Source organism: Labeo rohita, chromosome 10 (assembly GCF_022985175.1).
Source record: "Labeo rohita strain BAU-BD-2019 chromosome 10, IGBB_LRoh.1.0, whole genome shotgun sequence".
Classification (NCBI taxonomy): domain Eukaryota; kingdom Metazoa; phylum Chordata; class Actinopteri; order Cypriniformes; family Cyprinidae; genus Labeo; species Labeo rohita.
This window is the reverse complement of record NC_066878.1, coordinates 20,613,460-20,757,638: the sequence shown is the minus strand read 5'-3', so window position 1 is coordinate 20,757,638 and position 144,179 is coordinate 20,613,460. Positions and strand designations below refer to the sequence as shown.

Genomic DNA, 144,179 nt, shown 5'->3' with positions numbered 1-144,179 from the left:
TTTACTGCTAGCAATGTGGATTTGATTTTTGCAGTGTCGTATTGAAATCTTAAATGAAATATATTGTCATTCACTGTGACTGTTTCACATCCTAGAGCAGTTTTGCATTCAGTTTTGACAGGCTAATTGTTCATAATGGAAATGTGTGGTGTTAATTATAGTGTAAGCACCTTTCCTGTATATTGTTTAGTCCAGTGGTTCTCAACATATGAGTTAAGACCCAAAAATAGGTCACAGGTTGGTCTGGAGCCATGGACTGCACTGCCAGATTTACATAATAAAATGTAAACATGCATTACTAGCATAGTAAAACAAATAAATATTAGGAAAAACTTCCAGTGTCTTGTATTGTTGACATCAAAGTTTGCACATCAACCACAGTAGTTGAAAACTGCAGTTTTATTTTTTGATTTTAGTGCATTTTTGTTTAGTTTTGTATGATTACACATATGCATCTGGCAGAAGATTTACTGTTTGAGCTACTGGAAGTCCACCAATTGATACCCATGATCAGTTCTGGGCTTTGAGCCAAAACCAGTTAAAAACCACTGGTTTAGTCTATTGTCAAATGGGCACAATGGTTCAACATCACAGAAAACATTGCAATTATTTTAGCATAATCAGAGTGACTCACGTTCTCCTCCTTCTCATCTGTTTCAGATTCCTCATCTGCATCCTGCAAATGCAAGAAACAATATTGAGACTCGCAGCAGGGTCACTTGCAGTGCGTCTAGACCAGCGGAAGGCTATTTTTAGAGCCTGTTGTCTTTTATTGGCTATAGTGGGTGCGCAGTGACGTGTGATGTGGTTACAGGATGAGTTTTCATTTACCTCAGTGTCATCTGCACTGTCTGTGCTTTCATTGGATTCTGCTGCCGCGGTCTGAAACACAACCAAACGCCTTGGCGTAAATATAACAATACTCACTGTACTACTCGCGTACGTGCTAATTATCACGTCCTTGGATTTAAATAGCTCACAGGTGGCAGTTCATTCCAGTATTTTGAGATTAAAGGAAAAGTTTACTAGCGTTCACTCATTATCTATTCACCCTTACATTTATCCAAACCTGTGCAACTTCCTTTCTTCAGAGGAATACAAAAGGAGAATTTCTAAATATGTACTGGTTGATCTGTTCCATGCAAAATTATTAATAAAAGTGGATCAACTCAAAATTAGCCAGATTCATAAATAAATATGACAATTTGCCACTTCTGTTATGAAATCTCATACACAGCAAAGATGTAAAGTGCATACCCTAGTAAATTTTTAGTACATACCCTAGTAAAAAAAGTAATAGATTTAAAATGCACGTATTTTATACTAAGTATATTTCAAGTCTATTATAATATTTACTGACATATCGCTCAAAACTTACTGATATAAAAATTGTAATTAAACGTTTTTTGGAGTACTACTTGTGCACAATGCGCATTTCTTAATATTAAGCCTAAAATGTGTTTTAATGTCATTACTGATGAGGATTGTATGATCTTTAAATAATATCGGTCTTTAAATGCAAAATGTTTATGTAAAGTAAACTTGCAATTGTTCCACTTTAGCACAATCAAATATACTTAAGTAAATCTTTAGTTGGAGCACTACTTTAGTTCAGCACTACTTCTGCACAATTAAAGTGTATTAAGTACAAAATTAGTTGTTCCAGTTTACCAGACTTTAAATATACCAGTTTAGTATACTAAAAGTACAACTGCCAGGTATTTTTAAGTGCATAATATGTAAATGTATTTGTAGTATACTTAGCATTAAATAAATGTATTATAAATGCATTTTAGTATTTTTATTTTACGCTAGGGTAATGACTAACATTTCTATTTGTTTCTTTATACGAAGCTATTGTATGGCTTCAAAAACTGACTATTTTCTAGCATTTTATTGCATCCTCATTATACAAAACGTAATCTTTTTGTTGCACAAAAGAACGTAAGGGTGAATAAATACTGGCAGAATTTTAAAATGTGGGGTCAACTATTAATTTATAGACAAAATACAGGTTTAGGGACGTGTTTTACCTGTGTAGGTTCTGCCTGGAACATAACATCAGCAGCTTTTCGCAGAATAGGAGGTGGCTGTACAATACAGATTTTTTGTTAAAATCACAATATTATTTTCTGCACTGTACTCATTTCAAAGCAGTGTCCATTTTGTCTATATCAAAAAAGATACTTGCCCGTTGAACAGCCACAAGTTCTTCAGAGCTCTCTGAACTGCTTGCTGTGCGCTTCACCTGAAAAATTAAAAAAAAAAAATTATATATATATATATATATATGTGTGTGTGTGTGTGTGTGTGTGTGTATACATGAGTGTGATTGTACAATTAGACAAATAATGGTTGTGTAAAATATTTAAAATAAAAAAATTCCAGATTATTATGGTTCTATAAACAGTGAACTTACAGGCAGACAGAAGACTGTGGCGATGAGGAGAGTTAAAACAATAACAGTCTTCATTTTCTGTGTAGAATAGTCTAAAAAAGAAGAAAAACAAAAGATCTTCAAAGCAGTTATAAAGAGCATCAATTTTGACCTTATAAATGTGAGGCTGATGCAGCCCACACCAGCTACAAGAAATGTTTTACAGAAAAGATTGCCTGTGCCTTTTTACTTTAATGTTTTGACTATAAAATGCCTCAAGTGGGTATTTTTGGTATTTACGCATTTACCGACTCGGAAGGAAGCATGCCTTTTAAGGGCGTCCTGAAACATGAAACATGTTGGCAAATGCCAAAAGACTTCCTGCCAGTCCTCACCATGAAACATCTCGTTTGTTTTCGTGCTACAACTACATTGGATAAAGTATAAGTTGAGTTAGTGTGTGTTTAGCTATACCTATAATGATCTCCTCTGGTGTATAATTCCAGAAGTTATATGTAGACTATGTAGCAGCCACAATCCCGAGAAATAGCACGCCTCTGTCTCCAGACTTAGTTTCTTATTAGAATCTTCAACGCTGTGAGAGCCAAGGCCTGAAATTTGTGGCGTCAAAGGAAATGCAGCGCAGAACACTTCCACAAAGTGTGGAAGCGTTTTGTCGAGGCTGCAGACAAAAGTACTGGTGGCAACTGTCACTCAGCCAGTATTATTATTCTTTTGTATGGAACTTTAATTTAGTGGTTGTGTCGGTGGAATAAATGAGTCAGTTGACAAATTAGTAAGGCCTTTATGTGCCGTAGCCACAACTTCCTCTTTCGTCTGTCAAGTTCATGTTAATCATCTCTGCCTATAATAAACTGTGGTTGGAATCATTAAAAAAGCTTCAGAACATCAGTCTTGTACTTACATTGAAGCTGAACAAGAACTGCACGTGAACTTTAATGCTTGTTCTGGAGGAACTGCATTTGATGTATGAGTTATTTGTCATGATTAAAGGTTAAAATAGCTACACAATTCCAAACTATTCCTACATGTGTTGAAAATGCAGATGCCTGCCAAACCTTAAAAAACTGCAAATACATTCTACGAGTCTTCCAACATCATATTTAAAACCTTTTTTTAAAAGTAAATGAGAGTTGTGACTTACCTCTTTCTCTTTGAGAAATGTGAAGTTCTTTGACTAAGTCTGAGGATAGACTGAGGTCCCGTTTATCAGATGAGATCTTGCTATGTTTTGATGCTAGTGAGAGTGGCTGCTGGTTGGCTTTTTAAACCCTGTTCCCTCTGGAAACAGCCAATGGCAGTGGAGCTTGTGATGTCATGAGGTTTACCGCTGCTGTCCCACCTTTTTGCTCCCACTCTTCCTGTGGTTTACATGGCCAGGCAATGCAAACATTCACCAGGCATGACATGCAGAAAAAATAAAACACATCCTGTGTTGCACTTAGGATCCTAGATGTAATATTGTCATGCTTATTATCAATATTAAGCATTTACAATGGAGACTCAGTGTCCACTTTAATTGTTATTATATCGTAAAATGGCAAATAAATATTTAAAGGCTTCAGTTCAGGGGTTTAATGTCTCTGGCTGTAAAGCAGAATGAAGTGTTAAGTGTGTAATCAGTTCAAACTTTAGTAGGGAACAGTTTGTCACAAAATCACAAATAATAAAAGTCTATATTTAGTACTGTTTGCTAGGCATTATTACTTTAAATTTTGCTCACACTTTAGGTTAGGGACTCCAATTCCCTTATGCTACGAACATAACCTCAAATGTGACTTGTTAAGGAAATGTGTGCATTTTTTTTCTTGATCTAAGTCAGTTCATCACATTGATTTTCATCAAGTGATTTTCACATGCAAAGGTAGAAAAGCATTTTACAGTTTTCCTTTTTTTCATTGAGTACAATAATGGTGTGTCATACCAAAATCACATGAATTTCCCATCAGTCTGTATCACTCCTATGATTCACAGTCTGTTTGTAGCAATGCAGTCAGATGTTCAGAATTTACAGTCAACAGTATTTTGAAAGTGTGCCTACTCTGTGCATTTACAACATCGACTATATTGTATGAAAGGAGACCAGACATTTTTGCATTCCCTAACGTCTACTACACAATTATTCACCGTTAACGAGCAGCACTGAACATAAATAAGCTTCTAAAATGATAGCTAGTGTTCATGATTCATGATTTGCTGTGCTAGATGTACCTCAGGGCAGCAATTAAAGAGACTGAATATCAGTGCTAATGATTGACAGGCAGCGTATAGACTTGAAACACTATACATTACTTACATAAGTTGGTAGAATGATTCTTATATAGAGAGTTAAGACAAAAATGTCATGGGTAGAAATCAATGGGGAAAAACATCATAAAACATAAAGCTACATCAGACGCGCTAATCGTAGGTTGTCATCTAGGAAGCTTGAGAACGTGTGTGTGTTAAGACATGCAGCACTGAACCACCATTCATATAAGATGTGAAATGTTCTTCATTTCTTCACTCAGGCTAATGTCGTAAGGGGGGAATGAAGTCTATAGTTTGTGTCTAGAATTTATTTTTTTCTTAATGTAAAAATAAGCGCCTTGCTTTCATGCATGGCGGCCAAACCGCCTGTGGCTCACGGATGGATTAACAAAAAAACTCAGAGACACCACCACAACACCACAAGATTACAGAAACTTTCTTGTTTCTGTAAGAAATAATCACATGGACTGGTGTGTTTTCACACCATATGGATTACATAATTCCCTAATTTAAAAACTGAGAATGCAATTCACAGTCAACTTTGTGTTTCAAAGTATCATCTGTGTTTTTTTCACATTTTAAAACCGTAAAATGAAAAGCTGGTTTGACAAATTATCATTCCTACTAGCTAGGCATTATGCAACAAGAGTGAAAATAATATGTAATTTTTCAGTCCACACTGAAAAGGAAAATACTACATGACACTCAGCAAAGTATATTTGATTTGACGATTCAATACACAGATGCTTTGCGGAGAGTGATTTTGAAAGGACATTTTTGGAGGGAAAGGTGATTTGCAAAAGTACTGGTTTTCTGTCATTGGGCCCTATCATGCACCCAGCGCAATGCGACACCAGGCACAACGCAAGTGGTTTTTGCTAGTTTCAGCCCGATGCAGTTTCGCATCATTATGGTACAAGATTATCTTGTTTAAATCAATGTGATAAATGAGTTAGGTCAAAAGTAATCTAAAAGTAATCAAAAAGTTATCTGATTACATTACCTAAAATGTGCAATGTAATGGATTATGTCACAGACCACAATTTTTTGTCATGTAATTTGGAATTACACAAACAAATTATAATTTGCAAGTAATCTACCCATCTTTGGTTCAAGCGGATTGTTGGTGCATTTGAGGCAACTGAAAACAATTGCACCATTGACCAATTAAAACCTGGTCTAAAGTAAATTGCGCAGTATTTTCTTATTTATTTAAAGGGCACGTTAGTAATATGTATAATACCTTTAATACGTTAATACATTACACTCTGCTTATTACACACACAGCGATGTGCAGCAGCACACAAATATGCCAAATATTACAAATTAAAGGAATTACAATGTAAAAGATTGTTATTGTGTATTATTGTCAGGGGGCTTTGGTGGAATCTGGCTTGCCTTGTAGATGGTCTGCTCGTGTGCTTTAACCTCGTACATGAGGTTATCAGATCCATTTCCCAGTGTTGTCAAGTCCAAAGTTTTCCTGTGGAATTGGGTTATGTTAACACTGTTGCCAGGGGTTGTTTTTCATGTCCGCAGGTTGAAGCTACCCCAATAACGTTAGATTTAGCCCCAGGAATGCAAACTGTACCAGGGGAAACCTGCCAAAAAAACCTTGTATTTTACCCCGCAGAACACGATTTTTACTAGGGGATCCCTCAAAACACGATTGGGCTAGTTTTGGGCTAGTTTCGAGTAGCAATTGGATGGGTGTTGTTGTGAAAACCTGGCAACCCTGCCATTTCCTCTCTGGAGAAGTGTTTAGTCTTTGCTCTTGCAAATGTAAATAGCAAATCCATAGTGCAAGTGCAACTGGCGCCTAAAGGGAATGGAAGATGAGACTATGATTGGTTTATTGCACGTTACGCCTAAAACACACCCATGACTCATTAAAAGAATAGGTACAACCAAGCAAAAGTGGAGTCGGACACACCCTAAGTGCACCTGCGCAATGCGCTTCAGACCATGCGCTTATTTCATTTAAATGAGCCCACTGTCTTAAACTTTATGCAAAAGCAAAGATGGTGTAATGTGTGTTCTCTTGGATATGTTAAAGCCAAGAAAAGTTAGGCATTGAAAAGATAATAGTAGTTTAGTTGTGAAGTTCTAATTCTCAGTGTGAAATACACTTTTTCAGAGAAAAAACATCTAGGCTCAGTTTAGGGGTGGTGGTGTTTTGGCGATCTTTTTGCCTGAATTAAGATGATATTCTTGTAGCAGATGTAGTAAAATTCATGTGCATGGATAATAGATTGTAGCCGTATTGTGTACATTGAGAAAAGGAAAGGGCCAAGTACCGAACCCTGATGTATCCCCTTGACTGAAGTGACTTAGATGCCTCTTTCATCCACAAAACCCTGAACAGCTTACCTGTGAAGTGAGATTTGACCAAGCAGTGCCATGATGACAGTTGTATAAGAAAAAAATATGGTGATTTAAAGTGTGGAAAACTAATAAACTGGAAGGATCTCTTGCAAAACATATATGTGACCTTGGACCACAAGACCAGTCATAATGCCCAACTTTTTAAAAAAAAATCATCTGAAAGCTGAATAAATAAGTTTTCCATTGATGTATGGTTTGTTAGGATAGGACAGTATTTGCTCAAGATACAAGTATTTGAAATTCTGGAATCCAAGGATGCAAAAAATCGAAATATTGAGAAAATCATCTTTAAAGTTGTCCAAATGAAGTTCTTAGTAATGCATATTACTAATCAAAAAATTAAGTTTTGACATATTTATGGTAGGAAATTTACAAAATATCTTTATGGAACATGATCTTTACTTAATATTCTAATGATTTTTGGTATAAAAGAAAAATCATTTTGACACATACAATGTATTGTTGGCTATTGCTACAAATATACCTGTGTGACTTATGACTGATTTTGTGGTCCAGGGTCACATATGAATCTGAAGAGTGATTAGCAGGTTGCAACACATTCAAGAATCTTTGCTTGAACCATGAGTGAGATGAGCATTTTTCTGTGTTTTGTGTACGTTTTCTAGAACAGTTTTGGCATTAAATTTGCATGACGTTAAACTCAGCTAAACTTTAATGAATCCCAAATGATTTGATTTGAGGGTGAAAATTCACTTACAGGACCAAGGCTAACATTAGAAAATGTTTATGTTCTGAACTTAACCCTCCTTTAACTGATGAAAGGAAAAGGATGACTTACTTACTGACCCAAGATGAATCGTGACTGTCGGATGACATTTCAGTGTTACCACAAGTCTACGTGTGGCGATCTTCTTTCCACAATGTCTGTGTTTTATGCAGGATGGACTTTATGAACTTGGTGAAGCATGCACCAGGACTGCATTCTAATCAGCCTAGTCTTTGCTTCTGTACTGTGGTTTGGTGGCTTTGGAAATTAAGTAAAAAAGGCCACATGGCTTCAATTCAGCCCTGATCCACAACATTAGTTTATGAAGTTGATGTCACCCTTTACAAGACTTAAACCAATGGAGTTCCAACTTGTGTGCCATTAAATAGGACCCAAACCATTAATCTTTGAGGTCAGTTTGTTTGGAAATGTTCTGTAGGAACACATTACCTATATGGATTGTACATACCCAGGCATGATTTTAAAAGAGCGTTGAATTAAACTATCAGCTTCTGAGCTGTTAAAACTATATTAGGCCGTTAATATCAGATGCGGTCTGGATTACACTGTTTTACAACTGGGGAATAACATGATCAAGATCTACAAACCATTGAGACGCTTTTATGGTTATAGCAATGGAATATCTGTATAAGCCAGTCAATAAGAAAAAATCTGGCTTGCACTTTGTAGTCATCAGCTATATGTTAGGCAATGTACTGTATATAAATATTTCAAAGTCATAAAGAATTGGCAGGGTATGTTAACCACCAAGCGTGTAGGTTTAAGTGGTAGGTTCTTACCCCAAAAGTTCAGCAGACATGTCAAATGCATGTGCGGCTTCCGTTAAATTCCGTCTGGATCAATTTAGGCATGGAATTCTTGGAAGGATTGGGAGAAGGTGATGAAAACACAAACAGGAAGTTATACAACATCTTTCTGAAACTGGAGGATAGCTGTGGAGGGGCCTACTGACTCTATGAGGGCAATTCATCTGAAACTGATCCACACAGACTTGCTATATTCAACAGACGTGGTCATCTTACAAACAGAATAAAAAACAACCACATTAAGTGGAAACAGTGACATACAGTAGAAAACAATATATAAGAGGTCATATTATACTGTATATAGATTGACTCTAATGTGTGTAAAGATATACAAAGCTTTGAAAGAGACTTTCAGTTGGTTCTGTATATTATGTAATGTTATTTGGGGCCTGGAATGAGAAAAAGAATTTATATCCTTGCTTTTCCCACTTTGGATGCAGCTTGAACATAAAACACCCAAAAGTTTTTACTGTCTAGATCCAACAGTAACACAATAAGAATAATAAAATTAATCTTGTGGAAACCTCTTAAAACAAGGAACTTCTTCCATCAACAAAACAATTTTGTTCTGCTTGACGACAAAAACGGGGCAGGCAGAACAACAATGCATTATATTCTGGTTTGGGATTTTTTATTTTTGGATTGAACATTTGAGAGGATGAATTGCAGTGCACAGAACAAATAACATTTTTAGATGTAATGATTATTGAAGTTTTTGGTTAACCTTCTCAAACTACTAACAAATTTCAGGAACTATATTTACCACTAATAATGTTCATTTGATGTTTAATATGTGAGTTATTAAAACTTACGTCCACATCTTTTTCTCTACCATTTGATTCCACAATTGATTGTGTCCATGTCTTATATCAGTATTATCTCAGTGAACATTTATGCCGCAAGGTAATATCAGCAGTTTCAGATGAGTCAGTGTGAACAAGCAACTAAAGCAACTAAAATGCTTATGGGGAAGGAGATTGTTTTACAATGAAACACTCTTTTGAAATATATCTGGATTAGTGTGAATATAGGCTTTAAGGGATAGTTCAACCAAAAATGAAAATTACCACATGATTTACTCATCCTCAAGCCATCCTAGGTGTATATGACTTTCTTCTTTTAGATGAAAAAAGCAACTATTCACTGCTGTTATAAAGCTTGGAAGAGCCAGGACATTTTTTTAAGTATAACTCTGATTGTATTCATCTGAAAGAAGAAAGTCATACACCTAGGATGCCTTGAGGGTGAGTAAGTCATGGTGTAATTTTCATTTTTGGGTGAACTATCCCTTAAATCTTGTTTTAAGACATGTTAATTAACATGGGTAATTGATACAAATATAGTTTGGAGTTGGAATCATGGCGACTTAACATTTTTAGTTAATATATTTATGGATATTATATTAAGTTAATTAACTAGTTAAAGGAGAAGTCCACTTCCAGAACAACAATTCACAAATAACTTACTCACCCCCTTGTCATCCAAGATGTTTATGTCTTTCTTTCTTCATTCGTAAATGTTTTTTTTAGTAAAGCATTTCAGTATTTTTCTTTATATAATGGACCTCATTGGTGCCCCGATTTTAAACTTCCAAAATGTAGTTTAAATGCAGCTTCAAACGGCTCTAAACGATCCCAGTCGAGAAAGAAGGGTCTTATCTAGTGAAACGATCTGTCTTTTTTTTCGGAAAATAAAAATTTGTATACTTTTTAAGCACAAAAGCTCGTGTAGCATAGGCTCTGGGATACTACTTACTACTTGAATCACGTCAGAGGTCACGCAGAATGTAGGCGGAACTACAGACTAAGTAAGTTCAAGTAAGTCAAACACTGTTTACAAACACAAAGGTACAACGATGTCGGATGATTCTGAAGTTGTAGGAGAAAACGAGATGGAGTTTTTCGCCATACTCTACCTTGCTGAGCCGGAGTACACAGACAATGAACTTAGAGGTGATTTATAGTAGTGATGGGAAGTTCGGATCATTTTACCGACTTGCACCTTTGAGTCTCGTTCAGCAAAATGAACTAATCTTTTTTCGAGTCATTTCATGCATTTTAGCAAAATATAATTAAAATGTTATGTATTACTTTCCTAACACATCTACTGCTTACACAAACGTTGATCACACTACAAACAAAACAAAACTATAATGCTATAAGAAACAGAAAAGATTAATTCATTGTTTACCTGGGTCTTTAGTCTATGATTAGCTCACCTCACCTCTTATCTGACAAATTTTCAGGTTCGAGTCATTCGTTCATCACATGACAGCCCCATTAGATGAACGAACGTCTCGAACCCGAAGACTCGAAACAGGTGAACTAATTCCAGTACAGAACCTAATATGATGTTGCACATGTGCGACTGAACGAATCACTCCCAGAGACGACTCGTTCTTCCCGGATCACATTAAAGATTCGTTCAAAATGAACAAATCGTTCAAGAACGACCCATCACTAATCGTAGCATTGTGGACGCGCATCCCAGAGCCTGCGCTACATGAGCTTTTGTGCTTAAAAAGTATACAAATTTTTATTTTTCAAAAAAAAAAAAGAGAGATCATTTCGCTAAATAAGACCCTTCTTCTTTGGCTGGCATCATTTAGAGCCCTTTGAAGCCGTATTTAAACTGCATTTTGGAAGTTTAAAATTGGGGCACCAATGAAGTCCATTATATGAAGAAAAATCCTGGAATTCCTTAAAAACCATAATTTCTTTATGACTGAAGAAAGAAAGACATGAACATCTTGGATGACAAGGGGGTGAGTAAATTATTTGTAAATTGTTGTTCTGGAAGTGGAGTTCTCCTTTAATAACTAGTATATTAAATAATATATTAACTAGTTAATATATTAACTAGTTAAGGAAAAACAATGCGTTAAGAGCCAGGGGTGTAAACTTTTTAAAAGAATGTGTACATATTTCTTATTTAGCTTAAATATCTCTTTTTTTTTTTCATTTAGTACTGCCCTTCAGAAGCTACAGGAGATACTTATGTGTTTCCCAGAAGACAAAATAAGTCAAATTTACCCTGATCTTCAAATTCAAAAAGTTTTCACCCCTGACTCTTAATGGATTGTTTTTTTCCTTCTGGAGCATCAGTGAGCGTTTGAACCTTCTGTAATAGTTGCATATGAGTCCCTCAGTTGTTCTTAGGGTCAGTCATTGTTGGAAAGGGTTCAAATACACAAAAATGCTGAAAAAACAAAGAATTTGTGGGACCTGAAGATTTTATAAAGAGCAGCGAGCACTTTAACCGTTCAGGACAAACAAGGGGCTCATGGACAAAAAAAAAAATACAGCTGTGGATCATTCAGGTAACAACACAGTATTAAGAATTAAGTGTACAGTATGTAAACTTTTGAACAGGGTCATTTTTATAAATTCAACTATTATTTTCTCTTGTGGACTATATGTAAACATCTTATATGTGAAATATCTTATTCAGGTCAGTACTAAATAAAAAATAGCATGCTTTTTGTATGATCCCTCTTATTTTTGTAAAATAACATTTTTTGTAGATTCTGCAAGATGTATGTTAACTGTACCTGTTCAAATTGATATACTTGCCTTTCCCTGATTCTCTATACTTTTATATATTTATTATTTAGAGGTGCTGGGTCAGAGGCTTACCGCATTTCTTCTTGGATGTTTACGTCATGTCTGGAAATAAAGAAAACAAGACTTTGGACTAGTCAGCTAGCTAGCATTTAACATGGACAGTTCTAAACACCAACCCTTGTTAACCTCTGAGGAATCAACTAATGTCAAAACAAAGAAACCTCAAACTGTAGAGTCAAAATAGTAGAATCAGAGCCAAAACTTTACTGGAAATAATTCTTATTATCAGTAGGGTGTGTTATATAATGACAGATCCACCCTGAAATAATGTGCAATGCGTCCCAGAAGTAAAAATTCCACTCATTTTTTTCATAGGCGAGTTGATTTTTAATAGAAACATATACACGTGTAAAGACAGAACTACTGTGAGCTTTGAGTTTGGTAATCAATGGTTTATGCTTTTGCTGAAGCCATCAGCATGCATTTTCATAACTTATTTTTTAAATAATTGTGTTTAACTGCTTTTTCTGGTGAAAAACTCAACAAACATGATTGTGCAAAGAAATCTCCACCAATGAGAAAATCTCAAAAAGGCACCTTGCACCTTTTTCTTTGTGGCTGATTTTCAGCTGCTTCAAATCAAAGTTTGTAATATTGTGCTTCTCCTCGTAGCTGGTAGGTTTGGTTTATGACTTATAACTCTTTAATAGCGACTTTATAAAAATCCCAGTGGAAAATATTAATTGGAAAATAGCACTGTTGTACTCTATTACAGGTAACCATAATTAAGCACAACTGGCAAGTGTTACTCTGCAAGTAACACATAGTTTATTTGTAGTTTTATAATGCAGCTTTAAGTAGATGAATTCTACAATATGCCTTGCTGAACGAATTTTTGTAGTGTTCTCCTATATTAAAATAAAATATGGAATATTCAATATGACATTCTGTATTCTGTAAACAATCTTCAAAAGTACTGTATTTTTACACTATAGCTATTGCTATGTCAGCCATTTCTGTCATGCTACTGCAATTTGTGAGCCGCAGTTTTTCAAAACCAAATCTTTTACAGTAAATGGTTGTGTTTTGGTCAAAGCGACGTGACACGGCACATGTCTTTCATGAAGTCTTTGTTTTTTTTCATCCCACATGTCTCTACCCAGGTTGTGTGTGCACGGATGTTATACCGTCTGCTGTATTTTGATTTCCACCCCCATTTTCCACCATGACTGGAGAACCATACTTCCTGTTTCAATGAACTACACTGACTTCAGGCTGAGGATCTCATGTCACTGCTTTGTTTGACTACAACAAATCTAAACAATCAGATCAACAGAAAAAAACAGAAATCTAAAAAACTGAGCCACAAGAATTTTACCAATAATACATGTTAACAATTAACTTGCATTTCAAAACTGTGTGATTGTAGTGCACCACTGAATTTATTAAGTTTCTGCAAGTTAGTAATAATGACATAAGTATCGCCTACGCAGTCTGTACCATTTCATACCCAGGATGGAAATAGTCTATAATAGAAGGTACATTTCCTGTCTGGTAAGATTGTTATGGACGGTGTCTCAAAGTGCTTAGTTCATAATTAGACACTATGAGTAACCTTTAATAAGATGTTGTAAGAGAGCCGTTTCTGCATGTCCCAAAACAAATCTTTAGTGAAAACAATTCATGCATCATTCTTAAAAGCACCTAATCCTAAAAATAACTCTCTGGTGTAATGGAAAACTTAATGTTACATAATGGATGTGCAATAAGCACATGTTCTAAATTGTGAAAAGAAAAAAGAGAACATAATGATGCGGTTAATTATTTAATGGTTATCATATTGACAGTGGACTTTGCTGTACTAGTTTGCAGTAGATCTGTCAACTTATTTTGTTATGAATAGCTAAAAACAAGCTAGTGTTCAGCAAACAGTACTACAAACATAACTGGATTCAGTTGTGTTTAATGTTGCAGCTCAAAACGCATAAACCATTTCCTGTAGACTTATTTCTGTTGTTATAAGTTTGTGTTTTTCATAAAGGGGTGAACACGGGTGTGACTAGACCCTGGCTTTTGGGCTACTGCTCCAAATGTTTCTTCTACAACCCCAGATCTTATTTTCTGCTTTTTTAAAGCTTCAGAAAAAAAATCTTTATTATGTTTATATGTGCACTGCAGCAATTTAATTGAAGGAAACTGAATAAATGAAAAAGACAAAGCGAATAAAAACTAAACAAAACAATCCCCTTTCGTTCATGAGATTTGACTAGTCCAGATTTGAGGCGCCTCCACACATGGCTAAGGAACGGTATGGGCCAGACATGTTTGAACAATTTACACATCCTCCCAATGAAAAAGAATGTGTGTTAAAGAAGATACTGTTCTTAACTGTCTCACAAACCTTCATGCAAGTTATTTGCCTCAGGCACCTCAAAAATGAAGTGTATCACTATACTGTCTAATGGAATAGTCAAAATATCAATAATTACCTAATGTCTGCTGGATATTTGTCTGGTGTATAAGATAGGCCTACAGCTCTGAGATCACTGCAAAAAAAGAAAACCATGATTCTAAATTTATCCAGAATCTTGCCGCACTACTTGGTCATTTACCCACATGTCATGGAAGCAAATTCATTTTTATTTTTATTTGGAGGGGTTCTCAGGGGCTGAGCCCCTTATCTCTTCCAACCCTAGCAACACCTCTGGTTGGGCTGGCCAGGGTCTTGATCTGGTGGTCCTCCATCTTGATTGACCTGACTGTGTGGCATGAAGCATTGTCTCGTTGGGAAACATTGTCAGAGCAGAAGAGAGCAAGTTTTCTTTTTCAAGCAAGACAACCTTGTGCATGGCTTGATTCATGTGCCTATCACAAAGATTTATATGCCCAATTCCAGCCTTGCTGAAGCACCTTGGATCATCACTGATCCTCCACCAAATTTCACAGTGGGTACGAGACACTAGCTATGTTTCTATCACCCTGTTTTTATGCACATTCTGAAGTATTGCACCAGAAACGAGTAATAGAAATGCCAAACTTCAAACAAAAAAACATTTATTCACAAAATTATTTATTAAAGTAAAAAAAATTATTTAGTAAAAAAGGGTTAATGCGAATAATGGGAGATGGAAATGCATTTGGCGAATAAATTGCTCCATGTGCATCAACAAAGTCTTTACCTGTGCATCAACAAAGTCTGACTTTCCGAGATTGGGACAGCATAACCTGACTGACCAATGGACTGATCTCGTTGCACAGAAATGTTGTTACGGTCATTCTGAAATGGCCGAACAAAGTCTGTCATCAAAGTATTTCTGTATAATTTCCTCCCAGAACTCCGAGAACATGACTGCATTATCCAACACCTCCGAAAGGTGGAACTGGGGAGTCCGCTGACCGGGGTGATGAGGGAGCGATCAAGGACAATGGGGAAACCAGAGGAAGGAAGGAGCTGAAGAGGTGGATGGTCAAGGCACAGCCAGAGACCCGGAAGCCTGTGGCGGAAGCTGTGCAACTGAGGAGTCCTAGGGCAGATTGGCTTCCGTGGAGACAAAGGGCTGCTGGGGACTCGGCACAATACCAAGCTGGTGGAGGGGAAGCCTGAGGCGAGGCCGATGAGCCACATGGAGATAGTGGTGAAGACAGAGCCAAGGAGCTGGACGACATCAGTGGGACTGACGAATCCTGGGAACTGTCCAAACCAGCAGAGAAGATGTGAGGTGCTATTAATTTATTATATATGAAAATTATTATATTCAGTGGCTTCTCCTACTCTTCTTAGTGATATTTATTGCCACTATATTAGGAAGTGACTTTTTTTTTCTTTTAGACTTGTTGGATGGAAACAGTGCTTATTCGTGAATGTTTTATGCAATATTCCAATTTTGTGCATACATTACATTCACAACTTTGAAGGGAAACCCAGCTACAGTGGCCTGTTAGTCCAGACTGTTGGCTGAACGTCTGATGCATATGGCACACAAAAGTGGAAACAATTCAAAGTCGTTTCAAAGTCGTCATCGGATTGGTTGAATTATAAAGGATTTCTGGGAGATGTGTGTGTCACGTTCAATAACGTTCCACCTGGAAACAAAGATGCTGTGATGCTAAACCCCCTCATAGAAGAAGAAAACTGTTGTGTTTACAACTGTGACTATGAGCACTTATCGGGATCAGTTAAACCCTGGATTTTCAAAAGTATATGAAATATTTAAAATTTGCAGCACAAAATCTTTAAAAAAACGTTCAAGAGTTTTAAATACAGGTCTGTTATTGTGGGAAAATTTCCACGCTCCATGACGCGACACAAAATGAAATGTGATTGGTTGCTTTACCTGTCAAACATATGGCCTCTTGGATGGTGGCCAGTGTTCTCAGACCTTCTGCCATCAGTCTGAAGTTGTGGCTACACGAGATTAGCGGCTTGTAGGCCTCTCCAGGTCCCCATCTAACCATTAGACAACCAGGTGTTGAGCAAAGATGAAAACTGGACTCATCAGAGAAGGCCAAATCTCTATGGTCTTTTGCATACCTCAGGCTGGCTCTTCTTTGCTTTTCATTGATGAAGGGCATTTTTATAGCTTTGCACGACTATAGCCCTACACCAAGGAGCCCATTTCGAATCGTCCTGGCATTTGCCATTCTTTTTGTAGGTCACTTGATGGCATCCTGCGAGTGTTAGGTGGCATTCGGATGAATTGGCAATTATCCTGGTCAGCAGAGAGTTATTTTGCTCTCTGTTGGTCTGTAGCTTTGTTGTCCCCAATGTCTGCTGCTTGATCTTGTTCTTATGAACCGCTTTCTCTGAAATTTTAAGGATGGGTTCCATTTACTTCTGAGGTACTGCTAGCACTGTTTTTGCCATCCTATTACAAGAGGATAGTTATGACCACAGTAGTGGTTTTTATACTTTTCCTCATTAAATAAGATTTGGTTTAGGTGATGACCTAATCAGTACTCATTAAGCAGAATGAGGTGTGTCTGTGTTGGAATTCAATAGGCACTGGAATGGAATTGCTGCCATACATGTAGACATGCTGATCTAAAAAAATCTCAATCCCATCATTCACCCAAACAACATTTCAGTCATAAGGATACTTTTGTGTTTTATTTACCAGTCATAAGAAGCTGCTGTTTTTATTTGACACTAAAGAAATAGGGTTAGTAGTACACTTTTAAACATTTAAACAGTGCTTTTTATTTGTTACAATCATTTTCATAGGTGTTACAACCACAATATAACATATGTGTTAACAAATAGAACTGGACCTTGTGAATTAAGTTTTCAATTGAGCTTGCAGAAACATTTTACAATAAAAGTAGATGGAATACTTACAATTCATTATTTAAGACCTTGGGTAACTGTTTCCAAGTACCGTTGATTAAGCCTAGTGTCAGTATTTAGACAACGTTTTGAGATAAAGGCATTAATTCAGCCATCAAATATCAGGTGTCTTTGCTTAAAACTTTCTAACTGACATTCTAACTTTCTAACTGATTATGATTTAAGCATTTGACTCTTTTCTGAGGTGCCATTGCTGTGGTCATCTGAAAGTAATGGTTCACTTTAATGACTTGTGAAATGTGAGTTTGTCCAGCCAGGCCAACATTTAATCCATTTCATGCCAACATTAAGTCAACACTATCATTAAAAACAAGCTCATTAGTTTCACCGCAAAAGGACCTTAAACGTACTTGTTAAAAAAGCAATTTAATGTTGCATTAATTAATAGGTGTAATATGAAGAATGTTCATACTGGTAAAAGAATTCTTTTCAAACAGAAAATATTGCAGAACACTGTAATTAGCTGACATGATAACTTGGACATTATAGTGGTAATTTATTTTTGTTTATATAGATTGACAAACAATGGCCACAAAAGATAATAAGGTAGTGAGTTTATTGTGTTATTGACATTGTATGACGTTCTTCATGAAGCATTCCACAAGCATTATGAAAAGTTCACTCAGACACATTCACTTCACTTGTCACAATAATATTGCGAACACATTTCCGTAAATTATTTATAAAAAGATTATATTACTTCTTTAGAAAGTAAATATACTTTTACTGTACTGCATTGCAAATACAATTAAGTCTTATTTTATATGTGCCTTTGCAACTTATGTGCAACTTACACTGGTTCAGAGATAATGGATTGAAAACAAGGGTCCTGTTTACAACTGAACACTGATCATCATATCGGTGACAAAAGACACACCATTTTATTACATTGTTTACATTCTTGGTTGAGTTTGGCCAACAATTAAGAAATATAACATGTTATGGCTTACTGCCAGTTTTATGAGGCACTTTATTGCTATGTGGATCTGTTGCCCAGTGTAAAAACATAAACACGAATACAAACATCTGAAGAACTTAAATGTTAATGAAGAGGGAAAACACTTCTTAGGGAATGGGGTAAATGGGTGGGATATAGAGGGGCTCTACAAAACATTTAAATGTACACTAAAATGAACTGTTAAAAGTCTCTAAGGGTTTTTTTAAAAGGTTTTCCTGATCATTTTCACTTGGGTAAAGAGTTTATGGGTGGTATTAAACCCATTTTTTTTTTTGCTTGACTTATGGACAAAAACATCTTTGCTCATTATGTAATGCTGTCTGTCCCTGTCCATGTCTGGATTTTTAAAACTAGCTCTACTAAATGCCATTCATTCAAAGGAAACTTTAGTGTCGTATTGCTGCACAGTTCCCCTAAAGGTCATTTAGACCACATATGTAGAACCAGAATCAGGATCCAGCTTGCCAGGCTAAGTATGTAAGCAATTTTATCATATACATGTCAACACATATATCAAACACACACACATATGCCATTAGAACTCTGCCAAAGGCAACACATCATGAGACATAATGTTGAATGTAGTATATTTAGACATCCAGTCTTAGGTAACTGTCTAGTTTTAGTTCTATCTGGTCAACCTTTCAGATTTTATTCTAGTTTTTGCTTAACTCATATTACAGTTTTGCTAAGGACACACATTTCACATTTTCACATGTCTTATGCCAATGCGAGAAGTCTTCATATATGATAATAAATTTGCTTAATGTTTTTTCATCCTGATCTCATGACAAAACTTACTTGTGGGAAATCTTTCACAAGATGCAAAATATGTACCACCATGTACGTTTCCAGACATATTCAATGTGAAATGTCCACTGAGTAGCACTAAAACAGGGTTCGTTTTTTCCCCCTTGGAACAGATGAATGTACATATGGTACATTTTATGTGATGTTGGTTTTGTACGTGTCACCACAGTTCTGAAATGTTTGTTGAACATAAAAACGCAATCGGGAGCATGTTTTTAGCTTGTTTGTATTGATTCTGTGGACTTTAACAGATAATCTAGAAAATATCTCCAGTTGATGTAGACTCACACAATGCATCAATGGTAGGAATATAAAAACTGACATGCATAGAAATATTTAAACATTCCCACTGAGCTTTTACTTTGCACGAATGTAAAACATATTATACATATAAAATATTATGTTTATCCTAATTATGGTAGAATAATTCATTCTTTTTTTCCAAATGGCTGAACGAAATGTACCATACACTAAATATAGATCCTCCTTGTGCTCGGTTTTTAGCATTTCAAGTGGTTTTCTTCAGGCACAAGAAGTCTCGGTATTTAACTGTTCTATAATAAGGTGTAATAACAAAGTGTACAGCCAATATTTTATCCACAAACTACCATTTCATTAACAAGTTGAGAAATCCATTCATATATATATAAAAATGTGAGGTCTCTTAGTGGTGCAAATGTCTCATAAGAGTATGACTGGTAGTAACAGGAAAGTATATATTGCTACATTTTTCCAGATGTGTAGCATGTCATAAGATGTATGTTTTTAAGTTTCTGTTTTAAACATGTCAAGTTCTCCACTGGTCTATTTTTAATGACTTAGTCTATTCTTCTATAGCAGAATGAACAAATGTTTTAATAGATGTGGTCGTACCAGTACATGCAATAAAAGTCCAATTAAACAAAACTGTAAACTTTCATTTTTTCATAGGAGGAAAATGATTATCAGTAAAAGTTGTAGTTAATGGATTTACCACCAGATCGACAACATATTTAGAATAGAAGTCATACATTTCATATCAGAATGCCAATGGAACAACTGAGAAAAATGGAAATTCCCAGTAGAATGAGACCTCAGAGATCTTTAAAAAAATTATGATCTCTTGTTGAAAACATATACAAATGTGCACTATTACTTCATAGCTTTATAATTTTATGACTTATTATATAGTACGCTGACCTCCAATTTAGATGGTTTATAGACTATGATTATGTATTAAAGCTCAAATAGCACTTGCAGAACTGCATGCTTGTTTTGAACAAGAAAATGTTGTGCAGGGTGCTATTTTATTGCAGGAAAACTGCATATTGTTCTTTATAATTCTGTAATGACTGAATAAATCATGCTTTATTTAATATTGTAATTTACAAAAAATGATGTATGCAACTAAATATTTCCACATTTGTCAAGCACTGGTGTTTATGATTTAACAGTGCAAAAAGAATATTTATAATGTTTATTATTTACTATACTTAGAATTTGCACAACACATTTATAGTTTAGGTAAAACTAAGCCTGTGCACAGTATCCGAAGGAATAGGATTCAAATGGCATTTCTGTATTCAAGATTATCCCTGGATGTGCCAGGGAAAGTTTCAAATAAGTAAATACCAGAGAAGGGAACATACAAAAAAAGTTCTGGTCTTATAAAATATGTTTTTCAAACCATGTTTGTCGCTGCAAGAGCCTCAAAGACTTGACAAAACTAATGAGCAAATATATAAAAACGTGTTCATGACCATTATGTGGAAATATTTCCCTATTATTTCTAGGAATTTAGAAGAAGATGTAAACAAACTTAAAGTCTTCCCACATCAGGCCTGTTTAACAGTGACTAACAGGAGAGGTCAGACATGCACAAACTAATTGTAACCGTCCATTAGTGGTATTTACTAAGTCAAGCGTCACTATTACTATTGCTCATGCTTACGGGATCAAACGCCTAAAATAAGCATTAAACTCTGGCACATAATTTGTTCTTGACAAAAATTCTTATAGACATACATTAAAAAGCTAAGGCATGTGTGTGTGTGTGTGTGTGTGTGTGTGTTATAAGTCTGTCTATATTTAGGAATAACATAGGGAAAGGGCCAGCAAAAGGCTTTTCGGGGCAGTGTGTGGGAGAAGGGTGTTCATCGAGAGAAGTCTGTTGCGGTTGACAGTAAATCCTCCACAACTAGCTTCTGGAGCCCCACACCACACAAATCTGCTCCCCAAACCTCTGGCACAGCTGTGTGTTTACTTTGGGAGCCGTTTTCTGTCTGAGAGAACACTTGTTTCACAACGCTGCAAGTTTAAAGACAACTGGCACACTGAAAGGAATTTGCTTATGTGCGACATACACTTTGGCTGCTTGTTACATAACTCTAAATGTGAGGTTGTTTTGTACTGTTGAAATTTGTCGCCTATGGCGAGAGATGATGTTCAGTTTTCACGACATTAAAAGCATAAATGACGTTGAGCTCATTCTTTATTATAGAAGATAGAATACATTTTCATGAGATTTATTTTTGGTTTACATGATGTTTTTCCACTATATACACTACCAGTCAAAAGTTTTTTGAACAGTAAGATTTTTAATGTTTTGAAAGAAGTCTTTTCTGCTCACCAAGCCTAAATTTATTTGATTCAAAGTATGGCAAAACAGTAAAATTTTGAAATATTTTTACTATTTTAATAATTTATTCCTGTGATTTCAAAGCTGAATCATTACTCCAGTCACACGATCCTTCAAACATCATTCCGATATTCTGATTTGCTGCACAAAAACAATTATTATTATTATTATTACTGTGTTGAAAACAGAGTAGAATTTTTTCAGGTTTCTTTGATGAATAGAACGTTCAGAAGAACAGCATTTATCTGAAATAAAAATCTTTTGTAACATTATACATGTCTTTATAATCACTTTCAATCAATTTAAAGCATCTTTGCTAAATAAAATTATTCATTTCTATAATTTCTGTGTTTCCTGAGCACCAAATCAGCATATTAGAATGATTTCTGAAGGATCGTGTGACACTGAATACTGGAGTAATGATGCTGAGAATTCAGCTGTGATTACAGGAATAAATTACATTTTAAAATATATTCAATTGAAAGCAGTTATTTTAAATGGTAAAAGATATGTCAGAATTGTACTGTTTTTGCTGTATTTTGGATGAAATAAATGCAGGCTTGGTGAGCAGAAGAGACTTTAAAAAACACATGACAAATCTTTACTGTTCAAAAACTTTTGACTGGTAGTGTATATACATATATAGAAGTATTTCTATGTTTTATATATATGATGAATGTTCTTATAGATTATACAGAAGTACTTTTAGAAACTGTATAAATTACAAATAATAATCATTGCAAATATTATAATACAAATATAATCATTGCAAATATTCTTTTTGGACTCATAAATCATAAACACAACAGTGGTTGTCAAATGTGGAAATATTTTGTTGCATGCATTATTTACAAATAACTATATGAAATAAATTGTCTGAAAGCATATATGCACACACGTGTCTGAAAAATTCTGACAACATCTAAAATCATGTCTTGTGAAAAACATTTTGTGATAGAAAAATTTGTTTAAATAAACCAGCCAATTTCTCTGCCTTGCTTTTATAGCTAGCATTTTGTGCATCCTAAATATACACAATTAAATGATATTTTCATTTGCATAATTTGACAAAATTATAGCTTAATTGGAAATGACGCACAATAAAATTTTCTGCACTTTTCAAGTGATATTTACTTTTTTAAGTATTTATGCACTGTTGTCTCACAAGTATAATAACTGGGGGAAAGCTGATTGTTTTGGTGGAAATAATGGGCAGTGGGACAGTGGACATTTTTGAAAAATGTATATTATTTATTTTCACACAAAAATATTGAAATTGTTTATATCTGTACATACTTTGTTTATATCATAATAGTTTTTAACTAGGGCAGTCAAACGATTAATCACGATTAATTGCATCTAAAATAAACATTTCTGTTTACATACTATATGTGCGTGCACTTTGTATATTTATTATGTATATATAAATACACACATACATGTATATATTAAGGAAACATATTTTAGATTTATATGTAAAATATTTATATTTACTTATAATCTTAATTATATAGAGGTATATATATTATATTTATTATTATTATTATTATTATTATTATTTTAATATATACATATATGTTTGTGTATTTATCTATACATAATAAATATACAGAGTAAACACACATATAGTATGTAAACAAACTTTTATGTTGGATGCAATTAATTGTTTGACAGCCCTATTTTAAACGTAATATTTTAATGATGATTGTTCGTAATTTAGGATGCGAAGTGTATAACAAAATCTATTAAAGGCATAGGACCCTTCAGATTAAGATTCAGATGCTGGTTTTAATACATTTATAACAGTTTATAATTTAATACAGTCATAACAGTTATGCAACGCTACATTTTTTGCCTCCCCATTTTTTACTTTGAAGACAGCAACTCTCAAAAACCTGACATTTGAACAGGATATTAAACATATTAATATATCATTTAAAAATTGTAATGTATAGGTTGAAAATGGTTGTTTTTGCTTTTATATTCATGTTTAGAAGTCGGATCTTGCATAGGCGTATACCCGGAAATCTATTCCATAAATACATGAAAAATTCCTTACTACTGTTAAACTTACTTTGAAAAATATAGCCTGTCCTCTGTAGGACAAACAACTCTAAAAAGAAATGAACAAACAATAGCAGACCACAGAAATGTCAATAATAGTGGGCAGAAGTTTATCTAAAGTCCATTTGGTCATCTAATGCAAGATTTTTGACGAATTCTCATTTATCTGTCCAATCAAAACAGTTGTAACACTCGACCCAAAGAGCTTCAGACATCTGCAGACTTACTGTATATGATCTATAGGCATCGCCCTGACCCAAAGATTGCCCATCATTCCTGCATCCTGTCTTTTTCTCTAAACACTGCAAATGGGTAAAGCTGTAGCATAAGCTTCCTGGAACCTGCATGTGGTGTTGGTTTGTTGCCGCCAACGCTCACCCGTGACTGGGCCTCTTCAAAGGTAATTACAGAGTCACACGGAGGTTGCGAGATCGGCTCGAGTTCAGCCTTCTCTGAGGAGGAAGTGGACTTACATGGTCACGACTGGGGTGACGCCCATTGCGTTGACCTGTTCAGACATGGGCCACTGTGCCAAACTTTGCAGTCACATGCTGGTGATGTTTTAAGACAGGTCAGGAAAGTGTGGTGTTTTCAAAGAGTGTGGTCTGTCTATGTGTTTTTGGTTATTTTTGGTAACAAATCCTCCTCTGCACTCTTTTTTCCTTAAACTCGTTTTTTTCATGGGTCTGTATTTAATTTTAATGCTTAAGTATAAAAACAGTATTAAAATAAAACTTAATATATCTTCTAGTTTGCTTTAGTCAGACTGTTTTAAATTATGTTTTCTCCAATCAACCCAAACCAACCCAAAATGTTTACAGAGTTTCAGAAATGCAGCATTATATCACTTGCTCACCAGTGGATCCTCTGCAGTGAATGGGATCAGAATGAGAGCCCAAACAGCCAATAAAAACATCAGAATTATCCACAAGTAATCCACACCACTCGAGTCCATCAAATAACATCTTGAGAAGTGAAAAGCTGTGTGTTTGTAAGAAACAAATCTATCATTAAGACAATTTTACCTTCAAAGTGTTGCTTCTGGCTAAAATGTGAGTGCACTATTTATTATATTGTTTTTTTCCAGTAAAAAAGTGATCTTGTCTAAATCAGGAGAGAAATATGCACAGATCAAGCACCGTTAACGAGCCAAAACAGTCCAAAACAGCTCTAAACAAATATGTCGGTGGATTTTGACGTGAGAGGACAACAGGAGATGGACGTTTTCATTGGAGGAAGGGTTATTATGGATTATGGACTCATATTTTCAACAGAAGTGATGGTTAAAAGTTAGAACGCCTTAATTTCTCATATTATAATGATGCAAGCCATTACTGAAATGTAATATAGCTTTAGATTTTGTAGAAAAATTTATTAAACTATAATAAAAATTGCTGCATTTTGGTACAAATAAATGCAACGACTCATTCATAGCACATAAAAGGTGTGATTGTTTTTTGCCACCTGCTGATATAAAAATGTAATATCTCTGAATGAACCAGTGGACGGAAAGTTCTTTTAATTCATGTCATTTCAAACAAGCCGACTATATTTTAAACTGTTGGGTTGGATTTCGCAGTTAATTTAATGTCTATAAATGGATCAGTTCTGGTTACTATACAGTCATGGCCAAAAATATCGGCACCCTTGCAATTCTGTCAGAAAATTGTTGCAGTTCCAAATCTTTTGGTATACTCACATGTTTATTTTTTGGTTTGTATTGGAACAATACCACAAAAAAAAAAAAAAAAAAAAAAACAAAGAAAAAAGTCTAATCTGATACAATTCCACACAGAACCCAAAAAATGCACTGGACAAAATTATTGGCACCCTTACCTTAATATTTGGTTATACCTCCTTTGAAAAACAAAAACAAAAACTGAAATCAATTACTTCCTGTAACCATGAATGAGTTTCTTACACCTTTCTAATGGAATTTTGGACCACTCTTCTTTTGCAAATTGCTCCAGGTCATTCAGATTTGAAGGATGTCTTCTCCCAACTGCTGTTTTGAGATCTTTCCACAAGTGTTCTTTGGGATTTAGATCTGGACTCATTGCTGGCCATTTCATTACACTCCACCGCTTTGTTTGTAACCATTTCGGAGTGATTTTTGAAGTGTCTTTCAGGTCGTTGTCCTGCTGGAAGACACATGACCTCTGGTGGAGACAGCTTTCGGACACTGGCCACTACGTTGTGCCCCAAAATTCTTTGGTAATCATCAGATTTCATGATAACATTCACACAGTCAAGGCATCCAGTGCCAGAAGCAGCAAAGCAATCCCAAAACATCTTTGAACCTCCACCATGTTTGACTGTAGGGACTGTGTCCTTTTCTTTGAAGGCTTAATTTCTTTTTCTGTAAACAATGCCATGATGTCCTTTACCAAAAAGCTCTACTTTTGTCTCATCTGTCCACAGTACGTTCTCCCAGAAGGATTGTGGTTTTGTCACATAAGTTTTGGCAAATGCCAGTCTTGATTTTTTAATGCCTTAGTGTCAGCAGTGGTGTCCTTCTGTGTCTCCTACCATAGCGTCCCTTTCCGACGGATAGTGTGAGCTGACACTGTTGTACCCTGTGTCTGCAGATCAGCATGAACTTGTTTGGAAGTTAATCGGAGTTCTCCACAATTCCACAATTCTTTGTTGTAATTTTTCATTAATTTTGCTCTTCCGTCCACATAAGGGGAGTTTAGCTGAGTTTAGTGCCATGGGCTGTAAACCTCTTGATGATATTGTGCACAGTGGACACAGGAACATTAAGATCTCTGGAGATGGACTTGTAGACTTGAGATTGTCCATGTTTTTCGACAATTTTTTCCCCTCAAATCCACAGACAACTCTTTACACTTATTTTTTTCTCCATGCTCAGTGTGACACACAACACAAAGATTAATTCATCTTTTCTCCATTTTAACTGGTTGCAAATGTGATTACTATATTGCCCACACCTGTTACTTGCCACAGGTGTCTAAATACAAATTACAGAAGCATCACATGCTTGAAAAGCAATTATTTCTTACAATTTCGACAAGGTGCCAATAATTTTGCCCAGTCCATCTTTGAGTTGTGTGTGAAATTTTATCAAGTTTTTATCTGTTTTGTGTGTGTGTGTGTGTGTGTGTGTGTGTGTGTTGTTGCAGTGCAAACAAAAACACATGAATACCAAAAAAAAATTGCAAACTGAACAGAGTAATTGTGTAGAATTTAAACTAATTAGCTAGCTAGCATTTAAAATATACACTTCTAAAGATCAGCACTCACACTTTGACGACACAAAGATAGATTCAACTACAAAGACTTAAAAAGGGAAAGTGACAGAACCTGAGCTGGTGACCGTGTCAAAACAAAAATCAAACCACAGCAGCAGATACTTATGGATACATGTCTCCGCCATGAAATAAATAATTAAAATAGTTATTGCGACTTCTTATCTCACAGTTCTGACATTTTCATTTTTCTCAGACATGATATGAACTTATAATTGCGAGTTATAAAGTCATAATTGTGAGATATAAACTCATAACTGCAAGAACTAAAGTCAGAATTGCAAGACAAAAACTCACAATTCTCACATTTTTTTCTGCAAATGTGAGTTTATATCTCGCAATTTTGACTTTTTTTTTCTCCGAATTGTGAGGTATAAATTCAAAATTGTGTTATACAGTCCAGTTTTGAGGGGAAAATAAAGTCTGATATGTTCTCAGAATTGCATGTTATAAAGTCAGAACTGTTTGATATAAACTCACAATTCTGAGAAATAAAGTCAGAATTGTGAGTTTATATCTCGCAATTCTGACTTTGTCAGTGAAGTGGTATGAATTTGTACAAATTAGCCACCTCGTAAAATGTGTACAAATTGGTCCAGTGTTGCTAAGTCTGCGGTTTTCCCGCAGAATTGGGCTACTTTAAAGGGTTACTCCAGCCCAAAATGAAAATTTTGTCATTGATCACTTACCCCCATGTCGTTCCAAACCCGTAAAAGCTTCATTTGTCTTTGGAACACAATTTAAGATATTTTGGATGAAAACCAGGAGGCTTGTAACTGTCCCATTGACTGCCAGGTAAATACCACTGTCAAGACCCAGAAAAGTATGAAAGACATAGTCAAAATAGTCCGTCAGTGGTTCAATCTGAATTTTATGAAGCGACGAGAATACTTTTTTTACGTATCCTCTGGATGCCGTTCTGTGTCAGCCGCACTACACAGATATGTTTTTTTTTTCATATATTTACGCTTTGATTCGAACGAAAACAGCATATCTGGCGTACAGAGTTTGCGTCCAGCGGATACTCTCCAAAATGACGCTACTGTGACACAGAGGAGACGAATTGTTGAATAAAATCGTTATTTTTTTTCTTCATGTTCCCCCCCGGAATGCGAATTTTACCGGGGACCCCTCCAAACCTGATTGGGCTTGTTTTGGGCTAGTTTTGAGTAGCAATTGGGCAGGTTTTGTTGTGAAAACCTGGCAACCCTGAATTAGTTGTGAGGTAGCATTGAAATAGTAGGTAAAGTAAACTTGTAAAGTGAAATTAATTTCATGCTGACATACACGTCAAACCTTAGTTAATAATAAATGCAACAAAAAACCTTCTTCTGTAATGAAAAAAGTATTAAAAATAATTGATGATTATGATACAATTAGCTATATAATTAAAATAATTAATAATAAAATAATATTTAACATAAAAATATCTCATGCCTATACATATTTTGACTTAAAAAAAACTGAGATAATATTTAGTTAAATCAACAGATGCTTGGTGTGCTCTTGAGAAAAAGTTAAAAGTAGTTCATTAGTGTTTTAAGTATAGGAATCTCTGGGCCTTCTTGGGCTTTTTAATAAGATTGTATCTTTTATTTGATGCTATACTTGTCTTGAGAAGCAGCTATTTTAAGTGGCGACCGTGGCAGGGGTTTCTGACATGCTTTTTTCCCATTTCCTGTCAGAGACGTGAAGCCTGTAAAATGTCTGTTTGAGGGACTTTACAAGGGCTGGGGAGGGAGCAATAGAGCAACGTCGTCGCTTTCTCATACAGTGCAAAAATACTTTGTGTTTCTTTTTAAGTATTGCCTTCTGGTATAGTAATGTTATCCATATTCTTGTGCCAAAGAAATGATAAGTGATCTTCTGCCTGTTAATAAACAACAAGCACATATCTGTTTGAGGATACACACTGACCTGCATCAGTTGATGTCAAAGAAATAAAAGGTGTTGATGTCTCAGCAAATTGCTGTAATTAGGGCCGTCCCAGGCCCTGTGAAATTAAATGACAGTCCAGACTGCACGTGTTTTCCCATAGCGCTGGTGTAGTTAGATAATAGTTATGTAGTGTGCCACTATAGCCACAGCGCTAAACCGAAATCTCAAGCATATGGACTATGATAGACTGTGGTTTTCTGTTGTCAGTGGTAAGCATGTGACGGTTTTCAACATTTTGATTGAGAGCAGATTTTTTTTTAATGTAACATGATTTAAAAACTCCTGAAAATAATTATTTCAGTTATTAAATGTTATTATAATTATTATTATTTAAAAGTAGTCCTATATATATGTATTTCATTTTGTATCTGTATTGCATTTTTTTCTGTTAAAAACTGGTTTAAATGCATTAAAAAGATGCCATATATATGAAGTACTTCTGCTATGTATGTACCCACTTTAACTTTCAAAAAAGATAAGTTATTTGTAATTTTTTTGTTATTCAAAAGTGTCAAAATGCCATGTGGTGTGACTGTCCGGAAACGGAAATTACCCTAAATTTATTCTGATTAATGTTCTGCAATATTTGGCATGATTTCCAAAAGTGTTTTGTAATCCTGTATAAAATTGTAAAGCGTTTGTATTTATATTTCTATCATAACATACAAACAAACTTTGTCCAGTGATTTCCATTTTACAAAATATCATGTGGTGTGACCATCAAGAAACTACCATTTTGGGACTTTTATGTTGAAATCCATTCAAAGATAGGACTATCATACAGCAATCATATACCAAAGTTTGTAACTCTCTTTCAAATTTGGAAAAAAAATAACCATCTTAACGGCTGTTATGTAGTTACCACATTTGGATATCATGTGGTAGGACCTCAGACAAAACTATGATTATTACTGTTATTATTGTTATCTCTACACATATTTATTTTTATTATAAATTTCATAGTGACCTTTTGTGGGAAGCTAGCTTGTTTTGTTTAGGTGGCCAATACGGTGCTTGTAAATTTTGTCTGAGTTTGAAATGTCATGTGGTGCGACCACAGCAGAGTGTTTTCCATTATAGATATTTGTCCCAGCTTTTATATTCAATTGATGGTTTAAATACATAAAATACTTTATTTAAATATCATTTGGAATAGATTTTTATGCAAATTGGGTCATTTCAGACGGTTTATGTTTAATCTTTGTACAATATATGAAAAAAAATGCAAATAAGCATATAATTTTAGTTTGGTAATTAAGCATTTATTTATTTTTTATTATGTTCATCCTGTGATCTCAGAACCTGAGCCAGCACCCTCCCACTACTCTAAATTGAGCCTTCGCAAAGACCCACCCCCCTTTAGTTACTGTTGCTACGTCCAACAAACCATGGCACTATTACACCACACGTCATGTTCTCATGCAGTGAAAAATAAATCACAAAGCAAAGTTTACGTGTTCAAATTTTTTCTTTCTTTTTCTTTTTTTTTTTTTAAGAAATTCAAACAACAAATACTTTTTTGTGGCTCTTTAATATGTCCTGACAGATCGCTGTAGCGCCTCAGTTCAAGCTGCACATGAACCGATCATCTCTCCATCTTTACTAGTTATAGTATGAACATGAAAAACATGAAAAACATCAGAAGGTATTTTGTTTTACCTGTGAAAAGATGTCAATACACACCATTTTTCAAGTTCAAGTTCAATTTGTTTGTCAGACAAAATGGAGTATTTGGCGTTATGATTGGTCAGATCGCCTGTTAGTCAAACTACCAGTGAAGGGTCAATTGAGCAGCCAAGACTGGGCAAATTTCAGAAATAATTGGGGCTAAAGAAATGCCTGCAGGTTATGCCATGTTCTGCACTTTTCATACACATCTCTTTACATTGATTTTTAATGATATAAAGCCTTGGCATCATTTGGAGTGACCACTCATCATGTGGTGTGAACAATAATAGGAAAAACTGTATTAAAATAAAAAATAAATATCTAATTTCTGTGGTTGAAATATGAATTACTGCTACAGCATGCTTAAAGGAGAAGTCCACTTCCAGAACAACAATTTACAAATAATGTACTCACCCCCTTGTCATCCAAGATGTTCATGTCTTTCTGTCTTCAGTCATGAAGAAATTATGTTTTTTTAGGATTTCAGGATTTTCCTCCATATAATGGACTTCATTGGTGCCCCGAATTTGAACTTCCAAAATGTAGTTTAAATGCAGCTTCAAAGGGCCCTAAATGATCCCAGCCGAGGAAGAAGGGTCTTATATAGCGAAACGATCTGTCATTTTTTTTTTTTTTTTAAATAAAATTTTTTATACTTTTTGAGTACAAAAGCTTGTGTAGCACAGGTTCTGGGATGCGCGTCCATGATGGTATGTATTATTGAATCATGTCGAAAGGTCACGCGGAACGTAGGTTAAAACTACAAACCCAGTGTTTACAAAGCGAACGAGCAAAGTCTAAGTAGGTTAAAGTAAGTTTGTAAACGCTGTTTACAAACCAAAATGTACAACAATGTATGAGCTTTACACCATACTCAGTACACAGACGATGAACTTAGACGTGATTCGTAGTAGTGATGGGACGTTCGGATCATTTTACCAACTCGGACCTTTGAGTCTCGTTCAGCAAAATGAGTGAGTCTTTTTTCAAGTCATTTCGTTCATTTTAGCAAAATATAATTAAAATGTTACGTGTTACGTCTCTAACACATCTACTGCTTACACAAATGTTGATCACACTACAAACAAGACAAAACTATAATGTTATAAGAAACAGAAGAGATTAATTGATTGTTTACCTGGGTCTTTAGTCTATGATTAGCTCACCTCACCTCTTATCTGACAAGTTTTTGGGTTTGAGTCATTCGTCCATCACGTGACAGCCCCATAAGATGAACGAACGACTCGAAAAACCCGAAGACTCGAAACAGGTGAACTAATTCCAGTACAGAACCTAATAGGATGTTACGCATGTGTGACTGAACGAATCACTCCCTGACTCTCATTAAAGATTCGTTCAAAATGAACGAATCGTTCAAGAACGACCCATCACTAATTTGTACCACTGTGGAAGTGCATCCCAGAGCCTGTGCTACACAAACTTTTGTGATTAAAAAGTTCACACATTTTTATTTTTCAAAAAAAATGACAGATCGTTTCACTAGATAAGACCCTTCTTCCTCAGCTGGAATCGTTTAGGGCCCCTTGAAGCTGCATTTAAACTACATTTTGGAAGTTCAAAATTGGGGCACCAATGAAGTCCATTATATGGAGAAAAATCCTGAAATGTTTTCATCAAACACCATAATTTCTTTTTGACTGAAGACAGAAAGACATGAACATCTTGGATGATAAGGGGATGAGTACATTATTTGTAAATTGTTGTTCTGGAAGTGGACTTCTCCATTAAGTCAATAGTATTTTTAAAATATTTTTATCAGTTTTATGCAATTACTGAGAACATCTAAAAAAATGTTAAGCATGTTAAGAAAATGAATTAATGTCAATATAAATCATGGTCGCACCACATGACAATTTTAAAGGCTATGGCCAATTCATTGAGATGAAAAAACACTAAAATCACTTAATTTGAAATTTGAATATGGATTTATGTGTACACAGCATTTGATTACAACAGATATTATTTTATTGTATTTTATAATTGGCCTGTCAAACATCCTTATACTTCAATGACCCATGTATATGTATATGTATATGTATATATATATATTTAAGTCAGGGAGGTCCAATGTTGTTTGGACCCAGCTGAGTAAATCACTTAATTTAAAGGAATAGTTAGCCCAAAACTGACCCTCAGGCCAATCAAGATGTAGATGAGCTTTTTTGTTCATTGGACAGATTTGCAGAAATGTAGCAGTGCATCACTTGCTCACCAAAAGATCCTCTGCAGTGAATGGGTGCCGTCAGAATAGAAGAGTCCAAACAGCTGATAAAATAATCTGCAAGTAATCCACATCACTCCAGACCATCAATTAACATCTTGTGAAGTGAAAAGCTGCATGTTTATACAAAACAAATCTTAAAACTGTTGATTCTGGCCAAAATATGAGTATATAATCCATAATAACGCTTCCTCCAGTGAAAAAAAAGTCCATCTCCTGTTGTCTTCTCACATTAAAACCCACCCACATAATTGTTTACAGCTGTTTCATACTGTTTTTGCTTGTAAATAGTGCTTCATTTGTGCATATTCAGTTCTAGTGCTCAATTCTAGCGCCGCTCTTGTTTAGCCTGTATATGCTCCCACTAAGTCAAATAATGAGAAAGAACCAAATTGCCTATCACAGCTATGCTGATGATACCCAGATTTACCTAGCCTTATGGCCAAATGACTACAGCCCCATTGATTCCCTCTGCCAGTGCATTGATGAACTTAACAGTTGGATGTGCCAGAACTTCCTTCAGTTAAACAAGGAGAAAACTGAAGTCATTGCATTTGGAAGCAAAGAGGAAGTTCTTAAGGTGAATGCATACCTTGACTCTAGGGGTCAAACAACTAAAAACCAAGTGTGATTCTGGAATCAGACCTTAGTTTCAGTAGTCATGTCAAAGCAGTAACTAAATCAGCATACTTTCATCTCAAAAACATTGCAAGAATTAGATGTTTTGTCTCCAGTCAAGACTTGGAGAAACTTGTTCATGCCTTTATCACAAGCAGGGTGGATTATTGTAATGGTCTCTTCACTGGCCTTCCCAAGAAGACCATTAGACAGCTGCAGCTCATCCAGAAGGATTCTGACTAGAACCAGAAAGTCTGAGCATATCACACCAGTCCTCAGGTCCCTACACTGGCTTCCAGTTATATTTAGAATTGATTTTAAAGTACTTTTACTCATTTATAAATCACTCAATGGCCTAGGACCTAAATACATTGCAGATATGCTCACTGAATATAAACCTAACAGACCACTCAGATCATTAGGATCGAGTCAGTTAGAAATACCAAGGGTTCACACAAAACAAGGGGAATCCGCTTTTAGCTATTAGCACTATGTATAATGCTTTTCCATTTTTAACAGTCTTAAAATCAATTTTTAAATCATTTTATAAGTTTTTTTTGTTTGTTTTATTGTTGTGATTATTGTTTTTATGATTATTCTACTTCCTTTTATGTAAAGCACTTTGAATTAACTTTGTGTATGAAATGTGCTATAAATAAACTTGCCCTGCTCTGCCTTGCCATATTCCTCTACTGATTCAGACTAGATGACATTTTTACTAGATAAACCAATATTATGAATAGAGGACTTGTATGTTAGTTAAAAATGAAATGAAAAACTTGATGATGGATTTGTTTCTTACAAACACACAGCTTTTGGCTTCACAGAATCTTAACTGATGGACTGTAGTGGTGTGGATTACTTGTGGATTGTGATATTGTGATGTTTTTTTATCCAGATCAGATGGTCACTGCAGTCCCCCGGATCCAGTCCGAACCCAGCCCAGACGGTGGATCAGCACCTAGAGACGACCTCTACAGCCCTGAATGTCAGCGGAGTCCACATCAACTAGATGAGCCCCAGAGACGGATCCACATTAAAGACCACATCACCTAGACGGCTGTCGGCACAAGACCACGGGAACTTTGGCCAGAGGAGAACTGGCCCCCCGACTGAGCCTGGTTTCTCCCAAGGTTTTTTTTCTCCATTTGTCACCGATGGAGTTTTGGTTCCTTGCCGCTGTCGCCTCTGGCTTGCTTAGTTGGGGACACTTTCTCTTAACACAATATTGCATTTTATTTTATTGTTTTTGATTAACTACCTTTACCTATAATGTGAGTGTTTAATGTTGCCTTTGGCATTGTTGATGTACTGTTTCCTATGTAATACTGTACAGCCACCTTGTCACAATTCTGTATTGTTAAAGGCGGTATATAAATAAAGGTGACTTGACTTGACTTGACTTGACTTTTTATCAGCTGTTTGGACTCTCATTCTGGTGGCACCCACTCACTGCAGAGGATCCATCGGTGAGCAAGTGATGTAATGCTACATTTCATCAAATCAGAAAAAACAAACTCATCTACATCTTGGATGTCCTGAGGGTAAGTACATTTTTACAGATTTTTAATATTCGGTCAACTATTCGTTAAAACAGAAACAAATGCAGTTAGTTAACAGAAGTCTGAAACAGAAACCTGTTTTGTGCTTGTTGCAAAATAGTTTTTTGCAGTATGCGTCTCCAACAGCAGGTGGCGTCATTGACTAGAACAAGATGTGTAACCAACCTTACTGGATTTCTGCTATCAATGCTGTAAAGTACTGAGCTTGACATATCTTGTGACACTTTGTTCTGATAATCAAAAACTATATAATAATGCATCAAGCCGAGAAAGAGATATCCAGAAACAAAAGTGTCTCACAAATACGGTTTTATGGGAACACATTAGCTGAATAAAATGCAAATATATTGTTACGTTTGCATATAGTTTTAACATTAATCTAGATTAAACCTCAAGGTTTCTCTCTTTTCAAATGATAGAGGTAAGAGTACTTTATTATTATTATTATTATTATTATTATTATTTAAAACTAGAAAAAAATCAGGTGTTTTGAGTCATTGTAAATATTTCCTTTGAATGAAAGGTAATAATAGAAACCTGCTGCAGATGCGTGGGCTACAGAAGTGCGTCAGTCGCACTCTTGAGATGTGGGTTGACTTGAATCGAACACGCTTTCACTTCCTCTGTGCATCACTTCAGTTGTTTATGAATCTCTTTCAAAACAAAATATGATACAGTTATTCAGTACAAAGCAAACAGATCAAATACTAGATTAAACATGGAAAGTTCATGTAGAATGAGGCTGCATCAAAGAAGATGCATCTTATCAGATTCGTTTGTACCTTCCTACCTCCTGAGGTAACTCAAAGTGCCTTTGCTGCGACTTAACTACTTTTAATAGAGAGTAATTAGTGGTTCTGCTTTCATGACCTACTTCAGTGCACCGTTTGATGTTCATTATCTGCAGAAGTCAAAGTCTCCTGTGATGTGGCTTTATTTTTGGTAGGCCACACAAAGAAACCGCTTTGCTATTCAACTGCTATTAGACAGATTTTTAACCCAACATATTCTTTTAAGCAAACTTCAGTAATGATAACATACATTACATAAGAATTTGAAATAAATGCACAAATTTAGAATGAACTTGACAGTTTAGTACGTCAAGTTTTGACACAATGTAGGACTACACTACCATTCAAAAGTTTGAAATCAGTAAAACATTTTTTATTGGTACATTTACCCTGGTGAAAAAACCAGCATATGCTGGTAGGTATGTTTTGATGCTGGTTTAAGATGGTCCTTAGCTGGTTTATGCTGGTCCTTTGCTGGTTTATGCTGGTCCTTAGCTGGTCATGTTGCTGGTCAAGAACAAGCATGGACCAGGATAAAACAGCATCAAAACATACCTACCAGCATATGCTGTTTTTTTCACCAGGTTATTCTAGGGTTTGTTTCTTTTTCAAGGCATCTTCGAAAAATGGGATGAGAAAAACATTGATAGTACAAAAATAAAACGATGAAAATATTACAAAACATTACATAAAAAAGCATATAAACCACTTGTTTTTCGTAATATAAAACTGCCCAACAGCGACACCAGCTGGTAAAGTTAAAGCAGGAGTCCGCGTCTCTCTTGCCTCCCCTGAACCTATTGAGTTTTAAGAGAGGAGGCAATGCCTCCATCGTGATATGATTGGATGTGACTGGTTATGATCAGTCGTGATTGGTTGATGTGATAAATCCCGCCTCTTGTGCGCGTGCGTGTTCGCGAATCAATCTGAATGAACAAAGTAATGGTGTTAATGGGAAGACTAATGAAAAAGTAAGTAAACAACTCACACAAAACACACTTTCATATCACTACTTTGTCATGTCAAAATCAAACTTTGAATGGCCTAAACATAATCTGTGGGGGGGTTTTAGTGAGTAATCGTTATAAAAATCTCTGTCCGTGACCAGTGTTTACCCAGCTCTGATGACTGATGATCCAAAAATAAGTTTATTATGAAAAAGAACAGCTGAACATCAGTTTATAAATAAAATATATAATTGTGTAAATAAAACATATTGATAAAATTGTTACTGATTTATTTTGGAATAAATGTAAAATGCTTAAAAACATTAACTTAATTAGATTCATACTTGGTTTAAATAAATAGAATAGCCTATTCATTACATTGTTAATGTAAAAACACAATATAGATATTTAATTTGGTGGTATAGGTAATGTTTATATAAGTAATAATGTAACTGGGACATGAATTTACATAAAAAAAAAAAACACCACGCACCACTGATTTATTCAGCAAGGATGCATTAAATTAATAAAAAATGACAGTGAAGTAAAATGTACATTGTTACAGATTTATGTTGCATATAAATGCTGTACTTTTAAACGTTTTAATAAATCCTGGGAAGAAAAAAAAACTATCTCTGAAGGAGCATGAACACTGAAAATGAGAATGATTATATATTATATATATATATATATATATATAGTCACGGGTGGGAGCAAAGCGACAGACACAGTGGGCGTGACGTCGGGCCTCGGAGAGGTTTTTATTAAACAATATAAACAGAAAGTGTCCAAAAAGGGGAAAAAGTGTCCAAAATAAACGGGGGATCTGGTGTCCTCGACGTGAAGGGAATCCGTGAAGGAGGGGCAGTGTTCAGAAGGGAAGGGTCCAGGTAAGGGGCGGAGTCCGGCGGCCGCACTCGCTCCCCGCCGGGGTCCGCGGCAATATGACGGGTAGCGGCTTCCTTTAGCGGCTTCATCCATTTCTTAGCGGCGGCACTTCCTCAGGCGGGTGAGAAGGCCCGGCATCCTGGCCCGCAGCCATTTCCATGCGGCTCGCACCCACGACCACGGGTCCGGCAGCTCGTCCATCAGATCGGCGGCGCTCGTCCCTCTACGCACCCTTCCTGAACCCACGAGGACACCAGCGTGCATGCACAGGGAAGAGACCGGTCTCGTGAGGAGAAGCGCACTCGGCATTTTAACAGCGGCGGTGATGAGGCTTCATTCACATCAGGTGTGCCTCATCACACGCCGCCAGACCTGGATATTTCAGCACCCCTCCTCCTCCCACACGCCCACTCCCGTCGGGAGCCTGGTGAAGGGCGGCGATTACCGACGGGGTGAAGCTGACAATTAGGGGTGAGGCAGCCGACTCGTCACAATATATTAAGAATAGAAAACAGCTTTATTTCTCAGCAAATAAATGCAACCCCACAATATGTTGAATAGCAGTGTATTTTAAGAATAGAATAGAAACATGTGAAGGCAAACAAATCAGAGCCATTTGCATTTAGCGAATGATGCAATAGTCATACTTTTTACTAAATTAGCAATGTTTTAATAAGCAATTGACCAGTTCCTGATTTCACTTTATTTTAAGTCTTTAACTACTACTGTACTGTATGTACTACTGCTTTGGGTACTGTATGCTGTTCAGTTAAGTGCTGAAACATGCAGCCAACCAAACCCTGAGCCTTTTGGCCCCAAGTTGGGGCTTCAACAACATACTTACCAACGTAATATAATTTTTGATTTTAGGGAAAACAATAATAAACATCTTACTTGGCAAACTCTCAGTCACTGATCATGTACAAATGAAACTGCTACTACATCCTAGCTAAAATAAATAAATAAATAAATAAATAAATAAATAAAATTAAATAAAAATTGACCCTAAACCACAAAACCAGATTCATACATCATCTATAATCTGAACAAATAAGCTTTCTGTTGATGTATGATTTGTTAATATAGGACAATATTTGGGATAATATTTCCAAAATACAACAATATGAAAAAATATATAATCTGGGGGTGCAAAAAAATCAAAATACTGAGAAAATCGCCTTTAAAGTTGTCCAAATTAAGCTTTTAGCAATGCATATTACTAATCAAAAAATTAAGCTTTGATATATTTATGGTAGGACATTTACAAAATAGCTCCATAAAACATAATACTTAATATTGTAATATATATAATTTTGAACCATACAATGTATTGTCGTCTATTGCTACAAATATACCCGTGCTACTTATGTTATGTGCTCATTAAGTATGAGAACGCTACTTCTGAATGTTCTATAAACATTCAAATTTCTCTGGGTTTGTTTGTTTGTTTATTTTACTACATTTAAAACATTTTTTCTTGGTTATATGAACATTAAGGGAATGCTAAGGTTCCACTACTGAAACAAGTTGCAACATTCAAAAAAAGTTAAACAAATGAACATCCAACTAAAGCATTTCAGAAAAATGTTAACATGAGTGATGTTTAAATAACAATTTGACAACATTAATAAAGACCAAAACACTCCGAATGGACATTAAAGGTCACTGGATAAATATTTGTTGGTAACTTTGAAAGAACTTTGCTAGAATATTCTGAGGACGGTCCCCTATTAGCTGGGATGACATTAGTGTGCTAAAACTTTTGAAATCAGTTTAGAAATATACTTTGAATATAGAGATAGTCAGCGATATGGAGCTTCATAATAAAAGATGCAATGCTGATTCTGCATTCTCTAACATTTCTATACAGTTGTTGTGAATGCAGCATGGAAAGTTTGTGTCATTGGTCTTGACTCATTGTTTTCCACTGTCTGTTGCTATAAGATTTCTGTTAAAAACATACAGATGAAAAATAGACAAAAGCTATTTCTATAAAACCACTTTGATTTTCGTATGGTAAATTGTACCAACTAATCTGATTATTTTTCTTCAATTTCTCTTTCTGTTCTGTTTTTCATGTCTGTTTTTCTTGAATGGCCCCGCGTGGGTGGAAGACGGCGGTGAGGTACATGGAAAACAAACAAAAAAGACATTAAGACACTCAGTCAGTTCTCACTTCACTGTGCTCATTTACATGCCACTTGCTGGAAGTCTACAACCACACGGCCTCTATAGTACTTCCTCTCTTTGTGGGCTTATGCCGTTTTTTGCTTTTAATATGATTATATGCATTGTATTTATTTTAAGGCAGAGGCTATTTGTTAAGAGTAAGTAATAGTTAGAAACTAATAGTTATTTATGCTTAGTGCAAATAGTAGCAGATGCTATTTTCACCTCAGTGTATTGTAGTAGCCTACATTATAAAACAACATATTCAATGCATATGATTATATTTATAAAATGCATAAGTGGATGCTGCCTTATTGGAACTTTGCTAGTCCCCATTGCCCACCCTTAAACCCGTTAGGCACTTTATTTGTACTTTGTACTATTTGTACTATTTATGTACTTTTTCAATATTTTCTTTGAAACCGGGTTAGTCGCATCAAAGCTAAAGCCACTTTCTTTTCTCTTCACAGCACTACTCATGTTACCAGATGGGTTTCTTTTGTAATTTTGTGTGGTTCACCCAGACAGTGGTAAGTAGAGTTTATGTAAATAGTCTTTGCCAAAAAGACAAGTTATGAGTATAAATCATTTAAGAGTTATTTAATTATTTATATGGTCCATTATTTTTCTCACAGAAGTAGCAAAATGTTTTAAAATTGGCATGAAACAGAAATTGCAGTCTGCCTTTTCTGCCCTATTGATGTTTATGTGAGTGAAACGGTTTAATGAAAAAGAAAAATGTAAGGTGGAACTTGATTGTTCACTGGAACTTGTTCAACTGGAACTTGAAATTAAAATTAATGCTGTGCAAAAAAATAAAATTAAAAAATATACACACACATATATACACATATACACAAACACATATATATATACATATATATATGTATACACATACATATATACATATACACACACACATATATAAAATACAGCTAACACAATAAAAAACAATAAAAAACATGATTTTTGAAAATTAAAAAAAACGAGTTATCTGTTTTTGCAAATAATCTCTTCATATAAATAAAATACAATATGACTAAATAATACAATATATTAAAAAAAAAAATATATAATAAAATAATAGCACAATCCACAATCAACCTATAGGCCTGAATTAATTGCAAAGGTTAAATGTTTATTAATGAATATATATTCATGTGTAGTAATAATGTGCTCAGTAATCAAACATTATGGCATTTTCTAAACCTAAATAGACTCCATTTAACCTTTGCAAATAATTCAGGCCTATAGTTTGAATGTGGACTGTGCTATTATTTTGTTTTATTTTAAGTTTGAAAATCCCCCCATTGACTTGCACTGACTAAATCTGCATCATTAAAGTGTAACCAACACCATCTAACATCAATATTTCCATATACTAGACTGCAAAAGGCATTCATTATTGCACTTATTTGTGTAATGAATTGTGGCTGGTGATTTTATGTTACTGTCTATTTTTAACCATATGCCCATAATTTATAACTCAAACATGCTGTTGCATTGCTTTTCGATTCTTTTAATACACGGCCAACAGAAAACAAGTCAAAAGCACAGCATGTCTGATGCAGCGTTTCATTTATGCTGAACTAAAACCTACTTAAACCTAAACCTAGCGAAAACTTTGACACTTATTCTTCACCCATCTTGCAGTCACTGGCATTTTATGCAGAAAATGCAAATCTAAATGCTTCATGAGAATGATTATAATTACTCTGTTATAATTATGCAGTACAAAGTATCATGCACTTATGGTTGAGTTAACATATTGAGTGGGTGGCATAGCTGATTAAAACCAGCTCTTGATGAGCAGCAGAACAAAAGCAGAGTTGTAAATGGGAGGATCATAAATAGCATATTCAAGTGCAGCAGAGAGGAAGTGGACTTGCTCACTACTAACCACTAACTTTAAGCACACAAGCTAAGCTCCATAAGATAATCTCAATGGGTAAGTCCTTTTATTCATTTAAAAAAAAAATTAATCTATGTGGGATCTTACCGACTGTTGCCTGACAGCTTTTCTATTGGCATAAAATACTGGGGTAGCTCATAGGGATCCAGAGAGTCGATGTAACTTGTGTACATCCCTCCGAACTGATGAAAACGAGAAGGAACTTGTTTAAGTTTGCATCCTCTTTCAGGGGATTTCTGCTCGTTTTTTATTTTTAGAGGATGTTGAAGAGGGTACACTTTCCTTTCCTAAATGAAACCAAATCTGGAGGTATCGTAATAGTAACAGTACAGAGCGAGCGTTGTAATTGCTATTATATACTGCTACAGTTCATATAATTCTGTCATAATTTGAAATACGGTTTGAAGAGGATCGATTTAAGATCATTTAAATGTTGTTCAATGTCACATATGCAAATACACAGCCTTAAGCAGCAGAGTTTAAAAAAAAAAAGTGCTTTTTTTACAATAAATGGATTAATCATGTTTTTGTTTGAAAGATTAAGGTTAATATTTTAAAAACTAAAATGTTTTTGGTCACACTTTATTTTAAGGTCCAATTATCGCTATTAATAAACCATTAACTATGAGTTTTGCCTCAGTAAACTCCTAATTTGCTGCTTATTAATAGTACGGCAGTTGTTAAGTTTAGGTATTAAGGATGTAGAATATGGTAATGCAGAATAATTGCTTTATAAGTAGTAATAAACAGCCAATATGTTAATAATATGCATGCTAATAAGCAACTACACTGTAAAAAAAAATCTGTAAAATATGGTAGCAATGGTTTTACGGTTTTAACTTAATGGTTTGTAATGTTAACCAACATATTGAAGTACTGAAATCTATTTTGTACCTTTGTAATACACTGATAACCACCCCAAAAGTAGGTGGTGATGAGAAAGTCATACAGTGAACCAAAGCCCAATCACAAAGAGCTTTTAAATACATAGAACATATATATACAAGGTGCACTGTGTCTTACACGCAAACACTGAACACCATCATGGTAACACACATGAAAGTGAAATAATGCAATAAACATTACTTTAACAACATTAGATGTACCATACAACTCTAATGTACAAAACTGATAAGAAAAAACTAAGAGGAAACATAGTTATTTCAACAAAAAAACATCAAATTTAAAATATAACGCATGGAATTCTAAGAATCTATTTTTCTTTTCTATTGTTCTTTTTCAGTTTGAATAATGGTATACTAATGTAAAGTTACATCCAATTTATTTTTTCCCAAATTGTAATTTTGTGTGGTTCAACCAGACAGTGGTAAGTGGAGTTTATGTAAATAGTATTTGCCAAAAAGACGAGTTATGAATATAAATCATTTAAGAATTATTTATTTTTTATATGGTCCATTATTTTTCTCACAGAAGTAGCAAAATGCAATATTTAATTTAATGGTTAAATGGTTAATGGTTAAATTTTATTAATCGAAGAGCATGTCTAATTAAATAAAATCATGAAACATACAATTTCACATCAATTTAATAAAGGTTTAACAAAAATTACATGTTTAGGGCCCTATCAGATGGTTTATTTTTTCACACTGTATGTTTTATTGTTATCAAATTCTGTGTTTTAGCATGTCTAATTATTTGAATGCATACTTAATTTATTCAAATTTATTCTTAAAATTGCCATATGAAAGGTTTTTACCCTCAGAAATTCTGTGTTGTGTATTTAAAATGTTCTGGTTATCAAATGAAGGCAAAAAACATTAATTTCATTTATCTTTTAATTATTGAAAATTAAGCAAACTTTTTTTTTGGCAAAAAAGAGAAACGTACTGTTAAAATTAAAACATGGATGAAATCTTATGTGATTATACCTTAAAAAATAATGTTTAATTTTAGTAGTAGTATTAGTAGTAATATATTTCTGGCACAATGCCTTTAAGTTAAACCAGACATTTATTTTGACGGGTTGCCATGTCAACCTTTATATTTCTGTGTATATGATGTAACACTAGTTTTCCTAAATTGGAACGGTCAAATGCTGAGATCACCATGAGTGTCACACACACTTCAGTGTGTGTGTAGTAAACAAAACAACTTGTCTGCTCCATTCATTAAAACAGAGACACGCAGAACATGCAGGATTCACATTTAAATGGTATTTTTGCAGCGTAATATTTACAGATGCTAATCCATACTGCGGTTTGATTTAAGTTTAATGACCTACTTTTGATTAATTCATTTAAACTTTGACAAATGCCATGACATTCCACGTTATTCAGTAAATTCTGTTTTTATGACTGGATTCTGCGATTCCGTCTGCGTTTTCCACATCGCGGAAATCATCGAGCCCTAGAAATGTTACCCTTTTTTTATTTGTTTTTATTTTGTTGCAAAATGTAACTGTATTTTGGCATATATATTTATATAAAGTTGGATATGCGTGCGATATATGCTATATATCGCTTGTATAGATTGCTTGTTTCCTCGCAAAATCAAAACTATATCATCACCCAGCTCTAATCTGCTAAATAGAAGCCATGTATTGTGAAAAATACACTATAGATATATATTTGATTTGGCTTGAAGTGACACTTTACAAAACAGTGGTAAGGTAACTGAATTTGCTTAAGCTTATATTACAAATTTGGTCAGCTGCGTATCATGTCTCATGATTGTGTTGCGTCTGGTCTATAACATAGGCACCAGTGTTCATAAAAAGGAAGTAGGGAAATGCTTTGTTTACCTGCAGGTGCACCTGTATTAACCACACGTTCAGGAACTTGACCATATATGACTTTTGGTGTTCAGAATGTAAGTGTTTAATTATTCAATGCGGATAAGATACACCAGTGCAATGCTATTCTTCGTAGTTAGGTGTTTCTAACCAATATTTGGATTTTGTTGCTCATTTTTGTGACAGTTGTGAATCTGATTGCTTAGAAATGCAAAATGACACATTTGAGGCAAAATTCATGTAGCAGAAACTACTTAGGAAGTACTTAAGATTAAAACGTGTTTAAATCCCTAACCTTGAATACTAGTAGTGATACTAACCACTAACGGACGACTGTCTTGTCGCACTCAACCATGAAACTGCGAAGTTTCACACAGGCTACATCTGTTTTCAGACTTTGCTAGTGATTATTTACATGAATGAATCTTGAGGCCTACAAACTATACTTCTAGTCAACAAACACTGTTGCAAGCTTGTCAGTCTAGCCGCCTCGACGACGTAATTTCATGTTAAAAGAGGTGGAAAGTCCCTGTCAGTGAATTCAAGTCCTGAGAACTTTGGCCAATCAGTTCATCCATACAGCCACCAGAAGGAAGTGACTTTGTGACACAGAAAAAGAGCACGCCAATGTGGGCCCTGAGAGGAAATGACTTGCACTGTGCATAAGTCTGAGATCACAGGCCGTCTTCGCTCGTCACGCTCTATCAGTCGTGCCTGAACCCTCGTCAAACTCGCTGAACTTCCGACTGTACGCCACGCATCAAGCAGAGAACATGGTGACAGACACCAACCAGTACGAATGGCTCTTTCCATGAAAAAAAAACACTCCTTTGGTCATTTGCAACAGTCGCATGCGAAGATGTGCATCCAAGAATTCTGTAACAAGTAAGTAAGCGGGGTTTCTTCACTTTGTAGACCTTCTAGAAATCCATCTGATAGTCTGCAACTATGTGTAATAGAGTATTGACTACTTATACTTGATTCTACCTGTACTTAAAATCTTAAGTTTTGTGGACTAGTACTGTGCTAAGTAAATAGGATCCATTGTGATTTCAGTAAAACCGTGGGTAGTTTGTGGTGATGGATTGAAGCAAACCCACATGGTGCCCACAAAATACAGTATTGCTTATGAGTATTGCCCACATATAATCTGTAGTTCGACTTGACATAAGCTGTAAATTCAATACAAAAGAAAACATCCTTGTGTTTTTCATTCATGCTGATTTTTGCAGTTAATTACAGGGAAAACCCCAGTCGTACTCAAGGCCGCAAAATGTACTTTGCATTACACCTTTACCACCAAACTCCTACCTCATGTAAAAAGTGTTTACATGACCTTTTCAGACTGGATGCACTTGCGTTTGTACACATTAGAATATGGGGGCGCATCCGATAGACTGAAACTAACTAACCTGTGTGGGCAGATGTATGAGAGAAGCGTCATGTGCCATTGATGGAGGCTGCGTTACATGTGTACATCATCATCTCAAAGGCTATCTTCTGTTTAAATGATGTATTAGGGGGCAGGAAATGCAGGAAGGATGTAGAGCAGAGCAAAAATAATCATTGTAACAGCTGCCCACCACCTCTCTTACCATTGTTTTGTAACATACATTATGTACATTTCTCAGTAGGAAAACCTTATGTAAATGGAGATAAATTAGTTTCAAATATAGGTATTCACTATTATCTAGTTGTGTATTACGAAGCATATTAGCTGCTTATAAATACTTATAAAGCACATATTAATGCCTTATTCTGCATGACCGTATTCTAGATCTCCTAAAGCTACGCCATACCTGAACTTAACTACTACCTTACTATTAATAAGCAGTAAGTAGGATTCAATTGACAGAAAACTTTTTGTATTAGTATATTCTTAACGCATGGAGTGTTATCATATTAATCATGTATAAAAATGTCTTTGTAGCAGCTTAAAGAAAGTCTAGGTAACACTTTAGTATTGGGACCTATTCTCAGTGTTAACAATTTGCTTATTTGCATGCCTATTATTAACATATTGGTTGTTTGTTACTTATAAAGCACATATTCCGCATGATCTTATTCTACATCAACTACCTTACTAACTATTAATAAGAAGAGTTTAAGAGTTTATTGAGGCAAAAGTCATAGTTAATGGTTTGTTAATAGTGAGGATTGGACTTTAAAATAAAGTCTGACCTAAGTTTGTCGACTATGTGTCTTTTTTTTTTTTTTTTTTTGCAAAGAAGCGCCCGTTTAAGGTGAGGAAACATTTATTGCATTTATTGACGAACTGTCACAGGCAAAATTGAGCCATTTCAACAGAAATTCACACGATTAGGATTCTTTAACAAGGGTGAAGGATTTCCCAACGCAAATTTTGCAACAAGGTGAAATTCATTCCACTGACCACAAGAAAACTACTGCATAGTTTGAAGACGACTTCTGTGCACTGTAAAATGTGTGTGTGTGTGTGTGTGTATATATAACAAAAATACAGAAAAAGATTATATTGTGAAATATTATTACGATGTAAAATAATGTTTTTCTATTTTCTATTAAAATGTAATTTATTCCTGTGATCAAAGCTGAATTTTTAGCATCATTACTACCGTTTTCAGTGTCACATGATCCTTCAGAAATCATTATAATATGCTGATATATTATCAGTGTTGGAAACCATTATGCTGCTTAATATTTTTTTTTTTTTTTGCAACCATTTTTCAGGATTCTTTGATAAATAAAACGTTGATAAGAACAGCTTTTATTTAAAATAGAAATCTTTTCAAAGAATATACACTATTGTTCAAAGGTTTGTTTTTTTTTTTTTGAAAGACATAATACTTTAAGAAATTAATACTTTCATTCACCAAGGATGTGTTAAATTGATAGAAAGTGATCGCAAAGACTTTTATTGTTAGAAAACATTTCTATTTTGAATAAATGCTGTTCTTTTTAACTTTTATTCATCAAAGAATCCTGAAAAAATAATCACAGGTACCAAAAAAGAATATTTGGCAGCAGTAACTGTTTCCAATAATAAATCAGTATATTATAATGATTTCTGAAGGATCATGTGACAATGAAGACTAGAGTAATAATGCTGAAAAAAGCAGCTTTGCATCACAGAAATAAATTATATTTTAAAGTATATTAAAATAGAAACCATTGTTTTATATAGTGATGACATTTTGCAATATTTCTGTTTTTTTTTTTTTTCTTTTGATCAAATAAATGCAGCTTTGATGAGCATAGATACTTCTTTAAAAACATCTGACTTACAAGTCTTGCTGATCCCGACAGGGTAGTGTATGTATGTATATATGTATGCATGTATGTATGTATGTATGTATGTATGTATGGATATGTATATACATTCATTCATCATTACAATATAAAAATAAACAGTTTTGCCTGCGAATTTTGGCTAATGTGACCAGACAGGTAGGCAGAGACTATCTGATTCACATGTTCAGTAACTGACAAGAGTTTGTTTGCTTTAATGTACCATTTAGGATGGCTAAATGTAAAATTACTGATATTATCATAGAAGACCTGCATGGAAAAAACACTCTGACCTAGCCATCTGGCTATAACAGCTGTACAGAAAACACCAGAAAGAGTTAGCGGACAACTACCAATAATATCAGAAACTAGTGGAATATACAGACATTTAGTGCACTTACTACACTGCTAATATTCACTGCCATTAACCTGACAAATCCTGATTAGTTAATCTTCAGAAGCACTCGTTGTACCTTATAAACCTGTTTTTTCCCTATGGTTAACCATACAATGTGTGGACTAGTTTTCACAGGTGTTTTGGTACTCAGCTGTGCTGATAACATTTAAAACCTTGTTCTAGTTTTTACAGGGGACTTACATTTTGACTAAAGACTTGACCAGTCTAGACAACCAGAAGCTTGTTATTAGCTGTCACAACCTTGAGCCTGAGTAAGAAATTTCAAATGAAACACCAGTTTAAGTGAAGCCATTTGTCAATCTAGACAGATGACATCATGATTTGCTATAAAATCAAACTGACGTTCATTTATCACTTCTTTTAGTCATATTTTCTGGTAAATTAGGTATTTTATCCAGTCAGTTTAAAGTGACTTTCAGCATTCGGTTCGGGTTTCGGTCCTTTTGGACGTGGGGTAGAGGCTAAAAAGTTAAGCATGCTAACTGGAAATTATTTTTATATTTAGATTTTATATTTATATTGTTTTATTGAATCTGTTGATTTATTGTTAACTGAAAAAAACAATAAGATGTAAAATTAGCAAAGGAAATAATTTTTTTTTTAAAGTGGCCAGTTAGAGTTTGATGAGTAACTTCTACTTAATTATTTAAGGTTAATTCTGCAACACTCAAGTACATTTCACTCAGTCATAATTTATAAAATTTACTTTAACAATATAGCACAACAACAACAAAAAAATGCTTTTAAAGCATGTGTTTCACGTACAAACATGTAGGAAAGCAGACAATTTGTTATACTTTTAAAATAATATGTACATTTAACATAATTATTACCCAACTGAACACAGAGACTTCAATACTTGGTACACCATTCACAATGACAGTACCAATCAGTGGATAGTGTTTGAGTATGAATAGGTCATTTTGAGTAGAAATTGAACTCCAGATGTCACAAAACAGTAGGTTACTAAACCTAACAATAAAAGCAACCACAAAACAGTGTAAATACAACTCGGAAACCGTGAAAAATGTAAACGTTTTAATTATTCATGCCCCAGTGCATGATGGGAAAAACGGGAACATAACTTTGATAATTACTTAAAGGATCCTTGTAAACAAAACCAACAATTCCAAGTGAAACATACTTGTAAGTTCAAACTTTAAATTCTACAAGCTTTAAGTGAGCACTAATATAGAAATTACATTACATTTTTATTTCTAGCCTGTGCTAAATTATTTAATGTAGGAAATACATTTGTTTTAATTATAGTATTTACTTCACCACAAAATCATTTTTATCAGTGTTGGTGTAGTAATTTTATGAATGTCTCAGCTTTGTAGTCGGCCTAGTAGGTCAGTATAATACAATACAACACCTTTCTAATATATTATCTGATTGTATACTAACTCACCCATACCTTAAGCGCAGGTCAAGTTCTGGTCATTGACTTTTGTGGTTGGAAACATTTTTTAAATGTCTCAAGGAGTAAACATTCTTGTGTGGAAACTCTGACATGCCACTGAGGTACGATATATCATTGCTTTCATTGTGGAAATTAATGCTGTTCACTTTGTGAATGCAAATTCCTGGTCTTATTCTGAGAAGTGCTATTCCAAAAGAAAAAAAAGAGAAAAAAACGTATTTATAATTCTTCATTCTAATAACCTGCACTGCCTCTAAAACAACTTTACATTTCCACTGATCTCATCATAATTATGTGGGTGGGGAAAAAAGTCCAAATGTGTTTCAGTTCCCTTCTTCTTCTAGCTGACTTGAAGTTATGCACTTTCAAGAAGTGGGAACATTAGAGTGAACGTTGTGGTTGTGTTTGTATTTGTATTCATGCATACATCCAAGACGACCATACTTACTTCTTTCATATATGTGTGTTATTCTACACATGCACACAAACACACAAGACAAGTGACAAAACTATCATCAGTTATTACATTAGCGCCCCCTCCATTCCAGTACATTTCACCCACTTTTCATGATCCAGTCCATTCCCGGTGGATAATCAAGATCTGTGCTACATTTTACCCTCTGAAATGCGAAATAAATTTGACTGTAAACTGTTTCTGACCTCTAAGCTATTCATGCTTACACATGGAGTTACATTTTTAACAACAAGGTCAGGAAATTGTCTGAACAAGGCTAAAATCTTCCCCACCCCACCCTGTTGTTTTGTTACAGTTTCTATAAAGCATTACCATCCTGTGTCTAATTATCGTCTGTGTTTATGTTCTTCTGGAGATTTAAGATTAATACTTCATAGCTTACAGTAACTCGTGTTTGTTTGCACAAGCAGGGCGCTGATGGGTCATTCTGAGTAATACTTGAAAAAGTGCTGTTGCTTAGTTTTATCTTAAGGTGCCCTTGTTATAGTGTAATTATATACAACACTATTATTATTAATGTTTTTTATGTTGGAATTTACCACATGTACATGCATAATATAAACAAAATAGTAAATATAAAATTATAGTTAAAATGATGAGAAAGTGTTTGGATACAAACTCATTTTTACGTGTTTTAATTTCTAATTTAAAATGAATTTTGATATTGTTTGGAGCATGTTAAAAATGTCATAAAATGATTAAAGTATAAGATTTTATGGTAACATTTTACAATAAGGTTCCATTAGGTAATGTTAGTTAATGTATTAACATATAATATGAATAAACAATGAGCGATGCATTTATTACAGTATTTATTAATCTTTGTTAATGTTAATGAAAATACAGTTTATTGTTAGTTGTTACATGTTAATTCACGGTGCAATAACTAGTGTTAACAAACGCTTGTGAGTTTAATAATGCAGTAGAAATTAACATTAACTAATATGATTAAATAAGGTTATTAAAAAGTATTTTTCATTCTTAGTTCATGACAACTAATGAACCTTATTGTAAAGTGTTACCGATTTTATTAATGTTTCTTTTTTAAAAAGCAGTGAAACACTGTGTTATGAATATTTGAAAAACCTTTATCTGCCTAATAATTCATGATATTTGTAAAAAAGAAAATACTTTTTGAAACCAATCATTAGAATGTGTAAGGACGTACTATATGTCTATTGTGTACACCGCATGACAGTTTTAGGACATAACATTTAAAGTAATTTGGAAAAACATATTATTTCTGTAAAAAAAAAAAAAAACCTACTTTTGTTAAAATCACGTCATGTGGTCAGACCAAAAGACCACATTTGTAACATTTGTAAAAGCAACAAAAAGATGAACATTGATATACATTTATACATGTATATGTAGTTGTGGGAATATTGAATAACTGTCACTCTCATTTTTGAACATCGACGTGAAAGTGCATTATCCAAACTTTTTATAATTCATGAACAAATACATTTTCTAATATGATTTTGAAGTACCATTTCCATGGTAATGCAATGTCAGATTTTAAAATGGCTATCAAATGATGAATTTTGAAGTTTTAAACTTTCAGCTGATATATCATTTATGGTCATTTCTAGGAAAAATAAGAAAAAAAGACTGGTGACGAAAGTCAGACGTTCTGTTATGATGTAGATTTTTGAGGTGCACTCTTGTCATAAATTAATCTATTACTGTTCCTATATAATTTGTAGCAAATAACAGTGGTAAAATATCTATTTAGGAGTCTTAGACCTTTCCAGCGATATATAGTTTGTCATGATTAGATTAGGATTTAATTATAATATAGTGAAGTAAATTTAGGCGTTCCTTTTGAGGGGACGGGTGACAGATAAAAGGTTAAACAATATGAAACCAACATATATAAAAGAACTATTTTGTTGTAAATGTAAGACGACCTTATATAATACTACTTGGTTTATGACTATGTTCAAATAGTTATAGTGTAGTTATGGTGTATAGAAAAAGTGTCAACAAAAACCGTGTTTTATATGACACTTGATGTCAGTCATGGTTGGAAACATTAAGCAACAGAGATGAGCAGACAGTCTGCTCGTAGAGCTGTAGTGCAGACTCTTTTTAACCTCATTACCTCAACATCGAAACCTCAAGAGAAAGAAGAACTTCTATAAGAAGTCAAGTTGCTGCCAGAAACAAGCTGCGATGGAATTAAACTGCAGTTTCTGGTCTTTTAATTTCCTTGACGTGAAGTCTGTAAGAAGGTCAAGAGCTTTTTGCTGACAGTGCCACACTAAACTTCTACTTAACTCCTAAAAATACCATCCCTTTTGCCACAAGCACGCTCCTGGACCATAATTCTTTGGTTGGATATTATAATGTCATGATGAGACGTGCTACGTTGCCATTACACTTCTCATTTAGGTTGCGATTGTCCCGTGAGATTCTAATCTCCCCACTCCACCCAGCGTTAGATGGACATTCCCCTCTGTTCCCATCTGTATCTGCTGACTGGCACTCAGACTTCCAGAATTACTTATAAGCAATAGCAAACTCCAGCGTGCGCTCGACAGCCCAGGAGGGGCTTGAACTTTCCAAAGGAAATGTAGGGTTTCCTGTCCTTTCTTTGTCCTGGTCAGATTCAAGGTTTGTGCTGGAGGTTTGGAGATAGCTGTAAACTGTGGTGAGACAAGCATGTCTTCAAACTCTTGATGTGCTCTGGTCTGACAGTATGTTGAAAGAGAGTAAAGCAGTGCAGAGCATCAGAAGATGTGTCAGCAGAAGGTAAGCATGTGGGATCATGGGACGTGTGGGTGGTTTGTTTGGAGTTGGTTGTTTAGGCGAAGTACAATTACGTGGTGTTTATGATCGCAAAATACTGTTGGCATATTCCTGGGAATTCACTTTAATATGCTACGTGGAAATTGTGGATGTATAGCAGGAATTTGGTTCTGGTTCCTGTGATTGTCTTTTAACTTGTTTGGTCTGTGATTTGTTATGTCTGCACTCTAAAAACAACCCAGCGTTGGGTGAAATATGGACAAACCCAGCAATTTGGTTGTTTTGGGGTAAATGTTTATTCCAACCTTCTGGGTAGTTTTATTTAACTAATGTTTAAAAATGACTATATAGCTGGCTTAAAATGAACCCAAAATGGGTTGTAAATTAAATATCAGACACATTACTTACTAGATGCTTCAGCAATATTCAAAAGGTGAACATTTATTAAAAAGCAATTTGAACATGATTACTATACAGAATAGTTTTAAATACTTTTAAAATTAGGTTAGTTCATATATTCAGGTTTTCCAGCCATGGTTCTTCAAAGAAACTAATGAAGCAAATTAAAATAGGAAGTATCTTGAGTTTTAATTGTTTGTTTTAAGTCATCTTGGCACCGTCTTGGAGCTTTGGTGAGGCCCCCAGGTCTGGAAACATTTAGCACTTTGTTTCAAGTAATACTATTTAAATCTATTTTCATCAATATAGCCAGACATACAGCCAAAGAAAATTTATTCAGACACCTTCAACATTTCTGACATTAACACAGTTTATTTGCGGTCAGATAATTTGCATAGAAAACACATGTAAAAAATCAGACAACTTTTAGTATGACACTATTCACACAGCTAGCAATACTTTGTTGACCAGTTACCAAGCAATGCTTAATTTTGTTCAGCCTGTAGCAATTAAAGAAAAAACACTTAAGGTCAAAGTGTCTGAATAATTTTTGGTCCAAATTCCAAATTTATCAGTTTTGCTGGTAGTCCACTGTATGATGATTTTTTGGGGTATAATATGTCGCAGTTTACTTCATTTTGTTATCCTCACTTACATAAATGAACTATAGTGTCTTGTACCTCACAGTAAAAAAAAAAAAAAAAAATCAAAAATTATATCTGGTGTCTAAATAATTATTGGTTTGACTGTATAGAAGTGGTCTGTATTCATCATTATATAATGTGCTCCAGTAATGACATCTTTTTGTAGGCCAAACCGAAGACATCATGACCCTGATTCCCCCAACAAAAAACCTAGTAAGATTTTCCCATTGGCTTTTGGGTTTTTACAGAAAATAAAATCTGTGGCCATCAAAATGTTCTGATTCGTATACGTTTTGTTCATGCCAACTGCCAAAAGCAAAAAGGTAAACGTAGACTATAAATGAACTGGTTGTGTGGCATTACTAAGCTTCCCACAACTTTTTCAGTTTTGCTATTTAAAAAAAAAAAAAAAATTCCACAAAAGTTTGAGTTAGAACAGTTTGTAAGAGCCTGATTTATAACACAATGAGGATGTGAAAGCGATGAGTGAGTAAACGAGTTTTTCTGTGCGACTTGATGGCATTTAATGTCCTGACAGCCTCTGTAGTGTCATTTAGCCACTTAGCCACCGCTTTTTTTATGATGGCTAAAAGCTTTAAAAAAGCACAAGGGGGTATTACTGACCAAATGTATGTTGTAGAATAAAATGTGAAAATATCTTGAGCTTTTGTTCACTACAGACCTTCACTACTGTTTTTTAGGCATTTAACTAAAACACTTTCGAAATAATCCGTAGACTTCAGGACGATGAAACTGAAAGTGCTGAAACGCAAATTCAGTGTTTTGGCCTATACAAAAATGTGTCGTTCCTGCAGCACATTACTGAAGGTACACTACAGAATTCTGGTGTTAGAAATATATAACTGTACGTTACTTGCAGAGAGACATTTTTCTGGTTTATTACATCAGTGCTTTTCTTTCTCCATGAATGAGTCTGATGGTTTGAGGTTTACCCATGGTTGCCCATGAACTTTATCTCATAATGAATCAGATTAACTTCAGTAAGAAACATCTACAAGATATTTATCACACACACACACACACACATATGGCATCTATGTATATCTGCTGCCATTGTAGCTCAAGCTTGTTTTCTTTACATAGTTGTAGGCTTACCATAGTGAACTGGAAGGAAGTGAGTGCAGTTTTAGACTTTTTAATGAATTGGCTTTCTAATAAAAATAATTACATGAGAAATTTACTGTAATGTAGGCCTATCTTTGAGTAGAGATGCCCAACAGTACAGAGAGATCTTAATAATAGGTGTACAAACTTAAAAAGTAAAGTTCATTGTTTATAAGCCTTAAAGTTGAAATGTTTGAAGATTTGAAGAAGAAAGATTTGATGTTGAAAGTTCTCATTTTAAACGTAAATGCCAAATAAAATTCCATGAAAAACCATGGAACCATTCCGTTATACAAAAGGTTCTTTAATGGAATTTTTGAATTTTTTTTTTCTTTTTTTTTTTAAATGTTCTTCACTCTAAGAAAAAAAGGGTTCTTTTAAGAACTGTTGACTGAAAGGTTCTTTGGGCATCACTCTTTTGGAACCTGTTGAAAAGTGTTTAATGCCAATAATACAGTGATATAATCTGAATATTATCACAACTGTGATTCGGAGACTGCAGGTGTTCTGGTAGTTGTTATAGCAGGGCTAGTGTATTCTGAATGGTTGTTGGGATGTTGCTAGGTGGTTACTAGAGTGTTCTGGGTGGTCGTATAAATGTTTCCACCTAGCTCTTCCCTCTAGCAAGGTAATCGTCGAGTGTGAAGCTCACCAACATTACTAATCAAAAACAAACCTTTTCTTTTGCTTACAGAAACATGGCTGCTACGCCGGTCTCCTGGCCCATTCCCATGAGGGCTATCGGAGCTCAGAATCTGCTTACCATGCCGGGTGGAGTCACCACATCTGGATATCTGCACAAGAAAGGGGGCAGCCAGTTCAGCCTGATGAAATGTGAGTTTTACATGGCTCATTGCAATCCATCAGTCAACAGACAAAACATCAAACATACATTAAAGGGATAGTTCACCCAAAAACAAACAACAATTATTATCCTTCGTGTCACCCTAGCACCATTTTGGAGAGTAGCTGAACAGTAGCACGCTCACTGCATGACAGACGGAGGTGTCGGTGCAGTCACTCGCTCTTAAAATAATCATTTTTGGTCATACAGATAAAAGTAATACATCTTTTGATTCTGTAAAGACTCTGTTTATTTGTGTGCACTCAGAATAACAACGAAACATTGTGCTTTTGTAAAATAATGAAAGCAAACATACGCTTTCTGCCATCTCGGTCCCTGTGAACTTGAGTATGAAACTTTGAAACTCCATGTATACTTGTCTAACAGACATGAAAAATCTATCTATATAGAGTAAAATGTCTACTTTAGAATGAACCAATTCAAATAGAAAACAAATATTGTCAGATTATGTAATCTGTATGAAACGTGCATACAGGCTCATCATTACTGTGGAGATGACGAGTCAGTGTCGCCGACTTTATCTCTTAAACTGAAAACAAAGAAAGCACTACTTATTAAATTATTAAAATGTTAATGCAGTCTCCTTGATGTTTTTCCCTGACACATTCATTATTATTATATCTGCCGGTGTGCTGTGGCTAGGTTTTTTTTTTATTTTTTTTTTATTTTTTTTTTTTTTGCATGCGCTTGAACGCTTATTAGGCTATGTAGGCAGTTAAAGGCTCATTATTATTATTTATATGGTTTATTAATAAACTTGCAACTAACAGTCGATTAATGCTTAAAATGAACGACTACTAGTTGACCAGAAAAATCTTTACTTTAGGGCAGCCCTATGAATAAATAATAAGTGCATTTTCATTTTAGGGTGAACTGTCCCTTCAAAGATAAATTCTCAGGAATTATAAAAGTACTGCTTAACCAAACGTTCATCAATAGTATCAACTCACAGGATTTATAGAGTGTTCACTAGTAGTTTCTATTGTTACCAGCAGTTTATTCAGTAATTTAATGCTGATTCAGTGCTGCGTTTCTCAAAAGCATTGTGAGCTAAGTCAATCGTGGAGACTTTTTTTGGAGACATTTGTGACAATGGTTCAACGATCTACTTAGTTTTATAATGCGTTGGGAAACACAGCGCAGGTTATTCCAGAAGTTAAATCGGTTGCACATGTTGTTTTATGTTGACTAACCAGGAATATTCTGTAACAATTTACTATAAGGTTTATTTTTTTTTTAACATTAGTTGCATTACATTACAAAAAGGTTCTTCAGATTTTTAAAGTGTTTTTCAAAATGCTTCTTTTAGGAACTCTTTGCTGAAAGGTTCTTTGGGGAACCAAAAATGGTTCTTCTACACTGTAAAAACAATTTGTTAAGTCAAAAAGTGTATTCAACTTGAAATGCTAAATTATACTAAATGACAACTTAGATATTTGAGTTGAATCAACTTAAAATTTTAAGGCAGCTGGGTTACTTACCCATCTGTTAAGTTTAGCAAACATAAATATCGAATATGTTAGTACAACTAAACATTTCAAGTTGACTAAACTTATTTTAGTTGACTGAACTTAAAATTTTAAGGCAGCAGGGTAACAAATTATTTTAAGCTGACTCAACAAATTGTGTTTTTAATTTTTTACAGTGTATGGTAACACTGCAAAAACACCCTTTTGGAACCTTTATTTTTAAGAGTGTGTCGGACGATTTTGAAGAAAATGAGATGGAGTTTTTCCATCTTACACTACCTTTTTAAACCAAAGTACACAGACCAAGGTTTCCAGGTTTTCATAACAAAACCCACCCAACTGCTACTCAAAATTAGCCCAAAATACACATTTTTGGCAGGGTTCCCCTGATAAAATTCATATTCCAGGGGCTGAATATCATGTTATTGAGGTCGCTTTAACCCGCGGACATGAAAAACAACCTGCAGCAATAGTTTTATAGCAGAGGTGCTCAACCCTGTTCCTGGAGAACTACCTTCCTGTAGAGTTTAGTTCCAACCCTGATCAAACACACCTGAACCAGCTAATTAGGACCTGAAGGAGCACTTGATAATTACAGACAGGTGTGTTTGATCAAGGTTGGAACTAAACTCTGCAGGAAGGAAGATCTCCAGAAACAGGGTTGAGCACCTCTGTTTTAAACACAGACAAAGAACTGAGAGCTAGAGCAAGAGGAGCACTTGTGGTTAAAAATGTATTAATTCTTTGTTTTGTTTTGTTTTGTTTGAAAATGACAGATCATTTCACTAGATTAGTTCATAATACCTGAACTTATGTTAACAATTTGATCCTTATTGTGAAGTATAGCCAAATTTTCATTTACCAAATGGACAATGAAGAACTATAAACACTTGCTTTCCATTTACATAATGAAATTGTTGTGCTGTTTAATGTGACTTAAGAAGACATGTATTGATTTTCTGCCGATTCCACAGGGCCACTTCGCTTCATCATAATCCACAAAGGCTGCGTCTACTATTTTAAGAGCAGCACATCTGCCGCACCTCAAGGCGCGTTTTCACTCAACGGCTACAACAGGTTGGTTATTAGCTGCTTATTGTCGCACCGCATTTGTTTATATGACATTCTGATGCATGTGTGATCATTCAGTAAGAGAAAGTGTCAGTGGCCCGCCTCTCTGTACTCACTTTTGCAATCAGTAGGTTAAGTTACCAGTGGCCATCTCGGCACGATCACAGGCCACATCCTGTCCACAACCTTTTTTAAGTGCAAGCGTTTCGATTCTGCACCAAAATGGCCTTCATATACATTTCCTGCACACGTAAATGCACCGATCGTGTGTCTGTCGTATGTTCTGTGACATGTTGTATTTTCCGTGAAGATGAAGTGGTGGAAAGCGTTTAGAGTCCTGCAGTAGTTCTTCCTCGGCAGGTTCACTGCACCATATGGTGAACGTATAATTATTGTGCATGACTTTTTCCTGCTGTGGTTGGGTAAAAATAGCCCTCTAAATTAATACAGCAGAGCACAGGGAATGTTCGCGGATGAGCAAGACATACACGGACCCTTTAGCCATGTATCTGACACTGAGGATGCAGGAAAACTGTAGTTTACAGCACAATTTAAAATTTTTATACAGTGGGAATGGTACAAATCATTACCCTAGACATAAATTATTAATACAATATTAAAACAATAGTAATGCTTGACCTTGGAATGTAGTCACATGAAGTGTGGGGTTGGTACAATGTCTCTTATGTTCACCAATGCAGCATTTATTTTTTAAAAATACAGTAAAACCAGTATTGTGAAATATAATTACAATTTAAAATATCTGTTTTCTATATGAATATATTTTAAAATGTAATTTATTTCTGCAATGCAAAGCTGAATTTTCAGCATCAATACTCCAGTCTCTTGATCCTTCAGAAATCAATTTAACCTGCTGATTTGTTGCTCTAGAAATTTGTATTTATTTATTTATTTATTTATCACTGTGAAAAAGTACAGTTGTGCTGCTTTAGATTTTTGTGGAAACTGTCACACATTTTTTTTAGGATTCTTTGATGAACAGAAATTTTAATAAACAACATTTATTTGTAATTGAAATCTTTTGAAACACAAATGTTTTTACTGTTACTAAAAAACAAAAATTTGGTCCTTGCTAAATAAAAGCATTCATTTTTTTTTTTTTTTAATAGTAAAAAAATTTAAAGGTTGTGTGCATTTACATAAATATAAATGTAAATACCCCTAACTTCTGAACAGTAGTGTGCATTTAAATGAATATATTTTAATAATGCTCGTTGTTTTATTGCTTGGCAGAGTCTTACGGGCAGCAGAGGAAACAACATCTAGCAATGTTTTTCCTTTTAAGATCGTCCACTTCAGTAAAAGACACCGTACGTGGTATTTCTCAGCAGCAAGTGAAGATGAGAGAAGGGTGAGATCACGCTGTAAAAATGACAGATAGCATTGCACAACTATTGGGTTTTTTCATGTATAGTTAAAATAAAATGCAGAAATGAAATTAAATGTGTATTTTTATCTCTGACAGAAATGGATGCGCCACTTAAGAAAAGAAATCGGCTATTATAATGATAAAAGAGACTTGCCTCTTCCAAGGTAAAACTTAATAGTCTGCTTTCATTAAATCAACGTCAGACGTTCTATGTATGTTATTCTTACAAAATATGTTTTTACCTTCACATTTCTTGGGAATTTTTTTGCATGACAGCTGTAACCTCTTCCTCTTTCTTTTAATCTCTGCTTGTTAAAGGAATTCTATGGTTTTTTTTTTAACTGTGTCTTCTGAGTCACTTTTTTCTGAATTTCTTGTTTTTATAGTGATGATTTAGATTCTGAGAGCCTATATGGCCAGTTAGAAGAGCCTCTGGACATCAGTCCTATTGAAGAAGATCCTGAAGCAGGTAACTTGTCTCTGACTATGCTTTTACATTATGATAATAAATGTAAAATAAAATAAATTCGAATAAATTTACGAATTTTAAATGTCTGATAAATAGTTTATATAACTGTATATATATTTATTTAGAATGCATTTTAAAACTTTTTTCAATTTAAAAACATTAAAAATTGCATAGTAGTTTTTAATATTTTTTTTTTCATGTAACAAATTATGTCTAAAAATGTGTTTATTTAAAAATATAAAAATGTGGAAACACTTTACAATAAAGTCTTGTTTCTTAATGTTATTTAAATAAATAAGGTAAACTGAACTTACAATTAACAACACATTTAATCGTATTTAAAGTTGAGGTAAACATTAACTAATACATTTAAAATTAGTTAATTTGTGAAGTAGCATGAACAAAAAATGAACATCACAGTATTTATTTATCGTTGTTAGTAATAAAAAATACAACTGTTTATTGTTAGTTCATGCTAGCTCTGGTTCATTAAATAATATTAACAGATACACCTTGTGATTTTAATAATGCATTAGTAAATGTTGAATTTAAAATCAGGTAAGAGTACTAAATGCTTTCTAAATACTCAAGTTTAACTAATATAGTTAACTAATGTTAGTCTTATTGGAAAGTGTTACCAGTTAGATTGATAATTGCTGTAAAATGCATTAACTAATTATTGCATTGTTACCAAAATTATAATTATTATATATTTATATAAATTATTATACAATTATTATATCATTAAAAAACTCTAAAAATATGACAATTTATGCGCATTGTGCATTACTTAATTTCATGTTTTTTTTTTTCATTTAGATTATATGACTCAAGATGAAGACAGTGATGGAGAGGATGGATCACTAGTGTCAGCAGGTAGATGCTTGATTTTTCTGCAATTTCTTCACTCTCAGAAAAAATGGACAAAGCTTCTTACTTTTTTTTAAATAAGTTACTTTGTTTTACAATTAATTCACTGACACCTCTCCTGTCCCGTGTTCAGAGAAATGAGGAGTGAGGTGCAGAGGCTTATTATTTTCACTTTTAGTGTGGAAGTATCTTTACAGTTGCTAAAAAATATTACTTTTGGGATTTTTGTTAGTTAAAACAAATAAGCAGCCCAGCCCATGTTACAAAATGTAATGCAAAAGTAACATAATGCATTACGTTCCGTAAAAAGTAACTAACATAATTTGTTACTTTTTTATAGAGAAACACAATTTTGTAACAAATTACTTCTCATAAAAAGTAACTAAGTAATGCAATTAGTTGATTTTTTTAATAAAATATGCAATAAAGTAATGCAATTAGTTACTTTTTATTTTAAAAACACAATATTGTAACAAATTACTTTCCGTAAAAAGCAGCTAACGCAATGAGTTACGTTTTACAGAGAAACACAATATTGTAACGCATTGCTTTCCATAAAAAGTAACTAAGTAATGCAATTAGTTACTTTTTACAGAGAAACACCATATTGTAAGGCATTGCTTTCTGTAAAAAGTAACTAAGTAATGCAATTAGTTACTTTTTTTATAGAGAAATGCAATATTGTAATGCATTACTTCCCATAAAAGGTTACTAAGTAATGCAATTACTTTTTAATAGAGAAATGCAATACTGTGCATTACTTTTCATAAAAAGAATCTAAGTACTGCATTTTTTTTAACTTTTTTATAGAGAAACACAATATTATAATGCAATTACTTTTTGAAATGCACTATTGTTATGCACTTTAAAAAGCTGTGACAAAGCCTAAAAGGTGCAAACGCTACAAAATACATATTTGTACCTTATTTATCCCCAAAAGGTACAAATTAATACCTAAAGCGAAAACTTTTGAAAGGGTAATTTTTTTTTAACCCAGTTATAGTTTTGCATCTATTTTTGAGAGTGTATGGGCTTAGATTAGTGATTGTCACATTTACACCATTGTAGTTGTATTCAGGTTCACTGAGAATATTTACCTTAGACAATACCCACACAGTGGAATGACTCTTTGATGTTTTTTTCCAGGTCGACCCACGGTTCCACCTCCACCATATCCTCCACCCCCTGTTCCTATTCAGTCAAGAGAAACCCGTCTCACGAAAGGACCGCCGCCCCCACTGCCCCCTCCATTCAAAAAACCTTCCTGCTCAGGCAAAGGTCCTCCTCCGCCGCTGCCGTACGCCCCGCATCTAGAGAAACCAGACTTTCACCTGTCAAACAAAGGCCCTCTTGGCCCCATGCCTCCTTTACCCCCACCAGCCAACATGAAGTCCATGACAGGCCCCTTTTCCACAATGCCTGCTTGCGAAAAGAAGCCGAATGCCTCTCTCATTGGGAATACAGCAGCTACTTTACCCATCGTTGAGAACTTGCAGAAAGTGCTTCTGAACGCTGGAACAAAATCATCTATTTCTAGCCAACACCTAGGGGTGAAACCCACACCCGAGCCACGGCCCGTCTCACCTCACCTGTCCAGTTCTGTCAGTAACAGGTCGCTGGGTCAGATACCCAAGCCTCCGTTACCGACCAAACCGAAACCCAACAAACCCTCGTTCCAGTAAGTCTTTTACTCTCGTCACTGAGATCTTCCGAATCTGGTTTGGTGTTTTGTTGAGTTGTGCCACAGAGAATTTTATGGCTACAAATGTATTACGGGCTGCCGTTCAAATGGTTTAATACATACGTGCTCAGTCCTGTTATATATACATATATATAAAAAGAATAACAAGTCCGCTCTTTAAGTAGAATGACTTTTTACACACATGTGAGAGTGTTAAACCACACGTGTGAGAGGACCAAAGCAGCAGCGTGTTGCAAAACACTTCAAAGTTTACAATAAAACGTCTTATATTACAATGTAGAGTGTTTGTGTTTACAAAAAGTATTTTTAAATTAATAAATCACCGTCTTTGTATTCACATTGATTTCATGTGGTTTTGGAAAAGGTAATACATTTTCAAGAAAGGTAATGAAAATTTCATGCGGTGCAACCATGAAATAAGTTTTGTTTTAACATTTGAATACATGTAAGCATATAAATTAATATTCTAACAGTTATTTACTGTTTGAATTTTCTGAATATTGAATTAATATTTTATCTGATATTCTATTAAATATTTTGCAATGCAAAATGTATTTAAACAATTATTAATTTATAAGTATTACCTTTTTTTTCATTCCTACTACATGACATTTTAAAACCTGTTAGCTTTGTCAAATTAATGTCATGAGAGTCTGCCGGACTCCTCTATTAGATATAATTTCCTTTTTTAATTTTCATTTTTATACATCTGCAGGTCCGTTTATATTTATTTATTCGTTTGTGTGTTTACTTACAAGAAATAATAACTAAAGTTGTAACATTTAGCTTGTTTGGATGTTGTTTGGATGTTGGACTCTAGGAGATTATTTATAGAAATTGTCTTTTTTTTGTGCTAGAAGAGCATCACCGGATGGACAGAGTTTTCGTTCTTCTATCGAAGAAAATCCTATAAAACAACGAGTGAAAAACAAAATTGAAGAAGACTCAGATGATGAGGACTATGAAAATGTAAGTTTACCTCATTTGTTTGTTATTTTACACTCTGATATTATGGGGGGAAAATCGGTTTCATTTTTAAAAGGCATATTTTTACTAATATATATATATATATATATACACTACCGTTCAAAAGTTTGGGTCAGTACATTGTTTTTTTTTTTTTTTTTTTTTTTTTAAGAAATTAATACTTTTATTCACCAAGGATGTATTAAGTTAATAATTAAAAGTTTATTAAAAGTTAATAATAAATAATTTACATTGTTATAAAATATTTATATTTTGAATAAACACTGTACTTTTTAAACTTGTTATTCATGAAAGAATCCTGAAAAAAAAAATCACAGGTTCCAAAAAATATTTGGCAGCACAACTGTTGATATTATCCAACACTGATCATTCTAATAATAAATCCGCATATTAGAATGATTTCTGAAGGATCATGTGACACTTAAGACTGGAGTTACAGCTGATAAAAATTCAGCTTTTCATCACAGGAATAAATTCTATTTTAAAGTATGTTAAAATAAAAAACATTATTTTATATTTTAAAAACATTTTGCAATATTACTGTTTTTTTTCTATATTTTTTTTTTATCAAATAAATGCAGCCTTGATGAGCATAAGAGACTTCTTTAAAGACTATTACAAGTCTTACTGACCCCAAACTTTTGAACGGTAGTGTATATATATATATATATATATATATATAGTCTGAAAAGCCTATATGTTTCAGGATGTGCTGTGTACATCTTAGTTCTTTGAGCTCAGGTTTGTTAAGTTTGAGCGTTTAAAGGAGAAATGCACAATTTTTATGAACTTTACTTTCTCTTTTGAATCAGTAACCATGAGTCACTTCCCTTTATGACACGCTGAATCAAAATAGATTGTGGAGGATCTGACCTAATTTCTATCTATTATCTACTAAAAATTATCTATTTGTTTCTTTGTTTTGCTATTGAAACATTTATTGATTTAAGTAGTTTCTTAAACCATGGGGTCACCAAATGTTTGACCTGATTTTGCTGCAACAATAATAATGCCTTTTGTGAAATGTTTTTTTTTTTTTTTTCATCAGGTGAATTTGCCTCCCTCTGTCTTCGTGGACACAATGGATACCAGTAATGTCGAAAGGTAAATTAAAAATTTTGTTTATTACTTTTTTGGTGAAGTTTGATTATTTGTAGCAATTAATGGTTTAATGCATTGTTATCAATAACCCGATTCCTTTAGCATAACGACTCCAAAACCTTTTGTATCTTTGTCCAAGACAATAGCTTGTTTGAAGCCACGTATATAAGCAGAATAGTTGTATTTTTCTTTGCATTGCTGCCCTCTAGTGTAATGGAATTGTAATTGCACTGTTTTTGCTTTAGTAAGCAGATTCAGACGACCCAACAGAGCCACTCATCTAGTCCATGTGTCACTGGGTTGGATTACACTGTTAACTGTGTCTTTACTTATTGATTACAGATTATTTAAGGATTCGTACTCCTACCCACAGAACGGCCTGTACTGCATCCGCAAATCAGGAACAGGAAAAACATCACAGGTACAGACAACTCAAAATATGCATGGTTAGGGTTAATAACAAAGATTGGACTGTTTTTCTTTCATTTTTTAAATATTTTATTTTATTCTTTTTTATTTCTGAAAAAAAAAAAAAAACATTTTTAATATGTATTTATTATAAACATATAATAATACATAATAATAAAAACATTAAAAACAAATTTTGTAACTTTGTATATATTTCATATATAATTCTGTATATAATTCTATATACTACACTGAACAGTAGGAGTTTTAATGTTTTTTTAAGTCTCACCAAGCCTGCATTTATTTGATCCAAAGTACAGTAAAACAAACAGTACAATTTTGAAATAATTTTACTATTTAAAATATCTGTTTTCTATTTGAATATATTTTAAAATGTAATTTATTCTTGTGATTTCAAAGCTGAATTTTTAGCATCATTACTCCAGTCACGTGATCCTTCAGAAATCATTCTAATATTCTGATCTGCTGTTCAAAAAATATTTATTATTATTATGTTGAAAACAGCAGAGTAGAATTTTTTCAGGTTTCTTTGATGAACAAAAAGTTCAGAAAAACAGCATTTATCTGAAATAGAAATCTTTTGTAACATTATAAATGTTTTTATCATCACTTTTAATCAATTTAAAGCATCCTTGCTAAATAAAAGTATACATTTCTATAATACCCCCCACCCCCAAAAAAAGAAAAAGAAAAATGATACTGACTCCAAGCTTTTAAATAGTATAGTGTTAAAGTATAATGTTAAAGAAGCTTTTTATTTCATATTTTATTTATATGCCGATCTTTGGATCTTTCCATTCATCAAAGAATCCTAAAAAAAAGTACTTACCTTTTTTAAAATAATTGATAATAAATATTGATTGAAAAACCAAATCAGAATATTAGAATGATTTCTGAAGGATCATGTGACACTGAACACTGAAGTAATGATGCTGAAAATTCAGATTTTATCACAGGAATAAATTGCATTTTAAAATATATTAAAATAGAAAGCAGTCATTTTACATAGTAAAAACTGTTAACAATATTACTGCTTTTGTTGTACTTTGGATCAAATAAATGCCGGCTTGGTGAGCAGAAAAAAGAAACAGGTAATGTGTATGTTATTCTTTGTGTCATATATAACAAACATACATCTTGAAATTTATATATTAAAAAATATTTATTCTCTAATGACATGTTTCTAAAGTATCTGTGCATTTATAAAATAATGAAATTAAATATATATATATATTTTTTTTTCCTAGATATATCTGTGTGTTTATACTTTTTGTTTTTTCCTATTCCACACAGGTGCTGGTTGTTTGGGACACGGGTATAAACAAAGCCAGAAATTACAGGCTCTTTGAGGAGGTTAGTATTTTGCGTAGACACTAAATCTACAGTACATGAAGTATATGCTCTTATTATTGTAATTATGCAATATTATTATCATTAGAGGCTTTCACCAAGGCTAGATTTGCTATTACTTAGCGATTTGAACCAAAATTCATCCCGTAACTCATCCTTCGCTGCCAGTTCTACCGAATGTTGATGAAACGCTCCACTAGCATCTTCATTTGTCAGTACAGATCAAACTTATTCTTGTTTTCCCTCTCTTTTTTACATTTACAGGACCAGCGGGTGTATCTGGAGGCAGATGTGACGTTCCCAGGTTTATCTGCTTTGGTTGAACACTATCACAACCACCCACTGCCCAGCAGCAACAACTCGATGCCCAACTACTCTCTCAGCTTGCATGTACCCTTCGGCTACGTCCCACCCAGGTGACATCGGTTCCCTGTCCCGTGCTGAAACACCCAATCGCACAGCCGGTGCTGGTCCTGGACCAGACTGCTGCTGACAGCGCCATCTGCTGGTGAACGTCACCCATCACAGCCGAGACGCTTGGTCTACTGGCTTGATATACTGTGAATATCAATGGATAATAAATCTGATGAACTGAAGAACTGTGTTAATTTAAGTCCAGTGTTCAGAAGTGAGTCATGACGTTATAATGACAAAACTCCATTTGATTAAACAGTGTTATATAGCAAATTTGTACGTTTGTACACATACTATACTGCATGTATTAGTATACTACAGTATACTGATTCATTGTGACTGAAGATCTGAATATCACACAGAAACCACTGCTATGCAATGCTTCTTCACTGGAAAATAATCCCAATGTATATTCTCGTGGTTGGTTTAATTAACACATAAGACTGAATGATATTGCAATATTTTAACCATACTGTAAGTATTATGTTGTTGTAAAAATACTGTATTATATTGCATTATATAAGCCATTTAATAACTGCATATTATTGTTATGTTTGTACTTTTAACACTGTACCTGTTTTGAAGTGAATTAAACAAACTTGAAAGTAAATAGACATTGAAAATAAAACAAATAGAACTGGAAAGATCGTATTTACATATGAAAATATTTCACATGGTATTTCACATGGCTATTTGGTAAGTACATGTACACTACCAGTCAAAAATGTTAAATAATTTTTTAAAGACGTCTCTTCTGCTCACCAAGCCTGCGTGTTTTTGATCCAAAGTACAGCAAAAAGTCAAATTTTGAAATATTTTTAAAATAACTGTTTTCTATTTGAATATATTTTAAAATGTAATTTATTCCTGTGATTTCAAAGTTAAATTTCGAAAGAAAAATTATAGAAAATAATACTTTTATTTAGCGAGGATGCTTTAAATTGATCAAAAGTGATGATAAAGATTTATACTGTTGCAAGTTTTCTATTTCAGATAAATGCTGTTTTTCTGAACTTTCTATTCAGCAAAGAAACCTGAAAAAATTCTGCTAAGCTGCTTTCAACATAATAATAATAATAACAATAATAAATGTTTTTGAGCAGCAACTCAAAATATTAGATTGATTTCTGAAGGATCATGTGACTGGAGTAATGATGCTAAAAATTCAGCTTTAAAATCACAGGAATAAATTACATTTTCAAATATATTCAAATAGAAAGCAGTTATTTTAAATAGTAAAAATATTTCACAATTTTACTGTTACTTTGGATCAAATAAATGCAGGCTTGGTGAGAAGAAGAAATTACTTCTTTAAAAAAAACATGAAAAATCTTTTGACTAGTAGTGTGTAAATAACCTTAAAATTGAATTAAATGCAGAAATGACAAAATAATAATAATAATTCAGCACAGCACTGAACCTGTGGCAGATGTAACTCAAACCTCAATGACCTCAAACTAAGCTAACCAGTTACGTAATTTATGTGAAACCAAACTCAGCAATGCATTAAAGGCTTATAAAAGCTTATCTTATAAATTACATAATTAATGACTTGAGTATTTCGGTATCCCAAGCCAATATGTTTCCTGCATTTTTTTAATCCACTATTACATACGTAATTCTTTATTAAGGCTTAGATATATAAATATACCGTACATTCAGAAAGCCATTTTGAAATCGACACAGTCGACTTACAGAGATTTCATATGCAACGGCGTGACTATATTAAAGTGAGGCTGTTAAATAAATGATTATAATGGAAGATGATTAAAATTTAGCGTGATGCTTTTTCTTAAGCAAATTGAGGCTGAGCTGTAATAGCCAGACTTCAGCAAAGAGCCTAAATGAGTCAAAAAGCAATATTTTTGCATGTTATAAATTTAAGTTTATAAACTTAAATCTTTTTTTTATTACTATCAATGTTGAAAAAAGTTAAAAGTAAATATTTTATAGTATGCATAACAGTTATGTATTATATGTATTACAGTTTCCACAAAAAATTGAAGCAGCACAATTGTTTTAAGCATCAATAATAATAAAAATGTTTCTTAAGCAACAAATCAGCATATTCGAATGATTTCTGATCACTGTGACACTGAAGACTGGAGTAATGATGCTGAAAATTCAGCTTTGATCACTGGAATAAATTATATTTTATAATATATTCACATAGAAAACAATTAATTTAAACTTTAATAATATTTTACAATTTTACTGTTTTACTTTTGATCAAATAAATGCAGCCTTGGTGAGCATAAAAGACTTCAAAAATATTTAAAATGCTTTTGACCATTTGCATTATATTAAAAACAAAACAAGCAAACAAAAAACATTTTTAGGATTAATTGACTTATCACAACAGCTCATACAAGAGGTCAAAAATTATTATTTCCCAACAGCTTTCCTTACAAATACTGATCATTTCCTTATTATGCACCACTAATCATAGTTATCACCACATCAGATAAAGATAAATAGGATATTAATGGCATATTTCTCAGAGCTTTAATCAGATGTGAGGAGGTGAAGATGTAGCCAGAACAAATGAGAAGAGAAGACTCTAAGATGTCAGGATTGATGATTAATGAACAGGGTAAATATAGTGCTTGCACAGGGATCTGTCTGGCTTCTGCTGGGAGCATTGATTTGCTCTGAATAAAGGATCAATATCCATGAAAGGTTCCAGTGTAAGTTCTGATCTGGGAACAGAAGCTCTCCTGTTCACGTAAGCCTGTTTTCAGCAAGAAAAACCACCTTGATTTTCTATCACTACTCTTCTCCTCAGATGTTTGATACATTGTCCCTCATGTCTTTACTGTGATCAAAGTGACCATATCCAGCGGAGTCAAATGAAGCAGAATATTTTAGATTTTATAAGTACTTGAAGGGATTCAGAATGAACCCGCCGGTGGATTAAACCAAATTCCTGCTGATCTGTCAACATTTGTCAAAAGAGCAGGAATATTATGCAAAAAGATTATTCTCAAAAAGACTGCATTAAATTTATCTTTACCTAAATATTGGAAGATTTATGATATTTTATGAGATTTCCATTCAGCCCGAATTCAGTCTTATATATATTCAGTGTCACATGGACCATCAAAAATCATTCTAATATTCTGATTTGCTGATTTTTGATTATTTGATTGATTTTTGCTGCATCATGTTTTTATGGACACTTTTGTTTTTCTTTCAAATCTTGCTGACCTCAAACTTTTGAATATTTTTCCTGGGCAGTAACAGAGATGTTTAAATAAGTTTTACTTGATAGCAAATAAATAAATAACAAATAAAAATGATAATTAAAAATTAATTAAATAAAATGAAAACAAATATAAATTATATATATAGCAAATAAATAAATAAAAAAAAATATATATATATATATATATATATATATATTATTTATTATTTATTTATTTGATATCAAGTAAATCTTATATATATAGATAGATATAGATATATAGATATATATTTTTTAATATATATAGTATAATATAATATATATATATATATATAATAATTTATCTATACAATTGTTAAATATTTATTTAAATAAATATCATTGTTTAATATTTATCTATTTAATATATATATATATACACATCTACATCTATCTATCTATCTATATATATATATATATATATATACTTTTAAATACTTCTATATATATACATCTATCTATCTATCTATCTATCTATATATATATATATATATATATTGTTAAATATTTGTTATTCGTATGTATATTATATATATATTATATATTATATATATAGTAATCATTTATTTAAATAGAATTTAAAATATATAAATATACTTTTAAATACTTCAAATATATATATTGTTAAATATTCGTTATTCGCGTATATATATATATATATATATATATATTTAAAATATAGTAATAATTTATATATACAACAGTTAAATATTTAAATAGATATATTTTTTAAATATATATAAGCATAATTTTTAATTATCAAAAAATAATAATACCTCAAAAAACAGTGAAAAGAGCTTTGTTACTCTTAATCAAATTAGAAATTTAAATTTTCTCTTAGTGAATAAGAAGTTTAATTAAGTTAAATTAAACTTGCATAAACTGACTGAAACTTCCACAGACTGAGGAAGAGGACTCTATTCTAGGTTTACTGATTTATTTATTCCTCATTTGTCTTAAACAGGCAAAAAGAGACTGCACCACCATACGTGTATGGCAGTTTGAGTGGAAGATGTGGTACAGAAAGGGTTAACAATGTGTAAATGACATGTTGAAGGAGAAAAAACACGCCTGTGCTCGGCAGTGGCGCGGTTATTCGCTGCAGGTTCACGCTATCATTAAATTAGGACATGGATTGCGGTTCCGTGACCGCTTCGCTTGTGTGGAGAGACTGACCGGGGAGCTGCCTAAATGAGATAAAAGCCCGTGGATCACGCTGCTTTCTGTTTGTCCCACGAAGACATATCGGCTGTGCTACAATATCAGGGACGAGGCCACAGACAAGACAGACAGACAGCACAGCGTTCAGCTCTAGCGCGAAATGGTCACGTCTATTCTGGGGCTTCTCATTCTGCCAGTATGTCTTCAGCTGTGTGGATTTTCGCGCGGTGAGTCTTTAGAACGAGGATGGTAACAATGGTTGCCATGGGAAGATCATATAGAACAATGCCGCGTTCTCAGAACGTCTGTGGTTACAGTGTTGCAATCTAATTCTCAGAAGAGATTTAAATTACGCGTGATAAACTGACCTCCAAGCTATCAATCTTACTTAAATCTACAGCGGAAAATGTCTTAGTTTGGATCTTTCAGAGGAAAATGTGTTTGATTGCATAGGACGGCTCATTGATCGCACGTTTGACATATCTAAATGTAGTCTATAGGCCGTTGCAAATGGCTGTAAGCAATTCAACCTACATTAAACATTACTGATGGTATTATTTCCGAGAAAATATATGATTTCCTCTTTTTAATTTAAGTAGAATCATGCGTCCTGAAAGCGTTGCTCAACACATATGCGCCAACGCCTGCTTAATGTTTGATCACTTATTTATGCATATAGGCCTGTTAGTTTATAACAGAGCCTTTGTGTTATTCATTTAAAAGGCTGGTTTGAAATCTCAACCCTTGCGCACGCCGCTTCGCTCGGGAAAGAAACGAGGCGTGTTTGGTTGCGGTAATTAAACAGGTGACTCCGGTTGGAGCGCGTGTGAAACGCGAAAGTCAACCTGTATTCTAGCAGCGGTCCGCTTGGCCTGTTTATTAGCTCCGTGGTGTATTCTACTTTTAACAGCTGATATGTTCTAATATATGATTTTATATATATGATATACACAATCTAACGTCTAAGCAGTGCGTTATTAAGACGCGTTCTGGCGTTCAACATCAGCTAGACGGAGCGCAACGTAAGGGGGCGTTCACATAGGACGCGTTCTGAGCTCTTTTTGTGTGTATGTGTGTTAATTACTACTCCTGTGCAAACATTAAGCACGGGAATCGTGAAGAATTGAACGATTCTGATTCCTCTGAACGATTCCCGTTTCTGAATTAGCTCAGCGATTCTTTTAGATCATTTGTGACCATGGACCACAAAACCATTTTTTTTTTTTTTAAATTGCGATTTATACATCATCTGAAAGCTGAATAAATAAGCTCTCTATTTATGCATGGTTTGTTAGCATAATATTTGGCCGAATTTGGAATCTGAGGGTGCAAAAATACAGAGAAAATTGCCTTTAAAGTTGTCCGAATGAAGTTCTTAGCAATGCATATTACTAATCAAAAATGAAGTTTTGATATATTTACAGTAGGAAATTTACAAAATGTCTTTGTGGAACATGATCTTTACTTAATATCCTAATAATTTTTGGTATAAAATAAAAATTGATCATTTTGACCCATACAGTGTATTGTTGGCTATTGCTGCAAATATACCCATGCTACTTATGACTGGTTTTGTGGTCCAGGGTCACATCTCAGCTTTCAACTAATGTAAATGCAATTCAGAATGCTTTCTAGCTATATTCATTTATGAAACAGAATATTTAACACACAACTCATATTGTGCTTAATACTGTTATATGTACAACTATTCAGTAAGGTCATCAGTTTCTTACCCCTTGTACAACTGTTCTTTCATTTTGAGTCAAGTAACGTATAGTTCTGTAAGTGAGACTAAGACTATAAAGCAGTAACGACTTCCACTGGTTTTTAATTGACTAAAAATAATCATTTTATAAGATTTATTAATTCAGGAATCTGGCCGCACTACATTGTCTCGTGGAAATTTGTAACCGTTTTTTGTTTCGGCATATTGTCCAATTTGTATGAATTTGTGAATCTTTTTATGATCTTTTTACTTCCCACTTTAGATATGGTGGACATTGTATTGTTTGAATCATCGTACAAATCCATGTGAAATTGTTTTCTAATGAGAAATCTGACTATGCTGATTGCACTGTTTTTTGATTCAGTAAAAAGAAGTCTCATATGATTCATTATTTGAAAATCAGACTTTTCGGAAATTACCCTGCATATCTGTGCAGGTGACTAATTTTAGTTTTTGTAATTTCCGTAATCTAGGCTTCAACTGCAAGTACAAGAAGATTGGGGTGGTTAAGTTAAAGATGTGTGTTGGTAACCGAAAGGTTGTTGGTTTAGACCCCAGCAGAGCTTATCTGCCTCCATTGTGCCCTTGAGCAAAGTACTTGGCCTCAGGTTTCTCCAACAGGGACTGACCTTATAACGAGAGGCACTGTAGATACATGAAAAACGTTTGCTAAATGACAGTTTAGACAATTAGTAGCATTCTGGTGATTGGAAAAGATAAATGGGTTTATCTGAAAGAAATACTACTTGATATTTTCCTCACGCGGTTGATTTCTCAAGGGAGTATGTAGTGCTGATGTGAGGAAGGGTTTTGTTTTGAGATTTAAGGTCAGGCTGCTCCAAATGCTCTCAAGGCCCCTTGCATTCTCAGCATCTGTCTGTGATGAAGCGAAGATTAGATATTCTGATGAATCAGAGCTTTTGTGATAAATGTTTTACTTGCACGGATATGAAAATTAGGCTTCTGGGCCTTTGGCAAGCTGCAAAGCTCAGTCCCTCCTGTTAGGCTGAAATGTTGCAAGTGGTCTTCACATCTTAAAAGCGAATCTGAGAACTGATGTTTTCTTGAAGGAGTGTTTACAGATTGTCAGATTTTACAGATTTTGTAAACATTAAAATTACTTTTAAATGCAAAATGGTTTGTGCAATGCACTCATCAGTTTAGAAGCTGCTTCTTATTTGCCAGATGCTTTGTTTGCTTGGTATAAACAGCATGCTATCTGTAAAAAATGCAGTTTTATAGTTTAACACCGCTATAAGCTGGTTAAATATGCTTTTAGTCCAAAAAAGTACTTGGTTGTTGTTGCTATGTCATTGCCTTTTGGTTATATGATATAAAATATGTGGACTTTCCTTGTTGGATTAATCATGTAAAAGGGAGATTGTATCACAATCTAGCATGCAACCATTGAAGTTATGCAGCTGTGAGAAGATTCTCAAACAGTCACAGTCCAGAACAGCTGTCTTACATGTGCACAGTCTGATAACTGTAATCTGAAACTGTAAGACTCACATATTAAAGAGCACAGCTAGTTTAGATGCATCTACCATGCCATTTTGTCATTTTGAGTAGGTTGATGGAGTGGTAGAGATTTAATAAGCATTGATATTGTTCCTGTCCAGACTGGGACTGATCTTGGACTGTTCTGATTATACTGAACGTCAGGCGGGATGTGAGCGGTTGACTTTGGCTAATGTCACATGTCATATGGGGGAAGCTGGTGCCCATGAATGAAGTGACCGCATTGTTTCAAAGGTCTGGCAGGACTGGCTCTCGTCCAGAAGAAATGTAGTTCGTGTTATTCAGAGATTTGCAGGTTGTATTGTTGTTTGTGGTGTTTTGGCCAGTAATGGCAGATGTAAATTTGAAATGACTCATTCTGGATCTAATATACACTGAATTTGAAGACCACTAGTCTTGCCAAAGACTATTTTTATCTAATTTGCAGTTAACCTGTTAACCTGTTTCATACCGTTCATACTGTACCCTTTTGATGGCATTTAGTCAGGTCTTCCACAGAGGTCGTTGTATCTGCTGTTGGTGCTTGGATCTCTAATCAAACAGTGTACTCTCCAGTCAGATTATTTTAGAAACATTAGCAGCTAGGTCATCTTATCAGAGACGTTTTAAAATATTTTGCTTGTCAAGGGTAGTGTTGGTCTGTTCACAGATTAATTACTGAGAACTTCTACACCAACAGCAGTGAGCAGAATTTCAGTAGTAAAGTTTGTTTCAAAACTGTTTTGTTGTCATCTCTGTAACTTAGTCTTTGTCATGAAGATTGTTTTAGATGCTGACATGGCAAAGACTAAGTTACAGAGATGACAACAGTAGAGTCTAGACAAATTAAGCTTTTTGAGGAAAACGTTCCAGGATTTTTCTCCATATAGTGGGCTTCAGTGGTGGCCAGTGGGTTGAAGATCTAAATTGCAGTTTCAATGCAGCTTCAAAGGACTGTACATAATAACGGGTCTTATCTAGCCAAACGATCAGTAATTTTTTTTTTTTAAATCTAAAAACTATACTTTCTAGCCACAATTGCTCACCTTGCACTAGCTCTGCGATGCACACATTACGTAATCACGTTGGAAAAGTCACGTGCGGTTCAAATGTTAGTGTAGAAAACACTCCAACTCATTTTCTCCTCCAACTTTAAATTGACTTTTTTTTTTTTTTTTTTTTTTTCTGAAAAGGGGGTTTGGCTTTCTTTGCACGTTCACTTTGTAATTGGTACTTCTGAATAAGTCATGCGTGACTTTTTCAGCATGATAATGTAATGCGTGATCTCGAGCTAGTGCAAGATGAGCATTTGTGATTTTAAAAAGTACCTTTTTTATTTTTTATTTTTTTATGGCTGTCAGTTTAACGCATTAAGTTAGTTAATGCGATTAAAATATTTTAACGTAGTTAATTCCCTTGCTCCGTCCCCAGACCTGTACATCATCTTATATTTCATACAGTTGACTGTTGGCAAATATGATGCAGGACAACAACTCCATAACTGCAGTTATGCCCTAAAATTCAAGATATTGGTGCAAAAAATGCCCCTGTATGTGTGTATCACATATCACACAATATCACACGGGCAGCAAGAGCAAAATGACATGAGTGCTAATTTTGTCCCGATCTATCACAAGCTTAAATGTGATTTTATACATCAGTTCAGTAAATAAGTTGATATTGTGTTGCATTTTAAACACTATATTATTACTTAATTTTGCAGAGAACATATTACTTCTGAAGCCATTAGGGATGCAACAATACAGTTAGTCCATGGTTCAATATGTACCTCGGTTTTTAACCATTTCAGTGTGGGTTTTTTTTTGTAACAGATTAACAAAATACTCCCCTAAACCTCTGTACGCTGGAAGAAGTGTGGTTTAGTACATGCCTGCTTAATTTTACTTTTGAGAGAGGTATTATTTTTTCGATTTCTACACAAAGTAGAATGGATTTTATTCATACTGGACGCCAGAGGGCGCCCTTGTGCAGAAAATCCACATATGCGTCAAAGAAGCATCACTGATGACGTTCCGTTCCAGCTTCTCTAATATGGATAAAGGCATCACTATCGCTGTTGTAACTGAATAAAAACAAGATATAACGTTAAACTTTTGAATGATGAAATGTAAGGACAATAAACACTCGTCTGCAGTAATATATGGTTTGTCTGTGTTCTTCAAGCCATCTTGGGTATTTTCATAAGCCACTGCTAATCGACATGCATAGAATATGAGTATAGAATTTATTGTCCACCTCATTCTGTGATAAGAATCCACATCAGATCACAAAAGGAAGTTATTTCAAACACTCGACTGATGTTGTGAATTAAAAACAAATTATACTGTTTTTGTTTTTATAACTCTTTTGCTGGACAACAGGTTTAGAAAGGCTTACCATTGCATGTCATTAGAATGGAAGATGCTTTGTGTGTGTTCCTTTTTCAAATATAAGCGGGGAAGCGTTTCCTCATTTTAGCACGTGAAATCGCGGGCACACAGCAAATTCCGAGAGGAATAAAACAAGGAAGTTATTTAAATGCAAACCGAAAAACGCAATTCACAAGCGCGTATTGAACCGTGGATGTTGTACCGAATGCTTCAATAATATATTGAGAATTGTGACATCCCTAGAAGCCATAGCAGAATTGTTGTGCGTCTCCGAGCAACACAGAGGTGTTTAGATTCTGAATGAATCTGCTTTTTGAATGAATCATGTGAATCAATGATTCAAAGACTTGTTCATAAAGAGCGCAATTTACTTCATTCCTGAATAAATCAGCTGTTTGAATGAATTGAATCAAATGAGTGACTCTCTGCTGGCAGATTTAATTTTTTGTTTAGAGTATCATTTCGTAAAGAAATTGTCATCATTTACTCACCCTCATGTAATTTCAAACCTTTCTTTTGTGGAACATAAAAGAAAGTATTTTGAAGACTGTTGTTAACAAAGCTGTTTTGGTTACCAGTGACTTTCTTTATATGAACAAAAAATACTGAGATGTTTCTCAGATTATCATCTTTTAGGTTTCATAGTTTATGTTAGGCCGTTGCAGCCTAAATGTTTTTGTGTAATAAATTTAGTCGAATCAAATAAAATGTTTCTTTCTAAAGCTACAATTTGTAATGTCTACTTGACACTTTCTCATTTAACCCCAAGATAATCTTTTGTGGGTGTTTTCAGTCAGATTTATTTTACTATTAATTAGATTAATTAATGGACACATAATGTAATTAATTACAAATTTTAATCAAAATGATCAATCGTTCACTAGATAAGGCCCTCATTCCTCGGCTGGGATTGTGTAGAGCCACTGTTGGGGGTAACACATTACATGAGTTACATAGATTACTTTTTTCATAGTTATTTTTTTAGAGTTACTTTTTAAATAAGTAACACCAGTTATTTATTTTTTTTCCCCATTTATTGATTGAAAGCTCTTCTGTCTACATGTTGCGAGAAATCGGGAGTAAGATGTGAAATGTGAACATTTATTAATTCATCTTACAGAAAACCTTAATTTCTTTTCGACTGAAGAAAGACATGAACATCTTGGATAACATGAGGGTGTGTAAATTATCAGGAAGTTCAACTTCAGGAATGGCAACTTGGCATCCTGTAGTTCCAGTCAGCTACATGGCATTTACAGCTCAATCTGAACTCAGTATTGGGGGAAATTTGTCCGGTTTTGCACATCGTCATTACAGGACTAACTTTATCAAGCTGAAGCCGTTGACACCGCCTCTTTCTGCCTCACAGGATCCCGAACAGAATGTGAGCAGTCTCAGTTCCAGTGTGGGAACGGCCGGTGTATCCCGTCTGTGTGGCAGTGCGACGGCGACCTGGACTGCTCGGACGGGAGCGACGAGACGTCTTGCGGTGAGTCTGTGTGCATTGGTGTGTGTGTTAGAGCTCGAAACGAGTCATCTGAGAATTACATCAGCTCTACGGCACAACATCCGTCATTGTTCTGATGTGTGGGCGTGTTTGTCTTGACGTTCGCCAGAATAACCACACCTACCAGCCAGTGTGTGATTTTTCCCTGATCCACAGTTAAACTAGTCCTGATCTCTAGAGCTGATGTAACTCTTGGGCAATCTGTCATAATGGAGGCAGAAACTAATTGGTATGCATTTGGACGAAACACAGCAAAATTAAAATATTGATAAGGTTGCTTGTTTGAAACTCCTTCATAGTATGACTGAATACTAGTGGCTTTTATATGTAAAGATCTTCCCACCTGAGTGATCTATAACGCTCATCTGTCTGCTAACTGGGTCACTGATGTGAGAGAAATTACAGATGGGGGCCGGCACAGATATGATGAGCGAGAGTCTTTTTTTTGGATCCAAGTGTTCCCATTTAGGGCTCTTCACCTTTTACTCAGGGGCGTTTCCAATGAGAAGCCAGTGCCTCCTTATAAATATAGAATAAAATAATTGACAGAACAAAAAAAAGGTTTTGAAATATGAACTAAATTAGTATTTTAATCACTATTTTTCTAACAGCAACACCAGCGATTAAGTTTCAGACAGTGGCATCATCTCTTTTGCGTATCTTGAGGTCATTGACAGTGACTATATACTTATGTTTTTCCCCCATATATAATATACTGTTTCAAACTGCAAAAGAAAATGGGAGTTTGCACTTTGCAACCTATTTGACTTGAAAATATACAGTAAATATATTTTTTATATTTTTGTGTAATGTTTTATTGTCATTGCAGTGTCAACGTATTATATAACTTGATAATGTGATAAATTATTTACAATATTTTGCATAAATTATGCATTTAACTCTTATGCTCAAGGCCACATTTATTTAATGAAAATACAGTAAAAACTATTAAATCTTTTTACAATTTAAAAAATTTTTCCTTCTGAATAAATTTAAAATTTATTCCTGTGATGCAAAGCTGAATTTTCAGCATCATTACTCTAGTTTTTAGTGTCACATGATCCTTTAGAAATCATTTTAATATGCTGATTTGATATTTTTTAGTATTATTAATCAAATCATATTATCACGTTTTATCAATTTAATGAATGCTAATGTATCACTTTTACACAAATATTAATCAGTAAAAATGCTCTGAAAGATCACTGGTAATAAGGTGTGTTTTTGAGTAGCAAATTGATTGAAAAAAGATTTTTAGGTTAATATCACCTTATTTCTTCTCTATGGGTAAATGTCATAGCGCAAACCTTTAACCTGGAAAACATGTAAGCAATGCAACTGCAGCAGGCATTGACGCTGGACATAAATAAAGCCAAAAACAATGTGCTTCGTCTCCATTTCAGAAATCGTCCAGTAGCACTTTACTGTATCCCAGCAGTGGCAGTAAACACTCGGCTCTGTGTTGAGAATGCCGGCCCTGTCAGTTTGCACTGCTCCGTCTCCTATTGCCATTCAGTCCGCAGGAGGCCTCCTGCTCCGAGTATGCACTTGTGCTGTGAGTGGACATGAAGAGACTGTGAATGTGTCTAAGACGGGAGGGAGCGGCTCTTTACTTCATACTGTAGGGCTCAGAGAGCCCCCGTCTTAAAGCGCCTCTCTAGGATACAAGTGTGTTCTTTTAAATCAATATCCAGTGCTGAATTAAGCAAAAAATGGGCAGGCCTGTAAAGCAATACTGGTTTTTGTAGACCCCATTAAAATGCTTTGAAATGTTGATGGGTGACAGGAGGACTCAGCAGAGATGCAGACAGGTTATTGCTTTTTTTTATAGAGATATGAGCAAAATTAAATGGGCTGTAAGGAGTCTCTATCCTGAAATGTGTGTGTGTGTGTGTGTGTGTGTATATATCAAGGTTCGTAAAGGCAGCGTTTATTTGATCAAGATACAAAATATCTAAATAATGTTGAAAATATTAATACAGTTCAGGTAAAAAGTTTACACACACCTTGCAGAATCTGCAAAATCTTAATTATTTTACCCAAATAAGAGGGACCATACAAAATGCATGTTATTTTTTTATTTAGTACTGAATAAGATATTTACATAAATGTTTACATATAATCCACAAGATAAAATAATTGTTGAATTTATAAAAAATGGCCCTGTTCAAAAGTTTACATACATTTTATTCTTAATAATGGTTGTTACCTGCATGATCCACAGATGTTTTTTTTTTTTTTTTTTTAAAGTGACTGTTGTTCACAAGTCCCTTGTTTGTCCTAAACAGTTGAACTGCCTGCTGTTCTTCAGAAAAATCCTTCAGGTCCCACAAATTCTTTGGTTTTTCAGCATGTTTGTGTAATTGAACTCTTTCCAACAATGACTTTGATTTTGGTTCAAAACACTCACTGATGCATTAAGGAAACATGATGCACTAAGAGCTGGGGGGTGAAAACTTTTGGAATCTTAAGATTCAAGTAAATGTAACTGATTTTGTCTTCTAGGAAACATGTAAGTATCTTCTGTAGCTTCTGAAGGGCAGTACTAAATGAAGGAAAATATGATATTTAGGCAAAATGAGAAAAATGTACAGATCCTCATTTTGTTCAAAAGTTTTCACCCTCCGGCTCTTAATGCATCGTGTTTCCTTCTGGAGCATCAGTGAGTGTTTGATCCTTCTGTAATAGTTGCATATGAGTCCCTCAGTTGTCCTCAGTGTAAAAAGATGCATTTTAAAATCACACAGTCATTCTTAGAAAGGGTTCAAATACACAAAAATGCTGAAAACCAAAGAATTTGTGGGACCTGAAGGATTTTTCTGAAGAACAGCAGCAGTTTAACTGTTCAGGACAAACAAAGGGCTCATGAACCACTATCACTAAACCAAAAACACAGCTGTGGATCATTCAACATGGTGTTAATCAAGCGTATGGAAACTTTTGAGTCTTTTTTTATAAATTCAACTATTATTTTCTCATGTGAATGTATATGTAAACGTCTTCGATGTGAAATATCTTATTCTGGTCAGTATTAAATAAAAAATAACATGCATTGTGTATGATCCATCTTATTTTGGTAAAATAATTAACATTTTGCAGATTCTGCAAGGTTTATGTAAACTTCTGAACTCAAATGTGTCTATATATATCATGCAAGAAAGTTATACTGCAGCACTGAGTCAGTGACACAGTTTTCTGAACAACTCTTTCAAGCAGCACTGACCCTGAATCTAAATAATTCCTGAAGTAGTTCCAAATTGCATTGCATATTGCTGCTTAAGTGGTCAAACTGTGTGCCAAAATCTAAGATTTGCATTTCAGACTCCTAAATAGCATTTCTAAATCTCTGCTTAGATACCCAAGGTTCATTGGCAAGCATTTCAAACACTTTCGAGTGTGCATTGCTTGTTTTTCAATCCCCTTGAGCCTATGCTAATGTCATCTCAAGCATCGCTTTTGTAACGTTCCCTTTTCTCGACCGTTTCAGTGAGGAAGACCTGTGCCGAGGTGGACTTCGTCTGCCGCAGTGGCCAGTGCATTCCCAAGAGATGGCAGTGCGATGGAGAGCCGGACTGCGAGGATGGCTCGGACGAAAGCATCGAAATGTGCCGTGAGTCCGATTTCACCTTTAACACGCATTTGAGAAGTAACTCCTTTACTGTGGCTTTGTGTTCGCTGCATGAACTGAGTGGGTTGTAAATCCCAAGTTACCTTCAAGGCTTGACCATACAATTTCCTGTTTATTTTTAACTCGAGTGCAAGTCTTTTATCTCAACTGTGGGTTATATTTAGATACACCCCTGTGTGTTAGTTTTTTCATGACACTCATTATAAAAGCACAGGATGTCATCTTTTAAATGTCCTTCGCAAGATTAAAGTTGAAGGGTTTGAGGCAGTTAACATCTGATCTGTTGCTTTATTAAAGTACAGTGGCTGTACATTCTATAGTCCAGTGCAGTATCAGTGTACGTGCAGCTATGCATGGCAGCTCACTATATCAAGTCTTGTTTGACCAGCTGTTGGAAAGTTAGTCAGCAGAAAATGGAAAGGGATCAACAATGTGTGTGTGTGTTCGTGAGCGTTCGCACACGGGTGGCTATAAACGCACAAGTGATTTTTACTTCAAGCTTGATATTTCCATCTAGACACCGGTTTCGTTTGTTGATTTGGTCACGCAGAGTGGTTTATGTGGAGGTTGTTACGTTTGTACATGAAGTGTAAAATATCAAAGGTTTCATGGATTACGCAACAGGCCTATAGCACCATTCCTCCTTTGATATTAAGTTTCCCGTTGCGTTTATGAGCCTTTTAACCATCGCAGGTCTTGGAGGGTTGCCAAAGGGGTGAATGTTTCAACCTAATTGTTCACACCAGTCTAAAGGTTATTTCCATGTGAAGGTTTACACCCATGCTTCATGCTGTAAAGCTATGTTTGTTTATGCTAAGCCTGGCAGGCGCTTAGAATGGATTATTTTGCCAAATATGACATGTGAAAGCTCATTCTGGGAGCTCTGGCCTAAGCATGCTTTGGTTCACAGTTGTGAAATATGATGGTTAAGGTGAATGAAGTTGTGCTTTTCTCTCAGACACGAGGACTTGCCGAGCGAACGAGTTCAGCTGCGGCGTCGGCTCCACGCAGTGCATACCGGTCTTCTGGAAGTGCGACGGTGAGAAAGACTGCGACAATGGGGAGGACGAGATTAATTGCGGTGAGTCACTAGACATAACACCGGCTGAACCGCCTCTTACGATCAATTCCAGCTTTCCGCTTTGCTTGCCCTATCTGCTGCTTCTATTGCATGTAAAGGCAATAATTGAAAATGTGTCATTGAGAGCCAAAGTGAAAGTCTTTAGAAGAAGGAATATTTTAAATTTTTCTTTTATTTCTTTTAAGCTCTGTTTGAATTAGGCTAGCATAGGTCAGTTCAATCAAATATGTCTGTGTTCTTGTCGTGGACAAAAGAGTCATATACTCTTGTTTCCCCCAAGTATATATGCCAAGACACACACATCTGAAAGTGATTTTACTATAATTTAAAACATTTCTTATAATTGTCAAAAAAAAAAAAAAAAAAAAAAAAAAAAATATATATATATATATATATATATATATATATATATATATATATATATATATATATATATATATATGTATATATATATATGTATATATGTGTATATATATATATATATATATATATATATAATTTATAATTTATAAAAAAATTATTTGAGCCAAAATACAGCAAAGCAGTAATATTGTGAAAATATTTTTTACTATTTAAAATAACTGCTTTCTATTTGAATATATTTTAAAATGTAATTTATTCTTGTGATCAAAGCTGAATTTTCAGCATCAGTGTCACATGATCCTTTAGAAATCATTCTAGTATGCTGATTTGCTGTCCAAGAAACAAGTTTTATTATTATCAATATTTAAAACAATTGAGCACTTTTTTTCAGGATTTTTTTGATGAATAGAAAGATCCATAGATGCATTTATCTGATATAAAAAGCTTGTGAAACATTATACACTATACCATTGAGTCATTTATTTTTAATATTAATTATAGAAATTAATACTTTTATTTAGCAAGGATGCTTTAAATTGATTAAAAGTGATGAAGACATTAATAATGTTACAAAAGATTTCTATTTCAGATAAATGCTGTTCTTATGAACTTTCTATTCATCAAAGAAACCTGAAAATAAATTATACCTGGCTGTTTTTAACCTAATAATGTTATTTGAGCAGCAATTCAGAATGATTTCTGAAGGATCATGTGACTGGAGTAATGATACTTAAAATTCAGCTTTGATCACAGGAATAAATTGCATTTTAAAATATATTCAAATAGAAAACAGTTATTTTAAATAGTAAAAATCTAATTTTTTTTTACATTTACTGTTTTTGCTGTATTTTGGATCAAATAAATCCAGTCTTGGTGAGCAGAAGAGATGTCTTAAAAAAAAAAAAAAAAAAAAAAAACATTAGAAATCTTACTGTTCAAAAACTTTTGACTGGTAGTGTAGATTAAATAAGGTATGCATAAAATAGACATAATTGATTTTATTTATTTATTTATTCATTCATTCATTCTAATATCTATTATTTATTCTAATACATATTATTTGTTCTAATACCACTTTTAGGAAGTGTTTTATTGAAGAAATAAAATAAAAATAAACAAAATATACACAAGTATGCGTAATTTAATAAATTATATATATATATATATATATATATATATATATATATATATATATATATATATATATATATATATATATATATATATATATATATATAAATAAATAAATATATATATCTAAATAAATAAATATATATATATATATATATATATATATATATATATATATATATATATATATATATATATATATATATATATTATTTTATATTTTTTGTTTTTTTTTTTTTTTTTGTTTTTGAAACAATATTTGCAATCTTAAAATATTTATTATTACTTTTAATTAGCTTTTATATGTTTAGATTTTTATTTTTAATTAATGTGTTGAATATTATATTCTCTAGTTTTCATTTTAACTTTAGTTGACATTGTAGTCATTTAGTTTTTTCATATAGATCTCTTTAGCTTTTACATTTAAGTTTATCAAGTCAAGTTTACGTTTTCATCTAATTTATTTCAAGAAGCTAAATTGAAGTAGGCCTCATTTTACCTCAACAGCTATGTACTTGTCTTATTATCTGAATCGGTTAAAACTTAAAATGCCTGTCAGTATTTGAAATTATTATTTTTTTAATTTCAGTTACTGACAGGTAATTGAAATAATAATAATAATAATAATAATAATAATAATAATTATTATTATTATTATTATTATTATTATTTTGTTTTATTAAGCTTTAGTTAATAACAACACTGGTTCAGACAATAAGACAAGTAGACTGTAATTGAGGTAAATTGAGGCTTTTGCAAACTGTTGACTGGTAGCGTATATTTTCTAGAAATGTTTAGAGATCTCCTTGAAATTATTTGGATTAAATTGTTAGTCCACAATAGTATTCTGGGAACCTGAAACATTTGTTTATTTTTATTTTTTTTTTGATGGCCCCTTTTTCCTGTGCCACTTCACTTAGGAAACATCACATGTGCCCCTCTGGAGTTCACATGTGCCAGTGGCCGCTGCGTGTCTCGTAATTTCGTCTGCAACGGTGAGGATGACTGCGGGGACGGCAGCGATGAACAGGACTGTGCTCCTTCCTCCTGCGGCCCGAGTGAAGTCCCTTGTGGGAATAATACCTGCATTCCTAGGAGCTGGCTGTGCGATGATGACGTGGACTGCCAGGACCAATCGGACGAGTCGCCAGAGCGTTGCGGCCGCAACCCCACACCGCCAGCTAAGTGTTCACCCAGCGAGATGCAATGCGGCTCTGGGGAATGCATACACAGGAAGTGGCGCTGTGACGGGGATCCAGACTGCAAGGATGGCAGTGACGAGAAAAACTGCTGTAAGTTCCTTGTTGGGGTGTGTTTTTTTTTTTTTGTTTTTTTTTGTTTTTTCCAAAATGCATGGCTTGATTTATATTGTGTGCCTTAGAAACATAACCTTTTGTTTTTGTTTTGTTGAACATGTGGCTGAAATATACTGTCTTTGAAACAAGACTTTGTTTTCTGCGTATTTAGCCTCTCTTATGCTATATTGTGAATACATTACACAAATACATTGTGTGTCATGGAAACAGCACCTGTTTTGGTCTCTGGTTTTTGGATAACTAACGGGTCTCTGTTTACCCATGTGATTTCCAGCTGCCCGTACCTGCAGGCCTGACCAGTTCAAATGTGATGACGGCAGCTGTATCCATGGCAGCCGACAGTGCAACGGATTCCGAGATTGTGCAGACGGCACAGATGAAGTCAACTGCAAAAACTGTGAGTCTGTTAAACTGGAAATCATTTTCTTAGAATATATACCTGGAAAAGCAACAAATATCCTTTAAATCCAAGAAAGTTAGTATTACTGTTAACAGGCCAGTAATATGGAAGATTGTGATGAAGATTGACGTCTTTTTCCACAAATTTTGTATGTGTGCAGTTAATTCTCATATTGTATTTTCAGAAAGTAGTGTCACTACTTTCACTACAAATTTGTCACGATCGAAACACATAAATATATAATTTAATAAGAAGGATTTTATGGGATAATACCCAAAAAAACGAAGATGTCAATACCGAAACTAAACCAATCGTTTTTGGCGTGACTATTTCGGTAGTAACGATTTTATGGGATAATACCCCAAAAAACGAACATGTCAATACCGAAACTCCACCAGTCGTTTCAAGTGTGACTATTTCGGGAGTGATGGTTTTACAGGATAATACCCCCAAAAAACGGAGATATCAATACTAAAACTACACCAAATTTTTGGGTCGTGACTGCTTCAGTAGTGACAACTTTAGATACTTTTAAACCTAGCTCAAAGATGCTAATCAGCACATGGTTAGCTAGCACATTCTGAACAGTTGTAAACATATAAAAACTAAATGTTAAGGAATATCTCCCAAAAAAGTGTGCTTAATTATAGAAAAATGGTGTTCGGTAGTGACATTCTTTAAAGTTACACAGTTCTTTCAGACTTTTGAACACATTTACCTCAAAATGTTGGGGCCTATGTACTCGCACCTTGTAGCTATGAAAGAGGGACACTTGAATATTTCCTGATCATAAATGTAGGGGTAAAATCAGTCACCGCTAAAGGACTAAAACATGCACTGTTTCAGTAGTGACGTAAAAATGCCGGACACGAAGTGTCGCATTAGTGTTAAGTGTTACATAAAGTTTCATAATTTACAAAAAATATTAAATACTTTTTTTTTTTTTTTTTTTTTTTTTTTTTTTTTTTTAAATCAAAAAGATATTTTTAAAAACAACAAAGGAATAAAATGCAAAAAAATATTTCAATATCATTTTCATATATGAAATTTAGAGGTTAGGGTTCGGGACAGCCACCTCCCAATTACAAGTACCCACTAAATGCTGATTTTTATATATATAATAAGCTTACTGATATTTTAAATATTATTGTGGGTTTCAATAAATAATAAAAGGATCTTAGTAAACATCTAAATTATGAATACTTAAATGCTTTTTAAATGTGTTTTTTTGGTTGTGGGACAGCAGTTTGGACCAATGCCGTAGAATGGCCCATGTAACGTCTTTTTATTCTCCAGCATAAAACGTAAAGCTAACACTGCACCAAATATTGAATTAGTATTAGCTATATAACAATATGTCATTTAGCAGGTTTTTTCACATCATACATTTGTGTTTAGTTAATTTCATGAACTGTAACTGATGCTCTCCTTGTCTCTTTGCTCAGTAACACAATGTAACGGTCCTGATCAGTTTAAGTGTCGGAGTGGAGAGTGTATTGAGATGAGTAAAGTGTGTAATAAGGTCCGTGACTGTCCTGACTGGAGTGATGAACCCATCAAAGAGTGCAGTAAGTACATGTGTTTCGCTGTTCTTTTCATTACTAAAGGCTATTGAGATTTTCTGCCTTGTGTTTTCTATATAAAAATCAGTGCACACAAAGCTTTAAGCAAAAGATCTTGTATGCATCAAAAAGATTTTAATTTGGGTTATTTTTAGAAGTGTGTAATTGCTGTGCTGGTGTCAGCTAACAGAATTACATAATTACTGTTTTTAGAGTTTCACTGTTATTAGACGCATAATTCCCAACATCAGAATTGGCAAATTATAAAGTCTAAAGTCAATTATGACTCAAGTATAAAGTATAAATACAAGCTTAGTTTTTTTTTTTTTTTTTTTTATTCTGCATAACTCGATTGCATTATCAGTTCTTTTGAGTTGTTACTGCGATCTAAAGGCTGCTTCAAGATGATTAAATGAATACAAAATAGAAAAAATCACAGTTCATTATGCAAATAAACAGTTCGATACACAATCACAATTCTGTAAAATAACCTCAGCCTCATGCAGACTACAGCATCATGTGTGCATCAAGAGGGAGAACCTGCAGTATAATTAGTTCACAAAGTAACAGTAGTCTGTTAGACAGGGTTGTTGAGTCTGAAAGTTTCAGTGAATTGAGTAAATAGTTTCAAGCTGTGTGTTTTAACCTAAATGCTACTTAAATGGTTCCAGATGTTAGGGGTGTGAACGGACCGGTGTTGGACGGATATGAGAGATGCTGTACTGGAATTCCTCCCCACTGTTAATGCATCTGTTGCAGGATCAGTTTGGCTCTTAAAAACGATTACTCAACACATTTAGGATGTTTTCACACTTGAGAGTTCTTTAAAAGACCCTTTTAATATAACACAATGTGAATCAAGTGGGGAAAAAAAGTTATATTTTTGGGGGTTACATTTATGGTTCACCCAAAAATTCATTTTTATAGTCATATAGGTTTGGAATGAAATTCTTCTGTGGGACAACAAAAGGGAAATTACAAACAGGTTTAATTTGTTTTAATTTTTGGGTGAATTAACCTTTTAAAATTAAGATCTAATCTCAGTTTGATCCATTTTTGTGTTTGGCTGCAGACGTAATGTCACTTGCGCTCTGTTTAAATCAATTTTGAAAAGGCCTCTGAAGCAGAAATCATCAGAACTATTGTATTTTAGACCCTATAGTGATATTGTCTTAAGTGATATGGGTATATGGCACATTCTATTGGAAGGTTGCATTTGTTGGTCCAAAGTTGGGCTTGTAAACCACTAAATTTGCTTTACGGAAATTACTTCCACCATGCTGTGCAGCATCAGCAGTCTGATGACCAGCTGGTGGGTACATTCTGCAAAATTGTGATTTTTAACACTATTTTGACAATGCTTTAGTTTCTGTTCCCGTATTAAGGCATCAAAGAAGCATTCAATATTGAAAGTCCTGTACTCGCAGATATATGTTGTAAGATAAGCAGACCATATGAAGAAGAAATCCTCAATTGAAAATTGAAAACATCTTTGACTACTGTGACTTAATGTTATTAAATGGAGAAGAAAAAAAAAACACATTTTTAAAATGTTGACTTGTTCCATGTTCTTAAATTTGGACCTCGTTATTAAAGCTGAAAAAGCAGCCCAGAATAACTCAAGTTCTCTTTAACTGAAAAATTTGCATTTTCATTTGTTCATAGGCCATATTGCTGCAATAACATAGGACTAGTTATTTTATTTTACATTTACATTTTTAAGTGCAGTTGTTTAAAAAATGCTTTATTATGAAGCAGTTCAGTATGTTTTCAAATTTTATGCCAAATCTATGAATATTTGTAATTTCAGAGTAAAATCACCTCCTTAATTACTACACCACTTCTGCAGTCACAATAAATTACAACCTTTTCTACATATACTTAACTGCAGACATGGGACTATGTTGTACAGTACACATATTTTAAAGCATCCCTTATTTTCCTTTTCTGAATTTGGCAACCCTATCTGGGCCTGAAAAACAACTTTTTTCCCCCACATGTGGTTATTATGGGATATCATCAGGATTGCCAGGTTTTCACAACAAAACCTGCCCAATTACTACTCGAAACTAGCCCAAAATAACCCCACTCGCCTTCTGAGGGGGTCCGCCATTCAAGGGAGTAAAATACACAAACCCTAGTAAAATTCGCATTCCAGGGGCCAAATATCACATTATTGGGGTCATTTCAACCCGCTGACATTAAAAACAGTCTGCAGCAACACTGTATACCATGCAAAAATGACCTGTTAATACACAGTTTGTGGACAGAGGACAGGAATTTGTACATAAAGTTGTAATCCACGACTAGTTGACATGGGCTCAGGAATATCCGGCACCCAAGCCATAAAACATAACGAGTGTTGTGACATATTTGTTCACCATGGAGTCAATACTGAGCAGCACGCTCAATGTTTTCAAACCTCATCCAAGGACATAGAGTATCACCCTGCAGGGCATTCATCATATGGAACCCCTCTGAATTATTGATCCGTGTAAATCTGAGCATGTCATTTCCGTGCATCTCTTGTGAATGTGCCACATTGATATTCCAAGTGTGTAACGCAGCCATCCACCATCTGTTTTAGATATGAACGAATGCCTGCTGAATAACGGAGGTTGCTCGCACATCTGCCGCGACCTGACGATTGGCTACGAGTGTGACTGCACTCCAGGACTCCAGCTCATCGATCGCAAGACCTGCGGTGGTATGAATAGCCACACGTTCTGCTCAAATGTAGTCAGAAAAATGACTTCAGTATTGATTATCGTGGGTCCTGAAAATTGATTTTTGTTGACTATTCTTCAATGGGAACTAAGACTAGGATTGTTTCTCCACAGATGTCAATGAGTGCCTCAACCCTGGTATATGCAGTCAAATATGTATAAATCTTAAAGGAGGATACAAATGTGAGTGCCACAATGGCTACCAGATGGACCCCACCACTGGAGTGTGCAAGGCTGTAGGTAAGAGCTTGTCAAGTTGTGTAATTCACTTGGAATTCAAACTTTTTAGCTTGGCTTATTTTCTACAAATTGTGGTTTCTTTTAAACATTGGGTTTCCCATCCAAACAAGTAAGGAAACCACTGACTTATTGAAAAATTCCATGCACACTTGTGGTGATTCAAACATGCAGAGTCTGTGATGCTACATGTTTAAAAAAGACCAAAGACTTTCAGTAACTTTGATCTCCAGCATTTATGGTACCCTCTTTTTACATTTTCTAGGTAAAGAGCCCTGTCTTATTTTCACCAATCGAAGAGACATCCGTAAACTAGGGCTGGAGCGCCGTGAATATACTCAGATTGTGGAGCAGCTGCGGAACACAGTAGCTGTAGATGCTGACTTTGTTCAGCAGACAATATTCTGGGCTGACCTGGGGCAGAAGGCAATTTTTAGGTAAGTGCTGACTGTGTGTCTTGGCCTGAAGGTGACTTAAACATTGTAATATGCATAAATGTTAGCAAAGCTGTTGTCCTCCAATGACTTAGAAATCCATATTTGCTTAGTGATTTGTTTTTCTTTTCCCCACCACAGCACAGTATTGGATAAAGAGGCAAGTCATACTAAAGTGATTGACAACGTTCAGATGCCTGTTGGCATTGCAGTGGACTGGATTTACAAAAACATCTACTGGTCAGACCTGGGCAGTAAGAGTATAGCAGTGGCCAACTTCAATGGGACCAAGAGGAAGGTGCTCTTTAGCAGTGGCCTGAAGGAACCAGCCTCTATAGCTGTGGATCCTCTATCAGGGTAATTTGATTAAAATGGGTCTCATCAAAACATTTCCAGTGCTTTCTAAAAGTTCAGATTTTCAGAAAGGTTCTTCTAATTTGAGCTAATATAAAGTTCAGATAATTGCATCCTTGTCCTTCAATTACAGATTCCTGTACTGGTCAGACTGGGGTGAGCCTGCTAAGATTGAGAAGTCTGGTATGAACGGGATTGACAGACAAGTCCTAGTTGAGACAGACATTCAGTGGCCCAATGGAATCACTCTTGGTGTGTAAAGCTTAGTATATTTCACTTATTTAATTTGATAATACTCTAACCAATAAGGCAGGAGAAGGCAACCCTGCTCCTGGAGGGGATATGCCTTTCTGCAGATTTCAGTTCTAACACGCATACCATGTATGTTTAAGTAATCCCAAACACCTTGATTAGCAGGTTCAGGTGTGTTTTGTTTGGGGTTGGAGCTAAACTCTGCAGGATGGTAAACCTCCAAGAGCAGAGTTGACTACCTCTGGAATAAGGGTATCATCCTGCTCTTTGAGAAGTTAGTGGCATTTCTAATTCGATTGCTATTGTGCATACTTGGGGTTAGGGCAGGGTGTGTCAAACTCTGCTCATGAAGGTCTACAGTCCTGGAGAGTTTAGTTCAAACTCTGCTTCAACACCTGCCTGTAGTATAAGCAATTTTGTAACTGAATTCTGCGGGACTCTGGCCCTTCCAGGAGTGGAGTTAAACATCTATGGCAGGGCCTTAAATCATGCCCTGGAGGGCCCGTGCTCTGAGTTTAGCTCCAACCTTGATCGTGATTTTTCTAATTATCCGGAAGACACTGATTAGAATGCTCAGGTGTGTTTGATTATGGTTAGAGCTAAACTCTCCAGGAAAGTCTTGAGATTTGAGGATCCCCGATCTATGGGCTTGGAGTCTGTGGAAGCATTTGGACTTCGGTTTGGACATTTGGACATCAGTTTGGACATTTGGACAATTTCTGCTAGGTAGATGACAGGTGAAAAATTGAAAGGATATTCTAGAGAAGTGTCAAATTCACTTTCTAGGGCAGGGGTGGGGAACCTTGATCCTGGAGGGCAGGTGTCCCTGCAGAGTTTAGCTCCAACCCTGAAAAAAAAAATACCAACCTGTATTCTGAAGACCTTGATTAGCTTGTTCAGGTGTGTTTGATTAGGGTTGGAGCTAAGCTCTGCAGGGACACCAGCCCTCGAGGCGTTCCCCACCCGTTTTAGGGTTCACAGAGCTGCAGAGTTTAGATGCGACCCTGCAACAGCACACCTGGCTGTCACCTGGCAGAATATCCAGGTAATTCTGGAGGCTGTGCTTAGCTTGTTTAGGCGTTTTTAATTGGGTTAAACTCTGGCCCTGTCTCAAATGGCACACTTAATGTACACTTGCGCTCTTGCAGACTCAAAACGGCCCTTATGTGGACGTATCCATTAAATCCATTAGGCCGTAGGGCAGGGGTGCCCAAACTCAGTCCTGAAGGGCCGATGTCCTGCAGAGTTTAGATCCAACTTGCCTCAACACACATGTCAGGAAGTTTCTAGTATGCCTAGTAAGAGCTTGATTAGGTTCAGGTGTGTCTAATTGGGGTTGAAGCTAAACTCTGCAGGACACCAGCCCTCCGGGACTGAGTTTGGGCACCACTGCCATAGGGTGTTCCATTCATCATTTTAGCTTTGCAAAAGGGTGTTCGCGAACGCCCCTTTTTTGGCTGCTATGTGCCCTTTAAAGCACACTTCTGCTGAGCACACACTGAGGCGAGCTTCACAGCAGACTTCTACCCAACAGTCAAAGCTGCATTATGTCATGAAAGTGTGGATTCCGAGGAAGACCGAGGGTTTAGGGATGCAATTTGGGACAGGGCCTCTGAAGAGCTGTGGCCCTCCAGAAGATTTAGGAGTGGGATCGATTGACTTGGGCATTGTGTAACCACCTAGCAACCACCCAGAATCATGAATTATCCCCTGACTGTTATTCTTGTCTTTTAGATCTGATCAAGGGCAGACTCTACTGGGTGGATTCAAAGCTGCACATGCTTTGTAGTGTAGACTTGAACGGAGACAACCGCCGGAAGGTGCTGCAGTCACCAGACTACCTGGCCCACCCTTTTGCTCTTACTGTTTTTGAGGTACATTAACTAGATCAAGTACAACTGGCAACTGCGATGGATCCATAGTAGTTCAAATTATGCTATATGGTAGCTTCTGGTGTTCTGATTTAACACAGTTTTTCTCATATATCTCGCTGTTTTACCACATCCCAGGATCGAGTGTTCTGGACAGATGGTGAGAATGAGGCCATCTACGGCGCAAACAAGTTCACAGGATCTGATGTAACACTGCTGGCCAGCAACCTCAATGAACCCCAAGACATCATTGTGTACCATGAGCTAATTCAGCTGTCTGGTGTGTCCTAAATTTATCTAGAACAGCAGCAACAACATGTTTTGCCGATTCTGTGACTCAGCAGCTACTGCCTAATCTCTGATTTGTTCTGAAAGTGTCTTATAAGATGTTGGCAATAACTAGGTATTGTTGTTTCTCAAAACAGGGACCAACTGGTGTAACGAGAAAGTGGAGAATGGAGGCTGTTCCTTCATGTGCCTGCCAGCTCCACAAGTTAACAAACATTCCCCTAAATTCACCTGCGTGTGCCCGCAGGGCCAAACACTCACCTCAGACGGCCTGCGCTGCAGACCAGGCACGTAACCATCACTTTGTAACAAAATTATATATTGCTGGTCAAGCTATCATTTGCACTGTTATTTTTATTTTTTATGTGTGTACCATACATTGTCTTTTTTTTGTCATTCATGATCCATCATTGTTGGTCATCTTTGGTCAGTGTTCTGACTGCAGTGCTAAAAACAAGTCGTGCAGTTTACCGTAAATCTAAGAATTAGCCATTTTATTGCTACGGCTCTGTATTGCTCTCTTATGACAGAGGCACCTTCTGCCACCCCTCAGGATGTAGGGAGGGTGACCACTCAACCCAGTCACCCTAAAGGTAAAGCAGTTACTAGGATGTTAACTGCATGTGCATGGAGATCAATGCCTTTGATTTGCTTCCCACCATAATGATAGCTGAAGTCTATCTGTCTAGAAATGGCACATGTTAACATTTCCTTAAAAGCTTGTGCCGAGGTAGGCTAATGGGTTTGAGTGACCTGTTAATAAAATCAGTATTGTGAGATTTTGGGAAATAATCCCTGCTAATATGAGCACATATTGTGGGGTATATAAATATTTGTGAAATTTCTTGAATTTCTGCTTGGTTGCAACTAAGGTCTACTGCTTTATTTCTGCTTAAACTTTAGATAACTGCTGAGTAGGTCTAGGTTGTTCTGCCTTTCGACTATATTATCGACTTTCGTTGGATTATTTGTAGCATGCAATGAAGAAAATGTTAATGTAGAAAATGGAAAAATGGCTTCTACTCATAAACATAATTTTGTTTTGAAGCATCTGCAATACCGAAGGTTGCCTCTGAACCGGTTCGGGCTGGTAAGGCTAGTTGCCTCCCATATACTTGATTCTAATTCTGGAATTAAAACTGTAGTAACTGTAGTCTTTAACACTGCATTTAGAATAGAATAACCATCCCATTCTAAATAAGATGACTGGAAATAGTGGCTGTAAAGTGTTTGTCTGTTTATTTATAAAGTTCCACTCATCCTTTTGCTGCTGCTTGTCTGCTTACACCCTCATATGCAAATGTCATTTACACCATTACTCAAATTTTATCTCGCTTGGCTGACTCTTGATATGGTTTGTGTTTTGTAGTCTTTTACATTTAATTCTTTTAACATCTTTCTTTTCTTTTCTTTTCTTTAACTATTAGAAGGAAACATAAGCACTTCCATACATGAAGTAAATTCATCAGCCAAAGGGTCTGCTGCTGCCTGGGCTATTCTACCTGTGTGTAAGTACATTGTTTCTACTCTTGTAATATGTTTAAGAAACAGTTGTATTATTTATGAGCTACACGTCTGTGTTAAAAGGATTAGTTCACTTCCAGAATAAAAATTTCCTGATTTATTTACTCGCCCTCATTTCATCCAAGATGTTCATGTCTGTCTGTCTTCAGTCATAAATAAAGGTTTTTGAGGAGAACATTCAAGGATTTTTGTCCATATAGTGAACTTCAGTGGCGATCAACGTGTTGAAGGTCCAAATTGCAGTTTCAGTGTAGCTTCAAAGGGCTCTACACGATCCCAGCTGAGAAATAAGGGTCTTATCTAGCGAAACGATCTGTCATTTTCTTGGGAAAAAAAAGCATATACTTTTTAAACGCGCATCTCGCGCATTATGTGGTCACTTTGGAAAGGTCCTGCATGATGTAGGCGGACCAAAGCGAACTTCCAAAAAGTCAAACGGCCTTTACAAAAAAGGTAAAGCAACGATATCAGACGATTCTGAAGTTGGAAGAGAAATGAGATAAAGTTTTTCACCCTACCTTTTTGAACCAAAGAACTAAGAACTAATTGCATGTGACACTTCTAACTTTCCGACTTCATAATGCTTTAAGTCATGCGTTTTTATTTTTTTGTAGAAAATGACCTGTCGTTTAGATAAATCCTTATTCCTCAGCTTGGATCGTGTAGAGCCCTTTGAATCTACATTGAAACTCCAACTATATGAAGAATCCTGGAATGTTTTCCTCAAAAACCTTAATTTCTTTTCAACTGAAGGAAGACATGAATATCTCAGATGACATAGGGGTGAGTAAATTACCAGGAAATTTCTTTTCTGGAACTGAACTAATACTTCAATTTAAGGGAGAAGTCCACTTCCAGTACAACAATTTACAGATAATGTACTCACCCCCTTGTCATCCACAATGTTCATGTCTTTCTTTCTTCAGTCATAAAGTAATTATTTTTTGAGGAAAACATTTCAGCATTTTCCTCCATATAATGGACTGATATGGTGCCCCGATTTTGAACTTCCAAAATGCAGTTTAAATGCGGTTATAAACAATCCTTGTCATTGTCTTGTCTTACTCTGCCTGGACTGTTTTTGTTCCCGTTCATGACAGTTAGGGTATGTTAAAAAAAAAAAACTCCCATCTCATGTTCTCCCTCAACTTCAAAATTGCTCTATATTGCTTTTTACCTTTTTTGTTAAGGGTGTTTGATGATCTTTGCATGTTCACTTTGCATAGGCTGGGTCGGAACTTCTGCAGCGATGTAGGATGATTTTGAAAGTTGAGGGAGAAAATACGATTGTTTTTCGACATACCATAACTGTCTTGAACCAGAATACACAGAGTTCAAGGAGAGAAAGGCAAGACGAGCATTTGAGATGAAAAAGTATTTAAGAAAAATGCAGAAATGTTTTCCTCAAAAAACATTTTGAGTCTATTATTCAATGTATTTTAGCTTCCAAGTCATCTATATGTGAGTGTCATTCTAAAAGTTGACTCTAAAAGTTTACAAATTAAGTTGTATTAATCTTACACTACACCTATTTTGTCCAATCAAATGGTCTGTAGAATGAAAGTATCCCTCTTGATAACACCACCAGCAACCAATTAGCAAGTTTCTTGTCTTAAAAATACTGAAACGTGTCACACTACAAAGAAGAATGCATTTGTCAGGACATTTTTTGGATTTGCATGTCCCTACAGTCAAGTTGTTATGGCGTTATTCAGGTCATTGTTCTTTGCCTACAGTATTATTGGCCATGGCCGCTGCGGGTGGCTACTTAATGTGGCGCAACTGGCAGATCAAAAATAAGAAGAGCATGAACTTCGATAATCCAGTATATCTGAAGACCACAGAGGAAGACCTCAATATTGATATCAGCAGACACAGTGCTTCTGTAGGCCACACGTACCCTGCTGTGAGTAATGCATAATCATTATCTGTGGTTTCAGATTAATGAAACCATAGATTTGTCATCTACCTCATTTTTATGAACTTTAGAAATATGGATTAAAAATAAATCCTCTCTGCTATGCCATAATGCCAAAAGTAAAGAGTGGCAATTAGTTCTGATTACTTGGTTGTGGAAAATGGTTGTTTTTATATTTTATGCCAGACACTGGTTTAATTTCACTAAATGCTTAGTTTTTCCCTCATTTTCTTGTTTTTTTTCCCTACAGATTTCAATGGTAAACACAGAAGACGACTTGTCATAACCCAAGCCCACACAATGCTCCAGTTTATTTACTAGCCACTTGGCACCAATGGCAACTGCTGCCGTTTCAACGGTTTCACAACCAGCTGCCTTCTGAAGTGCATTTCCAAGTTTTCTCCACTAAGAGGATGTCATTTGTGGTACGAGAAAGTATTTGCACCCTGCTCACACCGAGTGCGCTCCAGGGCCTGGGGTTTTTACCTTAACGTACACCATAACGGCCCCAAAATGAATCAACAGCCTTAATTCCTACTTAGAAGGATGATGGCATAGCTGGAGACCCAGAATGCAGATTAGATGGCCAGTAGTGTGTGTGGATGCCTGACATATTTAAATGAAAATGCATATTTTAGATGGCCATGTGTTTAAGATGTAAGTTTCTTTCTTTCTGTTTTCCTAATGGACATTGTTTCCCAGAGAGGCATTATTATGAAGCTTTGTGTGTCTTTCTGGGGTTAAAAAAAGCTCTATAAGGAAAAGTGCTGTTACAACATTTGTAAAACACTGTATATATCTCCCTCTCTGGAAAACATAATCAGGATTCCTCAAGCACTTTGATGAAATGTTCCTCTGTAAATAAGATTGTATACATTTGACTGAGACAATTTTGCTATGGTTGGGCACTGTACCAGGGTAGATGAAAATGTATTTAAAAAAAAAAAAGAAGTTTGTTAAAACTATTTTGTATGTTTGTGTGCTGTTCCTGTGACCTTTTATAGCAGTGTACAGGGGAACAAAATGCTCTGTATTGTGAAAAGGAAACATTTGCAAACGTAAAATAAAATTAAAGTTTAAAGTAAGATTCTTTATTGGTCAAAATGAAAATTTCCCTTGCGCTTAAATATTTAATGGCATAGATTCTATTATTTTTATAGGCTTTTTCAGGCTAAGGGTAATGGGCTAGGAACAGAGCCAAACTAAAACTCTGGTCGCCTGTGTACAATACTACACTGAAATCGGAATGATAGCATTTATATGCACTTGTAATTACCATCAGTTTCAGAATAACTAGTAAACTCTAGACTTTCTTTAAGCCCTAACATTTTGAGTTGTTGTCAGTTTAGGAATCATGATGCAAACTGATATTTACAATTTCATATTTGCAGTGGCAGCACAAGTGTAATGAAATGTGTAGGTGTAACATCAATTACAGCTGGGTTCACATTACAGTTTTGCTATCTGAGAGACATTTCAGGGTTTGTAAAATATTTCCTCTTCCTTGTAAGGCAAATTCCACAGTCTTGGCATGACCTTAACAATGACCAATGAGTTTGCGATGCATTTCAATCTATGAAAAGTATCTGAAATTTGCTTTGGGCAGGGTGTTTGCTGGGACCAAAGTCTTGGCTATGATGTGTATCAGAGAGTCTGACAAATATTGGTGTTGCACTTGGGCTTTCTTACTGGCATCAGATACATTCTAACAAACAACAATTGTAAATAATACAGTATGCGAGAACTAAAAATGGCTTCCTTTCTTTGGAAGTAAGAGAGAGGTTACACTGCCTAACGTCACTTTATTCCAACCAAAACCACTTTAATTACAACTTCTGAACTGTCCAGTAGGACCTTCCCCAGAAGACTTAATAGTGTTAAAATTGGCATGAAATAGAAGTTGTAATAATTATTTCCTTTCATATTGTGACATGTATCAGAGTGAATTGGCTTTCCAGATAAGAAAAAGAAAATGTTACAGACTTCATGTGAATGACAGGTTGCTGAAGGGGAAGTTTTGATGCCTAGCCCTCAGGCCAGTGCAGACATCATCAGAGAAAAGATAAGTCATTGCAGGGGGGAGGGGAAGTTATCTTTTGCAAAATGGCTCTTGTGCATATTCCACATTGTTTGGTGTAGGGCAGGGACAGGCAATATCAGTCCTGGAGTGTTGCTGTTCTGCAGAGTTTAGCTCCATCTCTTAAAAAGTAGCCTTGCCCTGTGTTCCATTCGGAAGGGCTCATCCCTATGCCCTAATCCCTTCAAAGGGTTTACCCTCTGGAGTGAGAGCTTCGAAGGGTTGAAGGGTGTAGAGCAGTGGGTCCCAACCATGTTCCTGGATGCCCCTCAACACTACATGTTTTCCATGTCTCCTTAATCAAACACACCTGATTCAGATCATCAGCTCATTTAGTAGAGACTCTAAGACAGAGATTTTCTTACTATAGGGAGATGAGAGGGTCTGTACTAATATTGGAGAAAGTGTAACAGCTAACTTGGATCACGTGTCCCTTAATAACCATTTGCATTACAGCATTGACGTCAATGAATTTCAGTCAGAGTTGTGCGACACTTGGATACCATAGGAATGAATGAGAAATGCCGTAAACTGAATCCCACCTGTCGCAAAAAGTCAGTGATTTCTCTCATAAAACTGAATTTCTTCGTGGTAAACTCTAGAAATAGTTAAACCAAAAAAGTATTGTTTAGTGTAAAACATGTTGAAGATTAGCAGATAGGCTGTTGATTCATTAAATATCGTTTCCTCCAAAAAGCTGTTTATTCAGAGTAGTGAAGCCTCACTTCCACTGACATTCATTCAAAGAAACTGCCTCTGGTCTCGTTTCCCACGTACTGCCAGACCGGAAGCGTAAGCTTTAGCCGTTACACTTTTTCTGGTTGCAGGCTTGCCATCTAGTGGCTTTGTCCAAGACCTGAAATGGGTGTGTCAGACAAAGGAGAGATGCACAATGTGCAGTATTGTAGGGCATCAAGCAACTGTTTCTTGAAGTGCCCTTCTGCGTCATCATCCCATGCCCATACGGAGGTGCTGTCATCACGCAAACAATCATAGGGGCCGAAAGACTCAAAAACCTTTACTCCGAAGGGCCAGTTTTGAGCACTTCAGTTTGGAACGAGCCTTTAATATGGCAGCCATGATTGTTTTTACACCAAAGTGCCTTTCAGAGGGCAATGGAATGCACTGTTAGTAATTCTGAAGACAATTATTAGCTTGTTCAGATGTGTTTGAATAGTGTTGGAGCTAATCTCTGCAGGACAACAGCACCCCAGGACCGACATTGCCTATCCCTGGTGTAGTGCAGGGTTGTCCAAACTTGATCCTGGAGGGCTACTAGAAACTTCCAGGCAAGTTGTAGCTGAAATCTGCAGGACACAGGCTCTCCAAATATCGAATATAGACACCCCTGGTGTAGGGTATGCTAAAAGACTTGTAGATCAGTAGTTCTCAACTCCAGTCCTCAGGACCCACTGCTCTGCAGATTTTGTGTGTCTTCCTTATTCAACATACAGTTCAGATCATCAACTTCTTAGAGACATACAAAATCTGCGGAGCACTGGGTCCCCAGGATCACTATTGTAGAGAAAACCTCTATTGCTGCGGTACAAGCCAGATGGTGTAATATCCTTGTATTCAGTTGGAGATTGGTGAATGTATGGCATTGAAAGACAACAGGGTTGGTAGAGAGAGTCTGGAAGAGGATCATAATATTTAAACCTTTAAGCACTCAGATCCTCGCTGTCAGCAATATTAGTCGCTGCTGCTTCCTGCAGTTGCTCAGGGGTCTGACTCAGAGGTATTAGAGGCATCTAATGCCTCTACACCCCCAGTAACCTGTGCATCTGCCAGGCTGAGAGGACGTTGGTACCATGATCAAACTCAAAGGCAGGAGGCAAAGCCTTTTCCCCAATTATAAACTTGGGGTCACAGTCCCTGCTCCCAAGGATCCAGAGGACTCTGAGCTTCCTTTTGGTCAACACAACTGGGTAAAACCATGGAATTCGATGCAGGAGTTAAGTAAGGATATATATGACATCTATGCAGAGTATGAAGATGAAGAAGATGAAAGGTTGATGTTGGCCTCTTGTAAACTGTCCTCTCCGGCTAAAAACTACATGCTGAACATCAATGTAGGAGGCAAGGTCTACCAGATCTCTTACAGGATAGCAGCAAAATATCCCAAGACAAGAATTGGCAGACTTGCAACGTATACGGACCACAACAGGAAACTCGATCTCTGTGATGATTACACTGTCCAAAACAATGAGTTTTTCTTTGACAGGGATCCAGACATCTTCCACAACATCTTTAACTTCTATAGGACTGGAGTTCTCTGGATCAAAGATGAATTGTGCCCACGCAATTTTTTAGAGGAGATCAACTACTGGGGCGTTCGCATCAAGAACACCCATCGCTGCTGCCGCATTTCGTTCGAGGAACGGCAGGACGAACTCAACGAACAGCTGAAGGTACAACGCGAACTCGAGGCAGAGGTGGAAACTGAGGAACATGAGGACTTGTTTCAGGATATGGCTTTCGGACATACACGTTTCATCATTTGGAACATGATGGAGAAGCCCTTCTCATCGGTCACAGCCAAGCTCATGGCAGTGGCATCCAGTTTCTTCGTGCTGGTATCACTCGTGGCTATGACTCTTAATACGGTAGAGGAAATGCAGTATAAGACCTCTACCGGCCAGCTGAGTGGGAAGACCTACTGTGAGTATGTTGAGACTTTCTGCATTGCGTTTTTTACCATGGAATATCTGCTCCGGCTTGTGTCCACACCTAAACTTACACACTTTGTAAGGAGCATGCTGAATGCTGTGGACCTGATTGCAATCCTTCCGTTATATCTTCAAATGATCTTAGAGTGTTTCGAGAATGAAGACTACGGGAAACATGGTAGCGATATTGAGACTGTAGGGCGGGTTGGTAAACTAGGGCAAGTTCTCCGCATCATGCGTCTCATGAGGATATTTCGTATCCTGAAACTAGCACGTCACTCAACTGGACTTCGAGCCTTCGGCTTCACGCTTCGGCAATGTTACCAACAAGTGGGCTGTCTTTTCCTCTTCATTGCGATGGGAATTTTTACCTTCTCTGCCATGGTGTATACTGTAGAGCATGATGTGCATCAAACAAATTTCACCAGTATTCCACACGCATGGTGGTGGGCAGCCGTAAGTACATGTTTTTTCAAGTTTATTCCTGGCATAAGTGGCACTTTATTGTCATGATGATTTCAGGAGATAACGCAATGATACTTTTGTATACAAGCCACTGCTCTGGGTGTGTGTGCACTTGGATGGGTGAAATGCAGAGCACAAATTCTGAGTATGGAACACGTCAAATCCTATCCTTTCCTTTCCACTGAATGATTATCCATATGCTCTGGGATATTCTTGGTAATCCAAAATACTTCTATGATTATGATGGTATATCTAAGCTTAATGTATAAAAATCATTGTAATATCATAAGTTTTTTCTTTCTGTAAAAAGCCAGAGTACCTGGAGTCTTTCTGCTGTTATTAAATGTTTCCTCACAACTGTGATAAGTCCAAATTGAGTACTGCATGTGTCGTCAATGTGTCGCTGGCCCACTATGTGTAATCCCATAATGCTCTTAACCCTTTTATTTATTTTTATGACATTTTTTGGTCTATTGAGAATTTGTAACAGATTTTTTTCAAGTCTCAAAAGATTGGTCTTTTATCATTTTACTGGCACACTCAAGTATTCCTCATACGTTTCTTCCACAGGTGAGCATCTCCACCGTGGGCTATGGCGACATGTTTCCTGAAACTCATCTGGGCAGGATTTTTGCATTTGCGTGCATCTCGTTTGGAATTATTCTCAACGGCATGCCAATCTCCATCCTGTTCAATAAATTCTCAGACTACTATTCAAAGCTGAAAGCGTATGAATACACCTCCTCTATAAAGAATCGCGGGAAAGTGAGGTTTGTGAAAAGGGCTGCAAGAAAGTTTGCAGAATGTTTTTAGGTTGCCATGTGCTGAACTACTCTTTCCACCCGTGGACTGATTTTTAATTCATGGACTTGGTGGTCTTCTCTTCAAAAAATTCAAACCAACCAGACCATTTCAGCAACTGTTTTCAAACAAATTAGCCTGCCTGCTTTTATGCTGCTGGATACATTCATATTGAAGAACTCAATATGACAAAAGTCATTTCTTTTAAAACACATCAACACAATTAGGTTGCTCTAACAAGGATGCCATTAACAAATACTTGCTTTAGCACAACAACTTAATTGTCTGAGACCAATTGTTTCTTACTATTACTTTATGGAACAGTAAAAATCTTTTTTTTTTTTTTTTTTAACAACGTCATTACAAATAACCATTGATACCACTATGGGCAATGTTAAAAGAAAAGTAATCCAGGGTAGACAAACGCTGCTTCAAATAATCAGTTGAAAGTTTTAACATCTGGCTAAGCACAATCTCAGCTTTAATACTTATATATATATACCTATATGTAATTTTGTATAGGCATTTCTGCAAGTTTCAATCAAGAAAAGCCGATTTATGATTTACATCAACCGGTGTCCTCTGGAAGCACTCGACAGATTGCAAGATTTCCCATAAGGTTAACTTGACTTCTGTATTGGCAGCGCTATTTGGCAAGAACTTGGGAGTGCTCTGAAAGAAATTCAGAACTGACATCTTCACTACAATAGCTTGGTGCGCTATGTGACACAATTACAAAAAACTTGTTGACTTAAGAGTGGCCATTGTGATGTCCATAAGAATGTAGACAACTAGAATGCAATTAAATCTGAAAAGCATGCTCATGCAGGCATTGATAATCCTTGAAAGATTAATCCTTGGGGATCATTGAAGTCCCAAGGACAGATGGAAGTAGAGCAGGGCAACAAAATTAATTTTCAAGCATGCATACCAGCCTTCATAATCAAAGCTACCTTTTTATATATTTTATCTCTATAATTTTGTCTTTTGTCTCTTGTTCATGTTGTCTTTATTTTTTAAAAAAGAAAGATTGTATTATTTTTACTACTACTATTATTATTATTATTTAAATACAAGCTGACCTAAAATATACTTCAAAAGTAATTTATCCAAAATATGCATTAACTTTGCATCACTTTAAGAAATCTCACAGAAATCTTTTAATTGTATTTCACCCCAAAGATTCTAAATATAAATAAATATATATATATATATATATATATATATATATATATACATATATATACACACACTTTTTTTTTTTTTTTGCATGCTGAAATTTTCATAACGTTTAAGCACATTTCTTCCTAAAATTCTTGTAACAAAAGTGAAATCCACCTTATATCAATTGCTTAATGGTCTCCACTGATTTTTGGGGTGAAATATAACCTGAACATGTTCTTGACTGGTTTCATGAAACTGAAAAGAAAAATAATAAAAGAAATAAAAACTCAGGTTCAGGTATTTTTGTGTGTGTTTTATATTTACATACATCAGCATATAAATTCACAATTAAAAAAAGAAAAAATAACAAATCAAAACTGATTTGGCAGATCAGGCCAGTTTTTCGAGCAGAACCTCAACTCCTTTAGAGTTCTGGATCTTCTGTAGTTTAGGAAGGATGGATTTCAACATAACTTTCACTTCTTCAGCAACACTTTCATCTGCACTCTGAAGAAGGCTGTGGAAACACAAAGAAAACCAAATAAAGCAGCTGAACCTTCAATCAAATACAATCAACGTTAAACGTGTCTCTGCATACAGCAGAGGTTTTAATTTTTTTATCTGATTGGTGGGAAAATGACATCAGAATAAACAAACAGTCCAGGCTAAAAATATAAAGAAACAAATCTCCCACTGCTTAAAGTCTTAGGCAGATTATAAGAGGTCATGCACAAATACTAAGGCTGAGATGGGGAGTGGAAAGAACCCATAATCCTTTGCGGCATGTAACTCAAGGGTTTGCCTGCTTCAGTGGCAGCTGGGAGCCACAGTTTAGCCCTTTATTAGCATATAGACAACAGCATAGAATAATGAAGCAGGACTGTGGAAGATGTGCTTAACCTAAAGCTCACTGTAGGGAATTCCTCCAGCTAATAATCGTGGTTTAAAAGACAGTGTGATGGAACAGCAGCAAATTTGCTGCGATAGAGAGCTCGGGATGTCATAGGATAAGCATTTGTGGAGGTTTTAAAGCAGGGAATTTAAGCATGAATGACTGTACAGGAATGTTCTTCTGCGTGTATTCAGTGTATTTAGCCAGCGTTCACAGAACAATGGCTGCTGTGGCATGTTTACGCCTACCATAGAGCATAATAGAGAATGTATTTTGTTATTTTTAGATTTGTTGAGGTCATAAACTTACCAACAAAGAACAATGGCACCACGGTTGACTGAAGCCCATGTCTTGAGGTTCTCCAACCCCACCTTCTCCAGAAGAATGCTGGAAAATCGCTCTGGGGAATAAAATAAGGCAGGACAGGCCAGTAAAACATTTGGTCGCATTGGAAAACTGCTCAATTTGTTTTTGTTAGTAAGTTTACATAGAGAAAATGACTTCTAAGAATGGAAAAGGAAATCCTAAAGCATTCTCAAAATTCCCATCAAGCTTTTCAGCCTCAAGCTCTGAGCCTTTGACGTTGAGTGTGTCAAGGGTTTGACATTTTGTACTTGCCTTCTCTCTCTGCCTCCTTCATTTTGGTGTCCTGCTCAACCAACCATTTCAACACCAGATGACCAGCGGGGTGTTCTGCCATATGAAGCTACAGGAAACACAGTTATTAAACAATTATCTTTTAAAAAAAAAAAAGCAAAATGTTTTACACTGGACCTCTGTATGTTTCAGTTTTGGAAATTTCTACTGAAAAAAAGCAAACAAAAAAAACAATAGGGTCCCTTTATTTGATACATTAACTAACATAAAATAACACTGTTCATTTATTACAGTATTTATTAATCTTGGTTAATGTTAGTTAATAAAAATACAAGTTTATTTTTAGTTCATGTTAGCTCGGGTCAATTGAACATTATTAACAAATACAAACAACATTTGATATACTTTTGTCAGTATCTTGATACAACTACTGAACCTATACTACGACAAAAACATTGCACAACAGGAAAGGAACTGAATAACAGATGATTCAAATGTAGGTTATAGTTATTTTATCTATTTAAAAAAAAAAAGCATTTCACCCCCCTTTAAAATTTTTTTTATAAATAAATAATAAAAATCACGTGTCACTACACAGGACTATGGTGAGTGACTACCGAGCCTACGGGTATGTAGAAATCTTTGCAACACTGGTAAGTTAGCCAAAAGGATAAAGCCAAATCTTATTCCATGATATAGTAATTTTTGTTATTTTATCTTCGTTGTTAATAATAAGAACATAGATGCAAGTGACAAACACAATACAATAAAACAAAGACACAAATGAAATAAGAATGCTCTTATGAAATCAGTTTTATTTCTTCTCAAATTCCATTTGATTTTTTTTTCAAATTCAGTTTTTTTTTTTTTTCGTTTAATTTTTCTGGATTCAGATTTTTCCCATTTTAGTTTTTCTAGACTCTTTTTTTTAATGCTTACTTTAAAAATATTAATCAAAACGCATGTCTAATTAATTAAAATCATAAAACTTACCCAATTTAACAAGAATGTATTACGAGGATAACTCCACTTCCAGAACAACAATTTACAAATATTTTACTCACCCCCTTGTCATCCAAGATGGTCATGCCTTTCTGTCTTTAGTCGCGTTTTGAGGAAAGCATTTCAGGATTTTTCTTCATATAATGGACTTCATTGGTGCCCCGGTTTTGAACTTCCAAAATGTAGTTTAAATGCAGCTTCAAAGGCTCTAAATGATCCCAGCTGAGGAAGAAGGGTCTTATCTACCGAAACAATTGGTCGTTTTTCTTCGGAAAATAAAAATTTGCATACTTTTTAAGCACAGAAGCACATGTAGCACAGGCTCTGGGATGCGCGTGCACGACGCTATGTACTACTGAATCACGTCAAAAGGTCATGCAGAACGTAGGTAAAACTACAGACCCAGTGTTTACAAAGCGAACACGCAAAGACTAAGGAAGTGCAAGTAAGTCAAACGCTGTTTACAAACAAAAAGGTACAACGGCACTACGAATCACTTCAAGTTCATCGTCTGTGTACTCTGGCTCAAAAAGGTAGAGTATGGTGAAAAACTCCATCTTATTTTCTCCTACAACGATTTATTTTTTACTTTATTTATAAAAAAAAAAAAATGACCGATCGCTTCGCTAGATAAGACCCTTCTTCCTCGGCTGGGATCATTTAGAGCCATTTGAAGCTGCATTTAAACTACATTTTGGACGTTCAAAATCAGGGCACCAATAAAGTCCATTATATGGAGAAAAATCCTGAAATGTTTTCTTCAAAAACCATAATTTCTTTACGATTAAAGACAGAAAGACATGAACATCATGGATGACAAGGGGGTGAGTAAATTATTTGTAAATTGTTGTTCTGGAAGCGGACTTCTCCTTTAAAAGTTAAACAAAAATTACATGAAGGCCCTTTGAAATACGTTGTATTATTTTTCTAAAATTCACTTTTATTTTTTATGAAATTCTGTGAATGTTTTCCATTAATTTTCTAAATTACAATTTAATAATTTCATTAAATTTTAATAATTAAAAGCATGTCTAATTAATTTATAAAGAATAAACAGATTTTATTAAGAAATAATTTATTATTTTTGTCACAATTTTGGGGGGGAATAAAATGTTGTATATAATCAAGCAAATTATATATGAACAAAAACCTTCAGGATATACACAGGAATAAAGATGAAAAGTCTGGCGTAAGTGCTACTCGATTACTCAGTGTAGGTGGAAAAAACTCACTTTGAGAAAACTGCCTTTAAAAATATATATTGTAATTGAAATCTACTGACACAAATAGATAAAGCACTATAAACGAAACACTTAACAGTGTCTTTTGCATGTTTTTTTTTCACTAGTCTTAAAAAAAAAAAAAAAAACACTTTATGAAATACCAAAAAGCCCAAAATATCAAACTTGACAGGTGGATGAAAAAGAAAGCAGTGTTTTTGCCTGCAGTGTCTCCCCTTAAATACGCAAATTCTGTGATATTCCATGTTATACAGTAAGTTCTGTTTTGTTTTTTTTGTTTTTTATAGGACTGGATCCCGCATTTCCGTCCACATTTTCCACTTTGCAGTAATCAAAGCTCTAAATAAACAGTGTTTTACTCAGGAAATACGGCTTTTAACAAAATCCATTCCTAAAGTACCGTTACTAGTAAAATACTGTTATTAAAAGCAGGGTATCGCAATACCTTTTTAGTACCGGTATGTTGTGCAGCACTAGTTAGTTCATGTTTATTGTTAATCCAAATCTCACTAGTAGCTAACTACAGTAGTCAACATTTGATATGGGTAAAAAAAAAAAAAGTTCAAAGTTGTCCTAAGACAGGAACGGGTATTGTTTTGGTTTTAGGACAACTTTAATGAAATATTTGAATCCACTTCAAATGTTGACTACTGTATTAGATACAAATTTTTAGGTCTGAAACCTGTAGATTCGTTACCTGGCCATCTTCTCCTCCCGGTACGAGGGGTCCGGCTGCCAGATCCGCCACAGCCTCCATGGCAGGTCTGAGATCTCCGATGGCGGCGCCCAGGATGTCACTCACAGCCACGCTACATGCTTTATCCATGACCATAGACTGAGCGTTCTCACACAGGTACTTCAGCAGAGGAGGAGACACGGCCTCCAGCAGCTCTTTCCTCCTGATTGCAACATCCTTCTTACTGTAAGAGGAAAAACACATGCTTTAGCACTTCTTCATACTTTATCTTCCACCTGACGCCGGTTTCACACTGAATGCTCACACTTGAACCGCAGCTTGTGTACTGCAAATACAGGCGAGTGTTGTTCATTTTGTCACGCTTTTTAGGTGTTCTCCGACAACTGTCTGTCATGTGCTTAGGTTTATGATACAGGCAACACGTAAAGCGGCCGTGTTCCCCTCTGTCCCACACACACGTGCATATAACATGCTGTACATCGGTAGTATCAAGATAAAAAATTATCTTCAAGTTAATAAATGCCTCTAGTTTTAATAATGTAAACAAGCTTTTTAAGCTTGAGAAATACCAATAAATGACTGAATACATTTTCAGACAAAAGTTCATCTTAATGATTTCCAGTTTGGTTTAAAATAATTAAAGCAACAGTTTTTCAATAAATAAAAGAATATGTAGAAGTATGGTATTTGGGGTGAAAATCGCCCCTGCTATTGGGCTAAAAGGCACAATAACTTACAAGATAATTAATAGACGACTGACTTTTCCATTTGTTGACATGACATAATTAGATTCAGATGGTAAATATATATTATGTACAATATAATAATATATACATATACATAATATTACATTATAGAGATAATCACCATGTTTATAATGAAACCATCATATTTAAAGGAACACTTTTTTTGAAAATAGGCTCACTGTCCACTGAGTTAAACAGTTGAGTTTTACCGTTTTCAAATCCATTCAGCCGATCACCGGGTCTGGCGGTAGCACTTTTAGCATAGCTTAGCATAGATCATTGAATCTGATTAGACCGTTAGCATCTTGATAAAAATGACCATATATAATGATGATATTTTTCCTATTTAAAACTTGAATCTTCTGTAGTTACATCACGTACTAAGATTGATGGAAAATGAAAAGTTGTGATTTTCTAGAATGATATGGCTAGGAACTATACTCTCATCCCAGCGTAATAATCACGTACCATGGGTGCAGCAGGCGCAATGATATTACGCAGCGCCTGAAAGTGACCGGTGCTAAGTTTGTGTAGATGCACAGTTGACTGTTGTGTAATATCATTGCGCCTGTTGCACCCATGGTACAGCAGCAAAGTTCCTTGATTATTACGCTGGAATGAGAGTATAGTTCCTAGCCATATCAGCCTAGACAATCGCAACTTTTCATTTTCCGACTGTCTTTGTACACGATATAACTACAGAAGAGTCAAGTTTTAAATAGGAAAAACATAGAAACTCTTTGGTCATTTTTGAGCGAGATGCTAACGGTCTAATCAGATTCAATGGTCTATGCTAAGCTATGCTAAAAGTGCTACCGCCAGACCTGGAGATCGACTGAATGGATTTGAAAACGGTAAAACTCAACCGTTTAACTCTAGGGGAGTTGGAGAATGAGCCTATTTTCAAAAAAAGTGGAGTGTTCCTTTAAGAACAATATATTAAACATATTTATAAAAAATATCATTTGTTGTTGTTACTACTACTGTAAATCTATATTTAATTATAATGTGATCTCCTTCAATGCTTTAAGAATCTTCACTTTTTAAAATGATTTTGTTTCTGTATTTTAAAATGTAAAATCCCCATATTTTAATGACAGCAGCCTATTTAACGACAGATTCTTTTATCTTTTATTTAAAATAAGCAAAAAATAGTATAAACTTTGCTAACACGACTGTTTTGAACAAGTATTTACTTAATATTTATTAATAACATTATTTAAAAAAAAACATTATTTTAGCTAAAGTAGGCTATATACTGTGTTTTTTGCCCCACACCGGTGAGCCTTTTACGCCGTGATTGTGAAACACAAAACTCACTTACATGATTTTATGGTAAAATTGTTATTTTTCATGTTAATCAGGTCAATTTTGATCAAGAACAATGCACTGTGGCTTTAATCCAGTGTAACCGGCACAGCAAAAATAGACTCGGCTTCTGCTCTGCTACCTGCTGCCGCACCGCCACTGCCTGCAGTGTGAATGCTCTAATCTGTTAACACTGGCGCTGAAAAAAAAATGCGCTGCTCACATCCTGCTCACGCATGCAGCGTGAAACCGGCGCGACACATTTTGAGGGCTGTGGTTGGCACTTATGACCCAAATGCAGTACATTTCAATAGAAATGAGGACATTTTCTTATATGACATACCTGTGTGCATTGCCGTCACCCTTCTCAAGCACCTGAATGATCTCAGGTAAGAGGTGGGCAGGGTCTCTTGGACTCAGGAGGTAAAGCAGCACTTTTTTACCATGTTTATTGCTGATTATTTCAGATAAGGAACTAACCATTTCCTGAATGTAACATAAACATTATATTAGAAATATTAAATCATTTAAATATTAGAAATGATATAAAAGATAAACCACCAACTAATAAAGAAATTATAACTAACTTGAGAAAAGCTAGAGCACTTACTGAGATGATAATTTGTTTAACCAACTTGGTGTCATCGATGCAGTCGAATGCAGCCAATAGTACAAGATGAGCATATTCACCCTGAAAATACATAAATTATTATTATTCTTTTTAATTCTGTAATACAGCCGGACTTCACCCATAGATTGGATAGATAAGAAAGGTAGCTTACCATTGCAAATTTTGCAATGTATGATTTCATTGTTTTTACTATAACTTTTCGGTCCTGAAAAAAAAGGAACAGACAAAAAAAAAAAAAAGAAACTTCACATTATAAAACTAGCAATCATGAATTGGCTGAACTGATGTGTCTAAAGGAGTGCTAACCTTGGGTGTGCCGTGCCATAAGCAGTGCATGGTGACTCTGGCTCCATCATGTGTGTGTGCCATGTACACGACCGCCTCTCTGATGGACTCTATCATCTCCTGAAAAGACAGAGCACAACTGATATTAGAAAGCAAGCAACAGTATTTAGACTGGGGGTCTTCGCTGGTCACAACACTCACCGTTCTCAGTTTGGCTGGAGCGTGCTCAAAGAAGTCCAGAAAAACTTTGTGGACCAATGAATGTTTAATGACGGCTTCCCTATAGAGGGAACATAATGCATTAGTTCATTCAGAAATTAACTACTAAGAGACTGTATAATCACATACAAGTACAGATGGGCAGTAAAATGGTAAATTGTCAACAGGTAGAGATATGAGTCGCCAAGGTTATTTAAATAGTTTTTATTAATATTTTGAATTTGATTTCTTTTTTCATTTTCCTTTTAGCTGAAATTTTTATCATGTTTTTATGTGCTTAATGGTAGATTTTTCTTTTTAAAATATTTTTAATAGTGCTGTCAACTCAATTAATCACATCCAAAATAAATGTTTTGCTTATTATTCATAATACTGTATATGTACTGTTTTTGTGTATTGTGTATATTTATATGCACAAACACTGCCGCTCAAAAGTTTGGGATCAGTAAGACTTGTAATGTTTTTTAAAGCTCATCAAGGCTTCACTTATTTGATTAAAAATACAGAAAAAATAGTAATATTGCAAAATATTATTACAATATAAAATAATGTTTTTTATTTGAATATACTTTAAAATATAATTTATTCCTGTGATGCAATGCTGAATTTTCATCAGCTGTTACTCCAGTGTTCAGAAATCATTCTAAAATGCTGATTTATTTACAAGATTTGAAACAGTTGTGCTTTTCATACTTTTTGGAACCTGTGATACTTTTAGGATTATTTGATCAATAAAAAGATTTAAAAAAGAACAGCATTTATTTAAAAGAAAGAGGGTTTTTTTTGACAATATAAACTACTGTTCAAAAGGTTGGGATCAGTAAAGTTTTATTATTTCTTCCTTGAAAGAAATTAATACTTTTATTCACCAAGGATGTGTTAAATTAGATTTAATCGTTACAAAAGTTGTACATTTTGAATAAATGCTGTTCTTTTTAACTTGTTATTCATCAAAGAGTCCTACAAAAAGAATCACAGATTCCAAAAAAATATTTGGCAGCACAACTGTTTCCAACATTGATAATTTTAATAATAAATCAGCATATTAGAGTGATTTCTGAAGAATCATGTGACAATGGGGTTGGAGTTTAACAGCTGATCAAAATTCAGCTTTACATCACAAGAATATATATTTTAAAGTATATTCAAATAAAAACCATTATTTTATATTGTAAATGTAATAAATGCAGCCTTGATGAGCATAAGAGAATTCTTTAAAAAACATTACAAGTCTCACTGATCTCAAACTTTTGAGTAGCAATGTATATACGCACACAAAAATGTATATTTAAGAAATATATGTAATATATATTCATATATATAGTATAAATCATATATATAAATATGAATATACATATACCTTACATTACAAGTACTTCTTAAATACATGCATGTATGTGTACTTACATATGCATATAAAAATACACACATATTTTATATAAACAAACTTTTACTTTGGATCTGATTAATCTATTTGACAGCACTCATTTTTATTCAACTTTAAATTGAATTTTATTTCATTTTTATTAATTTTAATACTTTATTTCACTTGGCTGCCAAAAAACACTGCTATTTATAATTTCTGTTCATGCTTGCTAATAGATATACTTTTTTTTCAACTTTATTTTAATTAATGAAAATTTAATTGTTAAATTCAGGTGTTACATTACAGTTATGGTATTACAAAGCTGTTTTTTTGTCCCGAGTAATGCAAAAATCATTGTTCATTTGTTGGGAATAATTGTATATTTTAAATTAACCAAGTTATATAAAAAGATAAAACAGATTTTTTTTTTTTAAACTGCAATTATTTGATTAACCAATGGATTAAAAGATGTGTAACAATTACATTTTTAATACGTAAACCACTTTTTAGCATGATTTCCAACAAAAATAAATAATGATCTAAAATTACTAGGGCTTTCATGCTCCAACATGAAAAATCCTTAAAAAAAAAATAATAATAATAAAATTTAAAAAAATAAAAACCTGCAATAAACTGAAGACAATTAAGAAAATAAATGAATTGAAAAATGAAATATAGCTCTAAAAATTCATCCTATTGTGGTTTAAAATTTCAGTCATACCATCCCACCCTTACATGCCGGATTTGAGAGTAACTCACTTCTGTGCCATCGGTGTGAGAATCTGCTTCATTTCATCCAAGATACTTTCTAATTTCTCTGGATTTGCTTCCAAAACCTTCTCTAAGGTAGGACAAATTGAGGACTGAAAAAAAAGAAAATGTTATCACCATCTTTATGGACAACAACCAGACTGAACTTTCTATGTAATTCAGAAACAAAGTTTTTAAGCACCCAACAGCTCAGAGCTCGAGTACCTTGAAGACTTGGAATGTGTTGCCGTAGAGCTCCTCCGTGAGCATGAGCCTCTGGGACAGGATGGCCTTATCGTTGTAAGCGTACTCGACCACTGAAGACGCCTCAGAGTGTCTGAGCATCTGTCTGACCTTCCCCTTAAAAGCCAACATCACTTCCCCCACCTGCTGTTTACTCCTACAAGAGAAATCAGTATTATTTACCACTTGTTTTGCTGGAATGGACTATAAACAAAGTATTTTCATCATTCTGAACTGAGCCTGAAGTCAAACACATTTAGAAAAGAAAGCGTTGTAGTATTTTTTTTCAAAATAACGGCATTGTAGTTTTGTTTACTGATAAATGGACGTGACTTACCCATACATTAGAAACTTTTTCACAATGTTTCTGGCATATTTCGATTTGCTCAAGTCCACAATGTGCTCTAGAAAGCAAAACATCCAGGTAAAAAGGATGATGAGAGACACATAAATTCAGATTTATTGCATTGATGAGAAGACCAACCTTTGAGCTCATCAAAGACCTCCTGTCTCTGTTTATCACTGCCAAACTGAATAAAACACTGAAGCACTCGTGTGGAATCATGAGCAAATGCAATCTAGCAAAGAAAACACAAAAACAAAAGTGTTTCACAATAAAAACTGTAATATAACTTCAAACAGTGAATACCCAACCTTGTGAGTTTTTACTTACTGTTTTAATTTTGCCCTTCACAAGACTCTGCAGTTCTTTCATCAGTTTGGCCCTTTTTTGCTTGTCACAGTCTTTCCTGTATTTCCAAAAAAACACATTGTGTAAGTGTTTCTGCAACCTTTGCACTTTTATGTCCCAGGTTTTAGCCCTATGATACTTATTTCAGAATTATTCTGTGCATTTGTTAATAAAGAAGGAATCTTCTGATTTGATATTTATTAAAACTAAATGACTTTATTTTTTGTTACAAAAATTAAACTCTTAAAATTGTTTTATGCATTTGAGAATTTTGTTGAAATATTATCAAATTATTAAAAAAACAAAAAAAAAAACAATATAAAATTATATGAAAGTGTCATACACATAAACCATTTCAATATTTACTGTCAAAACAATTGATAGTAAATTTACGATAAAGTCCCACAACAACATACATTTTCAAAAGTTAGTATATTTGGTTACCAATGAGACTGTATCAAGTAAGTTAAGCCAAAAATAATAATAATAATAATAATATTGTAGCTGTAATTCTTTATAAAATTACACTACCAGTCAAAAGTTTTTGAACAGTAAGATTAATGTCTCTTCTGCTCACCAAGTCTGCATTTACTTAATCCAAAATACAGCAATAGCAGTAATATTGAGAAATATTTTTACTATTTAAAATAACTGTTTTTTATTTGAATATATTTTAAAATGTAATTAATTCCTGTGATCAAAGCTACTTTTTTAGCATCATTACTCCAGTCTTCAGTGTCACATGATCCTTCAGAAATCATTCTAATATGCTGATTTTCTTGTTAAAAAAAAAACATTTTCATTATTATTATTTATTATTGTTGTTATTATTCTTATCATCAACATTTAAAACAGCTGGGCACATTTTTGTAGGATTCGTTAAAAAACATATCTTTAAAAAAACTTTTGACTAGTAGTGTATACTAAATGTGTATAACCATTATTTATTGCACGTATTTAGTATTGTTATTAATTCCTACCACGGAATGAACTGTGATTTGAAATGTGGTGGAACTGACATTTATGATGGTTCAAAACAAAATAACTGCTGAATGTGAAGTATTTTATGAGAGCTTATTACTTTTTATTTATTTTAAAAGGGTTAAAATACCCATAAAGAGACACCCACACACAAAAGTACTATACGTAATAAACAAACACTTACCGCCTTACAATTTCCCACACTTGCTTTGCTCTGCTTACAATCTGGTAACTCTCTTTTCTATCATTCTGCTGGCGATTCTGCTTTAACTCTTTCTTTTTTTGCTTGAATTCATCCCATTTCGGTTTCTTGCCTTCTGGGCCTGTCAAAGAAAATGTCATCGCTCAATCAAACCCTGAAAAACTACACAACACACTATTAAAACTACTCCCAAATAAGACACTTCAGGACATATTGTGATATTTCTAACCCCCATCTTCTTTGCTTCCAGGGTGTTTTCTCTTCTTTGTGAACTTTCCATCTGCTGGTTTTCGGTTGAATTTCCGCGGTCCTCCATCTCCACCTGATTTTTTGAAAGTCTTTCCTTTGTCTGTGTTGTGAGGTTTAAATGGTCGTTTGCCTTGTGGTTTTCCTCCTGGTTTACCTAATCAACATAGACAAATATTAATGCTGTGTGAGCTTATTACAGTAAGGGAAGATGTTGTCAATACAGCCCTGTTGGGTTGTGGATTCTCAATCACAAACGCAAACTTGAAAATGAAGTCAGGTTAGAGATCTTACTGCATCATATATAAGAGAAAAATTACCTTTCGGCTTGAATGCTGGTTTCTTCCCGTCTCTAGGTGTAAATGACTTCTTTCTTGGTTTGGCCTCCATACTGGACTGCAAATGGTTAATTAACTTTGTTAGATTATTTATTTAACAACTGTATATTGCAACTCTATAAACATTAAAATAATAAACGTATGCTTTCATCATAGAACCGAAAATCTTGAGACACCTCGCTAAGAGCCAAGCAACGTTAATGGCAATTTGCGTTTCTATAGTGTCTTATGGACTATCTTAAAATTACTGACATGCATGTAGTCTAATAAATGTTACACGTATGCAGTACTGTCGCATTTCTTGTCCTAAAAGAGAAGAATTTCGTTGTTCTTTAACAAAACGATGAAACACGTTTTCACACTTACCCATGTGTGTACAGACAAATCACTTTACGGCATCTGAAATCCACACACGTGTCGTAAGGAACTGTGAGAACCCGTTTGCGACAGTCTGTCGTGGCTGAACGCAAATACAGCGTAAAAGTCTCTCGAATATGTTTTAAAAATATCATTTAGTAATTTGTTTACTACAATATTTAAAATGTTATTTAATGTAATCGAACATTTCAGTTGTTATAAAAAATATAAGGTGTGTTCGCGAAAGAATCACTCTTTTGAGTCGGTTCATTTAAATGAATAGGTGAGGTGGTCCAGTATGAATCATTTGCACAGATTAAACATACGTTTTCATTTAGTTTTTTTTTTTTACTCTACATGCAAAGTATGGAAGGTATTTTCTGCCACATTTAAATAAATAAATTAAATGATAAAAATGCAAATGAAAACCAGATTAACAATTTCATTAATGAAAACTATATGCAAAATATGTGCCAGAATTGAAAATAAAATGAAAAGATTTAATTTTCATTTTATTTTTCACTGTGACAACGCATTTGTCCATGTCAAATTGAAAAATAAAATGCAGTTGGTGATTTGACTTTTCATTTTCACTGCAATCTCGAGGCAAGACTGCCAATATTAAAATGGAAAGCCAAAAGTGAAAAAGAAAATGGAAATACATTTTTTACAAAGCCTTTTACTAATGCTCACGCAATAATAGTGACACAATTCAAATTAAAATATAACGTTTAGTTTTCGTTTTATTGTCTCTTTTTATTTCACAGTTTTCGTTTTCGTTTTCAAAGTCAACCTGTATTTTCAATTTTGGCACGTATTTTGCATATCGTTTTCATTAATGAAATTGTTAATCTGGTTTTCATTTTTATCATTTAATTTATTTATTTAAATTTGGCAGAAAATACCTTCCACAGCAAAGATGTATATTAAGTGTATCTTTATTTACCTAGCATTATAATATAATATTTAAAAACTTAAAATTTCGTATTTAAAAACCTAACTGAAATGTATTTTAATGGAATCTTTCAAAATAAACTTCATCCCAAATACACATCATACGTCGCAAATAATTAGGGATGAGTATTTACAAATTAATATTTGCTTTTTATAGTTATTGTTAAAATACAGAACGATTTTAGAACCTTTAATTCACACTTTACACTCTCTAGCAGTAACAAATCTCTATCTAGAGTAAGAGCGCCATCTTCTGGTTGACTAGTGCATATCCAAAGTCTAAAACATCCTCAAGAAGCAAGTGACAAGTTTCTTTTGCACTTTTTCTTTTTCATTTTAGATTGACTTTAAAATAGACATAACATAACTTAATGTAGAACCTCATGATATTTTACTTTGTTTTCAAAACCCATCTTTTTCTGATAAACAGAATTATATTATTAATTATTAATATTAATAATTAATTAATTATAATACGTAGTTCTGGGTTTTTTAGCCTGTTTACTGTCCTCTGTGTCACACAGCAGCTTTGAGGCATTGTTCTGTTTTGTTGTAAGTCAGAAATGACAAGGATGTAGCTTCTAGCAATACACAGTCAATGGGGAGGGTTTGATTGACACCCCGCCCCCACCACACGATGTGGGCGTGGCCTAATTGCGCTGATGTACGTCACACAGGCCCAAGCCCCGCCCACGAATGTTGACAGTCCACCATTGTTTCCTCATCGGAGTAGACAATAATGCCTCCTAAGCGGCTGAGGTGCTCTGTTGTTGGATGTAAGATTACACATAGCTGTCGTCATTTACTCCCGACATCTGAGCCGCTGAAGACGCAGTGGATTAGTTTTGTTTATGAAGGCCATGCGCCCCCCGATCTACCTAAATGCGTTTATGCCTGCTCCAATCATTTTACACAAGACTGCTTTGTAAACGAGGGTCAGTACAAAGCAGGTTTTGCTACAAAACTGGTCCTGAGGGATGGATCGGTACCAACTATTCGTGTCCCAGCTTCGCCTCCAGCAGAAGTGAGTAGTTTTTTTGTTTGTTTGTTTGTTTGTTTGTTTTTAAACTTTCCTAATGTGCTAGTTAGCAAGTTTCACGATGAATGCGGCTAAAGTTAACAGTCTCAGAGAACATACAACCAAAGTAGACCCTAAAGAGTCATATCAACTTGTGTAAAATGGGCATCTGATGTCCCCTCTACCTAACCGTCGTCGGTCGCGCACATCCGCCATGTTTGTAGTTTTCTAACGCTTTTCATTCGTGTTTGTAGTTCTGAACGCAATGGCATTATTTTATTGTGGGCAATGTTAGGCATTGGATGGAGCACGGATTCACACTTTAAAATGTACATGAAATAGTAAACCATCCGAGGACTTTTGGCACAAACTTTTCAATTTACTATGCTTTGGGGATTGATAGTGTAAATATTGAGACGCCGGGCTACTATTAAACGACTCTTCACAGCAAACAGGTCTCTACAGGAAAGTATTGAGAGTTACCAGACTGGTGGGCGATTAGTGATGCTCGGTTCTTGAACGAATCGTTCTTTTGAGCCGGTTCTCAGGAAAAAACGAATCGGACTCTAGTTCCGGGTTGATGACGCAGGACGCACCGCCGAAGTAGCACGTCGAAGTTTGCCGGGGATCGCCGAAGATTCTGACAAATGAGTTGCTGAGCCTGTGTGGATCACTGAGGACTTTGACAAACCTGATGCGTATAGTTTCTTTAAAACAAACAAAACGGATGTTACCGGAGATATTCTTATTTTATCACAAAGCTGAATTTTTAGTAACACATGGACGTTATTGTGCATGCAGATCATATTTTAAGTTGTTGAAGCAAAATCAGTGAGTTTATAAAACTGCATGGTTTGTTCTTTCTTTATACTTGTATAAATGTACAACATATCCGCGTTTGTGCATCAGTGTCTGTAATGTGTGCTGTAGTAGGTGCAAAACTTTTAGGAATCTTATCCAAGTTGTAGGCTAGTCAGTATTGGTCAGTCGTATCTGACATAAAAGATCCGCGAATGAAACTGTGACCACAAACATTATTAACTTACGTGAGTGAAACGTAATAATCAGCAATATGCGTTCACACAGATAACTTTTTTAATGTTTCAATATGTGTTGACACAAATGACTTTATTTGAATGTTTCATTGCAACATGGCACTGAGTTGTTAGAAAACAAATGCGTATAGTGACGTCTTTGCTTGATGACGCCAGGAACTGGCGAATCGTCTTTTTGAACCGGTTCAGTGAGCCGAACTGTCCGAAAGAACCGGTTCGCGGAAATGATTCGGACTGTGCATTACTATGGGCGAGGCCAAAACAGAGGGGCGTTTTCGACCATGTGAACTGATTGGCTCACGTCATAGTGACGTTTATGTTTAGAGATCATTTTCATTGCATGATTTAAGAAACACCCACCGAATCACAAATGGCCACTGCTCTGCAGAGACCTCGATCTCCTTCGGTTTGATTGTCAGGCGGTCTGACCAATCCTACCGCCGATATAATGCGTCCCCCGTTGCTATCCGCCGCTTTGCCCGACAAACAAAACAGTCCGACAAAGCAAGCAGGCACAGTAAACAAACGTCGGTTGTTAACTAAAACAAATGGTGAAAAGGTGCTCGTATGGGACCTGCAACGCAGACAGCAGGTATCCAGACAGACTAGGAAATACACAGTTTCACCCGTTCCCTAAACCTGCCAGAAATCTGGAGAAGTGTATCAAATGGATTCGTTTGTGTGGACGACCTCACCAGCAACTGAGTTTGGACAAGTTGAGAAATCATTCCACAGCCAAACACATATATGTGTGTTCAAAGGTAACACTGCTGCACCTTTTAACTGTATAGCACGAGGCAAGTTATACAAGTTGTCATAACCGGAGAAATGTATTGTTAAAAGCCTAGCGTTATGAGGATAGCTAACAGTTAGCCAAATATTAGCGAGCCTACCCAGGTGAAAAAAGGTGCACTTCCATAATGTACTTAAATTGCTCTATTTTCACAAAATTATTATGCTAAAATTATTCTTTAGCACAGGGGTGCCCAACCCTGTTCCTGGAGATCGACCTTCCTGCAGAGTTTAGTTTCAACCCTAATCAAACACACCTGTTTGTAATTATCAAGTGCTCCTTCAGATCCTGATTAGCTGGTTCAGCTGGAGCTGAACTCTGCAGGAAGGTCGATCTCTATGACCAGGGTTGAGCACCCCTGCTTTACTACGTCTTCTTAAGATAATCTTAAGAACATCAAAGTGCACTCATATGTGCTGTTTTGGGCCACCATGAATATGAACTAAAATGTTCTTTTTAACATACTATCTGTATTAAAAAATGTATTTAGTTAGCACTTGTACACTTGAACCCATTTTTCATACACTAGAGGGTTCAAGTGTACTACAAGCGGTCTTAAGATTATCACAAGAAGTACTAAAGAATTATTTGCAGTATATTAAGTACAAAATAGAGCACTTTAAGTACAATATGGAAGTGCACTTTTTTCGCCTGCGTTTCGTCTTAAATTTCTACCCACTGTACTGTACTGTATGGGGCATTCCACTGAATGGATGCCTTTTGCTTCCAAAACTTGTCCATAATAATTTTCTATCTTTTTTTGTTTTGTTTTGTTTTCTTTTTTTCTTTTTTTTTCTCTGACTGAATCTAGTAATACATATATGTAACTATTCAAAATCTGTATAGGTCCATTGCAGGTAACGTTATTTAAAAATATGTTAACAAATTCCTTCGTTTTCCCCCTCAGGCAGGTGTTGATTTTAAAGAAATTGTTGGTCTCATGGTAAAAAAATATTTATCATTAAAAAAAAAATCACTTTCTACACAAGGTGTTTTTTCCCAAAGTACACAAACCCGTTTTTTCACTCATTTTTTTTCATTTTCTATGATGCAATTTATTACTTATTAAACAATGGGACAAATGATGGACCAAACTTAATTTAAAAAAATAGTGGTTTAGCCTTTTTTTTATTTTTTATTTATTTATTTTAATTTTTTTTAATAAAAACAAGTATCCATGAGTATCCATTATATTAATACATAGGTTTAACAATGCATGTGAGGTGTTAAAGGAGAAATCCACTTCTAAAATAAATGTATTTAAAGCACAGATGGGATATGGAGGTACACAAAAATGCAAAAAAACTGCAAAAAAAGGAAAAGATTTCCGAAGGATTTTAAATGTTATATTTCATGTTAATATGTAGCGTTTAAGACTGGGGAGTGGGGACATGCATAAATGCTACATTTTCAGTGTTTAGGTAGTTTTCTTTATATATATATATATATATATATATATATATATATATATAATTATTATTATTATTATTATTATTATTATTTTATTTTATTTTTTTTAAATTTGCTGTTAGATTAATGTGCAGGACGTTTTGCTTAATAATAAAATGTATTTTATAGTTAGTTTTTGTACATTTGGCACTTATTTGGTGGAATGGCCTGTATGAATTTCCTCTTAAAATACTTAAGACATTATTTAGGATGACTAAGTGCATTCATCTGTCATTGAACTACAGCACTTCATTGATGGCCGGCCAACACCCGCTCACCCCGATCCTCTGCCAGCACTGACATATGACCGTAGTAACGTTACACCTGCGAAACGTCCGGCAGAGTTGCAAACAGTGTCAGTGCCATCAAGGAAAAGACTGCGAGATGACTGCCACCTAGATGATGCTGAAGACATCAGGTGGTTCTCATATACAAAAAAAAAGCAAATAAGAACAACAATGCAATAGGGTTTATTTTAAACACATGACATTACAGTTTAAAATCACATTATTTGTCAAAAATATCAAAATGTTTATATCATATTTACAGGTGTGATCTACAAGTTGTTTCTGTGGATATTAAAGAAGAAATGGCAACAGAACCAATAATGGAGGATACCACTACAGAGGAGAGCACTACAGTCCCTAAAATAGGTATGTGTTTTGTTTCTTGTCACGTTGATCTCTCTAACTGCACAGGGCTGGTAGGTAAAACAAGAAATCTAGTTTAGATTTTTAATTTTTAATTTGCATTAAAGTGAATGTGTTCCAGATGATAGTCATTGTCATACTTCACAAAAACAGTCACACCATGGCATCCCATTGATCCCTATCCTTTAACTTGGTAATCGTAATCTCGATTACATTTGAGACTGTAGGTGTCACCACTGTGCTTCTGGAGGTGTTGACAACCTGTGTCGCTGTGTTGGTTAGGGCACTTTATTTCGAAAAGTCTATAGCTTTTGTCATAGCCATGTTGAAGGACTTTCCTGTCAGGAGATTTTCCTGTGTTGGGTTGATGAAAAAGCCACACATGTAGACTTGGTTTTACTGTTGTCTGGTTTCTTTCTCCAGTGCCTCTGATTCATGGCGTTGTAGTATTCCATCTAGTCTTTTGAGGAGAAGTCAGTAAGGCAAAGATATAAATGAGGGAGGTGAATTTTAGTCAAGCTTCCCCACTTTCTTAGAGTCAAGTATCTTAAATACTTGAGTATGATATTGCTGATTTAAGGAAAGGACGTGACGTGTGGCCAAGCATGGTGACCCATACTTGGAATTTGTACTCTGCATTTTACCCATCCAAGTGCACACACACGCACTGTAAACACACACCCGGAGCAGTGGGCAGCCATATTGCTACCCGGGAAGCAGTTGGGCGTTCGATGCCTTTCTCAAGGGACTCACCTCAGTCGTGGTGTTGAGTAGTGTTGGGTTCGAGTCCACCAAAGTCGAATCCGAGTCTTTTACCAATCGAGTCTGAGTCCAAAATGGGCCGAGTCGGACTCAAGTCCGAGTCCCAAAGGGCCGAGTCCGAGTCGAGTCCATCCGAGTCCAAGGAAACACTACTGTTTGTCAGTATCTTAACACTGTTTTAACCCAGGGGTGCCCAAACTCGGTCCTGGAGGGCCGGTGTCCTACAGATCTTAGCTCCACACCCAATTAAACACACCTGAACCAGCGATTCAAGCTTATACTAGGCATACTAGAAACCCCCTGGCAGGTCCCAAGGACCAGGACCGGGTTTGGGCACCCCTGTTTTTAACCTTTACAACTAGAAAAATGCAATGTCAGTTGAAATGTAAGAAAAGCAAACCTCTAGTGGATCTTGCCATTTTGATTTTTGATTTCACAACATCTCATAAGTGTCCATGCTCTGCTTAGCAAACTTAAAGTCATGCAACAGAAGTTATGGCTGATCTATGTAATGTGACATATTTTAGGTTGAAACAGGTTTTAGAATGTGAAAAATTATAGGGTGGGACTTGACTTTATTCATCGATGTAGTAAATGTATAAATTTGGGGGTAAAGGAGAAGGTATCTTGGTGAATGGGACCTTAAGAGCAGAAAACATGTAGCCTCTTGCAGCTCCTCTTTTATTTCTGATTGTGGCTGTGTGTGTTTTGGGTTGTATATGATTTTTTTTTTTTTCTTGAATGAAAATGAGGTTGTAAGGGATAAACCTAGTCTTTACAAGGGCACACACTGTGTATAAAGCCCTGCTTATACTTTCCATAAGTCACAGCAACTCACACCTGTTTTATTTTTGAATGCATTTATAGTTACATTAATTACAATAAATTACATTATATAAGAAATAATTGATGATGAGCCATTTAATTATTAAAAAATCATGCACACCCAAGGTGGTTTTGGACCCATAAAAACTGTTGCTGCAAAGATGTTAGAAAAATTATTTTTCTTTCAAGCTAGAAACTGCCACCATGTTTAAATAATAATAATTTCAATACAGAAAAAACTAATCAACTAATGTAAGTAAAACATTTGAGCTCAAGGCAAGTAAACACTCCAAGTATTACTTACAAGCAAGTATTAATACATATATTAATCAAAAATACAAATGAAATAATATTTTTTTAAAATATAATTTTTTTTTTTTTTAAATAGAATTGTAGGGTTTTTTTTTGTAAGTTTTTTTTTTTTTTTTTTTTTTTTTTTTATGTAGGTCTATATAAAGGCTATTACAGAAATAGACTACGGACATTTCATGAAGTAATAAATGTTAAAATGAAACACTGCAAAATCTTCACTGTATACATTAAAGATAATTCTTATTACAGTTAATAAGTGATTCAGTCAAGAACAGTGAGTGATTTTCTCTTTTTCTTTTGTTGTTTGATTATTGTTTGATGTGGTTGACGCGGCTGCAGGTTTACGCTGCTGTTGCTTTAAGATCTGACGCACATTTCAAATATTTTGACGCATCAGTATTTCTCCCAGCTGTTCAGGATTACTTAAGACAAAACCGACTTCATTGACATGAATAGTCTCCAATACGAGCATGTGTGTAGCAATAATAGAACCTATTAGAAGAGAAAGAGAACTCTGTACTGACTGAGAGGAGCGTTCTGTGAGCCGCTTGAGTGTGTGCGCACATAAACCCGTCGGCTTTCAAGTAGCCTACTGGACAAGATTTTCGTGATAATGCATCGAGTCAGTGACATTTCCGTCAACTGTCTATGGACTCGGACGGACTCGGGATATTTTCAGAGTCTGAAAGGCTTGAGTCCGAGTCAAGTCCGAGTAAAAATGCATCCGAGTCCGTGACAAGTCCGAGTTGCCTAAAAATTGTACTCGAGACCGGACTCGAGTCCGAGTACCCCAACTCTAGTATTGAGGGTGGAGAGTTCTGTTATCATATGTTCTGTCACCCAGTAATCTTGTTTGGATGCAAAGAGGAACTGCTAATAATTTTATAAATGTACTTTAAAGGAGAAGTCCACTTCCAAAACAAAGATTCACATATAATGTACTCACCCCCTTGTCGTCCAAGATGTTCATGTCTTTCTTTCTTTAGTTGTAAAGAAATTTTTTTTTTTTTTTTGTTGAGGAAAATGTTTCTGCACTTTTCTCCATATAATGGACTGATATGGTGCCCCGAACTTCCAAACTTCCAAAATGCAGTTTAAATGCGGCTTCAAACAATTCCAAATGCGGTTGTAAACGATCCCAGCCGAGGAAGAAGGGTCTTATCTAGCAAAATGATCAGTTATTTTCATACAAATAATACAATTTATATACTTTTTAATGTCAAACACTCGTCTTGTCTTGTCTCTGCCTGGACGGTTCATGACAGTTAGTGTATGTGGAAAAACTCTACTCTTACACAAATCTACAATAATGCTAATGTGCTTTAACTAGCATGACTTGCCACGATGGCACATTTCATAATTAAAATGCCAGTATTATGGATTATGAAAGATTCATATTTTGGTTTTGGGAGTCCCCAACAACAGGTTGACAGGCATGGATGGGTCAAAAACACTTTCATTATCTTATAATATGTGTTTGTTTGTTTGTTTTTTGTTTTTTTAATCTTATTTGCTGAACGACTCCCAAATGGTTCGCTCAGTGATTCAGTTCCTCCTTTGTGTGACGCTAATCTATGGTGTTTGGTCTTGTGACCCAGTCTGTTGTGATTGGTTTACTGTGTGCAGCACATGTCAAAAACAGAACATCCATCACCATTACATTTAACACCCACATGGTATATAACTCCCATGGTATATGTGTTAGCCCAACACAGAAATGTATTGATAAAGCACTGCAGTTTGTACACCAACTTATTGCTCTATTCTTTATCATAACTCCAAGATAAAACATTCACTATTCATCTACACATTTCTAGACGATTGCGAGTGAGCAGATATTGCTTTTAGCCAGTTAGCCAGAGACCTACAAGCTGCGCTGAGCGAACAAAACATCACACAACTGAATACATATTTTGCATGCTACAGAGTACACAAGAGCAACAATTTTTAAAGGATTACTTCACTTTCGGATTAAAAATGTCTTTATAATTTACTTACCCCCATGTCATCCAAGATATTCACATCTTTATTTTTTCTGTTGCAAAGAAATTGCGTTTTTTTCAGGAAAACATTCCAGGATTTTTCTCCATGTAGTGGACTTCAGTGGTGCTCAGTGGATTGAAGGTTAAAAATGCAGTTTCAGTGCAGCTTTAAAGGGCTCTAAACAATCCCAGCTGATGAATAAGGATCTTATCTAAAGACAACGATCAGTCATTTTCTAAAAAAAAAAATTCTAAAAAATATAGTTTTGAACCTCAAATGCTCTTCTTGTGTAGCTCTACCATGTGCATGCATACACTCCATCAAGGCAGGTAGCGTATGTCGAAAAACTCCCATCTCATTTTCTTCTCTAACTTCAGAATCACCCTACATCGCTATTTTTCGCCCTTTTTTGGCACATTCTTTGCACGTTCGCCTTTTAAACACTGGGTCGGTACTTCTGCTGTGATGTAGGACGTTTTGAAGTTGGAGGAGAAAATAAGTCACAACTGAGCTGCTGCGCATCTCCATTTAAACACAGCAGTGTTTCGTTTATGAATGAACGTGCGTTTTTAAACAAATCTAGAGTCAATGATTCAGTTTCCCATTCATAAAGACTCTTGGTTTATTCCTGAATGAATCAATTGTCGAATGAATCAAATGAATAAATGATTCAGTAATTAAATCAGTGACTTGCTGCCACCTACTGGCAGTTTTAGTTTCATTTTTAAAGTATCTTTTTAGTTATTTAAATCATTTAATATTTCTATATTCAAAATTTTATATTTCAATCATTGATCTCAACATGAATTTATGAATTTGATTGCACTCATGCCACCTCTGATCCTCATTAAACGCATGAAAATACACCTATACAAGCCACTTTTGTGTTATTCTGTGCCACCTCTGTAGTACAAATTAATTTTGTTAATACTGATTTCATTTGTTTGATAACTTCTTATTCTACATGTTCTTACTCTGTTGTTTTAATTAGACATTTTAAAGGACTTATAAAATATAGTTAAAAAATACATATAAGATGACATACTTTTAATAAAGTTAGAAAGATGCTATTACAGAGGTAAAAACAAAATTCCCCTGTAAATCACTTTGAGTCAAATATCACCTCGTAATGGGAAGACAAATTTTTAATCAGATTTTTTGATTATAGATTGGAAGGTGCTCCTGAAATTTTGACTGTGCTCCTGAATTTTTAGAGTTTGGGACATCGTCAGCTGCCAAATTCAAATCTGTGTTTATGCTTTGGCTGGCGCTAAACCAGAGACAGTTGCGTTGTTAACATTGCTGTGCATTATAACCAATCATACATGATTCTGTTGAGCTTAAAGGAACCGTATGTAGAATTGTGGCCAAAGCTGGTACTGCAATCACTTTCAAAATACTGTAGAACGGCGTATCCCCTCCCCCCCCGACTCGAGGTTGCCAGCTAAGCTGCAGGATTCCGCAGGAACGTAGGCTGCTACAAGGAGCTTCCATTGGCAAGTGACGAGTCCTACACAATAAGTTTTTTTTTTTCTTCTGTTACTTATGTTTATGCTTCACGAGAGATGTTTTGCGAAGTAGTTATGTGTCGCAAAAATTTACTAAAGGCGATTAGCCAAATATTTCGTAAAGATGTATTGTAATACCACATTTCAGTCGGAACATAGATTGTTTTCATACCGTGCTAGTGGTGCGATATGAAGCTTTTTATGAACGCATTTAGCACGGGCGACCGTGGAAAATCCACTGTGTACGGAAGCACGGGGCTTTTAGCCTATACCAACAAACATGGTAGAATATAGCATCCAAAAGTCGAGGGTCAATTCCATGCCAAAGGAAATTTACACGTCCATAACGCTGAAATATGTGATGTGAAAGATTACATGACATTCTACTATTTCTTGCATGAAAAACAAGTAACGTTACAAAACGTTCCAAGTGGGCCAAATTATTCACATCATAGGCTACAATGTGCTTTTTTTCATTGGTGTTATGGACGTTACAAAAGTTATTTTACCGTGGAATTGCACCTAGTGCTTCCAAACCAGTTAGCCAAACATAGATGAATCTTACCTGTCCAGGAGAAAATTAGCAACATTGGCATCTGTCTTAAAATTCTTCTCCGTTTTCAGCCGTCTCCATCTGTCAAAGGCATCTCCTGTACAAATCCTTGTTTTATTTCGGACTTTGTCACGACGTACTTCGGATTCATAACGAGGTCTTTTAGGTTTCGTAACTTTATACATGTTTTATCCGACACGTTCGTAGCTGCAGCTGTAACTAGAGCAGAGCTGGCAACCCAGATGACGAAACTCTACTGACTTCGTGATTGGTAGATAGCTGGAGGGTGGCGCCTCAGACCAAAACACAACATGACAACATCAACATCAGTTGAGGGCTGCAACTTTCACTTTTAAATGACAATATCCTGGCCGGACCACTGTTGTCAGTGATATAAGTATTTGAAATGAACATGATTTCTTAATGTCTAGTGACATGTCAGGGCCATTTTATGATTAACTGAAATAAATTTCTTACATACAGTTCCTTTAAGAAATGCGATGGCTAATCAGAGGTGTTCAGATGAGTCGTCGCTGAAACGCAGTGTTTTGTTCAGTGCACAATCTTGTTGACTGAATTCTGCTCTCTGGTGAATTCTCTCATGTAAAATTATCATGTAACAGTTATTAAATGATTATTATTGTTATTAACTTCTACATGCAGTTTAACATTTAAAATGCTAAGGTGGATTGTTGTCAGGCAGAATAAGGGATCTTGTTTCAGCTCAAGCCAGCGTTTGTATTTCCTTTCCAGCTACAGGTGAAGATAAGGAGAAAGATGTCCAGGGTGCAGCGGCAGTTTTGGATGGTGTTCCACAATTAACTCCAGTCATACAAAGCAACATTGAACAAAGTGATGGAGTTAAGACAGGACTCCTGTTCATGGTAACGAATCCAGCAGCAGTTGCCAGTAATGTCCAGACATGTCCATCTACATCTGGGACATACATTGCCTTCCCCATCATATGTTCCTATCGATCAGTAAGTATTCATATATGTGTTGTCATGCAGTATTTTGGCCAGTTGTGACCATTTTCATAATTAAAACACTTCATTGTGATCTCCTGACTGTGTCATGTAGGATGAGCCAGCACAGATACAACCAAAGTCTGAGCCAGCACAGATTCAACCAAAGTCTGAGGAACATGAAGTGGATATCAGCATGCCTTCATTACATTCTCCTTCAGACACAAAGGACACAAGTTCTGTTCCTACAAACACAACATTGACCTCAACTCCAACTATAAAGGAAGAAACAGAAGATGAGATGTGGAAAGAAAGAAACTGGATTGTGAACGAGTCCAATCTGATGGAGTTGTTTAAGAGATGTCAGGAATGTGGAGCAGTAATCACCGAAATCCAAAAAATAACCTCAGGGAGGTTCATCCATGTGCAGTGGGAATGTGAAAAAGGACATCAGGGGCAGTGGAGTTCTTGATGTATGCAGATGTTCGAGAATTGCCTTAAAACTATTTATTTTATTTTATTTTATTTTTTTTGTATGAGCAAGTGTTCTTTTCACCGACATTGCTGAACAGAGATTAAAAACCTATATAAGTGTTATTGTTTTTGCCCTGGATTTTCTTCAAAGTACAACAGGTCTTAAGGGTGAGTAACATTGTCCACTTTGATGTAGGTGTGTGTAAATGCTGATAATGTAAAATTTCATTTAAATATTTTGGCAATAAAAAGGAAGTCTTGCAATATTTTTACTAGTACAATTATGCCCATTTTTATAAGATAACATAAGTCTCTGATGTCCGTAGAGTGTGTATGTGAAGTTTTACCTCAAAGTACCCGACAGATAATATTTTATAGCTTGTGAGCCAAAACGTGCCAGTTTTGTGTTTGTCCCTTTAAATCCAAATGAGCTGGTGTTTCCATTCCCCTTTTCATAAGAGGGCGGAGCTTCAAGAGCAGGCAAAAAAAAACAGGACAATCTAAGGCACTGAAACTGTCAGAAATTCTCAGTAGCGGCATTCAGCCTCATATGTCCGAGACAGAATCGGTTTAAAAGTCAGTCATTTGATTGTACTGTGCATAATAAATGCTAGTTTATGAAATACACAATCGGGGAGCACGGCGTGATAAAATAACGACATAGCTGGTCATATTGTGCCTTTGCGTGCTATCACAAACTTTATATATCCCACTTGACAAATTGAAGCGGTCGACTCCCCATTGCTTTCATATGCAATTGTTAACTACCACATTTCTATCGTTCTGGTAGCACATGAAGGCAGCATCAGCGAAAGCAGGCAGAGACAATGGAAGCTTTAGCAACATTAGCCTTACAGAGTGCTGAGAAGATCTTTCAGAAAGGCAGTTTGGAAAACAAATCAAGACGCATGATACGTAATTTGTGTGGAGCTGATGTTTGCGCACAAAGCGTCGATATTGATTCCTCTTTCAGAATCAACCTTTGTAAAAATCCAGCGTTGACCTTACCTTCATTTGTGAGGTAGTTCAGTGTAAAATGATTGGTGGAAACATACAGGGGACTTTGCCCTGGGTATAAGGCGAGCAGAGGTAGACATTGTAGACCTTTGTGAAATGGTGTTATGATGCTTGTTTGCAGTTGTATGTGTCTAAGACAAAAGATATGATCATCGACTTCAGAACAAAAATGCATCCTTCCTTGGCTACCCTTATTAGGGGTGAGAAGGTGGAATGTGTGAATAGTTATAAATATCTGGGGACCACTATTGATAACAGATTGTGTTTTGATGTGCATACAGAAGTATTATGTAAAAAGGGACAGCAATGCCTATACTGTTCAAGAAAACTAAGATCATTCAATATAGATAGACATTGATGGAATTGTTCTATAAGTCTTACATTGAGTCGATGTTGTCCTTTTCTATTAGCTGCTGGTTTGGTAATCTCAGTGTGAAACATAAAAATGCATTAAATAGAATAGTTACTCTTAGTGGGAAGATTATAGGTAAAGAACAAAGAAATGTGTCATTTTTGTTTAATAGAAATGTTCTGAGTCGAGTCAGAGTTTTCTATGCTCCCTTCAGGTTCTCGTTATAGACTACCGAAGATGAGGGGTAACCGATATAAATATTTGTTTGTTCCTTGTGCAATTCGGTTGTTAAATGGCTTTTAAGGAATTTGGTAGGGAAATTTTGTTCTATTATATTTTATGTATTTTTATGTATCTATGTTTTGGTATGTATTGTATGGATCTGTTGTGTTTCTGATTCTCGCTGCATCCAAATTACCTGCAAGGGATTTTAATAAAGCTTGACCTTGACCTTGACCTTGACCTGTATGCTGACCTGCCCCCTAACCTCCCTCCTTCTTTGGAGCCCTTAATCACCCCGTAACCTCACGTAAAGCCTAGAGGGGGCTCCTGTTCCTGAGTTTAGCCCAGAGAGGGCTCCTGTTTCCAAGTCAGGCCCTGAAAAAGACTCTGTTTCCAAGTCCAACCCAAAGAGAGACTCCTGTCCAGAGAGGGTTTCTGTCCCCAAGGGCATACGCCAGAGACTCTGCCGTATCCACAAGTTTCCTACGCCCCATGAGGCTTTGCGTCAAAAGTGGGAGCGTCTTCCGGTTCAAAGTAAACAAGCGGGACGTGACACTCATTCATTCAACAGTTGACAGGAGTGACGGGCAAATGAAGCCTCATGAAGCACCGAGACTTTCCTCTGACTGTTTCGGGAAAAGATTCAAAGCTTCGAGAGTGTCGAAAACAGCGCGATCTGGTGGTTAGTAAAAAATAAAGCAGCCAAAAGACTAAAGGTCCGCTGGAAGAAGCATTCACCACAATTTCCATAGATCGGTCCATGTTATATGCACAAATAAAAGCCTAACCATGTGTTTGTTTGTTGAATTTCTGACTCTGATAAATTAATTTACCCATTGAATAGTGCCATTAAATGTCAGTATGAATATCAATATGATGTAATAATGATGTAAGAATAGTGTACACATATATTAATTGCATATGGTATATATTTAATTTTCCTGAAATAATTTGTACTCTTCACATTAATTGTATGACTGGGTATTTAAAAATGTAATTATTAAATGAGTCCTAATGAAAATGTACTCACAAAGTAAGGTCTGGGGGTCGAAAATGTACACGCAAAGTGAATCGCGTTCATGACTGGACAGAAAGTGAGGCTTCTACGAAAGTGATTTCTACGTTAACAAGCCTCGAATCGAGGCTTCATCTGTCGTGCCCTTCAACACAAGCTCTGATGTCTCAGTTCAAATGTCATTTCACTAGCTGACAGTCATTCAAGATTTAGAGACCCAAACTTGCTAATAACACAAATTAGCAAATGTTGTCCATAAGAACGTAATGACATCTCTCATAAAGGTGTGCATCTTTACAAAGTAAACAATGGTCTTGTGGATAAGTCTTACATTGAGTCGATGTTGTTCTTTTCTATTAGCTGCTGGTTTGGTAATCTCAGTGTGAAACATAAAAAAGCATTAAATAGAATAGTTACTCTTAGTGGGAAGATTATAGGTAAAGAACAAAGAAATGTGTCATTTTTGTTTAATAGAAATGTTCTGAGTCGGGCTCGATGTGTGCTCTTAGACAGTGACCATTTTTTGTTTCCAGAGTTTTCTATGCTCCCTTCAGGTTCTCGTTATAGACTACCAAAGATGAAGAGTGACCGATATAAATATTCATTTGTTCCTTGTGCAATTCGGTTGTTAAATGGCTTTTAGGGAATTTGGTAGGGAAATTTTATTCTATTATATTTTATGTATTTTATGTATGTATGTTTTGGTGTGTATTGTATGGGTCTGTTGTGTTTCTGATACTCGCTGCATCCAAATTGCCAGCAAGGGATCTTAATAAAGCTTGACCTTGACCTTGACCTTGACCTGTATGCTGACCTGTCCCCTAACCTCCCACCTTCTTTGGAGCCCTCAGTCACCCCTGTTCCCACATAAAGCCTAGAGGGGGCTGCTGTTCCTGAGTTTAGCCCAGAGAGGGCTCCTGTTCCCAAGTCCAACCCAAAGAGAGACTCCTGTCCAGAGAGGGTTTCTGTCCCCAAGGGCATCCCCCAGAGACTCTGCCTTATCCACAAGTTTCCTACGCCCCATTAGGGCTTGCGTCAAAAGTGGGAGCATCTTCCGGTTCAAAGTAAACAAGCGGGACGTAACCCTCATTCATTCAACAGTTGACAGGAGTGACGGGCAAATGAAGCCTCATGAAGCACCGAGACTTTCCTCTGACTGTTTCAGAAAAAGATTCAAAGCTTTGAGAGTGTCGAAAACAGCGCAATCTGGTGGTTAGTAAAAAGCTCCATTGGAAGAAGCATTCACCACAATTTCCATAGATCGATCCATGTTACATGCACAAATAAAAGCCTAACAGTGTGTGTGTTTGTTTGTTGAATTTCTGACTCTGATAAATTAATTTACCCATTGAACATTGCCATTAAATGCCAGTACGAATATCAATTTGATGAAGAATGAAGAACAATGTACACATATATTAATTGCATATGGCATATATTTAATTTTCCCAAAATAATTTGTAGATATGTGGATATGTCAGGATCATGGACCCCTCGTTATCCCATGTACTTAAGTTCCTGTCTGTGCATTATTCCTTTGTTGGGTCTACATGTTATGTTCATGTGTCAACTCCACTTACCCCTGGGTCTAGGATTTAATAAAGACTGTTTCACTTACACTTTGCGTCTCCTTCATTCTTTCCAGCAGCGTAAGGTGAGACCATGTTAGTTTATGTGCAGCTGGCCATACTAGACCATAATGAAAATGTACAGTGTGAACAGCACACAACCACTGCTGGTGATCTAAAAATCTATTACACATGATATATGACCATATTACTTGAATATGTAATTACTTACATATTGTCTTGTTATCCTAGGAGATTGTTGAGCCCAGTAGTTCCCTCAGGAACAGAATAAATTAAACTAATCCCATTGTAACTGGGGTGTCTGAACAGGAACAGCCCCCATCACTTTATTAACGTATCCTGTAGGGGAATACTGCTGTTCCCTATAAAATAAACTGTTTTTCAGTTTTCGTGTGTCATGAACTGACCCTAGATAGCCAACAAATATGTCTAGGAATTGTTCACTGGAATCACATATTGCTTAAATGTTGATGAATGAAAGTCCTTGAAGTTTAAATAGTCTATTTGGTGCCACTGTGGGGGTTTGATCCTGATGTAGGTGCCATTTAAAACACCAACAACACTGTTAAATGCAGAGGTTCTAGAAAATTTACCATGTGCACAGAATACTTTCTTGTTTTAGACAAGCCAGCTCAGTTATTTCTGGTCAATTGTACTGTGCCATAATAGGAGTGTCCTTTGCTCGTTTTCACTACATAATCCATTCACAATTCGAAGAAACGTTTTGTTTGTCTAAGAGGACCAAACATCCGTTTACTGTTTCAAGAATGACAAATGCGAGTATAAAAAATTATGTGAGTAAATCCGCTAAATATGCACGAGTCATTGCTATGATTGACAGTAATAGCCGAATGAAATCTGACAAGCCGATGTCAAAAACAGAGCTGTGCATTAAATGATTCAGACTAAATTCAGAGTAACAAAACTGCGGCAGTAACAAGTTTGTGTTGGTTGAATATAGGCTATTTAATAGCTTTTACAGTTCAAGATCATACTTAAAATATGTAGATATTAAATTAAATATAAACTATTTCAAATTTATTTAGATTCATATTGAATGCATTATTTGCTTTATAAGTTATTGATGATCAAGAATCTATTAAGATGTCTGTTGAAGAGAAGCATCGTTAGTTACCTAACATTAGCCTAAACAGTTATGATAGTGTTTAGCTGTCGGCATTTAAATGTACAACTATGTGTCTATGTACTCTCCTGGGATTGCAGGCTCTTTATACAGGAAATTAATTACAAATTAGAATGTCGTGGAAAAGTTCATTTATTTCAGTAATTCATCTCAAATTGTGAAACTCATGTATTAATTAAATTCAATGCACACTGACTGAAGTAGTTTAAGTCTTTGGTTCTTTTAACTGTGATGATTTTGACTCACATTTGAACAAAAACCCACCAATTCACCACCAATCTCAACAAATTAGAATATGGTGACATGCCAATGAGCTAATCAACTCAAAACACCTTCAAAGGTTTCCTGAGCCTTCAAAATGGTCTCTCAGTTTGGTTCACTAGACTACATAATCATGGGGAAGACTGCTGATCTGACAGTTGTCCAGAAGACAGTCATTGACACCCTTCACAAGGAGGGTAAGACAAACATTCATTGCCACAGAAGCTGGCTGTTCACAGAGTGCTGTATCCAAGCATGTTAACAGAAAGTTGAGTGGAAGGAAAAAGTGTGGAAGAAAAAGATGCACAACCAACCGAGAGAACCGCAGCCTTGAGAGGCTTGTCAAGCAAAATCGATTCAAGAATTTGGGTGAACTTCACAAGGAATGGACTGAGGCTGGGGTCAAGGCATCAAGAGCCACCACACACAGACGTGTCAATGAATTTGGCGACAGTTGTCGTATTCCTCTTGTTAAGCCACTCCTGAACCACAGACAACGTCAGAGGCGTCTTACCTGGGCTAAGGAGAAGAAGAAATGGACTGTTGCCCAGTGGTCCAAAGTCCTCTCTTGAGATGAGAGCAAGTTTTGTATTTCATTTGGAAACCAAGGTCCTAGAGTCTGGAGGAAGGGTGGAGAAGCTCATAGCCCAAGTTGCTTGAAGTCCAATGTTAAGTTTCCACAGTCTGTGATGATTTGGGGTGCAATGTCACCTGCTGGTGTTGGTCCACTGTGTTTTCTTTACCAAGAAATTTTAGAGCACTTCATGCTTCCTTCTGCTGACCAGCTTTTTAAAGATGTTGATTTTATTCTTTTTTTTTTATTGGTCTAATTTGTTGAGATTTGAATTGGTGGGTTTTTGTAAAATGTGAGCCAAAACATCACAATTAAAAGAACCAAAGACGTAAAATACTTCAGTCTGTGTGCACTGAATTTATTTAATACACAAGTTTCATAATTTGAGTTGAATTACTGAAATAAATGAACTTTTCCACAACATTCTAATTTATTGAGATGCACCTGTATGTTGTTAAACACCATGAAACTGAACGTTCATGCCGCTATTATTATTTACAATGTTGCAGTTTTTATTTTGCTCAGTTTCTGATAAGAACAAGGCGGGAGAGGAGTCTCAAGAGTCTCCACTTATATATAGCACATATAAAATGAGCTTCACCGGAAGTTTACGAGCTGGCTTATCATTATGCGGAAATTCTAAAGAACGCTCCATGCATATGATCAGTTGGACATATCCTTGCCCCACTGCCTGCAGCTCCTCTGCTTGTGGGACAAAGTTGGCTTTCTTTAGGTTTTGTGCCACTTTGTGGATTATGCAGTGGACTGTTGCTTTTGACACTACCCGATATAACAGTCCATGAGCCAGCCAATAAGTGTAGATAAGAGCTTCCAGCTAATGATGCCAGCCATGTTCAAAGTCAACCAGCTCGGAAAAAGCTTTCAACATGGTGGCTGCCAAAAAAAAACAAGTAGAACCAGCCTAAGCTTCTTGGCTTGTCTTAGCTGGTTTAAGATGGAAGTAGCTGGTTTTAGCTGGTCTCCTAGCCTGGCTAAGCTGGTCAAGCTGGTTTTAGCTGACCAGCTAAGGAAGTGGCCAAAACCCCTCTAAAACCAGCCTGCTGACCAGCTTTGTCTTTTCAGCCTCAACTGCTGCTGCCAGTGCTACATTTTATTAGTTTTTCCCACAACTTTATCAACTTGTCTTGTTCACACAATGGACAAATGATGCTCAAAAGACCTTAAAAAAGACATTAAATTGACATCAAACACTGACATAAAAGAAAAACAAAAAACAAAACAAACAAAAAAAAAACAGGTCAAATATCCAAATCAGACATGACGTCAAAAACTTGATATTCATTTCACGTCCACACACTCACGTCCTTTCTAATGCCCCATTCAGTGACAAAGCTTTCTCTGCTGTTTAACACCACACCTGTAGATAGTTGTATGCTACTAGTGAAGGGGAGCCTCTGCTTCAAAAACACTGACAGTCCTAAAACAAACCATGACCTTGTGTCCAGCTCACATTCTGTCACTTATGCTCAGGTGGGTACATCACATAATGTAAAACAAGTTATCTTGGGTAACCTTTAACACTTGCAAGAATGTTTCAATAAAATATGAATTTGTGCTATGACTGTTTCTGGTAGTTTTTGTGTATGCATAGCTGTATCACATGATATTAAGAAATAGCTTTAATTTCATTTACCACTGTAGTACACATGCAACACATAACCGCTTGTTTGTGTGTGAGATTATTCGATTGCAAACCGCTCTTTCACTTACTTCATTTTGCAGTTAAAAACTAATTTCCTGGCTACAGTGAACTCAATGTGAAGTTTTTTGATGTTAGTTAGATTTGCATTTTTGGTATGTTTTTGATGCAAATGTTTGATTTGCATTTTTGACCTGTTTTCTGACACCACTGATGTAAATTTTATGTTTTTTATCATTTGGACATCAGCGTGTGGCCGTAAAAATGGACGTAACGTTTTTGACGTCAGTTTGATTTGCATTTTTGATGCCCATGTTTAATGTCAATTTGAAGTCTTTTCGGCATCAAGGTACCCGCTGTGTTAAGCTGAATGTGTTATCTGTGTTTCCCTTTCAGCTTCTGGTATCTCTGATTCCTGGAAACACAGAAAATGGACTAGTTTAACGCTTAACGATGGAGCAAAATAGTGATCAGATATGAATGCCATGCATTTATTAAAGTATGAAAAAGTTTTGTAGTTTATTGCAGTGGTTTTCAATGCTGGTCCTGGGGACCCACTGCTCTGCACATTTTGGCCTTGTTTACACTGTCAGTTAAATGTGACCCAATTCATATGTGACACAGTTCTATGACTGTTTAAACAGGAAAAAAAGCACATGAATTCGGATATTTCGAGATCGGTTTTTCAGGCCTCATTCATATGTGGAAATAGAGATATAAATCAGATATGTGCCAAGGAGTTTGGTACTGCACGGTTTAATGATGACATATGTGACCCTGGACAACAAAACCACTATTAAGTAGCATGGGTATATTTGTAGCAATAGTCAACAATACACCGTATGGGTCAAAATGATCAATTTTTATTTTATGCCAAAAATCATTCGATTTTTAAATAGTTGTATCTCGGCCAAATATTATCCTATCGTAACAAAACATATATCAATGGAAAGCTTATTTATTCAGCTTTATATGTTTTTGAACATATAAATAAAAAAAATACCCTTATGACTGGTTTTGTGGTCCATGGTCACATATTATTCTCAAGAGTAAGCATGTGTGGAGGCTGTAAATGACATCCTTCTTGGCTAGTGTGTGGTGCAAGAAACCCCTTTAAGCATGTGCAATGTTTCAGATGGTATGGCAAGTGTAAACACATTAATTGAACATGGGTCACAATTAGAGGTTGCGCTAGACCAGTGGTTCTCAACCTTTTTTGGGTCAGCGGCCCTCTAGCCATTATCCAGGTCCCTCAACGCCCCCATCAGATAAAACATATAGTCCTCACTGAATATTAAAGTTGATTATTATTATTTTGTGTTTATAATGAGGACTGTTAGTATATTTACAGTAATTCATGTATGGGGTCATTGTGATTTTTAAAGAAATTACTTTAATTCAAGGATGCATTGAATTACTAAAAAAAAAAAAGTACTTTCGTACAGTAAATTATTTTAAAATAAGTGTAGTAATATTCATTTACAGATTTTTTAAGAATGTTGGTGATTATCATTGCTACAGCTTCAGTGTTGTTGCGTTGCTGATATACCTTGTTGCCCCAAATTTAAAATGACTAAGTAAAAATTCTTGTTTAGAACATATCCACACAGACATATAATAATAGACAGATAATAATATTTATCCCTTAGTTTTAGAAAATACCCTGTTTCTGAGAGTATATCTTTTTTTTCTGGCATATGGACATGGTTATTTTGGTGAAAATGGAAGAAATATAAACCATACTTTAGTATATTTCATACATTTTGTGAGAATATTTCAAAGTTTGCTTACAAGTACTTTAAAGAAAACTTAGTACAATCCTATTTCTAGAAAAGTTGGGATGTTTTGTAAAATTATAAAATCTGTGATTTGTTAATTCTATTTAATTTATATTTAATTGACAAAAGTACAAAGAAAAGATTCTTCCTCCAGATTTTTCACTCAGCAACTTGAAATGTATTTATTCAACTGTATTTTGTAAATATAAACATTTTTTTTATTATTATTTTGAAGTCTGCAACACCAAAAAGCTGCAACAGAGGCAAATAAAAGTGAAAAGGTTAAAGAATAACCAAATAAACTGCTTTGAAACAGTTCACAGCAAGAAGGTGAATTGGTAATAGGTGAGGGTATTATGTCTGGGTGTAAAAGGAACTTCTCAGTCTTTGCAAGCAAAGCTGGATCATGGTTCAAAATGTGTTTATATTAGCAAAATAAAATTAAGTTGGCCAGTGAAAACATTGGATTTTTTTTCTTTGTACTTCAGTCAATTAAATAAAGATTAAGGAGAACAAACTAAATATTCTTGGTTTTAAGGCATTTCACAAAACTTTCACACAGAACTCAAAAATGGACTGGACAAAATTATTGGCAAAATTATTGGCACTTTGTCAAAATTGTAAGAAATAATTGCTTTTCAAGCATGTGATGCTTCTGTAATTTGTATTTAGACACACCTGTGGCAATTAACAGGTGTGAGCAATTTAGTAATCACACTTGCAACCAGTTAAAATGGATAAAGTTGACTCAACCTTTGTGTTGTGTGTCATACTAAGCATGGAGAAAAGAAAGAAGTGTAAAGAGTTGTCTGTGGATTTGAGCGAAAAAAATGTGGAAAAACATGGACAATCTCAAGTCTACAAGTCCAACTCCAGAGATCTTAATGTTCCTGTGTCCACTGTGTGCAATATCATCAAGAGGTTTACAACACATGACACTGTAGTTAACCTCCCTGGACATGGACAGAAGAGCAAAATTAATGAAAAATTACGATGAATAATTGTTCAAATGGTGTATAAAGAACCCTGATTAACTTCCAAACAAATTCAAGCTGATCTGCAGACACAGGGCACAACAGTGTCAGCTCGCACTATCTGTCACCATCTGAATGAAAAGGGACGCTACGGTAGGAGACCCAAGAGGATACCAATGCTGACACTAAGGCATAAAAAAGCAAGACTGGAGTTTGCCAAAACTTATGTGACAAAACCACAATCTTTATGGGAGAACGTACTGTGGACAGATGAGACAAAAGTAGAGCTTTTTGGTAAAGGACATCATGGCACTGTTTACAGAAAAAGAAATGAAGCCTTCAAAGAAAAGAACACAGTCCCTACAGTCAAACATGGTGGAGGTTTAAAGATGTTTTGGGGTTGCTTTGCTCCTTCTGGCACTGGATGCCTTGACTGTGTGAACAAAGAGTGGTCCAAAATTCCAGTAGAGAGGTGTAAGAAACTCATTCCTGTGGTTACAGGAAGCGTCTGATTTCAGTTATTTTTTCCAAAAGGAGGTGCTACCAAATAGTAGGTTAAGTGTGCCAATAATTTTGTCCAGTGCATTTTTTGGGTTCTGTGTGGAATTGTATCAGATTCGACTTTTCTTCTCTGTTTTTTGTGTTGTTCCAATGCAAATAAAAAAAAATAAACAAGTGAGTACCAAAACATTTGCAACTGCAACAATTTTCTGAGAGAAGGGTTGCACTTTCTGACAGAATTGCAAGGGCGCTGATATTTTTGGCCATGACTGTATACACACAAACAAATATATCAAGATATATGTGAGACTCTTATTTTGATGTTCTTTTCATTCCGTTACTCCTGTGTTCACAATTCTTTTGTTTTGTTCCTGTTTCCCCAGTTCCAAAGGTTATCACATATGTTCTTGATTGTTTTCAGTGGTTCTTGATTAGTAATACCTGTCTTTACATTATTTCCTAGTTGGAGATATACATACTGTATATATCAAATAGCTTTTCAACCAATTTTATTCTATCGCTTCAATTAAAACTTGGCAGAAGTTAGTCTTTAATATCATTGATTTTCTTCCATTAGTTCTGGTTTACTTTTTGAGGCATTGCATGAAATACATCCAGTGTATGTGGCATCGATAAACAATTTTACTTATCAATTTATTATTTACTCTAGGTTACTGTACTCAGTTGTACAGTGAGTAACAACAACGACAGAGTTTGAATACATAACTGAGCAGATGGATGAGCAATAATATTAGAACAGCAACTTGCATGATAATGATGAGGATTGAGTTCAACACAGGTGAGCAGCACACATTTATACGCTGAATGCCACTGGTACTTCATTAAAAGAGATCTATCTGATCTTACAAGAACTTCAGAAGCAAACTTGGAAACTGGAGCAAACAAACTGAAGCACTGGAGTGGAGAATCAATGCGAAGGTAAGTAATACATGGAGTAGAACATTCAATGCTTAGGTGAGTCCAAGTCATTGACCAGGATGGTGTGTGGCAGGTGTGTGTGATGGCTGAATGAAATCTGCCTGGAAATCCAGTCCAGAGTGTGAGTGAGGGAGTGAAGCAGCACAACTGTTTCTAACACTGATAATAAATCAGCAAATTGGAATGATTTCTGAAGGATCGTGTGAGACTGAAGACTGGACTAATGAAGCTGCATTATTGGGGGCGGGGGCGGGGGCGGGGGCGGGGGGGGTTTAATGTCACACCCCTGTGGACTGTTTTGTGTGTTTTCCCCCATGTGTGCCCTTATTTGGTCTTTCCTGTTCCGTTTCTTATTACGTCACTGTTTGATCGTTCACACCTGTCCTCCCCTAATTAGTCTGTTTATTTAAGTTTGGTTTAGCCCACGTTTGGTTGTCAGTTCTTATAGGTCATTCTGTAACTGTGCGTTCACACCGCCGCCGGCGAGAGCGTCAAAATTCGCTCTGGCCGCGCTGCCAACAACGCTGTGCAAAGATTCACTGACGCTCTGACGATCGAACGCTTGGTCTTGTATTTAAAGCGGCCGCAAAGCAAACAAGCATGTCGATCTTGTGCAGACTGACCACAAGTAGGGTGTAAGTTAACCTCATTAAATATTTTAAACGTGAAAATAAGAAATGTAGTTTAATTGTAGTTACATGTTTGCTAACGAAATAAACCAATTAAAAGTCATTTGTGTGGTGTGGCTTTTGTGTTCATGGTTAAGTGCTAGTCTAATTTCAAAATAATAGGAGACATTTACTAGCCTTGGTCTTTAATTAACATTAACATGAATTTGTGTGCAGCCTACATTGCAAACCGTCTTGGTTGCAATTGGTCAAATCGGTGTTGTTTTGAGCAAATAAATTGCATTCCCGCTGAAAAACAAGCGTTGGGAACTAATGTGGCCGGAACCAAAGTTTACAGGACTGCGT

At 35.3% G+C, this 144,179-nt stretch overlaps 6 protein-coding genes across 14 annotated transcripts in view; 4 read left to right on the top strand and 2 right to left on the bottom strand.

Moving 5' to 3' along the window:
• Nucleotides 1–3,628, bottom strand: part of spp1 (secreted phosphoprotein 1) — a 6,057-nt gene extending 2,429 nt beyond the window's left edge. The window contains exons 1-6 of the mRNA XM_051121960.1: nt 3,543–3,628; nt 2,420–2,490; nt 2,192–2,248; nt 2,034–2,090; nt 832–882; nt 635–676 (exon numbers count right to left, since the gene is read on the bottom strand). Of these exons, the coding sequence (XP_050977917.1) occupies nt 635–676; nt 832–882; nt 2,034–2,090; nt 2,192–2,248; nt 2,420–2,473 (261 nt within the window). The 5' untranslated portion in view covers nt 2,474–2,490; nt 3,543–3,628. The remainder of the gene's footprint in view (nt 1–634; nt 677–831; nt 883–2,033; nt 2,091–2,191; nt 2,249–2,419; nt 2,491–3,542) is intronic.
• A 36,878-nt stretch (nt 3,629–40,506) lies between these two features.
• On the top strand, nt 40,507–67,724 carry sh3bp2 (SH3-domain binding protein 2). Of its 5 annotated transcripts, none has more exons than XM_051121946.1 (13): nt 40,507–40,565; nt 55,896–56,035; nt 58,510–58,612; nt 59,861–59,978; nt 60,093–60,160; nt 60,383–60,465; nt 61,285–61,341; nt 62,482–63,013; nt 63,895–64,006; nt 65,073–65,128; nt 65,468–65,546; nt 66,848–66,907; nt 67,169–67,724. In XM_051121946.1, exons 2-13 carry the CDS (start codon nt 55,900–55,902, stop codon nt 67,322–67,324), a joined length of 1,560 nt encoding a protein of 519 aa, XP_050977903.1. In that variant the 5' UTR covers nt 40,507–40,565; nt 55,896–55,899; the 3' UTR covers nt 67,325–67,724. The 5 variants fall into 5 exon arrangements, with proteins under 5 accessions (XP_050977903.1, XP_050977902.1, XP_050977900.1 ...); XM_051121945.1 differs by lacking the exon at nt 40,507–40,565 and adding an exon at nt 41,860–41,983; XM_051121943.1 differs by lacking the exon at nt 40,507–40,565 and adding an exon at nt 45,231–45,584 and having other exon boundaries at nt 63,898–64,006.
• Nucleotides 67,725–71,581: 3,857 nt separating this feature from the next.
• On the top strand, nt 71,582–98,991 carry vldlr (very low density lipoprotein receptor). 3 transcript variants are annotated; one of them, XM_051121932.1, is made up of 20 exons: nt 71,582–71,929; nt 78,688–78,807; nt 82,313–82,435; nt 83,412–83,534; nt 85,949–86,320; nt 86,619–86,741; nt 88,190–88,312; nt 90,894–91,013; nt 91,147–91,272; nt 91,535–91,706; nt 91,845–92,060; nt 92,191–92,309; nt 94,044–94,183; nt 94,319–94,460; nt 94,606–94,755; nt 94,999–95,061; nt 95,517–95,558; nt 95,896–95,976; nt 97,729–97,898; nt 98,161–98,991. In XM_051121932.1, exons 1-20 carry the CDS (start codon nt 71,863–71,865, stop codon nt 98,194–98,196), a joined length of 2,628 nt encoding a protein of 875 aa, XP_050977889.1. In that variant the 5' UTR covers nt 71,582–71,862; the 3' UTR covers nt 98,197–98,991. The 3 variants fall into 3 exon arrangements, with proteins under 3 accessions (XP_050977889.1, XP_050977890.1, XP_050977891.1); XM_051121933.1 differs by lacking the exon at nt 95,517–95,558; XM_051121934.1 differs by lacking the exons at nt 94,999–95,061; nt 95,517–95,558.
• A 2,733-nt stretch (nt 98,992–101,724) lies between these two features.
• kcnv2a (potassium channel, subfamily V, member 2a) lies at nt 101,725–104,272 on the top strand. The gene is made up of 2 exons (XM_051121949.1): nt 101,725–103,112; nt 103,692–104,272. The coding sequence occupies exons 1-2, from the start codon at nt 101,799–101,801 to the stop codon at nt 103,932–103,934; spliced, it is 1,557 nt and encodes a 518-aa protein (XP_050977906.1). The 5' UTR covers nt 101,725–101,798; the 3' UTR covers nt 103,935–104,272.
• A 1,112-nt stretch (nt 104,273–105,384) lies between these two features.
• On the bottom strand, nt 105,385–117,985 carry pum3 (pumilio RNA-binding family member 3). Of its 2 annotated transcripts, none has more exons than XM_051121941.1 (18): nt 117,888–117,985; nt 117,504–117,579; nt 117,167–117,340; nt 116,920–117,058; nt 115,737–115,812; nt 115,548–115,641; nt 115,401–115,467; nt 115,046–115,220; nt 114,830–114,933; nt 112,687–112,765; nt 112,507–112,605; nt 112,352–112,405; nt 112,180–112,260; nt 111,913–112,055; nt 109,516–109,738; nt 106,597–106,684; nt 106,288–106,378; nt 105,385–105,603 (listed from the first exon to the last, which is right to left on the bottom strand). In XM_051121941.1, exons 2-18 carry the CDS (start codon nt 117,571–117,573, stop codon nt 105,477–105,479), a joined length of 1,884 nt encoding a protein of 627 aa, XP_050977898.1. In that variant the 5' UTR covers nt 117,574–117,579; nt 117,888–117,985; the 3' UTR covers nt 105,385–105,476. The 2 variants fall into 2 exon arrangements, with proteins under 2 accessions (XP_050977898.1, XP_050977897.1); XM_051121940.1 differs by lacking the exon at nt 117,888–117,985 and adding an exon at nt 117,774–117,832.
• A 1,576-nt stretch (nt 117,986–119,561) lies between these two features.
• Nucleotides 119,562–135,361, top strand: LOC127172604 (uncharacterized). Of its 2 annotated transcripts, none has more exons than XM_051121957.1 (5): nt 119,562–119,856; nt 123,393–123,565; nt 123,697–123,800; nt 130,494–130,720; nt 130,821–135,361. In XM_051121957.1, the coding sequence occupies exons 1-5, from the start codon at nt 119,572–119,574 to the stop codon at nt 131,175–131,177; spliced, it is 1,146 nt and encodes a 381-aa protein (XP_050977914.1). In that variant the 5' UTR covers nt 119,562–119,571; the 3' UTR covers nt 131,178–135,361. The 2 variants fall into 2 exon arrangements, with proteins under 2 accessions (XP_050977914.1, XP_050977915.1); XM_051121958.1 differs by lacking the exon at nt 119,562–119,856 and adding an exon at nt 120,516–121,666.
• The last annotated feature ends 8,818 nt before the right edge of the window (nt 135,362–144,179 follow it).

Bases quoted from the DNA above. Each gene is read 5' to 3' on its own strand.
- sh3bp2 (XM_051121942.1), top strand. From the start codon at position 45,499: ATGGCTCTTTCCATGAAAAAAAAACACTCCTTTGGTCATTTGCAACAG. The intron at 45,585-55,895 runs GTAAGTAAGCGG...TTTTGCTTACAG, and splicing joins ATCCAAGAATTCTGTAACAA to AAACATGGCTGCTACGCCGG. The intron at 59,979-60,092 runs GTGAGATCACGC...TATCTCTGACAG, and splicing joins CAAGTGAAGATGAGAGAAGG to AAATGGATGCGCCACTTAAG.
- vldlr (XM_051121932.1), top strand. From the start codon at position 71,863: ATGGTCACGTCTATTCTGGGGCTTCTCATTCTGCCAGTATGTCTTCAG. The intron at 82,436-83,411 runs GTGAGTCCGATT...CTTTTCTCTCAG, and splicing joins CGAAAGCATCGAAATGTGCC to ACACGAGGACTTGCCGAGCG. The intron at 91,014-91,146 runs GTATGAATAGCC...GTTTCTCCACAG, and splicing joins CGATCGCAAGACCTGCGGTG to ATGTCAATGAGTGCCTCAAC.
- kcnv2a (XM_051121949.1), top strand. From the start codon at position 101,799: ATGATCAAACTCAAAGGCAGGAGGCAAAGCCTTTTCCCCAATTATAAA. The intron at 103,113-103,691 runs GTAAGTACATGT...TTTCTTCCACAG, and splicing joins ACGCATGGTGGTGGGCAGCC to GTGAGCATCTCCACCGTGGG.
- pum3 (XM_051121940.1), bottom strand. The intron at 112,606-112,686 runs GTGAGTGTTGTG...CTGTCTTTTCAG, and splicing joins CTCCAGCCAAACTGAGAACG to GAGATGATAGAGTCCATCAG. The intron at 112,406-112,506 runs GTTAGCACTCCT...CTTTTTTTTCAG, and splicing joins TATGGCACGGCACACCCAAG to GACCGAAAAGTTATAGTAAA.
- LOC127172604 (XM_051121957.1), top strand. From the start codon at position 119,572: ATGCCTCCTAAGCGGCTGAGGTGCTCTGTTGTTGGATGTAAGATTACA. The intron at 123,566-123,696 runs GTGGTTCTCATA...TCATATTTACAG, and splicing joins GATGATGCTGAAGACATCAG to GTGTGATCTACAAGTTGTTT. The intron at 130,721-130,820 runs GTAAGTATTCAT...TGTGTCATGTAG, and splicing joins TCATATGTTCCTATCGATCA to GATGAGCCAGCACAGATACA.